The sequence below is a fragment of the Blennius ocellaris genome, assembly GCF_963422515.1.
Source record: "Blennius ocellaris genome assembly, chromosome: 14".
In the NCBI taxonomy this organism is placed as follows: Eukaryota; Metazoa; Chordata; class Actinopteri; order Blenniiformes; family Blenniidae; genus Blennius; species Blennius ocellaris.
In genome coordinates, this window is record NC_137663.1 from 19,761,427 (window position 1) to 19,883,322 (window position 121,896).

General features: G+C 41.2%; 11 protein-coding genes across 13 annotated transcripts in view; 6 read left to right on the top strand and 5 right to left on the bottom strand.

Annotated features, from left to right (window-relative positions):
- LOC308139418 (myelin protein zero-like protein 2) overlaps positions 1-4,160 on the bottom strand; it is a 6,941-nt gene extending 2,781 nt beyond the window's left edge. The window contains exons 1-3 of the mRNA XM_080508865.1: positions 3,944-4,160; positions 1,650-1,819; positions 1-178 (exon numbers count right to left, since the gene is read on the bottom strand). The exon at positions 1-178 is cut by the window's left edge and continues 33 nt beyond it. Coding sequence (XP_080364991.1) covers positions 1-178; positions 1,650-1,819; positions 3,944-4,004 — 409 coding nt within the window. The 5' untranslated portion in view covers positions 4,005-4,160. The remainder of the gene's footprint in view (positions 179-1,649; positions 1,820-3,943) is intronic.
- A 3,962-nt stretch (positions 4,161-8,122) lies between these two features.
- On the top strand, positions 8,123-14,360 carry pafah1b2 (platelet-activating factor acetylhydrolase 1b, catalytic subunit 2). The gene is made up of 7 exons (XM_080509475.1): positions 8,123-8,201; positions 8,380-8,497; positions 8,915-8,996; positions 9,715-9,804; positions 10,872-10,988; positions 11,488-11,610; positions 12,247-14,360. Exons 3-7 carry the CDS (start codon positions 8,916-8,918, stop codon positions 12,523-12,525), a joined length of 690 nt encoding a protein of 229 aa, XP_080365601.1. The 5' UTR covers positions 8,123-8,201; positions 8,380-8,497; position 8,915; the 3' UTR covers positions 12,526-14,360.
- Positions 14,361-21,803: 7,443 nt separating this feature from the next.
- Positions 21,804-26,835, bottom strand: LOC308139660 (transgelin-like). Its single transcript, XM_080509132.1, has 5 exons — positions 26,684-26,835; positions 23,389-23,575; positions 23,127-23,298; positions 22,902-23,004; positions 21,804-22,812 (listed from the first exon to the last, which is right to left on the bottom strand). Exons 2-5 carry the CDS (start codon positions 23,566-23,568, stop codon positions 22,659-22,661), a joined length of 609 nt encoding a protein of 202 aa, XP_080365258.1. The 5' UTR covers positions 23,569-23,575; positions 26,684-26,835; the 3' UTR covers positions 21,804-22,658.
- Positions 26,836-38,741: 11,906 nt separating this feature from the next.
- LOC308139656 (gap junction delta-2 protein-like) lies at positions 38,742-54,964 on the bottom strand (the record flags this gene model as incomplete). The annotated part of the gene is made up of 2 exons (XM_080509127.1): positions 38,742-39,606; positions 54,894-54,964. 2 exons carry the CDS (start codon positions 54,962-54,964, stop codon positions 38,742-38,744), a joined length of 936 nt encoding a protein of 311 aa, XP_080365253.1.
- A 5,976-nt stretch (positions 54,965-60,940) lies between these two features.
- On the top strand, positions 60,941-69,480 carry LOC308139659 (ras-related protein Rab-6A). 3 transcript variants are annotated; one of them, XR_013936925.1, is made up of 9 exons: positions 60,941-61,229; positions 63,921-63,979; positions 64,063-64,116; positions 64,799-64,904; positions 65,196-65,307; positions 65,569-65,662; positions 66,826-66,919; positions 67,602-67,668; positions 68,004-68,074. XR_013936925.1 is itself a non-coding variant. In XM_080509130.1 (8 exons), the coding sequence occupies exons 1-8, from the start codon at positions 61,160-61,162 to the stop codon at positions 68,066-68,068; spliced, it is 627 nt and encodes a 208-aa protein (XP_080365256.1). In that variant the 5' UTR covers positions 60,941-61,159; the 3' UTR covers positions 68,069-69,480. The 3 variants fall into 3 exon arrangements, 2 of the variants coding, with proteins under 2 accessions (XP_080365256.1, XP_080365257.1); XM_080509130.1 differs by lacking the exon at positions 66,826-66,919 and having other exon boundaries at positions 68,004-69,480; XM_080509131.1 differs by lacking the exon at positions 65,569-65,662 and having other exon boundaries at positions 68,004-69,480.
- Positions 69,481-70,251: 771 nt separating this feature from the next.
- dnajb13 (DnaJ heat shock protein family (Hsp40) member B13) lies at positions 70,252-73,047 on the top strand (the record flags this gene model as incomplete). The annotated part of the gene is made up of 8 exons (XM_080509128.1): positions 70,252-70,319; positions 70,397-70,500; positions 71,294-71,455; positions 71,541-71,689; positions 71,823-71,936; positions 72,361-72,474; positions 72,558-72,634; positions 72,891-73,047. 8 exons carry the CDS (start codon positions 70,252-70,254, stop codon positions 73,045-73,047), a joined length of 945 nt encoding a protein of 314 aa, XP_080365254.1.
- Positions 73,048-73,200: 153 nt separating this feature from the next.
- ucp2 (uncoupling protein 2) lies at positions 73,201-75,517 on the bottom strand (the record flags this gene model as incomplete). Its single annotated transcript, XM_080509126.1, has 7 exons — positions 75,227-75,517; positions 74,760-74,966; positions 74,166-74,382; positions 73,894-74,091; positions 73,714-73,815; positions 73,440-73,620; positions 73,201-73,315 (listed from the first exon to the last, which is right to left on the bottom strand). The coding sequence occupies exons 2-7, from the start codon at positions 74,883-74,885 to the stop codon at positions 73,201-73,203; spliced, it is 939 nt and encodes a 312-aa protein (XP_080365252.1). The 5' UTR covers positions 74,886-74,966; positions 75,227-75,517.
- A 968-nt stretch (positions 75,518-76,485) lies between these two features.
- LOC308139652 (dicarboxylate carrier UCP2-like) lies at positions 76,486-79,392 on the bottom strand. The gene is made up of 8 exons (XM_080509121.1): positions 79,299-79,392; positions 78,958-79,068; positions 78,591-78,729; positions 78,266-78,473; positions 77,984-78,181; positions 77,796-77,897; positions 77,535-77,715; positions 76,486-77,443 (listed from the first exon to the last, which is right to left on the bottom strand). Exons 3-8 carry the CDS (start codon positions 78,714-78,716, stop codon positions 77,329-77,331), a joined length of 930 nt encoding a protein of 309 aa, XP_080365247.1. The 5' UTR covers positions 78,717-78,729; positions 78,958-79,068; positions 79,299-79,392; the 3' UTR covers positions 76,486-77,328.
- Positions 79,393-82,809: 3,417 nt separating this feature from the next.
- On the top strand, positions 82,810-87,909 carry ppme1 (protein phosphatase methylesterase 1). The gene is made up of 14 exons (XM_080509119.1): positions 82,810-83,069; positions 83,875-83,968; positions 84,183-84,275; positions 84,400-84,457; positions 84,615-84,666; positions 84,979-85,133; positions 85,265-85,355; positions 85,553-85,618; positions 85,712-85,838; positions 85,928-86,057; positions 86,219-86,263; positions 86,944-87,008; positions 87,222-87,289; positions 87,390-87,909. The coding sequence occupies exons 1-14, from the start codon at positions 82,984-82,986 to the stop codon at positions 87,391-87,393; spliced, it is 1,134 nt and encodes a 377-aa protein (XP_080365245.1). The 5' UTR covers positions 82,810-82,983; the 3' UTR covers positions 87,394-87,909.
- Positions 87,910-90,166: 2,257 nt separating this feature from the next.
- Positions 90,167-91,084, top strand: LOC308139559 (odorant receptor 131-2-like; the record flags this gene model as incomplete). Its single annotated transcript, XM_080509019.1, has 1 exon — positions 90,167-91,084. One exon carries the CDS (start codon positions 90,167-90,169, stop codon positions 91,082-91,084), a length of 918 nt encoding a protein of 305 aa, XP_080365145.1.
- Positions 91,085-95,283: 4,199 nt separating this feature from the next.
- LOC308139560 (nectin-3-like protein) lies at positions 95,284-119,998 on the top strand (the record flags this gene model as incomplete). Its single annotated transcript, XM_080509020.1, has 9 exons — positions 95,284-95,362; positions 102,515-102,862; positions 104,272-104,571; positions 105,665-105,689; positions 105,996-106,147; positions 108,204-108,848; positions 116,333-116,477; positions 116,576-116,678; positions 119,834-119,998. 9 exons carry the CDS (start codon positions 95,284-95,286, stop codon positions 119,996-119,998), a joined length of 1,962 nt encoding a protein of 653 aa, XP_080365146.1.
- Between the last annotated feature and the right edge of the window lie 1,898 nt (positions 119,999-121,896).

Genomic DNA, 121,896 nt, shown 5'->3' on the forward strand with positions numbered 1-121,896 from the left:
TTTTGCCGTGTACGTCCGGACGGTTGCGCACCTGGCACACGAAGGTACCGTTGAAGGTTGGAGGCACTTCGTGCAGGGTGATGGACGCATCCCCTCTTGCAACGTCTCCCGACCACACTGCATGGCCTTTAAAACGTCCGTGCTGGGGAGGGTACGGTACCTCCTGGTAGTAAAACACCTAAATAGACACATATTGGCAATCGCATGGTTTCTCAACTTCAGCAATAGAGAAGATCCTACCTTCATTCACTCCTATATACTTGGCTATAATAAAACTTGCACCATAAAACCAAAAAAGACAATAAACACATATAATAAACTTTAAGCTTCAACATCAAGGATCTTAGTGTGTATGGAATAGAATGAAGGAGAAGGTTACAGCCATTCATAGAGACAAAAACTACCTTGGAGGAAGTACAGGAGCAGGACTTTCAACTCGCAGTTGGCTGTTTATATGTTGAGTGTTTTACAAAGTGCATTGACATCAACCAAATCATAAGAAAGATTACATTTAGAATGGGATTAACATAAGGGGTAAAGGGAAATTTAAAAAGGAAGTATTTTAAAAGACGCCACCGCCTCAGATGAAGTACCGTAATTTCCAGACTATAAGCTGCTTTTTTCACACGCTTTGAACCCTGCGGCTTATACAATGACGGGGCTAATTTATTGATTTTCTTCGAGTTAACGGGCTTCATACCACCAGATTCTACTTCTGCAGAGTCTCTCTCCCTCTCAGATGGACGATGCGCGCACACACACACACACAGCTCTGTGTGCAGGAATTTCCAGCACTATGAAAGACACATTTGTGGAAATTGATGAAAATATGAGCAATCCCCATGTTTCCGCAGTGAAGTTCCTGCCCAACGTGGACACTTGTGTCTTATAGTCAAGTGCAGCCTTTATATGTATTTTTTTTTTCTCTCTTTTTAAAATTTTGCAGTTGTGGCTTATATTCAGATGCGCTCAATAGTCTGGAAAATACGGTATATGAAAGTGAGTTTTCAGGAGCTTTTTGGAGCAAGGTAGAGATTCTGCCAGTCTTATCTTCACAGAGCGTTTGTTCCAAAGTCAAGCGGTTCTGATGCAAAAACATCACTGTTTGTTTGAGACAGCTAGAAAAGCCTGCAGGAGCTCCTCAGGAGCACTGGTTCATAACCTGCCAGGAGCTTGGCAGCTTTGTTCTGAAGCTGCTGGAGACAGGAAAGGGATTTTGCTTTTAAATTTAAACCAGGAAGGAAGAGATTGCAGCGGGAGAAGAGGAATGCAAGGGTGTGACTTTTTGTAGGTCAGGAATGGATAGTTTGAAGTTGGACTGGCGCTGAAGGACACATGACTGATGGAAGGAAAAGTGTGAGTCAAAGACGACTCCAAGGTTCCTGGGCGACTGTTTAATGTTTGTGGAAATGGAGGCCGGGGATTTGCCTGTGCAGGTGGTGAGACTTGTGGGACCAAACAGCATGACAAGTATGCAAACATCTTTTCCATTCAGTTTAGTCAATGGAATAAATGTATGAAAGGGTATCACAAATAAATTTAGACTGAAGCATGAAAATAAGCCAATTGCACTGCCGGTTCCAATACCTTGAGGTATTATTATGAAAAAGAAAAAAAAAAAACTTGCTACATTTTTTTTTTTTACTCACCGACTCATCGGCTCCGGAATTAATGGGTCTGAAGTTCCACGACACCGTGACGGACTGAGACGACATTTTGTGAGTGGAGCTGAAGGTGCACTTCAGTTTCACGTTCGTCCCATTGACCGCTTCCAGCTCGCTCGCCGTATAAATCTCTATCGCGCTGACATGTCGCGCCGCTGAGATGAAATGAAACGAGAAGTGAGAACGATAACTCCTCCAAAATGTAACCTCCCTGGCAAATATCCACTGCTTTGTTTACAGAATGACAAGTCTGTGCTTCAGGCTTCCTATTAAATAGCATTTCTTCATTCAATATTGATGGAACCAATCCAACAAAGCAGAACTATTAGTATGAAACGGCAATGAAAGGACAGAAAAAGTCTCGTCAGGTGACAGATTGAGTGTTTATTGGTTTTAGCTGCCCACTGACTGTTTCTTGTGACGATAACTGCCACAGTCCAAACTGCGCCCACTTCTTCAGACCTGATTTTCGACTCCTCTATTGCAACTCCGGTCAGCACAAGAAACTCCAAATAATTCAAATACTTCCCCAGCGGCTGCACCCTCTGTGGATTAATGATTGTTGAAGTCCAGGAGGTCAGCTGGATAGAGACTGCTCCTACACGTGCTTTAAAAACATAAACTAAAGATAATCACAGCTTTTAGAATTCTGTTTATATTTCCACACGTTGGTACTGACGCTACTTATTTGAAACTGTGGTTAACTATTTCAACATGTCAACTGCTGCTCATCCCTAATAGTTCAATTTAATCTGCATGACAGTGGAGGAACATGAAGGACTACAAAAATGTCAAACAAGCAGTTTTAAAGGTGGAAGTGAAATACAGGCATTACATTCTGTGGTCACTAAGATCTTATCATGTGAACTGAAACTCACACACCACCCTTTCTTTTCTCTTCCTCCAGTTGAAGCTGAAAGTAATTTTTTTTTTAAAAACAGCTTCCAAATTCTTTTCATGGTTTTGCAGGTGCGTACTGTCGATATACTACAAACACAGACACGTTTCGTTTCAGTTCCTCAATGGTTTTCTCCCCCACTGGAAAAAGCCTGGGAACATTACAAGCGATCGCTTGTATTACAAAGCATGCTCCACATTATCCTTTGACTGTGAAAACATGAACCTGCTTATCAGACAAACAGCCGTAAAAGTCACTCTCACTCACAAATCACTCTCATGGCCAATGCCCTGTTGCCTTCAGTCGCTTGCTCTTTAACACAACCCCAACCACATTTTTAAAAACTGAAAATAGTTGCATTTCAGGCATTTTTATAGTCTGCTTTTCTATTATTTGTCAACCATCTAAGAAACACTTTGAATGGATATTTTTTTAAAGTTCTGTGCATTAAAGTGGTCTCCAAATGTTTGACTGATTGAGAAATTTGCAATTATTATTCGTTGGACATCAGACTTCCTGATGACTTTCATGATTGTTCTATTATTGGTATGCATATGTGATGAAAAAAAATCTGTACTCTTTTTTTTTTCTCCATCTGATATGAGCAAAAGCAGACAATTCCTAGTTTTCTGACAAGCTCGGAAAACTCCTTTGAACTAGGTTATTTAAAACATATTTATCAACATTTGATATTGGTTTGCAACAAAACACATAAAGCAACGAACACAGGTTTGATCATGACAGTGTTATACAAACAGTTATACACAGGTGTTTCTATACGTGGACATAAATAAAACTATAATCAAACTACTTTTTTGGATGACTCGCAGTTTCATTTGTAATTTTTTTTTCATGGTATATAATTTATCACATATATATTACATCATGTCACTTGTCCACATTTATTTACCATAGTTTACCTTATATTGACTTTTTCTGTTTGAGAAATGTTTTGATATTATCTACAATTATATTGTTAGGAATATCTACTACTGCCAATGTGATTAATCTCGATTAATAGTCATTTAGTCATGTAATTCCAAGTGTAATAAAGTACGATTTAGACAATGTAAGAGTAGTTTCAAAGTTCAGCAACTTATAATCTCTAGTTATTTCTGCATTTTCGGACGAATACTTCAAACGTAACAAACACTTAAATTGACAACTATCCAAAAAAAAAAAATACAAAATACAACCCGAGGGGTTAAAATTAGTCCTGCAGCTCATTTACTCACTCCTGGGAGCATTGAAACTATCCGAAGACAGGCTTTGCAAGAGTTCTCGACGTCTTACGGCTGTTTAGTATTTCACACGCTCGGCCTGTTTTGTCAAGTGAAGACAAGGTGAGCTCGCGCTCCTCCAGGAAGTGGCTCGCGCTCACCTGGCACCAGCAGTCCCCCCAGGAGAAGCAGAGGCCATATCCGAGACATGGGAGCACACATTGATGAAGCCTGTACTCCGGCGGGTCAAATCCTCTGGAGAAGAGCCTTCATGTAGGTTTTCTTTTAAAAGCAGGACCACCGCGGACCGTCGAAGGAAAAGCTCCCGAGGAGGACAATTGGGGTTTCTTCCTCCGCACACACACGCACACACGCTCACACACACCTGGTGGGCGGGGCTCGATCGCGTAGTACTTGCATAACCTGTTCACCAACTGGAGAGAGGCGCTCGAGCCGTCTCACCTCAAGCCGCCTTCACGTGTCGATTTATGGTGTTTTCTAGATGACGGCTCACAGAGCACAGACAGAAAGAGTTATAGCCAGTTGTCTGCTGACTGGTACCATCTTGTGGCCATGAAAGCTGTCACATTAACAGGTGTCTGTCAGCAAAAAAAACCCTCAAAAAATATAGGAAAGGAAAGGGGAAAAAAACATCCATTATTACTTAAGGGGATAAAAATACACATTATGTATTCATGTTCTCATGATGGACTTTTGGAAATAAACCCATGCACCTGAGAACATGCAAACTCAAACCCCTCAGAAGTAGCTACTAAACACCCCTCGTCCTCCTGCTCTGGAGCTTCATCTATAAAACATTGCATAGGATCCCTACTAAAAATATGCTTGCAAGGTGCAAAGCTGGCCGACCAGTGTGCACATTTTCCTGGAAAGTTTTTTATAGATCGCCGTACACATCCTTCAGGACCCATTTTGTGCATAAGCAACCTTTATAAACAAGGGCCCTTGTAGTTGCAGATTACCTTCATCCAATAACCTTTATCTATGTGTCAGCATTCACCCATCCATCCATCCATACCTACTTTATAAGTAACACTTGTGGCTTTGCTGCATTTGATATCTGAGATATAAGAAAAAGACCTCAAGGCTGAGTGGATTCAAAAACAGAGATTTTCAAAATGTATATTTATTAAAATCCATTAGTTGTTCCAAACATTTTGGAAAAGTTGGCACGATTACTCTGCAAATTCATTTTCTTGTGGTTTCTTTCCCCCCTCAATCCCAGACTGACTCTTTACCATCTTCTGCAGAACTCCTTGTTCTCCTTATCGCTGAAGACGGCCAAGCGTTCTGATTATTTAAACATCTTGTTGTTCTCATCTTGTTATGTCTGCAGCTCAATCGAGCAGTAATACTTGAGCTTTAAATGGAAGTTTGTGGCTTTGAGAAATCCACTGAAAAAACACGAGTCAAAGCATAATCAAACCATGTCGAGCAAAGCTGTGAGCAAGTGGAATGGGTCAACATCTGCAAGGCAAAAGACAGAAGTAGTCATTTTCTGAGGTATCCTTATCTTATTCTAAAAGAAAAAAAAGTAGGTTAATTCTGTATAATTGGGAAGCATAAAACTCAAATAATTTTAATTGCACATCATTTATTCACTTAAAAAGGTCAAAAGGATACAAAAAAAAATGCTTACTGGAAGTCTCGTTGACGACTCTGAGGACAACCTCTCCATCCCTGCCTGTCCTGTCTGGCACATTGTGCACCTGGCAGACGTAGGTACCTCTGAACTTGGGCGTGACTCGCTTCAAGGTGATGGAGGCGTCTTTTTCCAGGACGTCCCCCGACCATTCCACACGTTTCCTAAAGCGTCCTTTGGGTACGGGGTAGGGTTTCTTATGGTAATACATCAACTGAAACGCACACATGAACACTTTCAAGTCCCATTCTGAACAAATGAAGATTATAAGAACACGCATCTTTGAATTGTTTAAAATGAGTTTGAATCGTTTCTTGAGCCTCATCTTAAAACCTCATGTACCGCATACCGACTTCTCCCGTCTCTTCGTGGGTCTGAAGAGCCAGTATACAGATACAGACTCCAGTGACACGGGGTACATGGAGCTGAATTTGCACTTCAGCTTCACATCCGTCCCATTGACTGCTTCCACCTCAGCTGCAGTGTAAATGAAAATCCCACTGACTTGTTGCAGCCCTGGAGACAAAACAAAGTGTCAGCACTCTCTGATGAACATGTAGGGGATTGATGCAGACCTACGTTTGTCAAAAACTATTGGAGGACATGTAATTTACTTTTCTTTTGTTTTCTTTTTTTTTTTACATCAATATGGCTTGCTTGTATTATTTTTTTCACTCTCTGTTGTTTATGTTACTTCTGTTATGTCTATGTTTATGTCTTTCTTGGTTTCAACTCCTGTGTTTGATTAGATTCATATCATGTCTAGGAATGTCAATATGGTTACTGTCTGTTCAGTTCACATGCTGGTATGTTTTTCATACTCTTTCTTTGTCGTTTGCCTAAATTTTCCAAGATGCTTGTTGTTTTTGCCCCCCATCAATTCCTATTAATTGTATTATTACAAAAACAGTGTGAACGTCCAACAGTATCTAACTACTAAAAAAATTCACTGAACTGGCATAGTTTTAAATTTCAAAAGCAGAGGATCTTTTCCATTTGCTTGAAAAATTAAGGCTCACCCCATTCAAATAAACAACTATCTGTGCTTGTGGGAAACTTTCAGCCACTCTGGTATAGTTTACAGCATTAAAAACATACTCATACGAGCTCTTGTAAAGAAATTGAAAATTATTTATTTAATTTTCAAGCATTATATTTAAATAAAATGTTTTTGTTGCATACCCATCCTGAAGTGCTGTGAGCAAAGAAAAAAACATTAGATAAAAAGTTCAGTAATTCTCTTTGAAGCAATCCAAAACTGTATTTTTCCTATATGTATATATGTACAGTATGTATATCCACATGTTCTGTGCCCAAATATACCATTGTGTTCATCATGGTCCTCCACTAAAAGAAGAAAAGTGATGCTATTTGAAACTTACCAAGCTCCAACAATCCTCCCAGAAGTGTGAAAAATATAATTCTCAGAAACATTGTGATTATCCTTTTGCACAAGTGTTATAAATGAATGTGAATCAATTTAACAAAGATACTCAGTAGCTTGCAGTTGCCCACCGCGGTGGCTGTAGAGTATGCTGGTGCTGAAAATGTTTTGCAGTTCTTGATGGGTGGAGCGATGCTTCAGCTTCAATGGCATTGCTTCATAGCTTGTTATCCAGGGCCTGCCTGTACCTGCAGAAAAATACTGTTGGACGCAAAGAGAATTCACTTGTGCCCTTGATATTTAGTCTGCCATGTCAGAAGATGAAAAAAACAAAAAACAACAACAACCAAAACCTCAAATAAAAACCATATTTAATCGGGACAAACAAAGACAAGAGAAAAACAAAGAATGCATTTCGCTACGATGTCAAGTAAACACTTTCACTTTGGAAGGAGGATTATTACTAAGATTTGACTTTTGAGGTACAAAAGAGGCTTAAGCCAATTGAGAGAGCAACAAGCAGCACACTGTTCGAAATAAAATGATTAATCAGTATGATAGAATTGTAGGGCAATTATAAGTGGTAAGTCATAACAACAGCTCAGAGTAGTTTGGATACTGACCATGGGCATCCAGGGGTCACTATTCAATCATAGGGCATGGAGACAGACTCATTCTCATTTCTACATTTAGAGCAATTCGGAGTCGCCTGTTAACCGCATACATATTTTTGGACTGTTTGAGGAACCTAGAGCATACACAGAGAGAACATGCAACCCACACAAAGAAAGGCCTCCAAGAGTGGCAGCCCGTACCGTTTTTTATTTCGAATTGTATGTAAATTAACCAATGCATTTATTTCAATTAAAATAAAATGTGTTTAATTTAAGAGCGCCAGCTATTTCATAATCTTTAAGCAACATTTTATCTGGGCTACATGGAGAAACATACCCTTTCCCCTTCCATGCGTGATTAGAATTGAAGAAGAGAGTACTACAATGTATTAGAATACACGGTTTGATCCTATTGACCATGATGCATTGCTACCAGCTCGTAGGTTGCAGAGATCAATGATGGGTCACAAGTGAGAGAGAAGGAATACACAGGTGAGATGAGGATTTAGTTGGCCGGATCGGCTCAAAGAATATCTGGAAAACATAAAGTATTATGTCAATGCTCGGGGGGCAGTTTCAGCTTGTTGAGATATCGCCACAACGATCGCACTACCCATGATTCATTGCGAAGCCAGCTGTGTTAAAGTGTACTGTTGCCCAGCAGTCACATCCTTCCAAACCCAGCAGCTCTCTGGTGGCCTCAACCTGCTATAAACTAAAAAAGCAAGTAGGATACATGCTGCAGACTTTCAGATAAGGTGAGATTAAAATTGCCATGGTTCGCTCGAATGGCTCCCTGACGAGCATCACTCTGGGCAGTGCCTGTCTCTGCCTTGCGGGGTTACGACTGGTGGTGTCCGCGAGCTGCGCCGCTCTCCGCCCGCACACGGTCTCTGCGCGTTGCCTTCTTGACACACCTTTTGTTGTCTCGTCTAGCTGGAGGCAGCTAACGGTTGCTCGCGAGCATCACCCGCGTCGACTACCCGCCACCCGGTGAAGTCAAACCGGCGTCAGAGAGCCAGCCGAGGGAGGGAAGACCCGACAAGCTTGCCAGGTGAGGTTTCTGTTGGCGAAGGAGACGCATTTCCCCCGCGACGCTTTATGATAACGGGCTCGTATCGAGAGTGTCAGAGATGATGTACAGTTATTAGCTAGCTAGCTAGCGGCTAACAAGCTAACGTCAGACAACCAGCGGCGTTAATGCGATCTGCTCTGATCTATAAACACCCGCCGGGCCAGCGAAAGTGGCCTACATCCGTATTAGGCCGCCGGTCCGTCTGCTCCTGAAACCATAAGCTGCTGCATCACAGCTATAGCTTCTGCTAGCTGGTGCTGATGCTTTCCTCCGGCTGCTGTTTCACCAACGTCAAACCTTCCGCGCTTGTTGTTGTGGTGCGGTGCTGTTTGTCACACCAAGAGCGCTATGTGTGTTTGTATTTATGTTTAGACATGCTTTGGTTTTCTCTCCCAGGATGAACGGGGACGATCTAAACCCTGCTGCAGTGGCGAAGCCAGTCGAGGATGTTCAGGGTGATGGACGGTGGATGTCACAAGTATGTTTGTTGTTTGTTTTTTGTTTTTTTGCTGCAGATCATTAAAACACGTCCCGTCTTTAGCCTTGAGATTCATTCACATTTTAGGATTACATGCATGTTTTAGTATTGTGTTGTGATTTTATAGGAATAAATAGACATCTTCCAACAATAGCATGTCTGATAAAATGAGTGGATCATTCATCTTCAATAAAAAGACAACCCTAAAACATGCGGGACAGGGTGTCCACAAAGAAGGATGCATAACACAAGTGTCAAAAGTTTTTCTTGTTTTGATACAGTAATTTATTGTAATGTCAAAGAAAACTTTGACTGAAATCTCAGTCCTTATACGATTTGAGGCATGGCATCTTAAAATAAATTGTAACGGTGTGCAAAATGTGTGATTTTTGTGGTGCCATGTTTCCTATGGCTTTGTGTAAGTTGCGCCTCTTGGTAGGTCTCTGGGAGGTTAATCCTCCGCAGCTAATAGAACTGAGACAGGCGGCTTTACACCGAGCTGTGTATAAGGAGGGGTCACCAGACGTGGCTTGACTGTGATGAGCTCACAAGATTTTGTCGAACAACTATTATCTCACTGCTTAGGAAGCCCACATCTCAAAGGCATTACCTCTGAAAGACAAAATTGTTTGCATCACTTGTAACTGCTCCTTAATTGATCTTCTATGTTAAATATATTAATGATGTCTCCCTTGTTTTTCTTTCTTTCTTTGTGCAGCACATAAGATTTGTACAAGAATGCAAAGATGCTGAACCAGACGTGCTTTTTGTAGGGGATTCTATGGTGCAGCTAATGCAGCAGTATGAGGTGAGATTAGATGGTTTGCTTGTTTATATAAAAAAAATACCCTTGGTCCGGTTAATATCCTCTTAAAACTGGTCTCATGTGCAAATTTTTCATTTATCACTCTTGGGGCTCGACTTTAAGGCTTGTCCGAACGTCTGGGGTGAAACATTTACCCACCTTGCCCGAACCGGTTAGTGGGGTTTTTTGCGATATTTTGACGTTTCTTTCCGATCCAACCTGCAGAGATTTCAGATGCATGAAGCCGCGTCTGCTTCATTGTCTGATGAAATGACTCCACAAGTGTTTCACGGTGGAGGAAGAATTGCTGTTTGTGCTGTGTTGCTGAATAAGTTCCCCAGGAATTAAGTGATTCTGAGGTTTTTAAAGTTTATTATGAGATGATGATGACATCACGCAGACCCCCACATTGTCCAAATATAACAAAAATACTTTGTTCTGCTTCCTTTTCTGACTTTATACTAACCTCAAGTTGCATTTTGAAAGAATACATGCATACATTCGTACATTTCATACTTTCCCGTGGAGACAAGTTTATTACAGCCTCATATATAAAAAAAAAGTATTTTCATCAATCTTTACTTTGGTCCAGTAAAAACTGCATGATTACTGGACCAGTGTCCAGTAAAAAAAACAATTGCCATTTCGCGATCCCTGAATGTATTGCAAATTCACCATCATTACAATATCAACATTGCAAACTGACTGAAGTAACAGTACCTTAAGACTTTTTTTCATGCATCATGCATTTATACTCTGCATTTCAACATATTGGGTCGATCTGGTTGAGCCATAGGACACTTGATTGTGATGACAGGGTTTCAGGATTTTTTTGTCATTGGAAGGGCCAATGTGCTGTTTAGCGTCTTCCACATTGATTTAGTTCTGTCTACTTGATCTACTACTTTGGCTATCACAATGACATAAAAAGTGCATGTGAGGTTTACTACTTGTGACTTTTGATGCGATTTGCTCACAATTGTATCAGCATCATGACAAAATCAGTTTATGTGTTCATCAAGTACGAGAGAAAGAGGAAGTAAAATTCAGATCGGTGTCTTTGTCGACAGATCTGGAGAGAGTTTTTCTCTCCTCTTCATGCTCTCAACTTTGGAATCGGCGGAGACACGACGTGTAATGTGCTGTGGAGGCTGCAGAACGGAGAGCTGGACAACATCCGTCCCAAGGTGACGTGCGGACATCTGCAACAAGAAGACAGTCGAGGACATAACCATCATATACAGTTAAAAAAAAAAAAAAAAAAAATAGAAACGCGTCCTGCACACGCTTTAATACAGTACGCCATGTGCACACACCGTGTCGCACCCTTTGACCCAGAGAGACTTCACACATGCACTGTTTGTCCTTGCAAACACACACGCGCGCACGCGTGCATGCGTGCGCAGTCTTTATCTGAATTTCTGCAGCAGATGGTATTTTGTGACCCTCGGTGACCGTATAATTTGTTTTCAGTGTTTCAGGGAAATGTTGTACTGTTAACAAGCTGTTTTATCGCTCTGAGCCTAATGGGTTTATTTATACCTTGAAACTGATCCACAAATTCGTATTTGCTCAAAACAGCTAATAAGGTGTTTGTCCTCCACCAGGTTTGGTTTGATTTCAGTCCTGCCGGCTGGACCGCGCTCAGTGGAGCTGATTTCACTGTGCTTGTGTACTCTTGTCCAGGTGGTGGTGCTGTGGGTAGGAACCAACAACTATGAACACACAGCGGAGCAGGTGGCAGGAGGCATCGTGGCAATTGGACAAGAGCTCATTTCACGTCTCCCCAAAGCAAAGGTCGTAGTACTGGTAAGTGTATTCATGCAGCTCCAGTGTTATTTTTCCTATTGATCCCATGATTTAATTTGTTTAATGTGAAATAATAATGCAACTTATGAAATTAAAACTAATTCCTGCACAACTCCACAGTTAATTGGAATACTGACAGATAAGCAGAGGTGGGGAGAGTACTGAAAACAATTACTCAAGTAACACTCTAATATTGTTTCTTTCACATGATTCACTTACTGTGCTTCAGTAAGAGCAATCTGATTAGAACCTACTCAATTAGTGACTTAGTATTTGTTCTTTTCTTTTCTTGACAATTTTGAATTGTAAACAACCCTGACAATATGTAAGAACAATAACATATTCTATTACATCAAGTGAGGGACCACAAGTGTTGTAACTCCAGTACTCTTGGAAATATGTAGAGTTTGACATTGTTGAGCTTAACTACCTTTGAGCTTTTCACAACAGTGCTGCTTTTAAGAGCCAATGTAGTATTTCTATCTTTACTTCAGCTGAGAGATAAATCATTTCTCATTGTGGAGATAATATTTTGTCACACGTGAATTTTACATCCGTTTAAATTGTGAATCTTTGTGGCACGTCAGGATGTTTTGATGTCAAACAAAGCAGCTGAGATCTTTCTGGGGATTTCAGGGTTTGTTGCCCCGAGGGGAGCGTCCCAACGCACTGCGGGAGAAGAACTCCGCCGTGAACGGTTTCCTGCGCTCGTGGCTGCCGCGATTGGGCCAGACACAGTTTCTGGACGTGAGCAGGGAGTTCGTCCACTCAGACGGGACCGTCAACCCAAGGGACATGTTTGACTTCCTCCACCTGACGTCGTCGGGTTACCGCACCATGGCCAAGCCCCTCAGTGACCTGCTGCTTCAGATACTGGAGGAGACGCCAGAGGAGAGACGGGCGTCGCTGGTCTGAGCGGCCGTGGCCACAAAGCACATTGATCCGGGGGCATGTCTCACCTGTGGAAGGGGGGGGACATGCCCCCAGGAGGAGGAAAGGCTCGCAGTCAGGGTGAGGTGGTACGCTCACATGAGTGGGTCCACACGATTACATTTCTGAGCGGAGAGATCAGGCGCTGAAGAGGGAGAGCGAGGGAGAGAGAGAGAGACCTCACAATGGACATGGACGATGAGACTGCAGATATAAAAAGGACCTGCTCAGACTATTCTGAAACACAGAAACATAAAGTTTATGTGGGATTACATACACACACACACACGCACACACTTCTTACCTTGTGATGGAAAAAAAAAAGTGTTTCCTTCAATCACCTGTGCCACAGACAAAAACATCATCCAGTTTGCTAATCCTCGTGTCGTCCACAGGAAGCTGTACGCTGCTTTCCCTCCTCACTGTATGCAGAACCACGGCGTGGTTCACAAATTCAATTTTCTGGTTTCATACAATACTTAAAAGACATTGCACAACTGCACACTGCTACTTCGGTCTGCTCATGAAAACCCTGTTGCCGCTGTTACACTGCTGAGAAATATATTGAGGGTGTATAAAAGAAACTTCCTAACGATTTTTGCTTCGAGCTCAACGTTGCAATGCAGAAGGATGTGTCAAAAATAATCGACAGAATGTTCTAATTCTAATTTTGTCTTTGTGCACTGTTTCACGAACTCAGCCCAGCAAAGAGCACTCGCTATAATTAATGTTCACTTTGTGTAGCTACCTGTTGAAAGGTTTAACCGGTATAGGTGAAGTCTCCCGACCCGGAGTGGCTGTTTGCTGCATGTGTGTTATTGAGTCGAGCCTCAGCTTCGCTGTACAAAGGCTTCAGTATGTAACGGCACTCTTGTCAGTCCATATCATGTATTTGTACATATTCATAAATGACGGCACGCTGCTGAATCTGCTGGTTCGATCGTATCCAGGCCTTCCAAACATACTCCTAATGTCCAGAAATTATGTTTGAGGAAGCTGGCACCAAATTATTCAGTGACGCTTGTTTTGTTTTAAAAAAAAGAAAATGTACAGAAATAGATCTGTTACAGATTTCTGGTGGAACATCGAGCTGAATAGCACTCATCACTCGTTTCCTCTCACTGCTATTTCTCTCTGATATGTTTGAATAATCACTGTCAGACTCTTAAACTTGGACAGCTCCAGGCTCTCGCTCCCTCCCTCTCTTTTTCTACGTGCATATACTGTAATTCCTGTCTTTATTCGGCTTCTCTGCTCCTGGATCTCTGACCTTGTTGTATTTGTAGTCGACGCTCATCCGGCCCCGCCACTCTGCGCTCTCTTGACTTCTCTCCATGGTATGGTTACTAAATATTTTTTTTTAGAGATAGCCACACTATTAAGCTATACTGAACACAGCTACACTGGATTTATTCACGCTAACTGTTAGAGAGCAATCACAGGTTATGTAAAGAAAACCATTTGTCTGGGCTTATACTAGCTGTCTGTTCATGGCTCCACTCCGGTCAAATCCTTGGCCAAGAGCCTCTTATAAAGTAATGAGTTATCAAGCGTTAATGCTGTCTTAAGCACTGCACATTTGCGTGATGTGTTATATATATATATATATATAAGTATATATATAAATAGTGTATGTGCGTGTGCCTTACGTGTTGAAGAGGATGGTTGTGTACAGTGTGTCTGGTACTGGATTGTGCAAGTTGGACATGTGAGTAACTAGAAATGATCCCAGTTGTACATAAGATCTGAAAAAATGTGAGAAAATGCTTTTTTGAAGGATGTTCAGATTGTGGGAGTCTGTGTTTGCTGTGATACAGTATTCGCACTGTTTTGGCTCATTGTCATGTTATTGAGGTAAAGCATTCCAATAAAAAAAAAAAAAATTAAATACAAAAAAAAAACTGCTCAAGCCCCATGTCTCTTTCATGTGAAGAGTAAATGGTTTGGCTTTAGGAGGGGAATCACAGTCTACTTTTCAAATGGGTCTGCCCATGTCATGCAGACTATATCTTCTTAAATATGATTCATATTTATATAAATTATATTTTGTTTGCTCTGTAATGTCTTGCCTATGCCCACAGTCAGCTGTTATCAACCCCAGTGCCCCATGCCACCAGAGCCCCATTATCTCCTGACTTATTGCAGGAGCTATTCTGCCTGGGGTCTGGGACAAATATTATTTACAATATTACATACAAAGTCATACACGCATACGCTCGCACAATCACACACAGACAAACTGTGAAGCTCACTGTGAAACCAAATAAAACATGTCAAAAGAACACATAACTATAGTAACTATGGGGGTCATCCAAAAATCTAAATTATTGTTATTACCATTATCCATTGTTATTGTTATTACAATCATTATTAGTTGTTGATCACAGATAGTTAATTAAAATGAATTATCGCGTAAACAAAAACACATTTTGCTTCTTTGGAAAACAGCTTTAGTTATTTTCTTACAAGAAAAATCCCGGTAATGCATTCCGGGCAAACATGACTCTATAATGAACAGTTCTCTGCATTTGATTCGTCTTTCAGCAGTGCACACCTTGTTTCACTGTAATGTTCCCATTCCTTAGGCCCCGCCTCTCCCTCGCGCCAATGATGATTGACAGGTCATGTGGACCAATCAGCGTCAGGAGGGAATCAGCAGGTGGGAACAGGTGACAAAACTGCGGTTGCAAATGAGAAACTCCAAATCACCCAAGCTTCACTGCAGGTGCGTTTATCCATATGCGTTACCTAAAGTCTGTCCTGCAACTGTTTACGGCTGTTTAATCTGTTATTTTCTATGGATTCCATAATTTTCAGCACAATTGGAGGCAGAATGTATCTCGAAATGGGAACATTTCCTACTAGATTACAGTAAAAGGAGAAATAACTATTTTTTACACGGATTCCCTAATAAGTTATTTACAAAAAGCATAATGACTATGACAAATTCAAGAGATGATTAGTGTAAAGTGGTGTAGTAATTTATTCGTATGTTGTCTAAGATCTTGTTAAGGAGGTCAAGGGTTAATGTAAATACATGAAGCGTATCACAGCGTCACATTGCGTAAATATTTCATATTCACCAACAGAGGGAAGCATTTTATCAGAGGATAGAAAAAGTGGCACTGCTTCTTCTTCTTCTCTTCTATTTTATTGCTCAATGATTTCACCTCCAACAAGTTTATTGTTTGTTATATTAATCCTACAGTACATACTGCAGACTCATGTTAAACTATTCAGCATGACATCTGTCAAAAATTGTCACTTATTAAACATTTGGTTGTTTCTCTTATTCATTTCAAGTGTGATCCTACACTTTCCCCTCCATCATCCATCTTCTAGCCGGCATTATTCTGCTCTCCCTTTCAGTGGCTGCAAATGATCTCAGCTGACTATTTAAAAAAAGCACATTAAACATGCAAAATCCACAAAGAAAAGCCCCCAGGCCCGAACTGAAACCAGATATATTGAGACGCCATTACGAGTGCAGCCCAACGCCTTTCTGCTGCAGATCTTATATATTTAGTCTGTGCAACACCATATCTGTTTCAATGTATCCTTGGGCACGGACACATAAGTTGATCACCCTGCACAGTGTGGCTGTCTGAGTTCTAAGTTTTACTTGTTTTTTTGTGGAGAACCTTTGAGAGTTAAACAAAGGGGAATGAAAATAAACACATCTCCTCACACCCAAAAATGTAAATATCCTCCCCGATGTTGTTCTAAGCGTTAAAACGGCCCTGTAGACTGTACATAAATATTTAACCGTTCCCTATGTCAGCATGCTTTAAAAAAAAAAAAAGGGAAATGATAACTTTCTAATTCCAACAAACAATAACAGGCCGAAACTCAGCGACACCCTGATAAAATCTCTCTCTGGCCTTGTGTGTTGTTCCTGCGCCCTGACCTGCTACCACAACCTCTCAAGGACTCGCAGTAGACAGAAACACTTATATTTCAAACTTTAATCTCATTAGATACCCAGTTTATATTGAACTTCAGCCGTGACACTATATGCAGTCCTTCAATCTGATGTGCTACCCTTTTACCACGTGCACCTTTAAAATCAAAAGCAGACAATTGAAACACGATTGTGGACCTAAAAATAAGAGCGTCAGTAAAATTAGAAGATAAGGGGCTTTGTTTCCGGACTAAATTACCCACATGGGTGCTGTTTCTTTCACGTTACGATGTGAGTCATCATGGTGTGACGGCTCTCACATGTCGTCGTTTCTCGAGAGTCACATGTTGACTGAGAAGGTGCATTTCTCTTTTGGATGTAAAAAACAGCCCCTTCATGCTGTAAACAAATGGGGTTGCATAATTACAGAAGTTAAATGGAGAAGTTCTTGATATGATGGATGAAGAAGTGTAGAAGAAGTAGTGACAATGTACATGTTGTTTTAATGTTATGCTGTAAGAAATCAGTATTTTCTGTAACACATTTTCACTGTACATTTAAGCTACTTCACATGGAGGTAATAACCTACTCCAGCCAGGTGAGGGCCCTCATGACCTCAATTTCCAGAACAATGAACAGTGATTTCAAAGAGCACGCAGACAAAAGGCGACACACATTTCAACACAGAGACTCTTTATTCTTCAGGGAGTCGATTTTACACCCTTCACTGCCATGGCGTGCTGATTAAACTGCACCTTTTCAAAATGTTGAAGGTCAGACTGTAGTTTACTGAAGAAAAAACAAAATCTGTTGAACTTTCTTAAAGATTAAAATACAAGTTTCACAGCACACACTGTGCATTTTGGTTCGTCCCTCTGCTTTTGACCCCCTTTTCTTTTTCCCCCCTGCAGCGTCTGAAATGTCAATACGCCATTCAGACTTCAATATTTGCCCTTAAAGCAGTAGGAGGGGAAACACCTGCTTCCCGAGTCACATTACTCACCATTTTCACCTGATACTCCTGTGACCTACCTTTTCTCAGTCTCTTATCATTCGGTGCCACCGGTACCTGACGTCTCACACACACACAGTCACAGCAATGAACCCCTCTCTGTGTGTTCTGATCAGCTACACTCCTGCCTACTCTCTCTCTCTCTCTCTCTCTCTCTCTCTTTCTCATACACATTTTCACCATCCAGGTTACTCTCAGCCGTGTGGCTACATTCATCACGTCAGATGGGACATTTGTGATGAACCAGTTGGACTTGCTGCTAGCGCTGCAAAAAAAAAGAAAAAAGTGGCCCTTCCGGCTCATCGTTCACCTTTAGAGGTGCATAAAAGAGCTATTTTACCTGCTTTAACACTGATGTAACGTCACCAACAGAAAACTTCCACAGGGTTTTGCTTCACTCTGTCGGCTGGTCATCGGAATTCATTTATTGTCATTGATTTGTGCACCGCATCGATAATTGTCTCAGACAGAGAAGCCAGTTCAGCAGGTCTTCTGTCAGGGTCAAGCCGTCCTCTTTACTTCCTCAGCCTTTTACCCAGTCCCATCATTCCATTCGACTGCAGCTTTTTGTGGCTTCACTTAATAACCTCAGACTGTCATCAGCCCAGTGCTACTGCTCATAAACTTGCCTGTAACCTTCTGTCTTTCATAAAAGAAAAAAAAAGCTGCATTTAAATATTGATTTTGGCCAAACTCTCAGCAGAATGAATAAGACTTATTGTCATTCCTGCACGCACGCCCAGTATGGCCTTTTCTGCCAGATGCAAATTGCTACAAGCTTGTTTTTTCCTTTATTCCACAAACTCTCTCAATAGTTGCTCTCTTTTGTTTCACAATCTTTGTACATCCATTGTCGAGTTTTGAAAAAGGGGGGTGGGTCACACGTATAACCTCTTTCAGCCTTTCCTGCCATTGTTAGCGAAACAAACACTCCTGCAGAGAACACTACACTACAATCTATTTCCTCTTTAATTTATGCTCACAGATCTCTTTTATGACTAAACTATTGACAATATGAAGACCATATGATTGTTTCCACAAAATAGTTTAAATTTAAAAAGCAAATCGTTTCTTGTAGCGTATATTTCTCCTTGAAAGAACATTGACGAATTATTTCTGTATATAGGTACTAATAGGTACCAAAGAAACAAACTACATTTGAAGAAGCAGCAGACAATTGTTTAAATTTCTTTTTTTTTTTCTTCTATTGTATTTTTTATCCTTCATCTGGTACACTGTAGTAACAAATAAAGATACAATCAAATGCAACAGCCGATAATGGTAACACATTAAGGAGCCTGTTGAAATTTGATCCTTTGATTTCTAATCTGTATAAAAATACTTGAATCTCCCCAGTTAGAATTTTGATGGTCGTCTTTAAATACCTTCTACTTAAACTTAGAAGGCCAAACACTACTATCCACACTCTTTCTCATTTTCTCAGTAATTAAATTAACCCTCGCTCCAAGTCTTGTTGTGAACCAAACTCGTAATCCCCCACCAAGCAAAACATTTTATTTATCAATCTTACACTGGTACAAAATGTACAAAAGTAAGTAAACAGCAGCTGATGCACATGGTGAGGTGGGAAAGTTTGTAAATCAGCACGAGATCAGAGCCAGAGCAGCCACATGGAGTCAGCACTGAAATATCTTGTTCATATTTTGTTGATACCTATTTTGGCCGGGCCAGATGTCCTGCTGTCAGGGTTTGAAGGACTCTGCAAAAACTTTTTCCACTGAGTCACTCGGTGTCGCACCTTACTGCCTCTCCTCGCCGAGGCATTAGTTCCACCCTGATAGTCAGACTGAAAGCCTTTTCATTTACTTGGTCCTTCCGGTTTGGAAAAGATGACATTACTTCAGTCTTAATGGTTTGTAAGTCAGTCTTTAGGCTCTCTGTCATTGTTTGTTTACGCTGCTTCATGATTTCTGCATGTAATGTGTTTCCTAGCTGAAACCGTGTCTGGCTCCATCCTACGGGTTTTGTGGCAACAGCGGTTTCCACGCTGAAGGTTTAATGTGCCTTGCTCGACAGCACAGCGGCGGCAGATGAAGGGGGAGAAAGTGTTACAATCGGCTTCCCCATGCACATTTTCCCAGGCAGCCTAAGGACTCAAACTGGCATTTATCCAGTCAAAAGGTCACTTCTTCAACCTCCAGGCTATCGTGGGCCTTGTTATGTCCCAGTATGGCAACAAAGCACATTCTTCTACGCTGAGGCCAGCGATGTGCTGGCGTTTCTACGGTTTCATTAAACCTCCATGAAAATAAGAGGAATTACCTCCTGCGTCAAAAAGACTTTTCTAAAACATACATGAAAGAACCTTGAAGACACTGAGACTATATGAGGTATGGATGAAAAAGAAAAAAAAGACAATCAACATTTGAAAATCAAACCACTTATCAAAGTCTCTGTGTTAAAATACCTCCACACGCTTCTAGCTGCAAGTAAAAAAAACAAAGCATCACCCAACATGTCTCGCTCCATTACAGTCGTGCTCGCTGCACAAAGATAAAACAAACAGGAACTGCTGAATTTATTTGCACAGATCGAGTTACAAATCATCCTCAGTATTAACTGCTATCGCCCGACCATGATTCAGCTCACATTAGCCGTAGCACTTAACTCAGTCGATTATTCTAAAGAACTATTTTATGCAGGGTATTTGAAACATCCAATTAGCCATAAATTGACTATTAAAAATGACCCAGTTCAATGATCCATTACTTTACAAGGAATGATTGATAAGTTTGCAAAGTCATGACATATATTATTTAAAGGTTGTTAGTGTAATAAGCTGATGAATAATTAATGAGGTGCTTCCTCAAACATTTATTAATAATGAAACAATTTTTATGTCATCCGAGATTAATGGCTGTTTAAACTATGCACTCTGAAACAGAAGTTATCCTTTGTTTAGGAAGCGACTCAAATATTGTTCCTCGTGTTTATGAGGCGTTAATTCTGGAAATATCCAGCCAAAATGTAGAAAAGCCGATGTTGAGTATGTGTGGTTAATTCAAAGCAGAAACACATAATATTACTTCTTCTTTCAGAATTCCTCAACAGTGTTTTCTTAACCATGAATGCTCTTTAATTAGCCTTTTAATGTTAACATGTCTGCTTCTCATGACTATCACTCTCAGATGAAATTGAGGCAATTAAATGAAAACCAGAAAACAAAAAGCTGATCGTTGGATCTTCCTGTCCATATACTAGTCAATATGTCATATCACAGACAAGATTAACCAGTGTGTCATAGTACCATCAACAAACACACATTGTTTTTAAGGGAGAACTGACAGATATAGAAAGTTAAGTCTTCTTGGGGAAAAAGGGACGAAAGCGTTCAGTTCTTGCATTTCTGGATAAATTAAAATATATCCTGGTATCCTGTGTATGACCATAGTCCAACTACTGTGTGAAAATATGCAAAAGTGATATTTTGAATTATAAATGTTAATAATAGTGTGATTTAAGTTTTGGATAAACCGAAACAATATCTCTTTCTGCATTTTTAGTTTTGCTTGAAGTGACATGGACGCAGTTTTCCTGAAACTGGGCAGGTTTGTTCAAAGCCTTTCGAGAGTGACTGTTACAGAGTAACGTTCTGGTGAACCTTGTTACTGATGACATTCTGAGCCATGTGGTATGAAGCACGCATTAGAAATGACTGTCTGGGCTTTAGCTGCTGCCGCTGTTGACCTGTGGAGACTGATGCACCCTGGACTCATCAGCATTGACTAAACTGCATCAGAGGAAAATTGGTAGCATTAGACATCTTAATGAATCCCTTAATATTAATGTCACCAAATACAGGAGAGTATTTTTCTGTTTCCTTACAAGAGAAAACAATAGCTTGTGTCAGATTGTATCTTGAAACTTGTCAATGTTTCACACTTCTGAATTTACATTTCCTGTTCTGATGAAGGAAAGTGAAAGGAGTTATTTTTGTAACTGTTCAAACTTTTAAGTCACTTTAATCTTCTGGGGTTTTTTTTTTAATTCCCGAGTTTCTTTTTAAAGTAGCAGTGTTGTGTGTGAATCCCACAATTTTTTTTTTCATTCTGTCTTTCCACTTCACCTGAGTTGGTTTTCATGATAGGAAGTGATAGATGTCTGCGTCCAACCAGCCAACATAGGTTCATCAACATATCTTCAATTAGTCCTTATTTTTCTTTTAAATCCTTTCATTTTGTTAACTTCTTTACAGGTTGCAAGACAAAGTGTTTCATCTAATTTCTTGTTTATCAAGAATGTCGAGTCACAGTGAGATCAGCAGTGGACACCAAGAATACGTCCTTCTATCTAAGGTAGTCTTTTCATCACACAAGAGGCCTTTTTTTATGTAAAGTCAAGCTTTATTTGCAATTCATCATGCTTCTCCATAATCTAATAACTGCAAAAAAAGATGGTCCAACATTTTGATTAGAAAGGACTCCTGATGATGGATGTAGCTGAGCATTAGAGACTGCACACTTGCATGGGATAAGTAATCTTTGCAGAGGAATTAAACAGCTCCACAACTATCTGTGATGACGGATTCAGTAATACTACAAAGAACCGGTTACTGCACTGTTAGATGGGAAACATTAGCAGTTGAACAAATAGCCAACAAGGACACTGTAGTATAAATACCATGATGGATCCGTCTTCTCAGACCTTGACGTGTCCTCGAATGTACCAAGTGGTCAACATTTGAATTGACTGCAGACCGACGCCTCAGTAATGCCACGTTGTTATAGAATAAAATGACTTGTTAAGTGATAGATTACTTCTTTTCATGCGAGCTTCAAATCTCCGCAAGATCATTTTAAGCAGATTTAACAATCCGATAATCTGCCCAGCATCCCCATTGTGTTGTAAGTTCAACGATGGTTTAAACATGCAAAATAACTGAAATGATCCTATCAGCAAAATAATTATTTTACACAAAGCAATTTGGGCAAATACATTTTTAAATGTTTTACTTCTAACGATAGCTTTTTTTTTTTCTCCCAAATTTGTGTGTGTGTGCTCAACATAACGTGTGTTGGGTTAGTGCACATTTTCTCTTTGGTCCCTATTTTGATCCAGTTTAGTCCTAAAAACACGTAGGTCACATTTTTCCTCATCGCCATGGTCAGAGTCAGATTTTCTCCCTCCTGGCTGCTCGGTGTTTACAGACGACAGAGGGAGGAGGGTTTCTGCACGCCGTGGGTTTCAGGGGTTGTTGTTGATGATCTGCCTGCCAAGTCCGTAGCTTGTCATGCCAGCCTGAGATGCTCCTTTATTTGTGCCCATTTGCAGACCGATGATGCTTCTGCCTTCGCTCAGTTGCTCGTCTGTGAATTCCCTCCTGTTCTCCTGTGCTTTTCTGCGAGCGGACAAACAAAACGTCTCTCAGTATCCACTCCCACTTCTCCACCCGTGTTCACCCTTTATCGTTACCCTGCTCAGACTCACTTGTGGAACCAGCTCGGGTCGCCTTTGTAAAGCCCATCATCCTTTGTGACGGCCAAATTCCCAAGAGCCATCAGGGTCCTTTGCACAGCAGCCAGGTCTTTGCCTGTAGACATGCAGAGGTTCACCATGAACAGATGACACAGAGATGCACAGGGAAGATCAACCTGCTCCATTCTAAAGCTATATTCCTGGACCAACACACAGGATGTCTGCAGTCTATCTTACCTTCAAACAGGTCCACTGTCTGGAACATGTCAGTCTTGGTGATTCCGTAGGTTTCGGCAGCTTTGAGAAAGATGGCGATTTGCTCCATCTGCTTGAACACCATGCTGGAGGTCTTGATTGACTTGATGGGCTTGCTGGCTCCATGCAGACTGTTGATGAGCTCACACAGCACCTAGACATTGAACAGCATGAAGCAGATCCACTTTAGCACACTGCGCATGTGTGGATTATGATGTGAAAATGTACTCCAACCAACACTCACACATCCGTCCTTCAGCCAGTTTTGGAAGCCCGTCCTGTCCGGTGCGGGCTGACCCACTCCGGGGCCACACTGTGCCATGATCCACTCCACAAGCTTCTGCTCCAGCTCCGTGTCGTATTTCTTATCGATTTTGCTCTGAACCTCACGGCTCAGACCGTATGTGGGACCTTTGTTTGACATGTTGATTCTGTCCAAAAGAAAAGTCAGTTTTAGCTTTGTCAGCTCGTCAAGCTTTACTCCCACAGAGTGTATTCTCCCCTTTTAGTTACAAACATTGACGAGAAACAACAGTGTTCATATACTAATCCCAACCCTGCTCACACCCACATTCTGGACCTGCTGTCAGAACAAGCAAGGGTTTTCAGTATTCAATAAATGGCAGACAATAAAATGAGAAACAAGATATCAGTCATATACTTTTAGAAGAAAAATAAATCAGGTTTTATGGCTCTTCGATTTTTTTTTTCCAGTTTAATGTAACCCAAAAATCTGATTAGAGAAATAGTTACTGTGCTCAACTCACAAGACTCAATAAAAAGGGGATGGAAAAACTGTCCAATCATACCACGTTTTAACTGACATTTCACTAATTTTCAAAACCTGAACATTTAATTATCAATCATTTATTGGATTCATTGTCATATAATGCTCAATATGAACGCAGAGCAATACTGATATTTCCCGTATCCAGACCGTACAAGTGCAGTTATTTACCAAAGACAGTTTATGAACTGCTAAACGCATTGAGGAATTAAAACCCTGCTGCTCTCTGCAAGCAATTACGGTCGCCCCGTTTCGCTTCTTAATGCAGCACGAGCTTCCTGTCGGCTTCGGCAGGACCGCCCCTCTCCCTGCATCCTGTTTGCTCATTCAACTGTCACTTCCTTCCACCCTTCCTGACAAAAGTATCTATGTGTACAAAGGAGTCGAAGCACAACAATGCAATGTTTTTTCACTATGGTGACAGCCTTTCAGAAACACTCCCTACATTAAGTCAATTAAATCATGAAACCATCAGTGTACACATTAACGGAATGCTTTTATAGATCCAAAGGGAAAAGTTACGCAAGACTGCCATTTCTGATATGACTCAGATAACGGGGAGATAACTGATGTTAGACTTTACTTTTTCACTTTAAAGCTAAATGATTGTTGATGACAAAACTCAAATTTGTTTTTCTTGCGCACATGTTGGAAATCTGTTTCATTTTTGATTCTGAAAAGGTTCGTCTCCGTACAAGAATGTGAAGAAGAACATTTTTGCATGAAAAATAAAGCTTGCACCGTGGATTTTGTTTGTCTCTTGTAAAACAGAGACAACAATATGTAACAAACTATCGGGAAGTAACAAAGTACTGCAGTGTAGCTATAACAGATCACATTGTCTCAGTCCATTCTAAAAGGTTAGTAGTGGTTCTCGAAGCATGTGGAGGATGAATGCCTTCCTTATCTTTCAACATGTTTATTATTTAGTGATTTGTGCGATGCGTCTATCCAAACGAGTCTGATGTTTCCCAATCAGAGCACCTCCATCTGCGGTGTCCCGGCATGCTCAGAGAACATCCAGCTGCTACAGACATCAGGACTTATCTTTCCGAGCGATGAGGAGCGGCCCTGTCACGCAGATAACTTTCTTTGTCTACCCAGCACTTTGAGTCATAAGCCACACATGTAAACCGCAAATTAAATGCAATGACATTACATCAGGCCGCTCTTATTCTGCACCCGTTCACATTTGTTTCTAAAGTTCTCAGACAAAAGTCTAACGGTGAACTCCAGCAAGTACAGGCTTTTCAAGTAGGGTGTGTGTGTGTGTGTGTGTGTGTGTGTGTGTGTGTGTGTGTGTGTGTGTGTGTGTGTGTGTGTGTGTGTGTGTGTGTGTGTGTGTGTGTGTGTGTGTGTGTGTGTGTGTGTGTGTGTGTGTGTAGGTGTGTGATTGGGCGTCTTGCGAGATTATGGAGCACTGTACACTTGACAAAAAAAACAAAAACAGTTGGGAGCGGCCTAGTGGTTAGAAAGAACAGCTTGTAATCATAGACATAACTACAAGTCTCCCATTCCCACCTCCACCCTGCTGTGTATTGATGAGGTCACTGAGGAGATCAGTAAATAGGGGAAATGAGGATCATAAGGTTATGTGGTATATTTAGTAATACAGTTACTTTTATTGCCCGGTTTTGAAGCTACATGTGATTCCCCTTTAAATATAGGCAGTGTCTCTAATGCATCTAAATGATCAAATTATCTTCAGTAATGTGACTGTCAGGCCATGTGTATCTCATCATTGCTGTGACTCATGAAATCTACCGGAAGTTTATTCACATTAGCATACCTCGTTAACATATTTGCGGTAGAAATGCCACAACAACACTCACCATTATTCTTCCATCTCAGACCTGAAACTGTATAAAATTGTTGGTTTTGTTTGTTCTCATTCATTCAAAATATTTGCACAGTGGCGGGTTTCTGAGATTCTCCCATATGCTACTAGATTGTTCGACGTTTGACCCCAACGAAACTGTGGTTTAATTTTACATTCATCATCCGTCGCCTTGCCCGCCCATTTTCTTGAACTTTTATATCACGATGACTTGCGGTCATCCGTTTCAAGATATTTTCCTTCCTTATTGCAACAGCGCTGTACAACACAGCATCACCAACTCATTTCTGAAAACCTGTGTTGTCTTTGCCCTCCACTGTCGTTACTAATTTAGTGCTCTGCATCGGTGTATCTTATCTCCACAGATAGTGAACAATACAAAGAGTGACAGTCACCTTAATAAACTTTGGAACGACCCTGAAATCAGACGACACATGTGACAATGAGACAATGAGATTCACCGCTGTTCCTTGAACCGAACGCCTATTGTTCATACCTTATATTGAACAAGGACTTGACATAGATTGTCACAAAACAACGATAAGAAGGCTCAACCTGTTGACAATCTGTGAATCTGTTGGGCCTCACATGTCGTGAGCACATGCTGATAGTGGTTAGAGGACTGTTGGGAAGGATTTTATAATGCAAGAGTTTACGAGCTCATTCTGGAGAAATTTAACTAGAAGTTTAATCATTAACTCAGAGTTTGGAATGAGTATGAACAAGAATGTGCAAGAGGGACAAAGGAACAGAGCAGAGGGTAGCTTGTAGTATATCTTATACATTTCCCTGTTTCCTGTGCAGATATGACCACAAGCTCCACAAAGGAATCTTGTCTGCCAGCAAGACTGAGATTGATGACAAAACAAAGAGCAACAGAGGAAAGAAACAAAGAGACCCGGAGCGTTTGCTTACTTTGTGTGGTAGATTTCAGGTAAAATCAGGTACGCGTTGGCTTGTGTTGCAGTGGTCCGCTCTTCTTCTTCCTCCACAACTCAGTGCAGAGTGCACAGGACAGGGCTGCCAGTATAAATACAGCTCCTCTAATACAGCACCCTCCTCTCGAATGTGTGACTTCACCACATTCAACAGAAAGAGGGAGCAAGAGAGAGAGAGATACGCCTTCAGGTCCTCTTATTTCACTCCATGTCCCGCCCATACGCCCGTTCTCTTTTTCCCCACTCAAATTGTAATTCCTTATTTAGGAGAAGGCCGGGAAGGAAAAACAGGACATGTGACTCGAGAGTTTGGTGTGGTCAGTGAAAAGAATTCTCCAAATTTCTCCCTCCACCGCTGCAGAACAAGACGGGATTAGGGGGGGAAAGAGGGGGAGGTATGGATGATAAAATCCTGGAGAATAGCTGGGTTTAATAGAGCACAGGAAGGCAGTTAGAGTAATTAGAGAGCAGTGAAGCACATGCAGGAGAATATTTTATGCCTTTATTCAAACTGGTGGTGTTTGAGTGGTGTTCAGATCGGCCTGAAACCGAAAGAGACAGCAGGCAGCTGTGGAATGTGAATCCCCTCCTCTCTGTTGAGTTCAGGACTCCACAAAGAGGAAATAGAGGCAAGAGGTTATGTATCACTACATTTTTCCTCCCCTGACAGCCCACAATGCAAGTCCTAATAACTGAAGCCAGCTCTTGTCCCTGTGCGTGGTTTCAATAGAGGTGCTGCAAGCAGTTCATACGACAAGAAGAGACATTCCCTCCGAGACATTCCAGCCTTGTCTGGCCCTTCGAGAGCAACAAGTCTGAGCCTGACGGGCCTTTAACCTGGAAGAATGACATCACATGTGATGACACTGACACACTGGCAGTGTGAGAGTGAACCCATCAGTTATGTACACGTATGTAGGTGTTGGGAAATGCTGGAACATGATTGTGTCGTCAGAGATGCCTGTCATTTCCTGTGATTGATTTTCAGTCACACCCAGAGAGTTCACTGATTCTTTGGAAACTAAGAGGTTTTATTGGGCACAGTGATGTTTCCTCTAGCCTGCAAGTAAAAGGGAAAAAAAAGTTAAACCTCCTGCCAACTGTACTTCCACTCTCATGACTTTCACTCTTTGTTTGAGTTTGGTTTAACTTTCATAACAAGTAAATGTCGGACCATGTTCAGATCACCAAGTGAAGCAAAACAGCCCCTTGTAATGAAGGTTTAATCTGCTGAGCTTTGCTTACAGGTAAACAAACGTGGGAACTGAGAGTGTTGTCCTTGTTTTTCATCTGATGAAGTTTTCACATAACTTTATTGTGCTTCCTCTTCGACATAGGGGAAGAAACTTTAATAGAGCCACTCAGACCATTATTTAGGATAATATTTAAAGCCAGAGGCAAAAACAAAAACTGTTCTCAAAAAAACAATTTTAACTTGTTTGTTTTACAGAGAGTTGGAGCCTCAAGCGTTGGCACTTCATGAATGTGTGGACTTTTGCCAGCTTTAAAGGTACTTGAAGGATTGAATGACATGTTATCCAACAGATCTGTAAATGGAGAAAATGCACAAATGTGAAAAATTCCACACGCCAGTGAGCTCTGGGCAAACACACTCAGTGACTCTTTCTCACCACCATGATAACAACTTGCATTGTGCTGTTTTGATGCACTGCATTTTCACACTATAGATTGAATCCAGCAGCAGTCCTAAAGCTGTCATGGTGATGTCAAGTCCATCCTGACATTCTTTACTCAGATTGCTTAATGCATACTAAATGTTGTGGCTGTGCATAAATCCCAGTTACACCTCCTGTTTGTCTCTGTACAGGCTGTTTCTGCACAACAGCAACATCTGGTGGCAAAGGATAAGTAGTATCTCCTTATTGTTTCTTCTCCGGCAAAGGCAGCAAAAGCTAAAATCAGCATTATATTCCAACCAGAAACATTCTGAGATTTTCTTCAAATAAGAGGAATTTGATAAATTGTGCTCTCCATGGTTAACCTTGTACTGAGGACAAGCATAATTGTATTTAATTGCAAGTAGATGAACACACTGCTGGGTGTTGAAAATCATGCTGAGAGCTGCTAATTGAAAAAAGCTGCCCGGTGGACCCAACACTGTGATGTCGTCCAGGTGTAAAATCTGCAAGCAGTTACACACACCCCCACCCCCCCGCCCCAAATTAGCGGAGCATCGGTGAAAAGGGGCACACCCAAGGTTTTGGCTCTCTCCAGCCTGAGATCAAAATTATTTAGGGAAACACCAACATTCAGTCAAAAACAAACAAAACAAAAACAGGACGTTCCGAAACATCTTTCTTGGCTGTTGATTTTAGAGAGTTGTAAACAATGTGGAGCAATCACTGGTCTGATATGAAAAGATGACAAATAAGTTTCAGTTTTGTTTGTTTTTTTGCACGTGCTTTGATTTTTGCCCAGGTTTTCCTGACATCCCCACCATTATAAGTTTACACGTTCAAACATACTAAAGAGATGACTGTTGTGAGCATAGATGATCACATTTTAGTTGAAGCCAGACCGTTGCTAACATGGCTGTAGGCTCAAAGGTTTCATGCTATATCTGAACCAATTGCATGTGTAAAACTATGTGACTAGTAATGTGCCTTGAAGAGTGTGTGTCCTCTGGTTGACTCTGTTTTATAACACCAGAAGGAGACTGAGACAAAAGATTGTCAGAAAACACATTTTCACGTCGAAAAACTTTACTTTACTTTATTTTACTTTATCATAAAAACAGAAAAAAATTACTTTTGGATGCGGTCCAAAGATGCTGCCTGTTCTTTTAACCTTTGGTGATGTTTTAGCACCACTCATTGTATTGGACCTTCATTATGTTTGCATATTTCTGTAATGGCTTCTGTGGCTAAATGCCAGCTTGAAACTAATGCTGACATGATTGTGTACACTTCATCTCCGTACAATCAAGTCTCTGCAAACTGAGGTCAAGGACAGATAGAAATATTTATTTTCCTTACAAAAGACAAACTTATCGTGACGATATTTAATGCACCAAATGGAGTAGTGTGTTTTTATCTTGAGGGACAAGAGATGAAAAAGTATCCATCAGGTTGAATGACCTTGCTCACCATGTGAAGCTCACATTTACATGCACTGTCATATTCACGACATTTTATCCACAGAGCCGCAGGAGGTGTGATGCCAAATTATGAGGCTGAATAACGTGGAGCAGATTAGGACTGCAGGTGGTCCGGCGGTGCCTGATCCTCGAAGACGAAACACCAGTTAGGCAGTGGGGAGCATTTGTTTAAATTACAGTCAATACAAATTCAGTCTGTGCTGCAGAGCCGGATGACCACACGAGAGGAGTGGTTTTAAATACTGTGCCATGTTTAACCAGTTTGACCCCCTACATATGGCAGACAGACTGTTAACATGCTTGATGACTTCATTATTCCCTAATGACACCAGGGATTTTACATGTTTATCATACACAAGAGGTGCAATGTATAATTTGGTCCTCTTGGAGGTGCTGTGTGGTCTTACCCACTGCACATATTCACTCTGCTGACACTCTCTCCGAACTCTGACCCCTAAATGTCCATATAAATCTTTTGCTCTCCACCTCCTCCCTGTAATAATGCTGTGAGACGGGAACCAGTTGTGCAGAAAATAATTGCCTCGCAATAGATACGGTCGAGGTGGGGATGTGGTGCGTTAGTTTCTCACGGCTGAAATCTCTTGTTTACATTAAAATCAGATGATTGTAGCCTCTCTTCGGGAACATTTACCTGCATTCCTGTAGGTCCTTCTAAATTCTCATGCCTCAACAAAAGGTCTTACCTGCACTGTGATTATCTGCATTCTGACTTTCTGAATGCGCTGCACAGCGCTGATGGATGCCAACTGCATGCTATCATGGCACAATTGCAAAATAAGATTAGACTTAGACTTAATTTATGTGACCTCTGTTTATTGATCCAGAAGGCAGAGGCAGAGGTGCTTAAGTGGGGGATGGGTGCTGAGGGAGAAATTGCCAGCAAAAGGTTCATGAGCAGTCCTGCGTGTACAAATGGTCTTCAGTGCCGTCATGAGGCAAACACAGACCACAGCAGTCTTGCTGACTGTTGTATCATCAGGCAAAAATGTGAGCGAAACAGTACTGTGAGTGCACCAAGATTTGCACCGCTGTGAAAAACAAATGGACTTTTCTATTTTCTTTTTGAAGTGTGTCATATATATAAAAATGGGTGGGCTTCCTCCGGGTTCTCCGGTTTCCTCTCACAGTCCAAAAACATGCACATGAGGTCAATTGGTGATGCTTAATTGCCCCTCGGTGTGAGCTGTCAGTGTGGTTGTGTGTCTATATGTGTTTGCCCTGTGACAGGCTGGCGACCTGCCCAGGGTGTTGTCGTCGTTGCCATCACCCAGAACAGATGAACTGTGGTAACAGTGTTTACAATTTGATATAGGAATTTATATTATAGGAATGTTCACTGGAAAACTATGTTTAATCGTTGTTGTGTATCGGTATTGGTATAAAGAACTAACTCTGGAGATCTAATATGACAAAAGCTATTTCATTTTATACCATTTCATCTAATTTGGTGTCGCATGGCAATTTTAGGCAATCAAAGTTGACGATATTTTAGAGTGATGAATTTATCCTCAAACACATGTTTTTGGAATGTGAAAGGAAAGTGTTATTCCTGGAGGAAGTCCACCAATGTACAGGGAGAACATGGAAATTTCACACACAAATCCTATTTTCACATTGATTAAAACAATATTGCATTATCGGAAGATTACATACACAGATTACATCATCCCCTTGATTCTTTTCATGTTCTTTTGACCAAAAACTTCACAGTCAACCAATATCAGAACAATATAATAATAGTTAAATCACAATATAGAGCTTTTCACGAACACTAATAATAGATGTCATGTTGACAACAGAGTTGACAAATACGGCTCAATGTTTGCGTATTGCCCGAATTTACGGCTGCAGTGGAAATCTTGGGTCCCATTGAAAGCATTCAGAGAGCCTAAGCAGGCTTTGTAAAGATAATGTGAGGGATGTGTAGACATTTTCATATGTTAATCTTCAGCTGGTCTGTTTTTACTTTGCGTCTCTTGAGAGAAAATGTCACTTGATTTGGTGGGAAGTGGTCGAGGAGCAGTACTTTTCAGTATTATTTTGTTATTTTGTATGCACACATTGAGAGCAGCCATTTGAGAAGGATTAACTCACCCTGGACCCACTGGACATATATAATCTGAAGGGATATAATCCTTCCAGAAGGGTCACTGGGGACATGAGTAAAGTCTTCACAGACTATTTTTGGAATCCTTTAAGTTTATCACCTGCCACACTGCGCAAAGTGGATTTCGACAACCATAAATTTGACAGTCCCTCTCCGATGAATTGAAGGTGACAACCACATGGCATCCACAAGAATAACTATGTTATTACAAATAAATGATGCTATCAAAGAGTCAAGCAGTTGTTTTGGTGGCATCTATGTGTATGAGAAAAGCTTGTTATGAATTGTGGAAATAAACAAAGAATGATGACTTATTTCTGCATTTTGCCTCTTTGGGACTCTACTGGCTGTTGTTTTGATGTTAGTAGCTGTAGATTATAGCAGCTCAGTGCGGTGAGGTGGCAGTAGTGAATACTCTGACACTGTCAGGGGATTACCGCAGGCTGTCGCTGCTCACTTACATAAACTGCTTTAATTATACACAAGACAACAAATTTTAAGCGGTGATCACAGACATACTTATATCTCACGGTACAGTCACCTTAAGGCTGGTGGTCTGTGTCTGTGCGTGTTTTAATGGCTGGGAATATTGCACATATTTGGGAATCTCATTGGCAGCGATCCAGTTTCCTATCAGAATTCTCAAGCTTTCTCACAGACCCACAGAGACAAACGGCTTCACTCAGGTAAATCGTGCTTACAGGCGAGAGCAGGGCATGCTGGGGAAATCATATCACTGGGATGGTGTGGGTGGATGGAAGCATGATTGTTGTGTCTTTTCTTGGAACTTGTTTAATGTTCTGTTAACAGGGCAACTCCCAGAATGAATCAATATGTCATTGAGCAATTAATTTTCAATGTCATAAGACTAGTAGCCCCCCCCAAAAACAAAAAACAAAACCACAACTATTACTTTTCTAAAACAAAAGTCTTGAAGTCCAATTCAGACATACTGCAGAAATGGCTGAGGAGTTATTTTTGAAACATACCCCAAATCTGTCCTTCACACAGTTTGTTAAGCCGGTAAGATGCCAGAACTGTCATGATTGGGCCTAGATGGGTGAAGGCAAATAGCTTTTCTGCTTCAAATATTATAATCAGACAAAGAATGATTCCTGTGTGCTTTATGGATATGATGTTTCGAGGATTATCAGCTGGGAGAGAGAGGCAAGTTGAGATGTCAAGCTAGTGATGACAGGTTTATGAAAAGAGGCAACTGAAGCTGGAGAACTCTGGGGAGAATAGATTATTGTCAGCAGTCTTTCTGAGAAAGAAAGACAGAAAATCCTTCATGATGGGAGAAAAGGGGAAAAGTCTGAGTCAAAGTCTGCAAGTGGAAAGGATAAGGAAAGAGCTTTCTCGCAGCAAAGAAGATATGACATTTCTCTCAGTATCTTTGACATATGTAAACAAGGATAAAAACAAATACTGAAGGGAAAATGAATAACTGGAATAAATGTTGATTTCTAGTAAGATTCAGATGGATGAGGCTGTGCTGGCCTATATGAGTGAGGACAGAGAAGGTCAGACGAAGGCAGGAGGGCAGAGAGAAACAGGGAGTTGAACGAAGCAGTGGAAAGAAAGAGGAAGGAGTCAGGTGGAGGAGGAGAGGACCAGATGGAGACAGAGAGAGCGAGAGAGAGAGAGGCAGACCAAAGAGCCTGTGCCAAGCGGGGATATCGCTGAAGGAGACCGAGTGGCTTGCAGGGATCAAAATAGAGACTGACACAAATTGATGGCCTGAGACATTAGAAGACAAGAAGTGGAGCAGACTCCAAAAGAGCCAACTCTAATTCCATCTTCATGAATGAGTGACAAGGCAGAGAGGGAGACATAGAAGGAACAGGGGACGAATAATGAAATGATGCCACCCCTAATGCTGTTTTATCACTTGGGTGATGATGATTCAGCTGGAGAGAGTAGGCCGCAGATCATGTAATTATGACTGTGTTCACAATGATAACAGACGGGCAGGGGAATCTATGTATTTTTCTAAATGACATGTCTGCTCAGAAGATTGAAAGTCACATAAAGCCTCAGACATTCTGTGCCATGGCCACCTTATATTGCTATACCTGTTGGGATTCACAAAGACTTAAACTGGGAGACCCACACATATCTACGTGTCTGCAAAAATAGAATAACACATGACACAAGCCTCCCATTTTTTCCTTGCTCTCCAGTCATTAATAAAAAAAAAAAAAAAAAAAAAGGCAAAGGGAGTAGATTGATAATTTACCAGGTGATAAATATACAGCATAGAAAATAAAGAGTAGACATACAAAAAGTACAATCAAAGTGATTTAATCAGAGGAGGAAAAAGTGAAGTCAGCCAGGCAGCACACTGAGGCATGTTTGTGGAAAGTGTAAGAAAAGGATCGAGTGATTCTGACTCACAATACTGCAGGGCAGCAGTTTGGAGAGTAAATGAGGGCCGTTAAGCCTCTTTATGATGAATCAGGATGAGCGAGTCGGTGCTTTACCTTGTAAAATGCTCTGCGATCACCACAGCAACGGGAAGGCAGCATAGAATGTCGTTTATTGTATGTCTTAGTGATTTGTGCATTTTTCTTTCATGCTGGGTTTGAATTTGGTTTTAGGGACATTACAATATTCTGATACTTCAGAATAAAAAGTGAATCACTGATAGTAACAAAGATTAGTTCATTCCGAATCCAATGCTCCTTCACCTTCAGATTTGATAACGAGTGTATCAAGTGTATAGTGTGGTTCATAGTTTTACAGCATACCTTCACGAAATGCATTCCTAAATTCTTTCGGAACATTTTTGCTTATGTTTGAGGACGTTTATCATATATTTGCTGATTTTGAGCTTTTTTTTCTACGTTGCTCGCCGTCTTCTTGCAGTGCACTTGCAGTGCTCATGATTGCGCAATGCTGTCAGTCATCTATTTGCACGCTTTAATGCATGAGTTAGCAGGTAGGATGAACTGAAGTTAATGCAAATGTGCATCATTCCTAAAGAGCTGCAGTGAGCACTGGCTCGTATGGAGGTTGACTGACAGCTTTTTTCATAGCAACACTCACTACAGCATTACAATACTTTGGAACTAGGAAATCATTTATTTTCTGAACAACAGTCCATGCTTTCTTTTGCACTTTCAGTCATTTGCAAAATATGTTATTTCTTCTTTCTACTTCATTATTTGAGGTTCTCATAGGTAAACACATCTTCAGTGAGCAATTACCTGCGCTCCTTACCTGATCTGGAGGTCATGCAGCTGCAGCTGGAGCGCTGAAGAAATAAGCATGGCACAGCATGTTTCCAACTTTTACCATGTTTAAGTGGGAACTTGAGTGTTTTTTTTTCTTCTGCAGGTTCTGCTTCTGAGGAGCCACAGTAGATATGGTGCAGTGCTGTTTCTGCCCTTTACTGCTGGAGTCTCTGTGGTGTTTAACATCATTACTGCCCTCCTGTCGCCACAGCAACCGACCTGGTTACATCCTCAGGAAAGCTTTTATTTAGGCATTTATCAGCTCTGCATCTGTGTGTGTGTGTGTGTGTGTGTGTGTGTGTGTGTGTGTGTGTGTGTGTGTGTGTGTGTGTGTGTGTGTGTGTGTGTGTGTGTGTGTGTGTGTGTGTGTGTGTGTGTGTGTGTGTGTGTGTGTGTGTGTGTGTGCGTGTGCGCACATGTTAATGTTTAGCTCTTGTGTATCAAAATGTATATCACACAACCGGGAGTCAATCATAGCAAACCACATGTCAGTAAGAACACAGCGTGGCCCTTAAGTGAATGAATAACCACCACATTCAATATTCTACATCCTATCAGACAATCAACTTTATTAACACTCCTCTCCATTACCCTTGTCCCTCTTCCTCTGGTCCTACCGGGCTTTCAGTATTTCCCAGGATGTGGCTACATGCCGCCTGCACTGACGGAAGGTTTAATAACACTAAAAGGCTCACCACCCCCACACCTCTCTCTTCTCTCCCTCAGTAACCTTCCTCATTACTGAAATTATCAGGTTCAATCTAATAACTTAGCTGAGTCACAAGGAGCACCAGAAACAATAGCATGAATATTTTCCCCGTGGAAACATTGAGGTACTCACAGTGGGAACTTCTTTCTTGTTTTGTGGCCCATGCATTCCTCTCAGGAGTCTTATAACATTGAAGTGAACAGATTAAAAATCTATAATTCATCCTCAGGAACCCACAGAGTGTGCAGATGCATCTCTCAGAGATGTATCATTTCTCTGAGATGAATAATAAATGTTCAAGCAGGTTTTGAATCTGTGCAACTGGAAGTTCTGCATTGTATTCAGCATGTGCTCGATGACGGATATACAGTTTGGATGTATCCTACAGCTTACATTTTACTATAACACCACCCGGATGTGTGGCGGATAGTAAATGTCTATGTATTGGGTGAGTGATGGTTCCATGGTTATGTAGCATTTTCAAAGCACTGCCTAACAGCATTATTAAAAGTACACTAACTGAAGATTAAATCTAATGTTTGGTTTTTTTTATTAAAAGGCAAATTAATTAAATTTAATACAAATTCCAATTTTCATCATATGATACACTGTAGTGAACAATTATAATTGTAGGTGATATGACAGTTGAAGAACTATATATAATTACCTATCCACTTGACTTATACCTCATTTACTATATAAAAAGACTCTTACTCGCCCAGGTGTGATAATGCTTTTTATTCCCTATGGTGCCTGGCAGCCATTAACAACTGATTATCTTCATATGAAATTCCCTAGGAAGTTCAGCGTCAACCAAAATGTGCTATGCTGCATGAGATAAAAGTATGTGCAGTGTGTAATCTTAGTTAAGTGCATTTCACTCCCCACTCTCTCGTGAGATGTGTGAGAGTGAGCAGCCCCTGCTTCACTTGAATTTGAAAATACATGAATTTGATGTGTGTTATCCGGTCTGCTGGAAAGGGAGATGAATTTTATCCCCTTTGCAATGAAAAATAACTGAGAAGAAGAGGGGGGTGTGTGGCGTTTATATCCCCCGCTGATAAATTACACCATGGTGCATTTGTCGCGATGGTATATTCCTATTCTGATGTGTGTGATGCAGTGTTGTGGAGTTTCTGTGTAATTTAACTTACCTCGTAACATCAGCGTAAAAAGTAAAATGGCAACAAACCGTTGTAATTATCACATCTTTGTTAAACACAACACAACCAAAATCACTGCATAATAATTTATTCACATATTTGTTTTCACATACTATATATTTATATAATTATTGCTGCAATTGTGGCGCCTTTCAGGTATTCACTTCCAGTATTCCCATAATGATATTCTATGTTCATATCTCTTTATATTTTTCATCTTCATGCATGCTGAGTATTACATTTCACAGGAGCAGGATGCAAATAAATAAAACGGTCTCTTCTTAAAGTTACATGTCATAGTCTATCCATTCTAGTTATGCTTCAGTAACATGCCTTTTTCAAAGTCCATAAAGGGGAAAACACTTCTCGGAACATATAGTCTCCATTAGGGTGTAGGCATAACAAAGAGCACATTATTAATACATATTTTTAAAGCTGGCAATCTATGATTAATCGTCATAACCACCCAAACCCTCTTGTTCTCCCACCCATGTAAAAGCCTACCTATACCGCATAAGGAAAAGGCTAAGTTGTAATTATTACATTTCATCTATGTACAGTAACTTTGAAATATGGCACCAAATCTGCTTGTGAAAAAAAGCTTGAGGTTACACGTAAAATATTAGTGACTACAATACTTTTCCAGTTCAACTGATAAAGTCAGTATTTTCATTCATAAGCTCTCAACTGTAATCACCTTTTTTTGTTGTTGTTTTTTTTTTTGCAAGCCAAAGTGGAAAGACTGGCACGCTTTTTCTTCACTGCTCTGAAAGTAAGCAGCTACAGTATAATCTGCAGGCATGAGGAGCATCGTCGTGCATTAGCACAGTGTTGGAAAATATGTCTCATCTTTAAAGCACCTTGCGTCTCAGTTTGAGAAAAGCTTCCTGGGCAATGTCAGTCATTATTTTTAATAAACATCTAATGCAATAAAGACTGTAAAGACTAGTGAGAATTGTTTGAAAAAAAAAAAAAAAAAGTCAGACAAGAAATAACTGCTTTTCATTTTCTATCATTGCAGTGCTGATCGTTTTTGTGTTTGTCTTTGTAGATGCTTAAAAAAAGGTGCTTGTTTGTCCACGAAGTGACTTTGCTAAAACACTGTGGACAGTGACAAAAAACATTTTTATCTTTCTCTCAGTAGCTCAGATTAGTTAAGCATTCAATTTTCTGACTCTAGTCAGACTGGCTTTTTTCCCCCCCACACACACACATGCGTATGCATGCACACGCATAAGCACTTGCATATGCACACAAAATTGGAAAACAAGGGATTATCTCTGACCTACAGCAAAGGCAAATAATTAAGACTGTCAGATAATTCAACCTCAGATATCTTTACAGTATTTTCATATTGTTTGTAATTGCACACTTTTATCTGTGGGGTTCTATAAAGGCACCTAGAGTTCACTAGGCAGAGCAGAACTCCCGTAATGTACGTTTCAGTCTCAGTTTACGGCAACAAGGTTGCATTCTTGGAAAGGTGAATCTCCTCTCTTCAAGTGTCAAAAACTCTACTTGGTGAATTAATGTTTTGTCGTGACTGCACAGAGTCCGCCTGTGCTCCTGAATAATAATGCAGTGGTGAGTTTGTGCCCTACTGATCGGGGGTCCTTGGCCGGGGAAAAACTCTCCTCCAAAATGTGAAAGGTCCTCGAGCCCCCAGGCAGAGAAGCCTCTGTCAGACATAGGCTGACTCACTGGACTGGGTCCTGCCCAGGTTGGGGGCCTGGGACAGGTGTGAAACATCCTTCTTGCGCACCTCACAGATGGACTTCCGTCTGGCCTGCACACCTCGGATGGCCGTCTTTATTTTCCTCCAGCCAAGGTGGTTGAGCTCAGCCAGGTTGAGCAGCACACAAATGCCACTCACTGCAAACATAAATACCAGAAACACAGTCTTTTCTGTGGGACGCGACACATAACACTCCACCTCCTTCACACATGGGTAGCGGTCACACTCAAACATCCCAGGCACATTGAAGCCATACAGGAAGTACTGGCCGGCCAAGAAGCCAATCTCCAGGGCGTTGCGGAACACGACCTGGATGACGTAAAAACGGGAGATGCCTTCTTGCCGCCGGACTTTCGAACTCTTATGTGTTGGAGGGAGTCCTCGGGGTCCATTGGGGATCTCCTTGACCTCCAGGCAGTCATGGTCTTCCTTACTGCTGTCGGGATGCACCAGGATGCCGTTGATGTTGCGAGAGTGAAGCTTGCGAGCGTGATGGTCGTGATGGCGGCCGTGGTGGCCGTGACCGTGGTGATCCATGTAGGGATGCAGGAGTGAGTAGCTTCGATCACGGGCCTTAGCAGACTGGTGCACAGAATACGTGATGAAGCACAGGCTCGGCGTGCACACCAAGATGATCTGAAACACCCAGTAACGGATGTGCGAGATCGGAAAGGCCTTGTCGTAACAGGCCTGGTTGCAGCCGGGCTGCATGGTGTTACAGATGAACATGATTTGTTCATCTTCATACACCTTCTCGCCCACTATGCCAACTATCAGGATACGAAAAATCACCACCACTGTCAGCAGGATCCTGCAGAGAGAAAGAAGGACAAAGAGAAGGGTTGGAAGGGAGGAGGGCGAAAAGGAGAAAGAAAAACATGAGTTAATGAGGCGCAAATGCACAGTGATTCAGGGAATGTGAAGATGCGGCCTTTTATTTTGTTTTGTATAATCTGACTCGGGATTTAATAGCGATATGTTTTATGTATGCCTTTTAGTAGTTTTTATGAAACAAAGCAAATATGACAAACAGTTATAAAAAAAACCAACAACAATATTTTCAAATGTATTCACCCAGGAGACTGCATCAGATGTGTGTGTTTACGGATGTTTGTACGTGCTATCACAAAGCTGCTGTGACAAACAATACTGTGGGAAGGTGTAGCTGTGCACTGGATAGCATGCACACATCAGGTCACTGATCATGAAAGACCAACAGGGAGGGAGGGTTGTCACAAGATGATGGTGGTTTTAAACTCGTCTTCACTGGCTGGCTTCTTTTTTTCCCCAATGTAAACCCCTTTTATTTGCAAATCAAACTTTTGCTGTACAAAAACCAGAAACTGTATTGGGGGGCCATAATTGCAGAGCAGTAATCGGTATATTTATTAGATGAGTTGACATACTAGAAAACTGAGGCGCCTGTTAGCCAAATATCTTTACAGTTTCTCAAGAAGAGGTGATTATCCAAAACTTTAGTCTTAAAGCTGGGAGAACCTCCCACTGAGCATCATTAGTGCGTCGCTGCAGTTCCAGAAAGCTGCATCCAAGGACCATTGGATCAAGAGAGCGGTGCAGCTGCTTTTCAAAGCGTCGATGAGACTGGCGTTCTGTACTGTTATCTCCTGGTGTCGATCCAGCATGGGCACTGCGGAGGAAGACTGGGGCTTTCGGGCTGCATTGTCAGCTCTTTCTAATGAATGAGGAAAGCCTGCATATCATGGGGCTCCCTGGTATTTATACCTCAATGCAGTGGATGTGCATGATCCCACTGTGGAGGAGCCAATTACCTGGGATACACTTGCTTCTATGCACGAGAGACCGAGGTGAGGGAGACAAAAGATGTAGGAAATAGATGGGAACTGTTCCCCGGAAGGTTACGACAAGTGAGGTGAAAGACAGCAGCATAGGACGAGAGGTTATTTGAGGTAAAATGGCCCTCTTTTATTTTTAACGAGCGCACAAAATTTCCCTTGTTTTTACCCTTAAATCAACTGGAGCTCGGTAGTTTATCTTTTAATGAGAACTCAAAATAACCACACCAACCTTGTATGGCCTGTTACCACAGCAACCTGCAAATTAGTGAAAGGTGAGGACCTGCAAACAAGTGCAGGGATGTGGAAGATACACGAAGACACCCAGGTATTGCGAGTAAGTTTGCCTTACATTTCGAGCATAGCCTGGTTAGTTCAACTTATTTCTCCGTGGGGAACTAAAAAGGCAACTTGTTTGAACAGAGTGGAAGGTGGGTGAAGGTAAAAGCTGGAGCAGAGGGACATGTGTTTGCGTGAAACCGACTTTAAATAGAGCAGCGCGCTGCTGCGGGACTGTTTCTGCCCCACCTGCGAATGCATGGCTGTGTGTGCTTTTTGTGTGAGAAAGACAGACATAAGGACTCGGAGACAAAAGGGGAGAGTCAGCCATGTGTGTGACTTGTGCAAAATGGCAAACATGTCCAGCCGCCTGTGCTTGGAGCAGCTGCGAGTGTATACGCCACATTGACTTCCAGCGTGTTAGAAATTACCCCAGAGTGAATCTCTGTACCTTTAGATGTCCAAATTATGTGTGTAATTTACATAAAGATATTTAACCAAGATGTGATGCACTGCAGTGAGCTCGATGTGCATCTGCCTCTATTGCTGATTTGACAGCAGTGGATTTGACCAAAGAGTCCATATTGATGGTTCTCTGCTCTACAATTGACGCATACTGCTCACTCAGATGGAAATCTGTGCTTGACACTGCTCATTTATATGCAAATATTTGTTTAAATAATATAGGAAGTGTATGACTGACTCATGTGTAGCGTGTCTATGAGAATCTGCAGCATACATCATGACTGCATTCACTCCTGTGCTCCTAATCAAGGACCACTCGTCATCCCAAACTAATCACTACATTGGAATGATATCAACTAAATTCTGAAGTCTCACTAAAGTCAACAGCTCTTCAAGGTGCCACAAGTACGTAGCTCACCCCCCCCACCCCCCCGCACTGTATTCACTAATTACATTTTTTCATGTTTCTTTCAGTAACTATATTGTCTCCATGCGACTGTGAACAAACTCTATTCCTTGATCAAATCAACAAACCGCACTGATCAATAAAGTCACTCTTTTATCTTGTTTTGTTGGTTTTTTTCTGGAGATTGAATATAGTTTATTGTGTTAATCTCTTTGTAAGTTGTCCTTCCAATGCACACACACACACACACCGCAACATTTATTTCTGCACAAACTGATATTTCAAGCCAATGAAATATTTAGCTGCAAAAATGATTTCAGATTGTAGAAATCTTTACTGATAAGCAGCTAAAATATCGGAGGATCAGTTGAAATAATATTGTTTATCCCTCATAGGCAATTTATTTGAGCCTCCACCTTCTACACACCCTCCTACACTGCACATCTTCATTATCTTCAGTTTTTAAAAGTTAAAGGTTAGAACCTTAATATTACAAAGTTAAAATTTATATTCAATATAAGGCATAGTGATGCAATAAATAGGCAATAATGCTCACAGAGAATTACTCGACCACACAAATATAATTACCCAAAACCGTGTTATCAATATCATGTTATCATAGTATTATTACTCTTTATTAATCAGGTTAAACATATCTTTTTATTTTAACTTCCAAATGAATAGACCTCAGACATTTTGAAAAAAAAATTTTTCTGTAGTAAGTGAGATTGGTTACAGCGCTTCAGGTTGAATCGCAAGTTTATCTCTGATTCAACAAAACAAATATGGATTTCATGTTTTTCTTTGTACATTTGAGCATCATCTCTTTCTGGATTTGTCTCGAGGTTTGAACAGATATTCAGGGTGTCAATCCTATTTCCACATGCCTTCACTGCGTCTCATGCAATTTGTATTTGTGTTTGAAATCGATACGTGAGGCATAATGTGACTGGCTGACTCCACAGCTTCAACACACATCGCATAGATTCATTTTTCAATTATCCAGTGACCAGAGGCAACCTGAAAATAAAGCCTGTGAGCTGATTTTATGACGGTCTGAGCCGCTCTGAACAGATTGAATACAACAAAAACAGCTGATGAGGGCACAAAGGCTTCTTGGTGCTGCAAAGGATACAGCTTTAGTGATTGCGGTTATCTCAGTGCAGCTTTGTTGACCTCAACAGTGAGGACTTCCAGACATACTTATGGACTTTCAACAGTCAGTATCTGCTTGTTCAGTTACTACTTTTTTGTCATTAAAAAAACATCCCAAGACATTGCCTGTATTGAAGACTGTGGTGTGTGTGTATTTGTGCACGCTTGTGTATGTGTGTACACGACTGCTGGGTAACAGGATAATCAGCACGGGGCAGATTGCTGCATTAGCAGAAAACAGCACACGGAGGTTATCTGCAAACATCAGTGTTTTAAGTCCTGCAGAGTAACTGGCCAATACTGTAAGTCAGAGCAGATTCAGCCCGGAGGACCAAACCTGCAGAATATTCAACAACAGTCATAAATGATAAATAAGATATCTTTAATTCTTTGTATATCAAACCCAAGGGGGGCAGAATGAATAAATAAGCTCTCTTGTGTGGTTGCTTCAAAATGAAATCATAATGAAGACTCAGGCTTCCTGATACATTCAAACAAGCCCCTTAGATTGCTGCTGAATTATTTCTCCTCAGTCCACCGTTCATCACCTCAGTTAGCCGTGTGGCTTCCAGGGGAGATGCTTCAAGCTGAAAATAATCATTATATTTTGGGAGACCTTGCAAATTCCTGAGATTTCTCAAGTGATTTTAAAAGATGTAGAAGAGAAGTACTCCATCTGTGTCCCTTCATTTGGTTCAAACATGAAGCTTCTTTGTCAGTTTTCATATTCCTGTGGTGGATTAAGGACATCTGGCTTTTACAGAACGAGCAAAGACCACTTGCACCTCAAGGACATGCTGACATTTGAGTCGAGGGAGGAACAATGAGGCGAGCGAGTAAAGATAAGGAGGTGGTGCTTCACTGCAGCGTAAACCCTTCAATATGATCTGTAGGGAGCAGATTGACCTGCAAGATTGTGTGTCACAGAGCTGCTCTTCAACTGGTGTGTCGGCTGGACATGCAAGCTCCGTCTCTCCCAAAGGCCTCCACACACACAAACACACATGCATACGTTCATTCATACAGCAGCTGCTGCCGCCAGCCTCCGGGGAGAGCAGTGGCTTGGAGCACAAGAGCAGATGCATCAGGAAACAAACACACACACGCACACACACGCACGCGCGTGCTCGCACACAGTTCATGAATATGAAAAATCTTGCGATACTTTATACGAGTCAAGTGTAGCCAACGCATGAGGCCGTCTTTCTGCGGATGTAGGTGTGTACACAGGTTTCTGAAGGACTGGATGAGTGCAGCATTATCTGTGGAGAGACTCTGGATAAAAATATTCTACCCGCCCATACGCTCGCAATAATAAGCTCCACTGATTACTGATGGCAGTACATAATGAATAAAGACCTTAGCAGGCTAAGAAATTAGGCGGCTTAATCATCAAGAGTGCAGACATTTCTTTTTCTCGCGCCCCTCGTCACTTCTCTCCTCTCAGACTGTTTCAATGGCTTAACTTCTTGCCCACATACGAAGCAGACTTGCATGACCGCCTGAGGCGCCACCAAGAGTTAGCGTGACAGATGCATTAACATGAGACCAAGTTATGTCGCTGTTGTGATGAAGTGGATCACGCACTCAGTAGTCGAAGTGACGCATAAATACTCACAATGCTGTGATTAAGTTATATTTTTGGGTGCTTAATAGGGTTTTTTTTTACTATGTAATTCACAGACAAATCACATTATTTGTAAGTCACTGCTGAGTGCATCCGCAATTTTAATTACTGCGAAAACCTTTTGACCTGCTTATTTTGTTGGCAATATCTTTATTTTCCAACATCTTTTGAGCTTTTAAGTGAATAAACTGCAGGCATCGTAACAACAGTTATAGTCCAGTATACATTTTCAATATGTATCTCACCACTGCACTCAGGCCAGTTTTCATGATGGATTTTAAAGAGCATGTGAAATGTAAATGATTTGAAAATAATGTGTGCGGTTTTTCTTCACTGTTGGTGCCACAGCGTAGTGTCACCGCATGTTAAAATCTAATTATGTCCCATGATCATTCAACATCTCTGAGCTAAATGGCCTCCAGCTGTTTTTTCAGGATAAGAGGAGGAAACAGAGGAAGTTAATTGGAGGTGCCTCTCCAGGTATTAGTGTCGATTACATCCTACGCTGACAGACATCAATAATATCTTTGCATAGGAATGTTCAATGAAAATGAATAGTGTTGCTTGGAAGACATTTGTTTTATAACAGTCTAACCATGCAGGGTGATGATGCACAGCATCACAGATGCAGATTTGTTTTCTGTCCCATTTGTCTTTACATCATCTAAAATTACCCTTTCATCTCAATTCAAGATGAAGAAGGTACTCATTATGCAGATGTGTTTCTATCGAAACTCATTTTAAAGCTAAAAAACTTGAAATGAATGACATCAGCAGTTCATGTTGAATACCGCGCTGGACATTTTGCTGATTGCATCAAAATATCTCATGAATCAAATTGAGGCTTTCCAGTGTTTCTATGAATATTCAATATATTGGCTACATAGAAATAGAATACAGAGATGGTTTTATTCAGTTGCATATTAAAAAAAACAAAAATGCAGATCTTTATTATCTGCAAACGTGTTTGAAATCTACGCAGCTTTTAATCAAGAGTCAGCTTCCACACAAATTTAATTATTACACCTTGTACTAAGAAGCAGATCATAAAGAGAGTTGGTATTATTCTCAACTTCCATCATTTCATTAGTTCTATTATTTTTTATGTATTTATGTTTTATGTAATTTTATTTGCTCAGCAGATGAAATGTTTGTGGCGGAGGACACGAGTGAGCCTCGCCTTGCATAAATAAGTCACCCTGCAAAGGGAGTTGAACAGATTTTAATTATTTTGCTCGGCGTTGTTTAGTTTACACTCCCACGTTGTTTAGAAAGTTCCCATCTCTGTAATACATTGCAAACCGCAGGGGCCTTTTGTTTAGGTGTAGCTGCAGAATAATTGATCTGCGGCTTGTGGCTGCATTCCATTCCGCTCTGCTGAGGACATGTACTGAATTTGCAGAAAATTATGTCCGGTCCTTGAGCATATATATCTAAATAAATCAATAGATGGATTATGTAAATGACTGTAGTAATTTTTCACATTTTAATATATTCAGAGGAACTGGAAGGACTGACATGGCTTCACCGCCTCAGTCACTGGGCATCATCACCTCACTTGGCCGGCTCTTCAACAACACAATCAAAGACCTGGGTTTTCAAGGATGTAGGAGTAAACCTCCTTATATGAAGGATACGATTCTCATGATTACACCAAAATATGTGTAGATGGTCATTTAATGTACAGTAGAGATAACAAGTCTCAGACAAATCAGCAGGTTTTGGTAAAATGTTTGTTAAAGTTGTAAAGCTTGATCAAAGGTGATGTCACTCCCATCCCAGCCTAGTTATTGCAGACTGAGTTAAAGTCTTTCTCCTCCTCCCCACAGTTATAGCAGTCACTTTTCCACCACGTGGCTCTCAGGAATCATACGCTCATTATAAACTATTAGGTCGCTCTTTTTGAGAAGCACATTTTGCATTGTATCAGAATGCCCAAAGATTTTTACATTTTGTTTTTAACAGCTTTTTGGATCAGGGCAATTAAAAAAAATTCAAACATAAACAGAAGAATGCTTGTTGGCTAGGTAGGTTGCCCCTGATATAAAAGTCTGCAGCATGTTACAGTCATTTTATCATTTTCAATTGCCTTTGTTACGCTTACATTATATTCAGTCCTTGTTTCATAAAACAATAACTAATTTTAGATTTCACTCATCCCTTTTTCACTTGATCAAGACCCAGTGCTCCTTACCCTCATTGAAGCCATCAGAGAATAAAAAGCCACTGTTTCTGCCATGAGTTTTATCTCTTTATAGTACATTATCAATCTGAGCTACGATCAAGGGACAGCACTAACAACAGATTCCCTGTGATACACACACTTGTTATACGACATGAGTGTGTAAGACGCATTAAATTACTTTTGTCCGTAAAGGCCACCAAATTCAGCAGCTCCATTGCTGCTACAGTCGAGCCTATAATTGAGGTTAGTAAACAAAACCTTTTCTGTATGCAAACATAATTGCAGTATTTCATCACCTCTTAGCTCTGTTTGACTTTTTCAAAGCTAATTGCCGATCGTGTTTGCCGGTGAGCTGCTGAGTGTGTCTCTGAGCAGGAAGCGTTTCATGCTTGCATCTGGGAATTATGATCAATGAGAGCAGAGAGGGTGAATTAAAACAGACACCTTTCAAGCTGTTTAACCCAAACTATGAGCTGAGAGTTGCTAAAACGGTCTAATATTCTGGTAAAACATTTTGAAGTACAACACACATGTGAGTTCATTCGAAGTCAGTTAGTCCTTTATTAATGGATCAACTGATCTTTACAAATTTTTTATTTAACATCCTTGTGACCCTAATAGCGTATTTAATTAGAAATATGTATATTTTTTTGTTCTTCTCCATTTAATGATTTTTTTGTAACCTTTATATATGTTGGTGTATGCTCATGTTACTGTTACTGTGTTTCATTTGTAACAGTCATATAATTCTATTATAAATTCAGTTCCTATAGTTCATAAATTGGCAACTTCTTTTGAAAATGTTGACTGAAAAATGTAATCTACTCTGGGATCATTGGCTCTATTTCATTATCAATCTATTGATTGATAAGGTGTGCTATTGCTGCATAAATGACAACATGAAAAAAATGTGTTGGTTAATCAATAAACTAAAAGGTGTACAGGTGAATATAGAGTGTACAGAGTGGCCAGATGAGGATTTCTTCCATCATGGTTTATTTTTGATGTAAAACCTGTTTCTGTCATATTTCTTATCCTAATTCACAGTCTGCTCAGGCAAACAAAATACCAACACTTTGTCGCAGCTCACAGCTTCCTGCATAAAATCAAAGATAATGCCCTGTAATTTAAAGCAGATTTTTACTTTTAATTGGAATACTGGATTGGAACACAGGTTGAAGTTAAATATATTACATGATATATGTCAATTGATTTGGTCGCAGCCCCGAGGTGTGAGGATCAGATGTGGATATGTGTTTGTAAATGCTGAGATGAGCAGCTGATTGGTGGAGTAGAGACCTGTTTCTGCAGAGGTTTATATAATGAGATAATGCACCACGATGCAGGGTTACTGCAAACACCAGCATTCTGCTTTTTTTGATTTGCTTTGCTTGATTGCATATTTTGTTCTTTGAAACTCTGAAGAGCGAGTAAACCATTTTCTTCTTTATGTATTGCAGTTAGTTGATTTAAAATAGGACTTTTGACTTTAGTGTTCTCATTCTCTCTTATTTTTTTTTTTTTTAACAAATCATCTAAATCAGTGATTTTCAAAGTGTCAGGCGATGAAAGAGCCTGAATCACGTTGCACCCTTCAACTCTCAAGCTCTCCCACACAAAATCACAGTTTTTCTTTCTGTTTACATTTTCAAATACACTCACCGTTCAGTAATTGTTTCTGTATGTTGATTTAATTTCACCCCACGTGTGAAGTCGTGGAAATTTAAGCTCATTGCAGGAAAATGCTACTTGCCCGCGCCGAGGCTCCTCCACACACCACTGATGTGTTGTTGGAATGATTAATGTCCTGTGGTGGGTGAACGCTGAGCTCAGCTTTACTGGCAAAGTCCTCCTGTCAAATACTATAATCAATAGCATTCAACATCAGGGACTGCTGCACAAATAAACTAATGACAAGTCTAGATGTGCAGAAAAACGGTTTAATTTGGGAGACAATCTCGCTCCTTGCTGCAGGATGATGGATTAGTAATCCTCTCAAAGGGTGAGATATCGACGCCATTGTTTGGCTTTGCAACACAATCTTCTGTGGCACTATAGATTTTATCTGGGATGATGACTATTAATGGAACATGGAGTACATTTGAATCTGCTATTAGTCAAAATGATGCCCTCAATTTCAGCGGAGCATTCTTACGTCTTGAATTATTTGAGAGGAACTAGGATGCCCTTCTCAAAGTAGGGTACTGTCTTCCTGTGGATATCCTGACCCATTTAGAGGAAAGTGGGGAGAGTGAGTCCATGAAAACGAGTGAACAACTTCGGGGCAGAGACGCAGACATGTCTCCACGAGACAGACAAGAATGAGCTTCATCAAACATCTCACTGCAGTCTGTTGAACTGAAGATTTTTTCCTTTTTGCCTTACAAATCACAGCAGGGAGCAACAGGGTATTCTATACATCCGTTCATAGAAAGCTGGTCAACTCTACATACATTTTTAATGAATGTCTTGACATCAGCTAAAACTTGGAACAACAGCCACATCACATTTATTAAGATTTTATACTCATGTCGTGAGTGGTAGATGATGAATAATGTACCTCTGGGAAAAACAAGTGATCGGTCAATGGACAAACATCAATAAAATAACAGCGATGTAAACTCTCTTGAAGGTGTTTCACATAAAATATGAAAGATAAAAATACACTGAGTGTATTCGCTGCTGCAACTACTGAGAGCTGCAGCCTCTTATTAAAGGTTCTGTTTATTCAGCCAAAGCTGTGTTGCCGTGTTTGCAGAGATGGTAAATTTTGCATGTAATTTAGCTCAGAATGGCTCCACCGTCATCTTGTACAGGAGCAATATTATTACTTTCAAATGAAAATGAAATTAAAAAACAACAACAACAAAAAAGAATAGGTGTCTGGTGTATTTTTAGCGCACCTCATCAATACGGAGGATGCATATCGAGCCGTATGCAGGCTGTTTCCTCAGCAGCAGGTCACTCAGCAGCTCCAGAGGAAGGAGCTCTGACACAGATTCTCAGTACTACACCTCTGCAGTGGGAAAACTTTTCCTCCTTCCTCTGCCCCCACCCTCCTCTTCCTCCTCCTCCTCCTCCACCTCCCCCCCTCCTTTGTACCCTCTCTGTTCTGCCTCCGCAGTTCACATCATCTCATCTCTTCCCATCCGACAACCTTTATTATTTTACTGTCCTGAGATCACTCTGGGCCTCCATTAAAGCTGCCTTTTTTTTTTTGCTCTACTTGTCTTTGGCACTGTCCTCGCTACAGCATTGCAGTCCAGAGTAAGATGCATCACTACGCTTCCTTTCTCTCTTCTTTCCTACCTGCAAGGTAGCACAAACCCAAAGGCACAAATCTTCTCATGGTAGAATGCACGTTTCTTTCTCACAAAAGCACACCTGTGGTCCTCGACAACATCTGAGCACCAGATGTGATCCAGAAAAACCACGTTTGAATCTCTCATGTGTGGACAGCTGTGAATACGTTTAATATTTTCATGAGCATAACATTTGAAGTGTTTTACTACCTAAACATTAGATTTTACACATGAGCGATAACGATAGATGACGCTGGCTGCAGAGAAGTGTCCTTGACTTGTTTGCAGTGTTACATGAACAAATCTGAGCTTTGGCAGATCAGCATATACCGGCGGTGCTGTGTCTCACTAGAATAAACAGCATCTTTGCATTAGGTGGTGCATTGTGAAGGTGTTCAAATGCTGCATCGATAACAAATATTAAAAAGGAGAAAAAAAACTAAAGTCAATCAAAAACACTTCTTTTTTTTTTATTGTGAAAACTATTTGTACATGATTAGTGCTAGTTTCTGTACGGCAGTTTCACATAAGCTGCAGACGTGTGGACATTTTTATTCGTGACAAAACTGTATTCATAAATTTGTAGTCAAAAGTACAAGTTGATTTCATGGGAGCAAAATTAAAATACACAACTACAAACATTGTCAAGGCTGCTGCTGCTGTTTTCTTTTTCTTTTTCTTTTTTTACAAATCTAGCAGGAAAACATTTCATTTTGATGACAACCATCGAACATATTAATATGCAAAGAACAAACGACCCTGTGTACACACAGTTTTAAATCTTCTGCTGAAATCCTGTGAAATACTCTTACATAAAAATAGTGGTGGATTTGTCATGATCCGTTAGAGGCTACATCTGCCCATCAAAAACTAAAATGTTTACTTAACAGACTCAGTGAGACAGGTTGAGATACTTTATAGGCCAGTTATCTAATGCTGAAAGCCCCCGGGTCATCAATATACTGTCAGTTCAACTTGCGTGAAAAAAAGGGGCTAATGCAGCCTTGACAATGATTTTCTTTCTTTTTTTTTACTGTGTGATCAAAATTGCAAGTCATTGGTTATCCATGCACACGGTGTACATTGCACAGTTAGAAGTCAGGCTTGTGAAATCACAATACACAAAAATTAATCTGTGAATGAGTCACATTATGCAAGGCACCTGTGGTTAGTCGGAGGCACAGAAGCAACTCTCAATTTGTCTGTCTTTCTCAAATACCATAATTAAGCTAACCTATGCCACTGTGTTGAACTGGTCCGTCTCTATTTTTACCAACTGCTCTGTATTCCTGGGTTTATTATCTATCCTATGCCAGGACATAGGTTAGCTTAAAGCCTACAATTAAGGAACAGCTTAATTGTAGCTGGATAAGACAGTCTAGACATCCGATAACACTGACAGTGTCTCGTGGCGAAACTAAGTCCTTATGACGGAACTCAAAAAGATGACTGACATGCAACCATGTTCCAAAGTTTTGATGCAGGGGAGACTTCAGCCATAGGGAGACATCACTGTTCTGTACTTTGGAACTGCATCCTTTAGACTGCAAGCGCACACATGCAAACTCTCGGAAAGTGAACGACACACAGGCTGAACATCCTACTTGTGATGCCATCTAGCAGGCGCTGCATGCTCTGGGCTTCACCTTGTGAAGTGCGGGACTTCACAATGCACAATAGTGCAACACTACATCACAGTTGGTTGTGTTCACAATGGCAGCGGACCACACCTGACCACACCCAACGGTATTGTTGGGTGTGGTCAGTGGGGCGACAGACTCGAACCTTTCAACCCATAGAGGTCAGTGCAACAATTTTGACTCCAGACATAATTTAGTTCGGAGTTGCTCATTAACAATCTACGAGGCACCTTTACAGCACAAAACTGTGCCAGTGGTGAACAATTCTCCAACTTGCTGGTACATCCAGAAACATCACTCTTATCATTTAAATGTTAAGTGTCACTGATTTCCTGACCATGCAGACACATGCTTAGGATTAGGAATCAAGTTGTTATCTTTAGTAGCTATTACTTTGAAATGTCTAATGACTGAAAATGCTTGTCTGAAGGTAAATAGCCGTGATCCAGACCACCACTAAATGATATAGTATCATTGTCCAATACTGCTTTATACTTCTGCATTACACTCCCTGAGAGCAAGCTACCCTAAAAGGGGTCGAATCAGACTGCAGAGGGTTAAAAAAAAAAAAAAAAAAGGATTCACCTACCACCAAAATACTCACAAATAATGTACAAAGTGATTCCAAACACAGTATTTCTTGGCTTACATTGCATGGACAAGCAGAGTGGAAGGAGGGAACCCCATTGGAAAGCGGCTAATGTTACAGCTAATACTCTAGGGTCAGCTACAGTGCCTTGTAGGACAAACACAGTCTGGGAAAAGCCAAACACAAAGGGATCATTTACAAAGCATTCCACTGATCTCAACACACTTTCACCTAGCTGGGGATTTTGTGGGAACTAATTTCTGTATCAAAGATTATTGCTTTTACTAATTCATGTTCTCATAAAACAATCTGGTGTCATGTCATTTTAAAGGTTTTGACACAGTGGTATTTGATCTACCAGACTTTAGACAAAAGCTGGTGCATATTGAGCTATTCTACATTGATCCAAAGGACCATTTTTACTTTTGGTTGGGTTTTTTTTTTTTTTAGCACATCATAGATATCCCAGGCACACGTTTTAATGTTCAGCCAGTGAATTGCATGATCAACAAATGGTTCAAATTAAGCAGATCAGAAGAAAGCGTCAAATCATCAGGGTATGCATTACGACTTCTGAAAGAGGTAACAGACAAATTGAGAGTTGCTTCTGTGCCTCTTGAGAATCTGTAGGTGTCTTGAATCACACAGCGATTAATTTTCAGCATAGCTTTGTGCCCTGTACCCACAGGGTGTCACTGATTCAGCTGCCAGGACTGGATTTTAAAGCTGCATTAAGTGATTTTTTTGACCACTAGGGGGCGGAAAGACTCCAAACCACGTTCACAACAGTTAGCATCTAGCTTATCAAGTCGTTATGGCTAACACGTTAGCAAACAGTTGCCTACTCACATATCCAGCAGAAACAGAGCAACACGGACATCCCTTTGGTCTCCTTTTTCTGGCCACCTGTTGAATGTAATTCCAATATTCACTGGCGTTTTAGCCCTCGTTTGGTCTTCCAGCTCGTGAAAAAATACCTGGCACTGTATAGCTTCCTAAACGCCCGACCATCTTCACTGGTCCCTTCAGCTTGTTGAAATTATGCGCCGGACAGGTAACGTACAGGTAGGCTGTTTTGGGCCTCTGTGGCTGGGAGTAGCCGCCCGCATTCATTTAAGGGTCAACAGTGTTCTGGTTTAGTCACTCAGAAAACCAAAACAACAAGCTAATCGTGGCCGAAAGCTGTGTAGAGCTTCAAGGTGGGATGTTGATTCTCAATGGTAGTAACAATACTACCAATCCCATAAAAGGAAGGGAGTCAGTCGTACAAAAATATTGCTTAATGCATCTTTAAATCAAGTCAACATACAGGTTTTCAATCCACCTGAGAACTAGACCAGGTGATTTCACTGTTAAATGTGCTTTCAACCACCGGGGGAAGAGCGGTCTGAAATGACATGGTGTAGTATTTGGTTGGAAGGAAAATCTCCATCACACATGGTTTCAGATCCTTGAACAACAGAGGTTTGGGTATAATGCGGCTCACATCATCTCTGTATCTCTGCAGCACTGCTGATTTGGTGAGTACTGCCTTGCAGCAGGCAGTAAATGTATGAGCCAATTTTCCCTCCTTCAACTTAGGCACAGGGCAGAAAATACACACACACTCACACATTCATAAAAAGCCACTGGAGCATACACAAGGTCATAGGTTGTGCCCTTGTTTCAAGCTACCTGTCATTTGGGTTAATGAGCATAGCAGTGCAATCACATTCACTGTCTTCTTGTTTCTTCTTTCTGAAAAGCAATTTTGATATTAGAGGGCCGCACGTCCACGTTTCAAGGGCCAAAGCATGTTGACTCCTCTTTTTTCAACACAAGCACCCTGGCGTGACATTCGGATTGTGTTCAATGACTGGAAAATCCCACTTTTGCATTGAATTAATCACACAGAGATGATGTGGAGCTCATATTTCACACAGATTTTACAGCATGTCTCCATGGCATGTCTCCACTGCTGATCAAACTAAAAGCTCATCTGTTCAACTCTCCACCTCATTCTCACGCAAAATAAGAGAATGTGTCTCAGAAGACTTTCACCCCTATTTGTCTGCAAGTGACAGTAAATTGAACTGACGTCTTCATATCACTCTTTCCCAGATCAGTCATTTACTCCCCTTTGATTCTACCTTCTACACCTGCTTGTTTGCCATCCTTTCATCTTCCGCACCTCTGCTCTCCACTCACTCCTACTCCCCTCTCCACCTTCTGTCCTATTGGTCTGTCGCCAGCAGCATCAAGTATAATCTATCAGTGGCATAGCTTTTAGGTGGTATCAACACAAGAACCTCTCTGAATTAACCTTACTACTTAGTGAAGTCTGCTAATGATTATGTGCAATTAGTTTATCCCTTAACTAATGTTGAGTGTGGCTGATAAGAGTGAGGAGAGCAGGGGAAAGGAAAAGGACAGAGGAGGCAGTGAAGAGGCTGTGGGGGATTGGAGAACAGAGGAGAGCACTGGGACAAGCCTTGAGGAGGAGGATGAGGAGGGTGTCTCTCTGAGGGGATACCATCAACTACTCCACACACAAAAACAACGTGGAATGTGCATAAAGACACACACAGAAATTGGGGTAAACAAAAACCATGAGTACAAAACTAGAAACCTTTGGGCACAAAACAAAAGTGTCCTACCTCCCAATCATGGTAGAGTGCTGCTGGACAGCCGCTTCCAGCAGCCTCTCTAAAATGGTCCATTCTCCCATGGTGATGGAAAGGTGGCAGAGCGGTCAGAAGAAACGGGTTTCGAGGAGCGGACTCCTCTTTCTGCAGCAGACTCCTTCTTCTTCCTCGTCCCTGGACCAGCAGGGACACCCCCGACCCACCGTCCGTCTCCCTTTTGACCTCTACACGTTGACCCGGTCTCTTCTTAAGTGTGTCCAAGTGTATGTGAGTGTGTTTTGTTGGGCCCGTCCTGCTGTGCTTCTTCCCCTCCTGCTGGAGGAGAGGTGCTGAGCTGATTGCTTCCCCCCTCCTCACTCCCCCTCAGTCCCCCCCCTCCTCTCCTGTGCAGTGATGCTTGTCCTCCCCTCCTGCCGCACAACTCCACTCTGCGCTACAGCATATGCTATAGCTCACTGTATGACAGCCATGATCACCCTTTCTTTTCCACTTGTCTCTTTCGTCCCCCCTTGCTTTCTTCTCCTCTTTCCCGTCTGTCCCCGTCTTCGTCCTCCACCCTATCCCCAGGGCACTCCTTGTACTTCAGCTGCACTCCCTGCCATCGGTGCCGCTCTGTGCTCGTCCTTGCATTGTGTAGGATCTTTGCCTTTGCTGCACCCTTGCTGCTCTAACCTAAACACACACACACCACATATAGCTTATCCTCCTTGGTTCACCTCAGCACTGTAAACACACACTTGCACTCGATGACAGCTCGGAATCCCACTCTCCCACTTCCTACTGAGGACTACAGATCCACACCAGCACACAAAGCTTCTGCCTGCTGAATGTCATTTCATGACTGGAGGAATGGTAGCTCCCTCAGCTCCGAGCGCTACAAGGACCCATAAAAGCCTGCATAGACACACACACACACACACACACACACACACACGTATACACTCACTCAGAGCCGCACACGCAAGCACGCTGCCACCCAGCCCCTCAGTAATAAATCAGCTGCCTTGCTGCATCTAGTGAGGCTGAACCAAGGCAGTGTGCTGCAGACCTGCTGTCCTGTGTTGTCCCCTTGGCTAATTTCAGCACAGTCCGATGCCCAGAGTCATGTCTGCCGCAGAAAGCTGGGATGAAAAGCTGTCCTGGGAAGCCTATTTCTGGGTTCCATCATCTTGCATCTCCCTCTCTCACCCTCCTCTCCTCCTCCTGCTCTCCTCCAACCTCCACCCTCTTCCTCCTTCCCCTCTTGTTTCTTTCTTGTTTGTGTTCAGATCTCAGTCCTGCCAAGCACCTCTGTCTCAGCGCTCAGTCCCCATCTCTGCTCTTTGCTCTCCTCTCTGTCTCTGTGTCTCTCGCTCGTTCATCGCTCTCTCTGTCACACTGTGGGAGCCTGCAACACCCCTCCTCCTCCTCCTCCTCCTCCTCTTCCTCCTCCTCTCATAGATCTGCTCTCTCTCATCTCTCTCCCGCCCTCCTTCCCTTCTTTGCTGCCTCCTCTGGTAAATGTGCTTGGATTGCTACCCTGATCGCTGCTTCACTTATGTTTGCAAGAATGCCTCCCACCGTACTGCTGTGTCTGTTCCTGCCTGATGTTGCAAAGAAAAAACGGATTCCAGATCTAACCGTGCTCCCTGCCTCTGTCTTCCCTGCAATCCTTTGTTCCAGTCTGGAAGCCCCGGCTGTGTTTCCCAATACACTTTCAAATGCTTTCTTGCTCTTTTTTTTTTCCTCACTCTGACACACATCATCCAGCTTGTGTTTCCAAGAAGGAGGATTACAGGAGAACTGTCGCGGGGCTCCACCCCATCCCCCATCTATCTCCTCCCTTTCTCCATCATACTGTATTGTGGATGACAACACACCTATTTTACCCTGACCCAACCCCTTATGGCCTTTCTGTATTTCCTCTCCTCATCTTTTCTTTCTGTTCCTCATTCTATCCACCCCCCCCCCACACTTTTCTGATATAGCCCCATGTTCTCTCTCTCTCTCTCTCTCTCTCTCTCTCTCCCCCCCCCTCTCAGGAGAGATGAGCACCGTATTGTACTTTGCAGTGACATTGAAAGCTGCATTCATTAGATTTATATTAAGGTGATGTGAAAATGTGATGATCTCCCCGCATTATACCAGCCCACAAAGGCAGATGTACAGTATGTCATGAATGGAACACACCACCACACCTATGTAGTAGACAAATACACTGCAACTCCCCCCCTCCCCAAACCATAAAATATAGATTCAAAACCAGTGAAAACGCAAAACTGCAGGTTTTTTTTTTTTTTTTTCCCTTAGATGTGAGTCATAGTGAGGTTTCCCCATCTAGAAGACTGAGTCAAGTTGTGAAGACGTAAATGATGCAGTGGCATGACATAAAACCAGCACACCAGAGTGAAGTCATAGCTTGAGGTGACAAGTTCAATTCATTTGTGTCTTGCTTCCTGTTAGTCACGGTCCTTTGATTTTGGGTGACATCTTTTTCTATTTGACGGCTCATTTGTTGCAGAATAGGGTGCATGCCCGTCGGTCTGCTTCTGAGAATTTCACATTCTCTACACAACACTACTCAACACAACAACCTCTACAGTACACGACACGTCAATGTATCCATTATGCAGGCATGCACAGATGTGAAATGTTTCTATATGTGCAGGTGGGAGGAAAAGAGGAGGAGATAGCAGGAGAGACAGAGAGCAGGGTTTTTTGTTTGTTCAGCATCTTCAGCGGGGGGGACTTGGGGTCTTTCCCTCACCAAGGACATATGGTGTATGAGCGCTGTAGAGTAGGGAGGGGGTATGCGGGGGTTGAGTGAGATGGCTTCACTTTAACAAGGCTTGGATCGCAAACGGAGCAGCTGAAGCACTGGCATCAGCCGGCCAGCTCTCCGAGAAACAGACTTCAGAGCATGAATGGCACATGAATGAGAAAAAGGGGGCGCAGGTGTGCTTTTTTTTTTTTTTTTCTTCAGTGACCTAGAACAGTGAGTTTAAACAAGCTTAAACACACATACTGTACTCGCACATGCATAACGCACTACCGTTTACTTACATCACTGATAATACAAATGAGAATCGTATTAGTGAAAGTATAGTGGCTCTTGTCCTTCCGCATCTGGTTTTTCCAAGGGAAAATGAAACAGATGTGTTTGTTCTGCAGTACAAAGAAAATAAATGGGTAAAACCTAGCATGCGCATGTTGTGTAAATTGAATTATGTTTAATACAATAATGATGCTTATTTCAGCAAAACTGATAGTGACCTTATTTTCACACTACACACATCTCTTGGGGATTGTCAATATTTAAGCCAATGTTAAATGAGTTATGTAAAAGTAAAACTATCCTGACAATATAGACACTTGATAAAATATGCAAATCTGGCATAATTATTAATAAATGAGCATACGATTAAGGAGATGTTTGGTATTGAAATGAATGAACGTAGAAAAAAAGAAGCTCCAAGGTTTATAACTGTAGCTCAGTAGGAGGTTTCTTGTGCATAAATATGGCCCAGTGTTCTCAACTTTTTTTCCCTGAAGCCACTGTTTGCCTCTAATAAAGGCTGCAGAAAAAGTCCTTGTTGATTTTGCAGCTTCAAACGCAGTATGTGCATTCCACAGACTAAGCAGGGCTTTACTTTTGAGTCGGCCACAGAATTACTTATATGTGTACTCTTTATTGCAATTTCCACATTCTCCATCTTTTTAATATATGTGCAATTTTTGAGGGCTAACTACTAAAGCACATATGGGATTATGAAATGGTAACATTCTTGTAAGCACAAAAGCACGAGACCATATCCCAGGTCTGCTCGGTGGCTTATCAAAACTTCACTCCTCACGTGGTCACCATTTCCTCATTTCCTTTCCTTTTCTGGGAGGAAATGAGGAAGCAAAGCCCATCATACCTTATTTTTACATCCCGTTACTGTCTTATGTGATTTTATTATAGAAAACTAACACAAACCAAACGCTTCTACAGTAATTACATTTCACAGATTTGCGGCTGCACAATGGAGTCACACTCAAGAAAACAATTCTCGGTTTGATTCCAGGCTGGTGGGCGTTTCTGTGTAAAGTTTGAATGTGCTTCTTTTTTAATACACTGGTTTGCTCCAATAGGTGAATATGGGCATGCCAGGCAAGTTTGTGTGTGTGTGTGTGTGTGTGCATGCGCGCATGCGTGCGTGCATGCGTACGTGCATGTGTGTTTTCCCTGTGATTGACTGGTGTGTTCAGGGTGTAACCTTCACACGCAGTGGGTTTGACTCTTGCGCACCGCAACAGAGATAGATTGATGATATCATACCTTTGTAAAACAATGTTCTCTGAAGTGTTTTAATCAATTGCTGTATTGTTCTGATCATTAAAATAACTGCAGTTCTTTGGTATGTCAACAACTACTTGCATGTTTTGAATCGCTAAAAATACTGTAGTTAGTTGTTTTTTTTAATGCAGGATATTATTTTAAAAAGTACTTGAAAATTGTAAAATATTAATTTTCATCAAATTTATCCAAATCATCTAGTTAATATTAAGTGCATAACATTAATTAAAGAACATCAGTCTCTGGGTGGGTAAGTAAATAAGTCACCTTGTGTGGTGCCTCAGGGCTGAGGCACTCAGGACAGCAGCTGTTGGAGGATCTGGAGGTCACGAGCCATCAACATGAGCAGCAGTGCATCTTGTAAACATCATGGCATAATAACCGTTTTTAGAGTGTGTCATATTAAAGCTAACAAGTTAGACTTCCACTTTCACACCTACATGCTGCTACCCACAACTGTGATTTATATTTGTTCACAAAAACAACTATTGCCAGTTGGCTCTGTGTTGACCCATTGTCTGCAAAAAGCAGTATATAAATAGTAAATATGAAGAGCTTGCATGTGTGAACATTGGGGTGATGTTTCCAACTGGTCCTAACTGAACAAATGAGTATGTCATTCTTCAAAAAAACAACAAAATTACCCAAAGGCCTGTGGCAAAAGCTGACCTCTTCACTTCAAAGGTGCCTGACTTTTTTCTTTTGAGGGGGTCATCTAAAAAATGGTCCAGGTGTTACCCAGAAACTAGGAGCCGGAGGTGGTCTCCGCCAGTCATAAATTATAAAACACTGAAATGAAGCAAACAACAAGTGATAGATCTGGGCAGGACATGTTTAACTCCCGCATATAAAAAAACAAAATAAAATTGAGGTTTTGATGAATGCAAATGCAATGAAGAAAAAAAAAAACCTACACTTACACCGTTTGGCAGAAACTTTCTGTATCTGTGAAGACTTATGACAGCTGGAATTTCATGAAAGAGGAGGATGTGTTCTAAACTGAGGTCCATCCTGAACAATGTCTCCCACCCACTCCTTGATGACCTGGTCAGCAACAGGAGCACCTTCAACAACAGACTGATACCACCAAAGTCAATACAGGAAATCCTTCCTTCCTATGGCCAGAAGACTCTACAAGTTCTCCTGGTAAATAGTGTTAGTGTGTGTTTTTAATCAATTCCATTCTTTCCATGCTTATATTAGTCACTTTGCAGGTCCACCATATATGACACAGTTAAGCCTTGCACATATTAATAATTACTATTACTTATTTAATTCAAATTCAGTCTTATTTGATATGTTAACTTTTTTGTGCATAGTTATTATGTCGACTGTTCTGTGTGGTGCAACGCTGGATAAGAATTTCCCTGTAAGATTTAGTATTTCTATTATTTTCTTAAAAATACAAAAATAATCATAATAATTTAAAAAAAAAACTGAGTGTGTAGCTGTAGAATCGTGGTTGTGATGTTAGTGCGCCCCCTTGAGGGTTTTTAAAACGTAAATCCTTTTAAACAATCTACTCCGTGTGTTTTCGTCTACAGGTTTGTGTTTAATGATAATATTTAAGTAAAAGTTTATCAGAATTCAAAACAATCTTGGTAAATGTGTCAGTGTGTGTTTCTGCCACTCAGCCGCTGACGTTCTTGGCCTATTTTCTTCTCCACCGGTAGGGGCGGCATTCCAAAAAAACCCCACCGTGCACAGCACTGTTTACTCCCATGAAGAAGCAGCCCGGGCGGCTCTTTGGTGGTGTCACAGAACTAATTGAGGGCGACGCTAACTTGTAACCAGCAGTTTGAGAGAGTTATCCCAAAGTATCTCGAAGCTTAGGGTAGCAGCTGTCGAGCACGACATATCACGGGGCGGCCTGTTAACGAGGGTCCTGCGAACCGGTGAAACGTTACGGATCCCGGCTGGTTAGCTGGCATTAGCTGGAGAGCTCCCGCAAAGTATCGTCATGTCTGCGGCCGGAGACTTCGGGAACCCTCTGAGGAAATTCAAACTGGTCTTTCTCGGGGAGCAGAGTGGTAAGTCTCGCACTAAAAATCCAAAAGATGCCGGGTCTGAATTGAAGCTAAGACGGGAGTTTGACGACTTGAGTTATTATCGTCAAGCACTTAGCTAGCCTATGCTAGCCGCATATCGTTCAACTTGAGAAGTAGCTGAGGAGTAGTTAGCATTGCGACACGTAACTTGTTCACCAGCTTCTAGTCCAGACTGGACACACGCCTATGGTTCCATTTTTCATGGGATATACACGTCGAACTTCTGTTCTATTGGTTACGTGTGTGACATACAAACAACAGAGCAAATATGAAGTTAACAGTGAACCGAGTGTTTACCATTGAAGAACCTTAATAATTTATGTCCTGTATGAATTCCTGTAGTAATATGAGGATACAGGCTGCAGCTGCCAAAAGACAATCCTTTCTGATTTTATATAAACGTCACGAATTTGATGCAGTGCGCAGAAGAGTGCCACCATCTCCGTTTGAATATTTCTATTCCGGCAGTTTGACGCTACCCCAAGTTACCCAGCAGCATTCCTACTATCTTCACGCTTCTTTTACGTTTCCAGCTTCATTTTTCTCTGATGAAAGGAGGTTCAGGCGGTTTGTCAAGTGTAGGCCTGTACCTGGCAATAATGTGTGTGGCTTCAAAGTGAAGGTGTGGAGTGAATAACAATATCACGCAGTTGTTCTCAGCTCTGGCACAAAGGTAGGCATGTGGGTTGGATCTGTAATATCATACATACTTCTGATTTGTTGCATTCCATTTTTCTACTCCTTGAATGCTGTTGATTGGAATAAAGAGACAGCGTTTCAGTATGATTTTGTTCATTGATGTATTTGCCAATCTCATACTTTATTTGCGCTATCATGGTGTGCAAATAACCCCTATTGTCCCAACTGATGAGTTTATGAAGATGACCTTCGGTCATCCATTTTAGATCTATATAAAACTAATATTAATCTTTTTATAGCATTTCCAGGTCTGATGGCTTGTGAAAGACTAAAACTAAAGTAACAAACAACTAAAAAATGATGAACCAAAGCTAATCTTATCTTTTAAATCGCACTCGTATACAGCACTTTGTTTCGACCATAGTTGTGTGAAAGCACTTTATAAATAAAGATGCATCCACACAAATATCTCTAAGGCATGCATTTGTCTTTTGTATACATTTATCACAATTGTCAAATCCCTGAACTTAACCTCATAGAACAAACGATTTTTGTTGTTGTTGTTGTATGGCACCATGAGATCAATCTTTGTAGTGAACAATACAATTTTTTTAGTGTGGAGCCATATCTTAAAGTATGAAATAAATGTCAAAAACGGTTTGTTGATTGTGTTTGTGGTCTCTGAGTAAAAGAACAGTGAAAGAAAAATTTATAAATACTAATGGATTTATTCCTATCGGTGCTGTATCCTATGATAGACGAGACAGACTTTGTGATTGTGAGATCAGCTGTGGCTCCCTTTAAACGCCAGTGTTGGCTTCGGCCGCGTCACCACTCCTGGATGCACGTTGCAACTGATCATGTAACTTGAGCTGAAAAAAACAGTCTGAGGCAGCGAGAACTTTGTGGGTGCTCAGCGCGAGTAGGAGAATCCTCCTGTGCACCCGTGACAAACACATATTTTACTATTGCATATCAGCATGACCGAAAGAATATTTATAACTATTTTAGAAATACGTTGTTCAATGATTCAAGTGTCTATATATATATTATTGATTTCCAAAATAAATGTGTGCTAAGAAATCCTCAAAGCAGGTCAGTTCCTGACCAAATAAATCAAATCAACAAACTCGAGAAAAAGAATGAGGAAGTTGGTTTCCGGCACTACTTGTGTCTCTACTTTCCTCAAGAGTCTCACTCCTGAGTGACATACATTGACCAGAACACCTTAAACTTCTCCCTCTCAACCTGTGGCTGTTGAACAGTTCAGATTTTACTTCATGTTGGTTTCTCAAACTCTTGAGACAGTCATGTATCCTCTTACGCTGTACGAACACATTATTTCCCCATAAACAAGTATTGGTCAGGCCGGCTTAGATATAAGCATGTTTGCCTCATCGATGATTCATCTGTATGTGTGACGGCTTGTAAGGTTCAAAGGTCATCCAACACGACACACATTTCATCACAGGAAGCATAGACTCATCTGTTCGAGATAAATCCGATAATAACAGATCAGCAAATGCTGATTATTCCCAGTGTTGCAATTACTGGTAACTTTGTTAGTTTCTTACCCACACTGGCCAAATAAACAGAAAGATATTAATTTGGATCATCCGTGAAGTTGTTTCTCAAGGAGGACTGTCAAACGGCTCCTGGCTACATGGATTTTATTGCAACATATAATTTGAGGAGCTGTGTTTTGGATAAGCCAGAACAATGAAGTCACTTTTTCTGGATTCCAGTTTGCAGATGGGAAAACAATAAATAATGCAGAGTAGAATTTGGAGGTTCATCAATAAATGAATGACTTCTTAGTTTCCGTCCTCCTCAAAGTCACATTATTCTGACAAAACATACAAAACTGTGCTGAAAGTGTGACGGTTGCACTCTGAACAAGATGAACAAATCTCCTTCCCCTTTAGAGACATGTCAACTCGATATGGGCAAAATATGTCCATGATTGTGCACTTGAATTGTTTCAAGCCTGAAATGAATTGATAAAATAAATAACTGCATTCATGTGTGTTTTAGTGGGAAAGACTTCGCTCATCACCAGGTTCATGTATGACAGCTTCGACAACACTTACCAAGTGAGTTTTCTTTCATTATTCTCATATTTTCACTCATGTTTTCTGAAGATGTGAACATTTGACTGATTGTTTTCCATTTGCAGGCCACAATAGGAATAGATTTCCTGTCAAAGACCATGTACCTTGAAGACAGAACAGTAAGTTTGTGTTTATCACCAACAGTAAATCAGCGTTGTTTGTTGCCCCTGTGTCGAGGACTCTTTCTGGCAGTAATGTTGTGGTACAAAAGAGGATGACTAACTTCTGACAGCACCGCACCTTTGTTCCTTTTCAACACTTGAGTTATTTTGTTTCTGAACACGCAGCTTTTATGCTGCCTCGAACTGTAATCGGGACACTTGTGTCCACGCGGACCGTCCTCCCTTTCTCTGTTTGTTTCCTCACAACACAAGTTTTCTTCCTCTCTTTCCTGCCCCTCCATCTACTCTCATCACTCTTTTGAAATGAAACACCTTACTTGATCAAGAGGATGGCTGATGACAAGTGAAGGGTGATTATTTCTTTCCCCCCCGCCCAGGCCCAGACAGCTTTCTCTCTCTGGAGATCATTCACTACCTGCATGCACGACTCTCTCTCCTCCTCTCTCTCTCTCGCTCTGTCTCTCTCTCAGTCTCTCTCTCATTAGTCTAACTTTATTTAGTTTACTTTTCAGTTCACTTTTTTGTCACTTTGACTTACGTCATTTGTCTTTTTTTTTTTGTTTGTTTTTCTCGTTTTATATTCATCCCTTCTGTTCATGTTATTTTATTTTTTTTATTTTTCTCCCATTTTTTTCCTTTTATTCTCTGTATCATCCCCGTCCCCCTTCCCGCCCTGCAGATCAGGTTGCAGCTGTGGGACACAGCGGGGCAGGAGCGATTTCGCAGCCTCATCCCAAGTTACATCAGAGACTCTGCCGCTGCTGTCGTAGTGTACGACATCACAAGTAGGTGGATAACGGCTCCGCTGGGATGTTTCCCTTCATCGTGTGATCTGTACCTCAGAATGTATAGCAACAAAAGAATGAAAAGTTAATAACATCGAAGTGATGAGTTTGGTTCGTAACTACTTGTTTTAAAAGCTGAGCAAATAAACATTTTTTATTGTTTTTATAAAAGGAAGTTGTGTTTCTATCCGACCGGCTGAAGATGTGCCAGAACATGTTTTCACAGCTGAAGCATCTCACCTCCTGAATACTGATGTTTTCCTCCTGCTTTGCTCTTTGTCTGTCTTTCAGATGTCAACTCTTTCCAGCAAACCACAAAATGGATCGACGACGTGAGAACGGAACGAGGAAGTGATGTCATCATCATGTTGGTGGGAAACAAGACAGACCTTGCTGACAAAAGGTAACCCCCCCCACCCACCCCGCCCCCTTCTGAAGGGGCCTCTGTATTAAGAGCATACCAATGAAGTCATTGATTGTTACTGCTGGTCAGTCGGTGTAAAGTTCATCCGCAGCACTGGATCAGTCGATACCCGACTGACTTGTTTTATCTGGAATTTATGCTATTTCATGCATTTTCTTCACCTCTTACATGGACTTTTTTTTTTTTTTTATTTCTCGCTGTGCATCTTCCCTTTTTTTAACTCCCCCTTATCTACCACAGGCAAGTATCTATTGAAGAGGGTGAGCGGAAAGCCAAAGAACTAAATGTAATGTTTATTGAGACTAGTGCGAAAGCGGGCTACAACGTGAAGCAGGTAAGAGTGTGTGTGAGTCGTGCTCCGTCGTCCTGCCGCACATGCTGCTAGCTGAGCTCGCCAAAGGCCCCCCCCCCCTCTGAAATCAGAGGCCGAGGTTTCATATTTGTTATGATCGCTGCTTTTCAATGTGTGGGAGCGGCATAAAAGTTTTGGGATCAAGGTCAATTAAGGGGAGACACCATGATAGAACGACAGATATTAGAGGTGAATAAATTTTTCAAGCAAGTCTTGTTGCGACATTGTGATAATGAAGTTAACAACAGACAATTCAAATGAAAGCCCTTTACTTTTTGTCGATGCATCCAGACAGCCAGTAACGATAATGAATCATGGTGTCTGGGAGTTGGTAGGGAGATTGAAGAGCTCAGTGTCCCACACTGTGAAAACCCCCCGAATTAAGATCAAATACAACCTTTTACTTCTTTACATATTGGCTACTTGTATTTCTTTGTCCAAATTTCAAAGAAATCTATTTGGAAATACGGTTTCACTTTCTTGCTTTACATAAACACTGTGAATTAATTTGCATTAATGGCATTATTCAGAATATTGTATCGGTTTTGTTAAGGGCTGCAGGTCAATGCAACATTTCTGTTAAAGGTTGGAGAAATTGATATTTTCATTGGGCACCTCAGCTTTAGTAATGCCTTGAAACATGACGTTATTTTAAAAATCCATTGAACTAAATGCACATTCAAATAGACAGCGGACATCAAATGCAGCTGTAACAACATTTCCTTCATCTAATACTCGGTAAATTTGAGAAGAATAATTAGCTTACTGGGCTGGAAGAGGCTGCCTCATGCAGCTGCTCTGCCTTATTTTGTTCTCACGGAAAAATCTTCAGAGTTGTTTTTGCAAGCAAGAAAGTGATGATGTATGTTTCCCAAAATCATGGCACTTTCAGTTTGCTGATTGACTCGAATTAAGACCAGCTTGTCAGTCTCAAAGTCAGGTGGTGGCTTTTGGTGGTGAGCACTGGTGGCAGTAGTAGCTGCAGGAAGGGAGGGGCACGACTTGTGAAAACACTTCAACATAATCAGTCTCCTTTGTTTGTTTTTTTCCTTGTCTTCTTGTCGATGTCTGTGGCGGCGTGTGTGTGTGTGTGTGTCTATCTGTGTGTGTTTGTGTTGTTGGCGGTGACTTTTGGCTCATCACAGGCAGATAACCACAGAGGAGGGAGAACAAAGAGCGAAAGAGATGAATGTTCTGTTTATTGAAACAAGTGCAAAGACAGGCTACAATGTCAAACAGGTAGAGCGTGTGCACCTCCGTGTGTGTGTGTGTGTGTTCATAGTGCTCATGCTATCTTCTGATTGGCTTCTATGCCACACACGCATGCGTGCATAATGGTGTGCTTTGAACATCAGCTTCCACTGTTCATGAATGAATTTGTTTTACAAGCTCTCTCCCACCTCTTAACACATTGTTATTGGGCTGTCTGTTGGTTAAAAAGCACTAGTGAGGGGGTCAGAGTTTGCAAACAACCTACATCCCACTAATTACTTCAAAAATAGCCTTGTTACAGCCGTAATTTGCACGTTATCAAGTCCCTAGCTCAATCAGATGCTGTTTGATGGGAAGTGAACATATTCGGCATCATCCTTTTTTTTAAAATCCCACGAAGATCCATCAATCACTTAAAAGTTCTCTTGAGATCTATCATTGTACGATATCAGTGAATCACAACTACATCCTCTTCTCAAGCCACTTCCTCGGCACAGAAATACGACCTTGCTGCAGCTCCAACACAAGCTGCTCTATTCAGTATACTGGAAAAGGCCTGTTTCTCTGCGTGAGCTTCAAGTGGACCTTGTGCTAAATCATACAATAGGAGGATAGAAGGCACGCTGGCTTGGTTTCACTCTGTGTTTTCATCACGCTCCGAGTCTTAGTCCGCTTCTGACAGAATACATCTGCCTCTGTTGCCCTGCAGCTTTTCCGCCGCGTGGCGGCCGCCCTCCCCGGCATGGACACCACACAGGACAAGAGCAGAGAGGACAGTATCCTTTGTGTGCCTGTCAGACGTGTCAGAAATCAACCAGGAGCTCCTGCTTTTCTTACATCGCGTCCCGGCCATGTGGAAAATCCCTCTGCCACAGTGGGATATCTCACTATTGTTGTTTCTTCAGATTTATTTCACCTGTTATTGCTGCATTGTAGCTCCAGTCAACGGATACTCTTCCCTGTAGAATCTTAAATGGCACTTTCCAGTTTGGTATGAACCTTAAAACAATAGATAATGGAAAGTTTTGTGGCAATTTTGTATGTATGTTTCAAGGTAACCTGACCAGCGCTTTGTCTTTCTGTGAGGCTCCTTAACTCTTCCAACCTTCAGTGATCGACATCAAGCTGGAGAAGCCACCAGAGCAGCCCGTCAGCGAAGGAGCCTGTTCCTGCTAATGTCCCGGCCTTGTCACTTGGCTTCTTCTGAAATCCGTTTGGTTTTCCTGTATATTTCCCCCTCACTACCCCCGCTTCTGCCCCCGGGCCTGCCAGAGAACACTACATCTATTTTATTCTTGTCATTGTGGAAAAACTGCTCTGATAGTCATAAATCACTTTAATTGAATATTTGCACCGTAACACACATACACGGCGAGTATTTACAGCGCAGCCTTCTGTTGGGCTCTCTAGTCGTTTGTTTCAGGCATCAAGGTACAAGAGCGATGAGTCACTTTGGGGGGAGTTGGTATCTGACGATACCAGATTTATCAACCAAACTGAAAGATGTTTGAAAGTGACAATATCTTTGGAAAGCTCTTGTATTGCTTTAAGCTTAATAAGCACAATGTTGCTATTGTATGCATTTATCAGTCAATTTAATTTGTGCTGCAGCTCCAAGTGATTAGTCGGGATTGATTACATGAGGCATGTTAAAAGTGGTCCGTTTTAAAATTATTTTTTTAAATATCCGGGAAAAGTTGCATCGTTGTGTCTAAATGAATAAGCAACGCTCTTGTTGACACGTTTACACCCTGAAGTGTTCATCTTGAACTAATTTTAAAGGTTGAGGTGCCTGAACCAGCAGACACTATTGTCCCACTGTGCACCGTTAGGGCGCCAAGTCAGGTTATTACAACCACACGATACCAAACCAGCACAAACGCACGACACGACTGCACTGTCGACATCACCGTCCTTCCATCTCCTCCATGTCTGTTTGAAGGTGGTTTTATTTTTTCACCTTGGCTTCCATTTTCTATTCTGTTTTCATTTGGTAGATCTTTAATTATTTTTTTCCTTAAAGACTGCAGATTACATAGATTACAGCTATTTGACGGTAGTATTTGAGGAGGATTTTTTACATAAAACCCACCAGAAACATTAGATATGGAGATGCAAACCTTTTCGAGGGTAAATTGTATGTAGAGGGCTTCCTTGGTTTTGGGTTTATCTTGTTAAGTTTGCGATCATCTTTATAAACACTTTAAAGACATTTTATTTTGCTTGTTTTTATTTTTGGCATTGATCTTTTGTTAGTGATCATTCTACATGTGTATTTAATCCACAATGACTTGTAATATTTATTTCTATTGGATCCATGTTTCTTTTATATGGCTGTTAATATCACACTTGGTATGGAGTTTTGAATCGCTAATGAAAATATGCATCCATCTGGACCACCTTTAACAGAATCAGTAGAGAGTGTCTGCTGTTTCCACTCAGTGGGAGTTTGATCATATTGATAATATTGTGCAATTTCTGTGTGAACATATTGAGGAGAGTCTGATTTGTATAGCATAGTAGTCCTTAACGTTTCTGTTTGGAATGGTTTTAAAAATGGAAGAATAAAAGTACATTTGTCACCGCTGCTTGAAATGACCAAGATGTTTTTGAAAACTGAGAAGTTAAACTAAATGGGAAGTACAATATGCTGACATAAATGCCCATGTGTCATATTTCACATGCCGAAGAAGGAAATGTAGGGAGAGAAACGACTCCACAATGTAACCCAGTGCAAACAACCCAACAGCCAATGTACAATATTACTCAAGGACCTCCATCTTTAATTCCCCAGTAAGATTCATTTAATTCTGCCTCAAGCTGCACTAATCATGTACAGGAGTTGTTGGAAAATGTTCTCAAATATTACTTATGATGCATTACTTATTGAACTCAAATCATAAAGTACTTAAACAACTGCATACATTCAGTCCAGTAAAGTTCGATTTGAAAAATCTACAAAGCATGTATCTCAAGCAATAGCACAGCCTGTATGAAAATCACACAATGGTATTTAGTTGTCGAAATGTAGACATAACTCATGATGCAATTGGAATAGTAAAACGATGTAAAAAAAAATTTTTTTTAATTAAAAATCTTAATTTGAATTCCAATACACTGAAAAATACGACTTAATTGCTTGCTGTACTCGTAAACCGTCACTACAGGTCACGTGTTAAATTTACTAGTCAAAGATTAAAATTCTCAAACTGCATTGAACACCGCGTTCATAAAAATCCAGCGAGAAATGTGGCTAAATCTCGCGAGACTTTCCCCAACCGGCTGTCACCATGGACACCACCTCAAACAACCGTTGCTCCCAGCGTGTTGCTGACATGTCTGCTTTTATCGTTCAAAAAATGGGCATCGATTACTACAAGACGCTGGAAATTAACAGACACGCGACGGATGCCGATGTGAAAAAGGCGTAAGTCGGTCAATGCTGGAGCAGATGTTTGTGTAATATCGTGTACTTTGTCACCGTTTGCTCGTTTCTCTCGGAAGATATCGACGTCTCGCCTTGAAGTTTCACCCGAGCAGCAACAACGAGCCCGGAAGCTCAGAGAAGTTCAGTCAACTTGGGGAAGCATATGAGGTTCTTAGTGATCGTAAGTTAAAACCTCAAACTTACAAAGTAATGACTATAACTTAATTAAATTGCGTTTAAAGACGTTTCACCCAGGCTCAATCAATTAGGTTCAAAATAGAAAATCATGTCAATTGAAGGGAACCTTTTTTGTAAATATGTAAAATCCGAAACTACTTTGATGGGAAATATTAATGAAAATATGGTTTAAATTACATTTAGTTTTATTGGATTGTGTCGTTATTTGGGAAAATGTCTTGCCACCGTTCTTTTTTGTGTATGTCGTTAATGAGGGTCTGGATACATGGTTCGGTATCTCAAATGCATAATGGGGATAAAATCGATTGTATGAGTTTGTAGAAGCTTAATTATTTGAAAAATGGAAATAAAAATATACAGGACTGGCGGTTAAAGGGACTTTAAATGGACTCAATTGTAATTTGAACAGTGGTCTCAGATAATTCACTGTACTAATGCAAACTGGGTATTTTTGCTCCTTTTAATTGAGAACGAATGACTATATTGGAGATGTAATCTATACATTTCTAAAGTCAATATTATTTAGACAAGAATTATATTTTTCTCTAATGTCATTGTTTTTTAAACATGCTATGAATCTTTTGGGTATTTTGTCTTAAGACAAATTAGAAAATACATTGAAAATTACAGAACCTATACTTGTATTGACATAACTCCTCCGAGGCTTGAAAGTAGCAAATATATTCTTTATTCAAATGGAAGTCCTTCACATGAGTATTTTGTCAGTATTTCCTGGTGGCATGTCTCTCGATTATAATATTCTTTATTCATGACAGCTCGGAAAAAAGCGACCTATGACAGGTTTGGTGAGGAGGGTCTGAAGGGCGGCATCCCACTTGAGTATGCCAGCGGTGGGGCTTGGTCCTCAAAATATGTTTACCATGCTAATCCAGAGAAAACATTCAGGCAGTTTTTCGGAGGCAACAACCCATTTGCAGGTAAGAAACCACAATCATTGACTACAGGCTGACGGTGACTCTTCAGATCAAACCGGCTGCATGAGTCGATTGTTTTCTTTCCCAGACTTCTACACTAATGATGTGCCGATGCAGCTTGGCGGGCTGCAGCCAGGAATGGTGAAAACACAGGATGCACCCATAGAGAGAGACCTTCACCTGTCACTGGATGATCTATTCCATGGCTGCACCAAGAAAATCAAGATATCGCGCAGGGTATGAGCTCCCAGGCGGGGATGTTCACGTTTGACTGGTTGCTCATGGGCTGGCATTCAATATGTTATAACATCCAATATGATGTAAATATACTCTTTGTTCAGATGTGTTCACTGCTGCATCTATTTGTCAGGTTATGAATGAAGATGGACACACATCCAGTATCAAAGACAAGATCTTGTCCATAGAGGTAAAGCCTGGATGGAGGGAAGGCACTCGAGTGATTTTCTCCAAGGAGGGAGATCAGGTAAGGGGACTATTAATTCAACGCATGAATAATTCAATCTATCTGTCTAATCATTTGCTTTTTATTTTCATTTGGTGCAAGAATGTGTGTTATGGCCACTTTAGTCATGTAGAGCTGTCCGTGGTGCTGAATTTATTCATTGTGGTCTCTGATTTCTGAAAATTCATAAAAGACACTGTCGGCTCTCACTGTTTATTTATGAATTGAGTGACAAAAAATTAGTTAATGAACTATCTTGATTTGGTCTTTTTTGGAATCACAAGTAAAGACAAATATTATTTCAGTTTGTACTCATGTAACTGGGAACTTGTGATCACTGGCCACGTACTTATTTTAATAAATGTAACTTACCTAAGAGGAAATGTGGGAACAAAGCTTTTGTTTTTTGTTTTTTTTTTTTAATTCTACTGGATTTTGCCTGCAGGGACCAAACACCATCCCTGCAGATATTGTGTTTATAGTCCGAGAGAAAGATCATCGCCTGTTCAAACGAAAACACAATGACCTGATCTGCACATTGAACATTTCTCTGGAGATGGTGAGTCACGGGTGTATTCATACACTGGGTCACATTTATATTATTGTGTTTAGTTTATTAAAGACTGATTTCCTCTCTAACAGGCTTTGACTGGCTTCTCTGTGGATGTGCAGACACTAGATGGCAGGCTTCTCTGTGTGCCCATCAATGAAATTGTGCAGTAAGTGTTCTTATGCAAAAACTAATGCTATACTCAAAAAGCAGACATGGATGTGTAATTTTATAAATCTTTTAATTTATCACTAATCTCAAATTAACAAAGATTTGAAGAAGATATTATGATAATCAGAAATTCAAACACTTTTTTTAATCAATTATTGGGAACTTGGGGAGTGTTCGTTTTTTTTCTTTTTTTTTTTTTCCTTCATTTTATTAATCTGTTTTCTCTTTCTTATCTGTTTGTCCCAACATATCAGCCCAGCATACGAGAAAGTGCTGACTGGAGAGGGAATGCCATTCTTTCAAGATTCTTCCCAGAGAGGAAACCTCATCATTTCTTTCAACATCCAGTTTCCAGAGAAGCTCTCTGCTGAGAGGAAACAACTGATCAAGAAAGCTTTGTCATTAAAGTAACGATACATGTGCTGCTCCTCTAAAACTGATCTCTCATGCCTACATTTCATCCTCGAGAGGGAGGAGAGACACTCGTACATTATTTTTGGACTTAAATGTACAGTGGAAGGCGAGAGAAATGACATTCCGAAGCCTTGTGACAGACAGTAGCAGTTACATCACGGTTGTGTATCTGTGATTCGCCGCCATCATGGCTCGTTTGAGCTGCTCGTATGTCACAAACATCACGACGTTCCAGGAGCCCAGGCGTAAAAAAGAGGGCATGAATCTAAAGGGAGAGAAAACAGAGGAACAACAAGCGTCAATCATAGCAATAGTATATTTTAGAGATGTTTATAGAATATTAGTCCGACATATTTTTTTTCTTCATTGACCATGCAGTCATGGTTTACCCCTTGTAAAAGGCACGTGGTCCCTCTTTGGTCATCATGGCAGCAGTGCAGTTCAGGACACTGCCGTACTGGCCACTAGCAGAGTTCATGTATCTTGTCTTGACGACATCCACAGGAGAGGCGATGATGGTAGTGCATAACCCTGCACCAAAGGCCGACACAAAGTGGCATGGCAGGTTATCTATGGAGGAGAGGGTGAAAGTTCAATAAGTTCGCCACGATCACAACCGCCGTGTTTCACAATCTCAAATCGAATGAAGCTGAAGCCACTTACCTGTTAGTGGAGTGGAAACCAGGAGCATATCCTTGATAAAGTCATACGTCACCAGCTCGGTGCAGTTTACTATTGCATTACGTGTGATGTTTGGAGCTGTACCTGCATGACATGCTTATATCAGATTTCCCGTACAAAATGAGAGAATCGCTCAGATGACAAATGTTGAGCCCAAGATACCTTTCCAGAGACCACGGACACCTTCTTCCCTAGCAATGGTCTTGTAAGCGTCAATGGTGCTACAGTAGCGTCTGGAGAGGCCAGGGGACCTCGTCTGTGCCTGGAAGCGGACTTTCACCACGTCCGTGGGCTGAGCAACAGCAACGGCCATGGCTCCTGTGGTTCCTCCAGCAAGCAGCCGACTGCCGATGCCGGCGTCTGAAGAAGTGAAGGGGAGTGGTGGAGGGTTTTCTCAACTGGATTAGAATACATTGGTATTCATAGATACTCACGGTCAGAGCCTTTAGTGTAGAACTGTTTTACAGAGTCGTAGAGACCAATGCGAACAGAAGCGAAGCTCATCTGCCTCTGGAGTCCCGCCACCAGTCCACTGTAAAGACTGCGGGCTCCTTCGGTGCGTACCATGGTCGTGATGGTGCCAAACACGCCGCGGTACTTGACTGCAGGGCTTTTTCCTGTAGCTGCCGAGCCTCTGGCCTCTCCCTGGATCTGTGGAGAATGAAAACTCAGTGAAGGGTAATCATAGAAATAAACTTTTGCTGTAGGCCAGTGCTTTTCAAAGCATTCCTGATACTTGTTTTATTCACCTTTTTGAAAATAAGTCATGTTAAACGATTCAGAGGAGGATAAATCTTATACAATTTATGGATCCTAATAGCTTTTAGCAAAAATATCCTATTAAAAGTCTGGAATTGAAACAGAAATGAGGACTTGGTTTCAGAGACAGGAAGCTGGCAATGAATTTAAAGCTCTGTGAGGGATACTCTTCCCACACTTTAAAACTCCCAAAAGCAGAGAGAATAAAACTTTCGGTGCATCCTCTATACCTCAATCGGAATTGTCACTCTTTTTTTATTTATCTTTACCTGAAGCCGCACTTTGGCTGTGTCCAGGGGGAATGTGAGCAGATCAGCGATGCAGGCTGCCATTCCTGCACCCACAAACTTTACAGCTGCAGATGGAGGCACGTCCGCTGGTCCAAATCCAACCATTTTCCAAAAATCCTTTTAAGATCAATGCAAGAAGTGAAGAGGCTTGTTGTATTTGGACAGGGCAAAAAATTATCTTGGACTCTGAAATAGAAAAAATAAAAATAAAATGTTAACCACTCTATCTAAAATACTCTTGTGTTTAGCTCACTATATTAATGTAGCCTCCAGCTGGTGGTTGTCACAGGCTTATATAACTCCTTTTTAAGCGAAAACATGCCATTGAGGCAGAAGTTTAGTTATTCTAGATGTCCAGTACATTCTGTTCTCTTTATTTTGACCATTAGAACATGTGTAGCATCTAATTACACCTACTAACAATTACAAACCAGTAAAAAGCTTACCTTTGCTGACGCAGTCAGTGATCAGGATTCTCTAAAGGCGTCTCTTTGGCTGAATTTAGTCCCAGCTATAAATAGCTTTTCTTGCTTTTCCATAGAAGATTTTTTTAAAGTGCTGAGCCTTAAGATCATACTCCAAATTCTGCAAATCAGAATTTGATTGATTATTATTGTTATTATATACAATTAAAAAAAAAGTTAATAATTGAAAAAGGTGTACTTTTACCAAAGTTTGATCTGTTATTCATAAAGTTCTGGGTAAAATTTCTCTCCAAGCAACAAAATCCCAAATGAATCGTTCGCTCTCAGGAGATGAATGAAGAGGATGTAGTGCTGTGAAGAGCAGAGGGGCCTTTTTAAATACGACCATAATGCTGTTACATCACAGCACATGTGTTCTTGGAGGGGCCGCACCCCAACCTTATCTCTGCCGCTGCTGGTTGGACAGAACGGGTTGACTATACGTTTGCCTTTGCCACAAACAACTTCTTTGTCTTGTATTTGTCTGTTGTGTCATGGCAAATCTATTTAAAGTTCAGTTTCATTCTCTTGACTTCATAATGCACTTCCTTCTTTATATTGTGTCTTCAGATGTAAAAATACAAAACATTCAATTCTTTGTTTTTTTTGTTTTTTTAATTTTTATATTTTGGAGGCTGTATTTATAGAATTGCATTTCCTCAACAGCTCAAAGTTGCTTGTGTACGGTTCTGTTGGATGTTGTTGAGCTTTCAGAATGATTGCTGAGTCATGATGAAAACACAAGAACATGTCGTACACAGCACGCCAAATTAGAGCCATATGTTGCGACCGGTAATCACCTCACCGCAGCATTTTGTAAAGACTCACTCCATGTTTTTCTTGAGCTCCAATGAGATGTTGAGCTCCAATGAAATAATCATTACATTGAAAACAGAACTTTGGTCAAATATGAGGAAAAAAATGTTGTATTCTATAAGATAATGTTGAAAGGATATGACAAAGTGCATGAGTACATGTTGTCCTACATGGTTAATTGTATGTGGTGCTGTGCCTGTGTATCTTTATGAGCCCTGTTGTTGAACTACAGGAACTGGAACAGGTATTAATTCAAATACTGTTAGACTTTCAAAACATGACTGTGTTCCTCCCTTTGTATTTTTCCTCACCCTAATAATCAAATACAAGATGTGAAGTTAAACTTAAAGCTAGAATATGTAACACAACTCCACCTGAATAAGATGCATCTGTTTATTTGAATTATACAATATCAAGTGTGCTATCAGAACTTAGCCAAGCTAAGCAACCAACATTAAAAACAATGGAAATGACAGCTGAAAATAATACATTTATTTATTAAATAAAACAAAATAATGATTCATTGGCCAGCAATAAATCACACAGTCACCATAAATGTTACATCTCCCACTACTATATAAAACCCTAACAGTGTAAACAATGGACAGAATGGAAGGGTTGGACAAACACTCACATTCACATCTAAGGACATCATCCATCCATCCATCCATCCATCCATCCATCCATCCAGGAACCAGGAAACCCATCCAACCAGGAAAAGTCATGCATGCTGATAATACAAAAGATCCAGTAAAGTACATGATAGACTTTTGCTTATGTAGAAAGTTACACTTACTAAAATCCATAATTTATGGTTGCCCAAACACATGATGTAAATATTGTGTTGATATCTAGATTTGCTCTTTTCACTGCATTGTTGTAAAGTTTGTTTTCCTCTATGCTTGCTGATCAAGATTAGAGTCTGTATGTGAATAAGTGGTAAACTTTAACTCTTCTAACTAAACATTCAATGTCTGTCTTTTCCATCTGAAGGAGCTCATTGCATTTCTTGATGCTCCATCCGGATATTGTGACGAGACCTGGAGACTGATGTCGCTACAAGTCTATATAACAAATATTTAAGCTTTCAGAGCTCACAGAGTCCTCCTCTCTGCCATATTAGCTCTGTGACCAGAGACGCCATGTTGATTTCAGGCTTGCTGTAGCATCTCCATTTGCACATGTCCTTAGGACACATGGATTCCCAGTCGTCACCACTGTGCTGTTGGTTTAGGCTGTTGAATCTGCGTGATCCTGACGTCTTGCTGTCAAAATGGTGACTCCCAATACTGCTGAGCTCTTGTCATCCCTCTTTTAATTTGTTCATAGCTTACAAACATGACAATGTTCCAGGATCCCAGTCGTAGAAAAGAAGGCATGAACCTAAAAAGAGTATCAGAGAGAAAGAAAGTTGAACAACTGTTCGAAGGTGTGCATTTTATCATTGTGTGGCTGTGACACAGTGTATATTTACCCTTTATAGAAAGCTGTGGGTCCTTCATTTCTCAGCATAGTGAAAGTACAGTTGAGAGCACTGTTGTACTGACCAGTTCCTGAATTCATGAACCGTGTTTTCACTACATCCACAGGAGAAGCCACAACTGTCGTGCAAAATCCAGCGCCGAAAGCAGCTGTGAAGTGGCATGGCAGGTTATCTGCGAGAGGGGGGGAAACGGGAGTCAAGTCACATCCTGCAAAAATAAATTACATTTCATCATTTTGATCTTTATCTCACCTGTCATTAAGTCGTACTTCAGGATGAGTTCTTTAATGATGTCATAGGTCACCAGCTCTGCACAGTTCACTATTGCGTTACGAGTGATATTTGGCAAGCAGCCTGGAACGAAGCAATAGATTTAAAAATGAGAAAAGAGCAATTGGATTGCCTCAGAATTTGCCACAAACAAAAGGCAGTACGTGTACCTTTCCAGAGGCCTCGTACGCCCTCGTCTCGAGCAATCGTCTTGTAGGCATCCAAAGTGCTGTTGTATCTGCGTCCACCGTCAGCGAGCCGGACCTGGGCCTGGAAACGCACCTTCACCACGTCAGTCGGTTGTGCTAGAGCGACGGCCATTGCTCCCGTTGTGCAGCCCGCCATGAGTCGGGTGACAATTCCAGCACCTGCGCAGCACGTAGGTTAGTCCCGGTGGAGTCGTACAACAGGAAATGACCTTGTTCATTCATTGTGAGGGACGTGAAACTCACTGTCGGTGCCCCGGGTGTAGAACTGCTTCATGGAGTCGTAGAGGCCGATACGGACTGAAGCGAAGCTCATCTGCCTCTGAAGTCCAGCCACCAGCCCATTGTAGAGACTCCGGGGTCCCTCTGTACGCACCATGGTGGTGATGGTACCAAACACTCCCCGGTACTTGACTGCATTTCCTCCTTCAGCTTTCTGTGACTCTCCTTGAATCTGGCAAAGAGCACGTAAAGAATTTTAACAGCTGAATAATATTCGTTTGATCAAATCTGGATTTAAAGTGCAGACAAAAATATATATCGATAAAGTTTGGAACACTCTGCATCTTACTTGCAGTCTGACTTTTGCTGTGTCCAGTGGAAAGGTGATGAGATCAGCAATACAGCCCGCGGTGCCGGCTCCGAAGAATTTAACAGCGGCAGAGGGCACGACGTCTTTGGATTTCATGCCAACCATTTCTATGATTGGACTGATTGCATAAAGGAAAAGATGTGCTCTTAGTGCAATTTGCTTAGAATAGAACTCTACACAGCAAACATGTTAGAAGAGATTTCTCAGCCTAAGACAGACAGACATGGAACACACTTCATGCTTTTTTTCTCACACTTACTAATTTTTGACCCAAGTCAAGCCTCAGTGTAAAGGTCACACAATGCACACAGGAGATATTTCAAGTGTGTTAAAGTGCTGCGCATACCTGTCAGTGCAGTGACGAAGGTTTCCTCAAAAAGTAAAACCGTTCTCCAGAGGAAGCGCTGTCGTGGGAATGTTTGAGCCATAAACCGACCAGCAAGTATGCAAATGATCTCTGGGAAAACAAGCATGTTTTATTTACTTGTGATGAGATGACAGTGTGGATTTCTAATCAGAAGCAAGTAGCACATTGTTCTGATGTGTACAGCAGAAAATCTATTAATTGTAAAAAATTATAAATAATAACATGTATTTTTGGTGTGTAAATTAGGATATGAAAAATGCCAATAGAAAAAAAGTTACTAATTTCAGAAAGGTTTCCATCAGGTTGTTTTATAAATTTACCTTCTTTTTTTTTCCAAGAATGTTATAATCCAGTGAAAGGTTTAATAAAGTCCATTGAGTGATTAGTTCCTTTAGTGTCCTTGTCTCATGCTGTTCACTTACTGTCTGACTTGGGAAGAAGCCCCTGAATATATACTCTCTCCTGCACATGACTGCAGGGCAGACAGACAACTCTGGCACACCTGTTATGTGAATGTTTACCAGCTATGATGTACAGTCGGATACATGAGCACTTGTTGATCTACTCCCTCCAGTGTTATTATGATAGCGTGTGTGTTGGCTCAACAAAAACACAGACCATTCTTAATAATTCTACAAACCAAGCAGTGTTTTTTTTTCCTTGAATGTATTCAAACATCATCATTAGCTTTTTCTTTTTTGTTAACCATAACCTGTTGTTTATGTAAGAGACTTCTCCGTCAACGTGCTCAAATTCCATCTCAGCTCTCTGCAGTGACATTGCGTATTCTCATTGGCTGATAAATGCAGCCAATCACGTGAAGAGGTCTGTCTGGATTCTCTGCATGTTCATGTGGGGCATTCAACTTCCTGAAAGGAGTTCCTCTGTTGGGTAATACATTAGCGTACCATCCCCATCTTACCCCCCCCCCCCCCACATCTACATCCAAAGGCTTTAGGAATTCCCTCGCCCCGCCTCCCTGCCAGTCGTAAAAGTAACAACATGTTCCCCGCGTTGGAACCGCCATGCTTCTCAGCCAATCCATACGTTGAGCATGGTGGGAGGGGTCACACAGACTGTGAACACGATCACTCAAGCTGGAGGCCGAATGGAAAAAGTTTGAGAGGGGAGACGCTGTGTGCACAAAGTGTTGGACTCCTGCGCAAGCATGCCTCTCGTAGCATGTGATTTTCCGCCGCTGTTCTAGGTCAGGGCCCCAAGAAGGCTCGTGTTGAGTCACGCAGTTGACTGTGCAAAAACACCTTCATATTTCACTGTCATCACTGTCACTGTCAGAGTGCAGCTAAAAACTACTTTTTAGTGTATGCACTTGAATTATTTTATTTTCCATAAGTTGATGTTTTTATGTGAATGCATTTTTACAAAACAATTGCTTTTCTAAAGTTTTTCAACCTGATTTGAACAGCACGTTTTCTTTTTCTTTACAACGTTTGTTTCTCAATAAATCACACAAGTAAAATATAAATGATGATTTATTCACATCTAAAACAATGTTGTAGAAAAAACGTGTCTACCATTCAAGGTGCTGTGCAGAAGCAAGCGGGAGCCGCTCTTACCACCTGCTTTCCTTTAAAAAGACTGTTCCCTGAGAACAGTGCGTCAATAACCTTTAAGCACTCAGTCAGACGTGTAAACAAGTCAGTGGACCAGCGTCAACCAGCTGGCACTGACCTCCCCCAGACTGCCTCCTGAAAATGACACTGAGCTGGCAAAGTGTGTGACCTCACACTGCAGCGCCCTGCTGAATACCACGAACCTTTAAACAGTGCTGTGAAGCAGATCATCTCCATTACACTATTCATTTAAAAAAAAAAAAAAGAAGGAAAACTTGCACTATAAATAGAGTCAGCCTCTGCGTCACCAAAAGGTTATTGGAGCACAGTGCAAGGGCCGACATGTTGGGGTTTTTATGGGCATGGGACAGGAAGGCCATACTGCACTGTGTCATTAAAAAAAAAAAAAAATTTTTAAAGTTGAACTGAAAATTAAGTCTTCTCAGGATGTTGTACAAAAGTTTGTGAATTAATTCTGGCTGATAAAAACTCCCCAGGCACCCCCACTGCTTAGTGATGATGGCATGGTTGTTTTTCCATTTTAGTCATTCGCTTTCATCTGTCCTGCCCTTTTGCCTATATTTCATAACTCTCTGAAATGTCTCCACTGAACAGCAATGGATCAGCTAGATCAAATGATATTCAGGACTGCAGTTTCCAGAAAACAACAACAACAACAAAACAAAGATCAACTCTTATCCCTTGAATTTTGCTCTTCATATTGTCAATAATTGCCCAAACACATTGAAATGGTGATATTCCACTCTGTGAAGAGTTTGCATGAACGTGTCTTTTCTGGAAATTCCTGTTATTAGATGATTTGGTGTTTCCTAAATGACAGCTGGGGGATGGACTGCCGACCGGTCCAGGGTGAAACACTATTAGCCACTGAGATTGTCTCCATCTCTTGTGACCCAGAAGTGCAGGTATAACAATTGTCAATTGTTATCACTTTTTAACTTTAAAATTATATGGCAACTTAATGTCATCTTTGTTTAGGCTCTCTTTGCCTGATGAATGGCAAAAGACTTCCTGCTTTCACTTATCTCGGCCATATATAATCTATATATACTATATTGATTCTACATTTGAAGTTTGCACTTAACCATTACCATGACGAGTTAACTTCTGGGCTGCACAGTAATGCAGTAGTTAGTGTATTCATGTCACAGTGGACAACAAAACAACAACATGTTTGTGCTGTTAGACTTTGGAGTGTGTTTCTGTGATGAAACTTGTCCGAGGTGCAGCCTGATCCCCACTGTGGTCGACTGAGATTGACCCAGGTCCCTGTGACCCAGAAGATCCAACATAGAGAGCGGATGGATGGAGTCAAATTCCTGTAAGGTATGTGACTGTTGACAGTTGCTCGAGACACCCTCAGCTGCATGTGTAATAAACAAGCTGCTGCCATCTTGTGTTTTACAAATGTATAGTAAACAACACATACTGGTCTGAAGCAAGCTGAAACATGTAAACCAAAGCAGAAATCAAACATCTAAGCACCTCATCTTGAGTTAGGAACCGTTTCTTTTTCTCACTTGTTTGTGATAGCATTGAGTTCTTTACTTCTAAGTCAAATCCCATTTCTAATGTGTCATGTCTCCCAGAGGATGTATTTTATGCCAATTGCTGATGAAAAATGTTTTCGCTGCTAACTGCAAGGTGACTGGGGATAGCAAAGCTTCTGGCTGGAACAATGTCTAATTAATATCTCTTCTGTTAGTTAAACAGATAAGACAGACATTCAGTCATATTCACCCACAGTGAAGGTCCTTGAAACTTGCACATATTTAAACACTTTGTTCAGTTTGAATATGGTAATACATGTGTTTCTAGCCCCCTGAAATATTTCCACATGATGGAGATTGCTCTTTTCTGCTATCTTGCTCAAGATGTAGCCTTATACATCAATCCATTCCAGTGGGAGAAATTTTGGGTTCAGCGTCTTGCTCAGGAACACTTCAATATACGGACAGATGGGGAATCAAACATGAAACATTATTGATATGGTCACAATGATTAAACAAATTGAGATGAACAGAAATAAACAATATTTCCCAGTGTCTGTCCTACCATGTTCAACTATTGTCAATAATTGTATGAGCATCTTCTAACGTGAACATTTATTCACATTCAGGGTGAGCCTTGCGTTTGCTCTCGTAAATACTAGTTGTCGGTAGGTGGCAGTAATGCTTCCACGTGCCTTCACCAGCAAACGAGCTCAAACAACCGTCGAGGAAGAAATGGAGCGCCTCTAATCGCAGCCGCAAACACAGCAGCAGAAGAAGAAGAAGACTGCTAGCCATTAGCTTGTTAGCCAAACGCAATTTCCCCAAATGTCTGTCTAACGTCCGCTCGGGAGTGGAAGAGAATCACATGCAGCGGAGTAGAGAGACCGGGGCGTTAAACCGAGCCGAGTTCTGACGACATGGAGAAGCAGCTGCATTTGAACCTGTTAGCCTCCAGACCCCCCATGGCAGGTGGATTTCAATCCAGCTCCAAAATGAAAATGGGGTAAGTTAGCATCACACTGGCAATGTAACGTCAACAAGGGGGGCGTTTTAAACATAGGGATTTAGTTCAACGAAAGTTGATTTAATGCTCCTGAAAGTGAACTCGTGACTTCACAGTAGAAGTGGACGCGATAGCCAGGCTACGTTAGCTGCACATAGTTTGGGCCATCAGTCAGTGCTGTGCTTCACAACACTGTTTCACCTGGTCACACCTGTTTAAAATCATCTCAATCCGCAGTATTTTAAGGTATTGCATCCCTGCATAACTGTTATGGTTGCAGGGTTTGTCTAATCTCCAGTGTCCTTCTGCACAATATTTATATTGGAGACTTTGGCTTATCTGAAATCTGTTTGTGTTTTCACCATGTTAAAGTCGTTTTAATCGTACAAAAACCCCCAATATTGCTCACAAGTTTGTATAATTGTGAAGGGAAATCAACACAGCAGGTAAAGATCACGTCAGAGTTTAGTTTCGGAAACAAATAGAAATAAATGCCTAAAGGAACAACACAGATATTTATTTAAAAAAAAATCCTACTTCTGTCTTGGGATTACAGCTCTTATCTTTTAGTTTTCAGTTAAAAAAATAAACGTGGACTTTGCTGGAATTCCCATCCCATTTTGCAAGTTCATTCATTTAAAAATGTCTCCTAAACTACAGCAGGTGACCACAAACTTTGCGTTTTCTAATAGACACACAGGGAAGAGAGTTGTATTGTGATTTACAGGATACCTTTTCCTCAGGCCTTCCAAAAGAATCACACCGGACCCGGAAAGTTTACATTTTGCCTTTTGTTTTTACACAGACCTGGACGAAAGAGAGATTTCACCCCACTGCCCTGGAGTCACTATTTCGAAACGATGGAAGATGTCGAAGTGGAAAATGAAAATGGCAAAGATATATCCTTGATTGTTGTCTGTCTTTACGTGTTTCAACATATACAACCAGAAATAATAATTACAGTCCTTTATACTTTACATACATAGCTTTATCAACGATTGACCAATAATTTCAACTTTTAAATTAAACATTAATGAACCAGTTTAAACAGTGTATACTATTTTTGCTTGGCTGCACCTCTTTTAGTTGTGGTTTTCCTTGACTACCTTGAACATTTTCAGAATTTATTGCAGTGGCTCCCATGGTCCAGTGCTGCTCCTGCTCCATGGAGGAGGTCATTCTGCACTTTCCTGGGCAGTGTTTACTGTAAGTATTATAATTAGTGCATTTATTATAACTAATTTTGTCACGTGTGGAGTGTGGAGTACTGATATTTCATTGCAAAGGGTTTCCTGCAGACCAATTAACATGTCTGCATGTGTTTTTGGAGGGGGTTATTTACAACAGGATCAACTGCAGGGTCGTGGCCATGGATCTTCGAGCTCATGGTAAATATAGGCAGCTGCATGTTTTGAGTTTTGAGTAAATCGCTACAAAAGTAATAACGGGATATCTCCTTGGAAGTATTTGGCAGTTCCTTCTTCACACAATCATATATTTTAAGCAGAATTACAGCAAATTGGTGTCTCCTCTTTTCACCTACAGGCGACACCAAAGTGAAAAATCCTGAAGATCTCTCTGCAGACACGATGGCCAAGTAAGTTGTATGTAAATCTTAGAAATACAAAAGTATTGTAAAAACAACTGCTCATAGTTTTGTGTCATATAATGATGATAGTGATGATCATACTGTCCTTTAAAGATGGCAGATATTAGAAGTAGTGACACTTACTTAAATACAGCATATCCGAGCACCTTTATTTTCATAAAAGAATAAAGGTGTTTAAAGTCTCTAGTTGGTATTAACATGTGGTTTCATTTTTTACTCGATTATCAACCTGAACGTAATGATACTTCCATACGATAAAATTGTGTCAAACTTGTGTTTATTTTTACTCTCTTTTATAAGGGATATTGGAAAAGTGGTGGAGGCTCTCTATGGCGAGAACCCCCCTCCCATCATGATTATTGGACACAGCATGGGTGGAGCCATTGCTGTTCACACGGCCACAGCTAATCATGTACCGTCCCTGCTCGGTCTCTGTGTCATCGATGTGGTTGAGGGTAAGTTCTGAAGTAAAGTGCATGACATTTGTTTTCATATTTTTATTTGTCTCACTTTTTAAGCTTGGAATATTTAAGGTTGTGGTTAAATTCCATAACTGTGGTTCACAATTATTGATAATATCGTTCAGGTACAGCAATGGATGCGTTAAACAGTATGCAGAATTTCCTCAGAAGTCGGCCAAAGACATTTAAATCTCTGGAGAATGCCATTGAGTGGAGGTGAGCATCACATGGGAATTTCATCGTGTGTTTGCTCAAATAGGATCGAGCTTTGTTGAATTAACCTGCTGCTTCAGTCCTTTTCACTTGGGTGTCTCCATTCTGAGATCTGGGATTTTTATCCTCACGCATTTTATTACCGTCAATATCTTTTTGTACACAATCTCCTCAGACTTGTTTCTCGTCTTTATTTTCAGTGTAAAAAGTGGGCAGATCCGAAACATCGAGTCTGCACGAGTGTCAATGGGAGGCCAGGTGAAAAAGTATGTCTGCACGGTTTCCTGTTCTTAAGTAAAGTCCTCTGTGTGTTCGACTCTTTCAATGAGTTTTTCCTTGTTCCGTCCCGACGTTCACAGATGTGAGGAGTCTACCAGCGGCTCAGGTGTCTCCAATAGCATTGGAGAAGGTATTATTGAAGAAGAGGAGGATGAAGAGGCAGAGGAAGAGTCCAACAAGAAAAGGATGAAGGAAGACGAACAAGAGGTTCCGTGTACTAATCGACCCTGCTTTGATGTCTTTGAGCTGGCAAGAGATTGCGCGGTTGCTCTAATCTTCTCATTTCTTCCATACAGATTAAAAAAGAGAGCATCTTCACCTGGCGAGTGGAGCTGTCGAAGACGGAAAAATACTGGGAGGGCTGGTTCAGAGGCCTGTCGGCCCTCTTCCTCACCAGCCCGGTGCCAAAACTGCTCCTGCTCGCAGGTTCGACCTCAAACGTTCTCGCAATGAGTTTGCATTGCTTTTAGGTAGTTGCAGTAATCGCAAGTTCGTGGCAGTCTTGCTCGTATTGATCAACGCAAATGATGGAACATTTTCTCAGTTATTGACCGCACAATTTCACCAGTGACTTGTTCCATCTGCAGGAGTGGACAGGCTTGACAAAGACCTCACTATTGGACAGATGCAAGGTCAGTCAAGCCAAATTTTCACGCCATGTTTCTAAATGTTTAACACAAACAACATATCACATGTTGGAGGTGAAAACTTCTCACATTAAATGAAATAATCTTATAAATCAAATTGTCTAACTGTTTCTGAAAGACGTTGGGAAAGGATCGCAGTTGCCATTGTGAGACAGGTTGTCAGCTGGTGAGAAATCTGCATTTAATGCAGGACTGTTGCTGCTCAACAGTCCTGGTAAAGGCTGTTTACTGCAGGCCGGCTCGTTCAGCTCACTATGCTGTGGTGACTGAGGCAATTTGTAGTCTAAAATTGTCTTCTTAAATTATGCAGACATCATAGTCTTTGGAGAAGATGATTTTCTGATGATCTATATGAATACTGACGTACGAAGAGTATAACGCCGATCAATTTCTTTTCTGCGGTATTCTTCCTCAAAGTCAATATGTTTTTCAAAAACAGGACAACATGAGCAAGAATAAAGATTTGAAGGAGTTTAAGGGGGATTTCTCAGGCTACCTGGAAAAGGAATTGTAACATGGAAGATTTTGAATATAGGATGTCTTGTTTTCATTCGTGCCTAACTGACACTGTGTTTGCGTCTTGTTTCATCTTCTTTTTTTACTCAGTTTCCCATCCTTTTTTTTGGAATTGTAATTCAAGGAAAATGTTGTGTTTTTGTGCACAGGGAAGTTTCAGATGCAGGTGCTCCCTCAGTGCGGCCACGCTGTTCATGAGGATGCTCCCGATAAAGTAAGCACTTCTCATCCGAATGCACACAAGACCTGATTTATTGTTCTTCAATGTCACGATGCGACTCTTCCTGTTCTCCTAAACCTTGTGAGAGGAGGTGGACGTCACAAACGCCAGCAAAAGAATTCAACCCTACGTGTGGTTTTATGTTTGTTTGCACGAGAGTGTGCGACCAATGCTTGTGTTTTTAATCTGATCGTATGTGATCTGCAGGTAGCAGACGCTCTAGCAACATTTATGGTCCGGCACAAATTCACTGAGTTTAAAGAGGGATACCTGTGGTGAGTGGACTTTTATTAATCTCTATTACAAACAACAGTACTTGTATGCAAAGGGATGGACTGATAATGCCACTTCTCTTTTTTTTTAATCTTCCCACAGCTAATTCTCTCAGAATCAAGCTGTAGAAGAAATCTTTCAAGATTCATCAACGTTATTGTCAAATTTAACAACTTATTATTATTATTATTGTTTCCTTCTCATGTTGCTTTTGTTATGTAGATATTTGCCTTTTAGTTTTGCCTTATTTTTGTTGGGATTCATCTTTACTTTTTGTTTCTTTACGGTTCTTTTTTTTTAAAATCTGAAGAACAATTCTTTTCTTATTTTGATATTTTTTGGAGTGATTGCATCAATGTTATTGAGTGTTTTTAATGTTTGAATTCCAATGATGATTAAAGATGAATGCCGCCAATAATGATCTCCAAGCATTTAAAGCTGCTTCGTCTCCTTCAAAGATTACAAAAGTACTTTAAAAATGACAACTTGTTGCCTCATTAAAAGATGGGTTATGGTGTGGGCAATGAATGTGTTCATTGATGTTTGTTTTGTTTTATTATGTAAACATTTCCATTCTAAAGTAATTTAATGACAATAAATTCAAACCTTTTTGGAAAGGTGTGTCACAGAAAAAGGCTCCAGCATTTATTTTTATCTTGTAGCTATAATTCAGCATGATATGTTTGTTTATTTTTTCTTTTAAACCAACTACAATCTGAAATTATCACACCTTTTTTGTTAAAAGATGTGAAAAGATGTGATGATCAGCTACAAGTGAGCAGTTACTAAAACGTCATCTCGCTTGCATGTATCTGATTTACTCAAAGGAATTGAAAAAAACAAATGGTGAGTTTTAATTGTCCCTCCATGGATTAACACCTTTGAGATGTGTCACGTAAACAGGTCAATTATTAATGAAGTGTAATTGATGTCCTGAAGGACCAAAACCTCTGAGATCATTCTGTTTTTCTGTAAACATGTCGTGTAATGAGGAGCTTTAATAGCATTTTTACTGGTGCAAATAAATGGTTTTCCTTCTTTTACGCATTTTACACAGAGACAAGTACCAAATTCAGATGCATTAAATTTAACGCGACTACTATAGATTACTATATAATCTATAGTAGATTGTATAGACCACTATAGATTCACATCTAACTCTTTTAGTTCCCATCAAAGTTATTAAACTTGAGTATAATAACACAATAAAATGTTTTCTTTCTTTGAACTGTTTGTCAGTCAATGGCTGCAATTCACAGAACTTCAGCCTAAATAACTGTCATCCACAGATGTGCAGTGTTTGTGGGTACAGGCGCAGCGACCACCTCTTTCCTGTTACTGTTCGGCTTGTTGACGAACACTGAACAATGTAACGGGACTAAGTCAATCAAGCGTTTTGTATGGCGGCTCCTGCCAACAGTTCAAAGCACCGTGGGACTGCTGAAGCAGTGAAAACCATGAAAAAAAAAAGACGACATACTTTGTCAGTTCCTTTATGGATCTATATATTTCTCTATTTATTCCATCTAATTCAAAGTTAACCTTGATAACACATACTAGGAGTGGTGGGCTCCCTCAGTGGTGTGACCGGGGAGCAACTTGGGGTCAAGGGTCATGCTCATATTAGTTGTTCTTTAGAATTCCCACTTTCTGTAACTTTACCCTCCTTAGCGTTGCCAGGGGCAACAGCCGATCCCAGCTAACTATGGATGGATGACCCTGAACAGGTCACATTGACACGAAGTCACATTCACACCTACAGACAATTTAGAATTACCAATTAACCTTAAATATATGTTTTTGGGGTGTGTGAGCAAACCGGAGTAAAACTAGTGCTAACCACTTCATCTTTGTCTCTTCCAATGGAGGTAAACAACATTATCGAAAGCATATTATTTTTTATGTGTCTGTCTTTTGTTTTAAGGATATATTTTTAAAATGTAATATTTTCTCTTAAGACATCACACAAAAAACTCTATTATCTGTTGTTAGATTCAGGTTGTGTCTTAACCCAGCCCGAACAACCTACACCTTAATGATCTTTTGATATTTGACCTAAAATAAGTATTACACACCTCAAAGCCAATAAACAACATCAAATAAACAGAAGGTGCTGCACGGTGCTGATCTGTGGTGAGTTTGCGTTTTCCCAGCATGAACACATTTTCAAGTTAATCAGTCAAACAACGTGTGTTTGAGGATCATTGTGTACTTTAAATTGCCTGTAGGTGAGAATGTGAGTGTCTGTGTTTGCCCTGTGATGGAGTGGTGACCTGTCCAGCTTCGACTCCGGCCTTCTCTCATAATCAGCGGGGATGGGCTCGAGGCCCCGGTGACCCCGAAGTTGGAGGAAGCTTTAATGATGAATAATAAAAGTTCTCAAGGTGATATTAAACATCTCTAACTTTTGCAGTCTGGGTCAACAATTGTGCCTCTTTTGGCACAATTGTTGTGCCGTGAATGGAAACGCAAATTAAGTGATGCAACTGAGTTTTGACTGGTCGGGGCACTAACGTGGAAGATGATGTCAAGACTGAGATCCCTGATAAAAAGGCGTGATGTGCCGAAGCTTAGTTCTCTCCGCAGAGCGCTCTGTTGAAACGTCACTTGGCAAAAGAAGCCAAGTTGAGCCAGTGACTTGTAAGTAGTAGATGTGTTCTCTTTGATTAGATGATTGTTCAAGTTACCTTTTGGAGCTTTGTTTGAGCATCTTGGTCCCCCCCCCCCCCCCCCCCCCCCCAGATATTTGACTAAAACCTGTACAAACCTCACAGCAGGACTGTATCATTATTTAGTTGTGGGATCGGTTTAATGTATCTGTGTGCGTTATGTCTCTTCCAGAGTTGTCAGTCATGAATGTGACAACAGAAATACAGGGAATGTCTAATGACACTGTCAAAGCTGTGCTGTCGTTGCTGCCCTGCTTCTTCTTTCTCTATGTAAACGCCGTCATGATGTTCGCCCTGCTGAGGAAGCCTGTCCTGCTGGAGTCATCCCGATATACTCTGTTTGGCCACTTGCTCTTGACTGACTCCCTACAGCTGGCGGTGACCATGATGCTGTACATCTTCACTTTGACCACGGTCAGAATGATCAGCTATGTGTGCATCACAGTCTTACTGACGGCGACCGTCTCTCTTCAGATGTCGCCCCTCATCCTCGCTCTGATGTCTTTGGAGAGGTATGTCGCCATTTGTTTTCCGCTGAGACATCCCAGCGTTGCCACGCCCAGGTCGACGGGCATCGCCATCGCCGTCATGTGGGTGCTGGCCTCTTTGGACTCGGTCACACGGCTTTTCCTGTTCATCAGTTTGGAGAACAGAGATTCCGTTTTCAACACGGTCTGCAGCAAGCGCAGTGTTTTCCGTCTACAAGTGCACCTGACTTTAGAGAGGGTTTTCACCATTGTGTTTTTCGTGTTTGTGAGCATCATTATTATCCATACCTACATTGCAATTTTAGTGACTGTGAAGTCGGCCTCTTCCACTGTCTGCAACACGAAAGCGCATAAGACGGTGCTGCTGCATCTGTTTCAGTTGTGTCTGTGCCTGACCTCGACTCTGTTTGGCATGATCAGCACCAGCAGCCAGGCCAAGGCCCGCCAGGCTTCACATATTCAATATATCCTCTTTATAGGTCTACTCGTTTTTCCAAAGTTTTTGAGTCCTCTCGTATACGGCCTCAGAGATCCAACCTTCAGCCGCGTGTTCAGGTACTATTTCACCTTTGGCTTTAAAACCAACGTTCATCCCTTTTCTAAACCTGATATCTCAAACATAGTGATTATTGTGGAATGACTCTGTGGGCCTTTATTGACTTTAACAATCATGTGTATGAAATGTCTCCGTGTGAATTATGGTAGTGTATAATAACCACTGACAGGTTGAATCCTACAAGATTCTGATTTGATGATAAAAATGAAATCTGAATGCTGGTTTCATTTTGCAATGCGAGATGATTGCAGACAGTGTGTAATTTTCAAAAGGCTGCAACTTATTCTTGTTAAAGTGTGATCTGATTGGGAAAATCGGCTTTTAAAAGGTTCTTCTAACAATGGTTGTCTGAACTCAGGTTTTATTATTATCTTGTTTCTGTCTGTAACCCCAAAAAATTGTATATTTGATGTTGCAGCAGAGCATTTGGTTCTTCTTCTTATTATTATTATTGTTATTATTATTATTATTAATAATAATAATAATAAAAACAGATCTCACGATAAACTCACAAATGATCATGAATTGTTGTCTTAAATATTTGTAATTTTTTTTTTTTAATCAAGTATATGATTAACCTTCAGTGCAATACTAACTTATTCATGTTTATAAATGTAAAGATATTTTTCAGAAAAGTATGAAGTATGGAATGGCAAAGACATTTTTATTGCCTAGTTCACTGCCTAGTTTGTTTTTGACACGTATGTGATTAAATATTAGGAAACAATGTGTTAAGGAGAATAAGGCTTGTAGTTAATTGATGACTAAACAATAAAAAGTCATTGTGTTTTTCTTTATTAAGTTTCCGAAAAAATAGTTTTTCATCGAAGTGTAGGGGAGAATGGGGTCGGTTTTCACGTTCATTATATTTTACCCACTAGAGGACGCTGTTGGAAACCATACGGAGGGGAAATGTTCCCTCAGAAGTGAGACAAATGCATCGTTTTTCATTTGATCGGTTCTTTACTTGCACTGTCATAACGATAACCTCAAATGATCTCAAAGCAAAGTGTTTATAGAAGGTTCTTTTTCTTCTTTTTTAAGTTTTCTATGTTTTATTTCTATTCTGTTTTGAAATAACACCAGGACAATCAACCCCATGATGAAGCACAAGGTGGATTTGGTATTTATTATTTTCAAAATATATGAGGAAAATTATACTTTTTCTTTTGGGCTTCTAACATAATTGGAATTGGCTTATATATTAGTGAAATAAATTGAAAGTTGATGCCAAACCTCACCGACCCCGATATATGGAGTTGTCAAAATGGACTTGCACGTTTCAAACACTGAGCTGAAATAAAGATGGACTAGATGGTCCCTGAATGGTGCAGAATGGTAAAATGAGCAAATTGTATTGTGATTGTTTGTTTACCATTGCGTTTTGAAATACAAATGCTGGTGCAGGTGTACTTTAACAATGAATTACTGAATATTCTGATCATTTTAAATAAATATTCTCTCTACAACAAAAAAGAAAAGCGGTAAAACAAACTGTAAATTTTGACGTTGGCTCAGAAATGTTCTCATGAGATTGAAAAAGTCACAACTTGTGATTGTGTTTGTCCATTTTTTTTTTTGTAAATGATCTGTGTGTGTGACACGCTTCATGATAAATATGCTAAAAGTCATTGGGTGATTTGAATTAATTTACTCTTGATTTACAAATGTGTCCCTGTGGCCAGCAGATGTCACCTTTGGTTTGGAAATGACTTTACAGAGTGAGACTCAAACTGAAGCCCGTTAATTTAAAGTGTGTGTTCGTATTTCAAGCTCATAAATGTAGATATTGGGAACAGTCTGCATGTTTACGATATTTAAATTGGTTTAAGATAATGTCCTAAACAGCAACAGATGCTATCATCAACAGATTCCCCAACAGCACCTTTTTTTTTTTCCCACCAAGCAGATGACCACTTGTGCAGATGGCAGAAATAAAACATTCTGTAGGGAGAGGGAACAATTTATGTGGGTAAACAAGAAGGGAGGTGGTGACTCAAAGAATAAAAGGAGCATGTGAGCGGGAGGTGGACTAATTTAACCGATCTTTACTCCAGCACAATCTTGAAGCCCCCTCAGTACCTCTCTGGCCTTCATGAAAGACACTTAAAGGGCTGAAAAACATTCCAGAGCGTGAGAGTACCTGGTGACGGAGAGAGGCTTTCGCTGAGAGGGACGGGCTGTTATCATTATCACAGAACACATCACAGAATCACTTCACATCCTCCACCAGGAAATTGATTCAGTTGCTTTGCTTTATTAAATGCAGATATGTTCTTCGGGGCTCGTTTTCACTTCACAAAGGGAACAGGTCAACCTTTTGAGACCGCTCTGGTATTTCTGCAACTCCAGAAAAGAGATGAAACAGACTTAAAACTTCTTTATGTTTGTTAAGCACGATGGGATGGAAAGAAAATGGTTAGTTTCCAGTTGTTTACAAAGGATTGATTCACATACATACTTTTCTTTACATAGATATTTGTGAGTTTTACATCTTCTGAACGTATTTGTAAGAAAATATCAAGAAAGAAAGCAACATATCAAAGCACTGGCATTGGGATGTCAGACCTACAGCAGAATAATTGACGGGAAAGTCTGTTTCTCCATTATGAAGTCATGTGCAATGTTTCATCTGGGAAATTCATGATGTAAAAATGAATTAAAAAAAAAACTCTATTGGAACTGCACCATTTTTCAGCATTTTCATTTCTTCAAACAAAGCTTTCATGTGTATGTCCGGCTTTCAGTGCAGACGTTTCAAAGTAGATTCAAAGAGATACTGTTGTGCTCACACGTACATGAATGTGCACCAACAATTGCACTGTAATATAACAGATGAATGGGAGAGAGTAATTGTATCCCCTGTGACTCAAATTAAAGCACTGACCTGGTTAGCTATCTGTCAGCAGGAAGGATGGAGGGGGGTGAGTTTTGTGCTTCTCCTCCAAATTTCACTTCATCCCACCCACATTAGTTTAGCAAAGATTGTCACTATTATCTTTGATTGAAATGACAGCGGCTGTATCTGATATGTATGTTGGTTTTTCAAATAGCTCGTGTTGAGCCATTGTTTTGAATTCAAGACCATTATTTTTTATTATGTACGGTATTTATTTTCAAAGATCATTCATGGGAACATTTATGTTACCCTGATCAATTTCTAATGGTCAGCCATGGAGAACCTTCAGACCCATTTCTGCACTGTGTGGTTCCCCAGCTGGGAACAGGCAGGACCTGTCGCCGGTGATGAGGATGGCACAGCACATCATAAACAGGTCACATAGAGACATTTAAAGCTCATCCACTCTTGACATCACCTATTTTCTCTGCTGGCCTCTGGTAAAATACATGACTCCTTAAAACCTCAATAAAAAGACTAAACACACACAGACATGCACTCACAGCAACAGGCTATACAATGAATATGCAATGCTTTTAAAGAGGATCGTGGAAATAACTGAACAGGATGAAGACAAAACTAATGCTACTATTCATTCTGGAGTTTACTCTACTATGACATGCCACCTACAGGCCACATACCACAATCTAATGGGACTTCATTCATCTATTCATTGCACCCATCCATGCAAACATCTATTATCCACTGTACCTGACTTTCCCAGACTGGGCTTAGAGAAGCTATTTTAATAGCTGAAGCAATTTTATATGAATTATTGCAATACAATTATGTCAGCTTGCATGAAAATGTCAGGTTTTTTTTTTTTATTTGAGCATTCGAAAAACATTTGAGTTTGTCAATACACGAGAGAAGATAATACAGGTTACATGTTCACATGAGGCCTTCGTTTATTCTGCATGATTACCAGGTCTAACTTTTTTTTTATGTTGAGCAGCGTTTAGTAATTTAAAATCCTTGATTCGATGAAAAAAAACAGACAGAATAGATTGAATTCACACTGTTTTTGACAAGAGGCAGGTTCATTTATCGGGAATGCCAGGATTTGGGGGGGGGGGGAAACAAAAAAACAAAACAAAGTGATTTGAGGAATCAATACTTGTCGGGTTATCAACAGAGATGACGTAATGTGTATAGGAATAGGCTCTTCCTCCAGGGGGAGGTTCCATTAGAGCCACGATTAATGGCCGTTCAGTGGTACTGCCAGGTGAGCTCCGGTCCCCCCCGCTCGGCGTGGTGCAGATGGTACAGTCCACATGCAGTCGCGAGTTGTTGCTGAGGAGCTTCCACCGCTCGCCACATACCGTTAAATTGGCATGCGTCCTACGCGCTGGTCCTGGAGCAGGAGGCTGCACCGCTTTTCGAAATGTTACCGCTTTCCCACCGGACTTACCTCGGGCTGCGGGGCTCGGTCGCGTTATTCTGCGTTTTGAGCATCATCCCAGGTGAGTCTTCAATCTTTGCACGGCAGTTGCGACCGCTCTTCGTGCCGCACACAGAAGTTTTTTGAGAGCGAGCCGACTGTCCTCGGGCATCCTGCAGGAATCTGCGCGAGCCGCTCGGACGAACCAGCCGCCTCCGTGCGCTTTGCGCGTGTGAGAGGGGTGACGTGAAGTTGCGAGTTTATTGGATGACCTTTTCAAATGCCAAAAAATAACTTGCCTGCAAGTTGACTTGAGTAAGTCTCAGTCCGCGACCCGAGGCTGCCATAGAAACGCTCTTTACAAAGCCCGGGCTCATATAGACCGCTATATTACCTGTATTGAGGTCGATGCAGATTCATTTACAGCCCTGTGTTATCTCCAGAAAAAAAGAAAAAAAAACAATCCCGATGCAGCTCCATAGAAGACCATGTTAATGTGGTTCCCAGGTCAGGATGAGGGTCATCCACCATCCACCACGCGCCTGCAGTGCAGCCGGAGCTCATTATGATTTAATCAGCCAACTCCACCCTGAAACAACCCAACTTTGTGCCCAGCAATGTATCTCAAGTTATCTGCTCTCAATAAGCACACATACAGGAATTCGTTCTTTCATTCTTGTGATATAATGTTCGCAGGGAACGACGTTTTAAAGTAAATAAAAACCTTATTTTCAACCTGATCAAACATTAAGGAAAGAAATATTGAATGTAGTTTGCCTATATGACTACCTGCTTGTGCCACTTTAAGTCGTGGAGTAAAACATTTTATTGTCTTCAAACCTAATGGACAGGCATGCGGTCACAGCCAAGCTTAACCCTTCGAGTGCTGGAGTGAATGAGGTTAGTGGCTGCACAGTTGTAGCATTTGTGTGTGTTTTCTACAGGTATTCCAGTTTCCACACTGGCCACTTTACAGTATGTGAGTGTGTGTGACTGTCTGTTTCTCTCTGATGGACTGACTATAACCCATTCAGGTTAGTTCTGTACTGTGGATGTCTGTCCAGTTTCTCCTTTTCATGCCTGAACTGTGCAGCATTCTGTGTAACACAATCATCAAGCCAGAAGTGTCACATTAGTAGCTTTAGTTATTGCCTAATGATCTCCACACCAGCACCGGTCATTATTGTGAGGGTCCACTCTTGTAATTAACCGCACAGATTGGTGGAGAAGATCCCCAGGCTTGTCTTTCCCTCTTCTGATTAACCCTTAGTTAGTGCTGGAATTTCTTTTTAAAAGGTTAAATGACACTTCTGCTTCACACAGTGACATGAGCCTCGTTATGTTTTTCACTTTTGGCACTGGACACATAAAAATAATGTAAGCTACAATATATAAATGTTCAAACATTAGCCCAACACATCCAGAAAATTGAATTTATCAGAATGAAAATACTATTGGAAAATTATATATAGGGTTTAAACTTTATTTCAGGCTTCAGAGAGGTGACCCAAAATTGTTGTTTGCCATCATCACCAAGTTCCTTCTTTAACAGTGGGGGCTAAATTAAAGGGGAGAGGCAGGTGCCCGTTAATGTTCCAAATTAATTCTGCTTTACATCCCAATGAGGGGTTTGACCTTGTGCAGTTATTAAATGCAAAATAGTTTCACACATACTTAAGGATAATGTGTAGGCATTTTAAAGAGGGAACATGTTCATTGCAACTGTAGTGTTTCTCACCATATATCTCATATTGTTAAAGCTGCAATAACTATACTTGTGTGAGCTATGACTGATGTAAAGCACAGTCCTTTCTTTTGCCATCAGTCGTCTTTCTGTGGTGTGGAAAATGCCATTGATTAGAGAAATGGTAGGAATATTAAGACAATTTCAAAACAAAGTAGCCACTACAACGGGTTTGCAAAGATTTGTGGCGAAAGAGTTTTGTATGCATTTGGTGTTAGTCACACAATGTAGTCATTTAGATGAACCATATGATTGGTATTAAATTGTGAACATTCTCATTTAGTTTGTACGAATCAACAGAGATGAAACATTGAAAGACTGTCTTGGTTATCACAATGAATTAAAATTATTTTATTTGCATGCATTCAATCATGAAGCCCCGGTGAACATTGGGTAGCATCATACTGGTTGGCAACAGAGAGGTGAGTGAGGAGAAAAGGACAAAGAAATATACGGTGGACAACAAGTCTGTACTGAGAAACGAGCAAAAAGACCTCGCTCAACTTTCCACAGAAAACATTTTTAAAGATTGTGTCCAATATCACAATGTGTGGGAGCAAATTACAACCCATCTGTTATAGATAAGACTCCAAAACTACACACTCGAAACCAGTGAGAGAGATGATGAGCTAAATTGTGACCCTTATTTCAGACACTCTGACCACCAATAACAAAAATGGTCACAGAAATCTTTTTTTTTTTTTTAAAGTAGACTTTATACCCTCTAATGAGCTTGTTGGAGCCCCTTCATAAACTTCCTGTTCGTTCACTGACTGAAAGCTTTTGTTATCAAACAGCAGCCTGTGTTGAGGAAGCAAACTTGGGGGACGATTTTATGGTGTAACTATTCCAGATGGTCAATAAAATGTGGTTATTTCCAATGCTCTTTAAAGTTTTATTCAACTTTTTATTTATTGTGACAATGTGACATGTCTTATAGACAGATTTTACATATTTCAGAATTGCAAGTACTATTGTGATTGATATGCAACGTTAGCGAACTGCTCACACACTCTCTCATCCAGTAGATATTAAGGGGTTAAATACTGAACTGAATAGAAACAATCTATTAATCCCTGGGCTGATTCTAAAATTGCTAACATATCCATAGTGACATGTTTTGAAAACATGCCTCCTGTTAAAGTTTGGAGTTATAATCCCTACAGAGAAACATTTATTAGACTTTCTCAAAGAAAACTGCTGTGTATTCAGAACAATGTGACTGATCTAGGATTTATACCATAGTGGCTTGAGCTCTTTTTTTTTTTTCTTCCCAAAACTAACAGTGGGACTCCATGCAGTTGCCCTTAAAATGTAAATTTTCTCACCCACCTCTGTGCTCACGTAAGAGGCAAATTAATCAGTTCGGCAAACAACAGCTCCACAGTGCGTCTGGAGCTCAAACTTCATGTGAACATTCCTCAATGACGAGTTCGTGCAGCCACTATGTCATTTATTAAAAACCGAGAGACGACCAGATCGGCTCTCAAAGTGTTTCCCAGGCTTTTTCTGGCCTGCAGGTCTGCGCCGCTGGCTCTGCCACTTTCACCATAAAGTCATCACCACTGTTCTTCTGATAACCACTTTTAACAAGACACACTGCCCTCTAGCAAGATACACATATTAATACACTTACTGCCACATAAGTGGTGCATGTGAAGGTAATATTGACTAAAGTGAGAAGGAGCAGCAGAGTGTCCCCAGGGAGCAACGTGTCCTTGATGCCAGGATATCTCATCTGTTTTCTACTCTGTCAGTGAGACACATTGTGTTGAATTTGCAAAGCAAACTGAGAGCGTCTACAGAAGCTGCTCTTTTTCGAGGATATAAGGATCGCAAAGAACTTAAAAGGGTGTTTTTATTTCTTTGTTTCTGAGAGTATGAGCAGAAGAATGAAGCAATTGCTACTGCTATGTCAAGATAGGCTGTACATAAGATCAGAAAGACTTTTTGCCCTTATTCTTGTCACTTTTTTTTTTTTTATATATTCCAAGTTGGAGAAAAACGAGGGCACGCTTATGTAAGGTTGTCGTCATGTCGCCAATAAAAATTTAATAAAGTCTCTATACCTCTTTCATTACATATTCAGTACAAGGAAAATGCTGCTTTTTCCTCTTACTATGCAGCTACTCCTACCCCGACCACTCTAGTCCCATCATTCAGAAAGTCAAAGACTCGACTCTGTACTCCAGGAAAAGGTTGGTATACAGTAGTTGTTGTTTCAGATACGTAATTTCGTACAAAAAAAAAGCTGTAAATGGTTGAATAGTTTCTTTTATGTTTACACTCAGATAATATAAATCATCTGCTGCGTCTGTTTCCATTTATGTGGAAATCCAAAGCAGTTGTATTTTGTTCAGTTTTTTTATTTTTTTTGTTGTTGTTCCATTTAATCAAAAGTATTTGCTCCGCGTTGCCCTCTATAACCTTGCCCTGGGGCATTAATGGTGACACACAGCGCATTTGCAATCAGGCACTTTTTTTATTTGAGCGTGTTCTTTTCTTTCTTTTCTTTTTTCTCTGCATCCTTGTTTCACCTGACTCAATCTTCTGCTTTGAGCGTCCGGGGAGACTTACTAATCAACTTGAGCAACTCTACCAAAGCTTGGGGGTTCCCTTTCTGCTCACAACACATGACTCCTCCTGTGAACCGTGTTTCACGCTAAACACGGGATGAATCCGAGTCCAAATGTCTGTTTGCGTTAATCCCTCCTGCTCAGATTGTTTTTTCAGAGCTAAATCTGAAACAGTTGTTGGTTGCTGTGATTATTTCTGCCGTCTGGCTGGCCTTCAAGAGATCCTGTGCTGATGTGTTTCCAATTGAGGAAATCCTCAGACGCTGTGTGAAAATCTGCCTCAAAGTTTATCTGAAGTTCATACTCGATTAGACCGAAGCTCTAAGTATTGACCTTTTTGCTGCGTTGTGGGTTTTAACAGTTTTGGTTAATCTACATTCACAGAACTATACCGAGTTGCCCTCCCATGCATGAGCTTCAAACTTCAGTGAAATAATAAACAGCTATTCAGACAAAAGACTGGTCGGACAGATGTGGTACAACCACAGATGCATCTCTGCTGCCCCACACTTCTTTTCAATGTCCTTGATGCTAATAATAGTTATAGCTAGATCACTACTGTAATGCTAATAAATGACCTGGGTGTTTTTTGGTTTCTCTGTAATTATTTTGGGCAATTTGCTTATGACTGAATCACGGCCATGCTTCTATTCAGTAAACTGCCCCTTGTGTGTTAATTTGTCTTAGGCTGGTATTTTAATTTATAGTTTTTATATTAGAGTTGTTGCCAAACTTCAAAAGTACACTATTAAATTGATATACCTGTCTTGTCGATGCCATACAAAGTCGCGTTGATATTCAGTAAAACTCATGAGAACGCTATGAAAGTCCATTCAAATTTTCTTCCGGTGACGGTTATGAGAAAAATAAAATCATTTGTTCTTCATACTTTTGCGGACTGGGAAATTTCCTTCTGCAGTGCCAGTATTTGAGGACATGGCATTTTTAGCGGGAGATTGGTCTGAGACGGAGCTGTTTTTGGCCAAACAACAATAGAATATTTGGAGTCAGTTGCCAAGCAGCGCAGCAGGTTTTGATTTATGGTGATGTCTTCCTGCTGGTGGCTTGTTGCAATTAGTGATCTAGTCGAAGGCTTTTGCAGCCTGAGCGGTGTTGAATTTTGTTTTCAAATCAGTGGTGATATTCCTGGGTTCTCTGCGTGCCGGGATCCTGGAGAAACATTCCCCTCCGCCGCGCTTCAGACGTGACTTTGCTCTCGCCGCTTCTCACTCTCAGCCTTCTTTTCTTCTCTCAGCGATGATGTCATCTTCATGTTAGCATATCTCTTCCCTTCGTTTCTTTTTCTCCTCCTCTGCCGGTCGCCGTCTGTTCTGTTCGCATCTCTTTGACCTTCCTCAGCATGACATTGAGCTTTTGCTTTCAAGACATGCCACATGCCTGACAAATGCAGGTGACAGAGTGCATGGGTTAGATATATTTGGACAAAAGACATACCGACGGGCTGCTTTTAATTCCTGAATTCAGGTCAGGAGAAGGAAGGCTATAGAGATGAAGCAAATTCATCAATGGGAACACTGAGTCATACCACTAGCTTTATACTATTTGTTGAAGAGCCCAGTGCCTGCTGTGCTGGTATCAAGTTTTGATTACAGTTTAATACCCACAGATGTCAGATGGTCCTTGGACGGATATGAAATAGATTTTAAGCGCTGACGTCATCGGTAACTCCAGAAATACCCTTCTTTCACTGATGCTGGCTGAGTATTCTCCATTTCTCACCCGGTATCGGGTAGATGACTTTGATAGTCCTGTCAGGCTTTGTCAGACATGTAATGTGCAGCGCAGCCTCCATCCCACCGAGTCGACTAAAGAAATGTATTCTCTTTCAAGCTCAACGGATCATCTCGTGTCATCATTAAGGGCTGCAGCAGCGTCTGCTTCCTGGATCGTTCTGCTTGAGAATTACGTTTCTAATGAGAAATATCACGAGATCACAAATTCCTCTGACTTTAGTTGCTTAAACAAAACTTACTATGCAAGAGAATGTTTTTGTTCTTTTACAAAATAAACATGAAAAGCTTAATGGTGGACCTGCAACAAAAGCCAAAACAAATAATTACTCACAGTTCTTATATTGAATCGATAGTTTGAATGAAAACACAAATGTCAGATTTTTAAATTGCAGTCCACATATCTAGATATATGGTATTCTCGTTCTATTTTTGATTATTGATTAAAGTGTAGTTGCTGTTTCACACCACCTGAATTATAATTTGCAGTATTTTCCTACAATGAAAACACTTGTTAATTGTAGTCTTAACTTGAACCATAGTGTCTGCCTGTTTCGCTCAAACGAATTATCTTTTTTTTTTTCTACTGATTGGATTCCTCTATCTTAATTGTTTCAGCTCAAATGTCCCCTCGCATTAAAATTCATGCACTTGTCTCCGTGCAAAGCTTCTGTAATAACGCCCTTTTCATTTGTGAAGAATGGTTCCTTCGTTTCTCAGCATTAAGTAAATGATCCTCCAAATAAGTGGATTTCAAAGCGTGCGTGGATGAAGGACCCCCGTTGCAGAACTTGAACCACATTGCGCCGCGCGACAGCTCGTCGCCCCCAACTCTCACGCTTCACTTGCTTGGTCTCACGCTGAGTAGTAATTTCTGGTTGAACGCCAGGCTTGTCGATGTTTTTCACATTATCGGATGTTGTTGTCAACGACTGTGGATCCAAATGCGATGTCAAGCTTCGATTTTGATTTTAAGCATCTGGTAAATCTTTATAATCGACAACTTTGTCCTCATTTGAATAATTTTTGCACCGACAGTAAATTCTGCCCACCCCACACTGTTTTATGCCATTTAGGTGTCAAAATTATTAGTGCAGGTTATGGCCGTTTGGCGGGTGGACCTGGTGACAATGCTGTGCTGTGTGTGTGTGTGTGTTTGGCAGGTGTGTGGGGCAGTCAAGTGGTGGTGCCCCAGAGGGTGAGTGCCGTCCTGGGGAAGAATGTGACATTAGAGTGCAGGGTGGAGGTTGGCACAAACCTCACTCTCACTCAGAGCTCCTGGGAGCGCCGGCTGCCCACGGGCTCCGTCACAGTGGCCGTCTACAACCCAGAGCTGGGCACGTCCATCCCTCCAGAATACATCCAGCGCCTGCATTTCCACGCCCCCTCCTCTCACGACGCCACCATCGTCCTGGAAAACGTGGGCTTTGCTGACGTCGGCCTCTATACCTGTAAGGTCGCGACGTTTCCTCTGGGAAACACTCAAGCCTCGACCACGGTCAATGTGCTCGGTGAGTCCTCCTCCGTTCACTTCAGTTCTGCACTTGTAACTTCATGTAGGAATTAAATGGTCAAACAAATAAAACTTCAGTATTCATGATGTACATGAAATGTGAGTATGGAATTTATGGTTTTATTCGACTATAAAAATCTTAGTATGATATCAAGTGATATATATGTGTGCGTGTGTGTGTGTGTATATATATATATATATATATATATTTATACATGGTTGATGAAACAATACATGTGCATACATTTATTTATTTTTTTATTGGGTATTTTCAACAGCCCATGTTCAGTCACATAGATATGATGCAAATATTTACATAGTCAAGGATAATCTCAAACAGTAGAACTGAAAAAACGCTCTCAAATACAACCTCCCCCCCAGAAACGAACAAAAAACTAACAAACAGAATTGAAACCACCTCATAACATCACCAACAAAAACACATCAGTCATTACAAAAAAAAGAAAACTGAAAAGTTGAGACCTGCCCTAACCTCCACCTTGGTCACACATCCTACATGTTCAGATGTCTCGGCCACTCTGAGGGAACTTAATCCTTTGGACATGTTGAAGGAAAGGACTCCAGATATTGCTAAATTTATTTGATAAGCCAATCGTTGAAAGCCGGATCGTTTCCAGTTTAATGAAATGTAATATGTCTCTTATCCAGCGAGTATGAGAGGGAGGTCGACTCGACTCCAAGATGATCAGTATGAGCCGTCTAGCCAAGAGAATTGTAAAATGCTATAACATCTCTTTGGGGCTTGTGGAGTGACGCTAATGAAGAGATGCCAAGCGGAGCACAAAGGGCATAAATTTGACCAAAAATACAATTGTGGTCAAGGAAACTGAGGTAGTTTTCAACTTCTCTAGTGTTGCAGTTGTATGAATAGGTACGATAACACTTTAGCACTGTACACTTTCTACAGTGCATCAGTTGGATGAAGTAGAAAATGTACAAATCAAGTGGAGGGTGAAAGAATGATTCACGAAGCGCAAATCCAGTCGGTGTTTTTCACAAGTCTTCCCATAAAGCCGCTTGTTTAATTTGCGAGAAATGGAGGGTTTGCATTGCTGTCCTTTCAACTAGTGTCGAAGGGATTAGTCTTTTAGTTTTCTTTTGGATCACAGGTTGTCACTGCTGGCTCACAAACGCAGCTTGTATATACTCGCTCAGTCTGTTTTCACAGCGCACATCACAAGGCTGGCTAGAGCAGCTAATGACTGGTTGGACTGAGTTGTAGTGGAATGAAAGAAGTGAAGAGATTGCAGCTAACGATGCATGAAAAACAAATACAGTGTCAACAATTCTCACACTGCAGTTAACTCGGTAGAATAACATGAGAACCAACTCGGTTTCTCACGTGGCACGCCATCATTTTCCCTTCCCGTCTCTCTTAAATCACAGTGGAGCCGAAGGTGTACGTGTCTGCTGGTTCCACGGCCTTGATCGACAGCGGCAATGAAACTGTGGTGGCCACCTGCATCGCCGAGCGAGCCCGGCCTCCCGCGGAGGTGTCCTGGGAGTCCAACCTCTTTGGCCAGTCAGAAGTGCAGCTCTTCGACGAAGCCAACGGCACCACCAGCACGCAGGTCCGCTACATCTGGCAGCCCACTCGCCACGTCCAGGGCCACGCGCTGACCTGCGTGGTCCGCCACCCGGCCCTGCAGAACGACTTCAGGATCCCATACAGGCTCAACGTACAATGTGGGTCCCTCACTTACAATTCACATGGAAACTTTGTTTTCTCTTTTTCATATCGGTGAAACATGACAAATATTAAAAAAAAACAACCAACAACAACAAAGGAGCTGGATAGAATTGAATACATGTTAGGTCAGAATAAACCTGGTGACCTAGATTGAGAAGAGAAGTTTGGAATTTTTTTTTTTTTTTTTTCCTCCATGTCCAAGATCAGGCCATTTCTGCACTTTCTTCCTCACTCGACAGTTCCTAAAATATTTAAACGCTAAATTCAGTAGAAAGTGCAAGTTGATAGTTTCGAGAAGTATTTTAGTTGCTGCAGCAGTTTGACATTTATTTGCAATTTATAGATTCTACAGATTTACATGCTGCATTTTTTTTTAAACAACTTATTTAAAACTGGTCTTTATTACACTAAGAATAAATTCAGTGCAATTTTTAGTGACTTATAATACCTCATTTCTCATCCCTATGATTTGTTCTAAACATGAAGTAAAGCAATGCAGAGGAAAGGCCTTACAGCTTTATTTGTCATTTCATCTCCCTTTACTCCGAAACTGTCAAAAGTAAAAGTGTTTTCTCTACACCGAGCACCACGAACATGTCGCTATGTACCAGCTGCAAACAGACTCATGAAAGAGAGAAATTAAACACTTTGGAAGTGGGGGTTTTTTTTTGGTTTATTTGTTTGACAGAAGTGTTTGTTTTTGGCTGACTTGCTTTTTTGTGAGAGATGTGCAGTAACAAAAGATGCTCTAGTTTTCCAATAAATGGTCCATCAGGGGAATAAATGTACAGAAGTTTTTTTTAATAGGACAAAGCGCGAGGCTGTGCAGTTTATATAGTTTGAAATGGAACTAATGCAGACCAATGGAAGAATGACACTTTTACAGGTGACCCCCATCAGCTGGTGATTTGTTTTTGAAATGTGAAAAGGCTTGTATAGTGTGAGAGTTTAATTATACAGATTAACCAAATTCTTAGTGCTGTTAGAACAGTACAATTTATAAATGTGTTACATTTGCTGTCAGAGTTGTTTAGTTTCTGGTTAGTTTGTTGTCATATTTGAACTTTTTTTGTTTTTTTCTTTCCGTAGTTGCTCCTGACATCACAGTCGTGGGGTACGACGGTGACTGGTATGTGGGCCGGGAAAATGTACAAATGACATGCAAAGCGAACGCAAACCCACCGGCTCACCACTTCAGATGGATCAGGTCTGTGACTGAAACGGCAATGGAAAATTGTATCTGTGATTTCAGTAAAATGCACAATTGGGGATCCCCGGGAAAAAAATGGCAACAGAGCATTCACTTTTTCTCACATTTCGTCGTCGTTTATCGCACATTCCCAGTGAAAAGTTACACAAGTTTGACTAAAACAACAGGATATTTATGTCTAAATGTCTGTGTCGTTTGTGTTTTCCCCAGACTGGACGGTGAAATGCCGGAGGGGGTGGAAATAATAAACAGCACTCTGCTCTTCCTGCGTCCCCTCCAGCGGAATGACTCGGGAGTTTACAAGTGTGAGGTTGCCAATGACATCAACCTCCGTTACCGAGATGTGCGCATTCTCATACAAGGTGAGCGAAGCATGCACACGCGAAAACACCGCTGACTCCTATTGCCTTCCCTTAGGAAGCGTTGTGCGTGCATGCGCGTCATAGAGGGTACCGCTGCCCGTGACCATGTCCTTCAAGCTGAAATGTGACACTGGATCAGGCTCACCATTTCTGCACATACTGACAGTCTATCAAACAATCACCCCACGGTGCAGAGTGTTAGATTTAGTCCTAATTGCATGCTGATTAGCCCAGATCAACACTTGCTCGCCGCATGTTTTAGAAGGGGAGTTCCTGTGCCAAACAGCTGCAAATAGTTAGAGCCTCTTCAGACCGAAGTGCACCGCCTCTGCTCTGTCCTGCTGGCTTGGCCTCCAAGTACGCCGTGTCCCTCTGTGTATGACGAGCATGCTCCTCTGGTTTTCACAAAATCCGTCTTGTCTGTGGAAGCTCTCTCCCTGAATGAAGTCCTGATTATGATGTGAATTTCTTTTTCATCTCGCTCTCCTCGTCTTTCTATGTTCCTTTTATTTCTGCATGTGTCATGCAGTAAGGAGCAAAAGCCTGCAGCCTGACTGTGAGATGATGTCCCAGATTCATAAAACATTAACTAGTTCTTTTCAACTGCTATTTATTATTTATCATCCATATTTCATTTTCCTTTGAGAGGACCTGTATGGGTGTGCACTAGCCTACGCATGTCTGTGTACTCTTTTTGTTGTGCTTTGTGTGTGTGTGTGTGTGTGTTCATTCATGTCGGTTGACTGCGTGTGTGTGGTGTTGTACACTTTAAATACTTGGGAACCGCAAACCTCTGGAGTTCCAGTTTCTGATCTCTCAGATGTGAATCTTTGCATCACGTCTGGCTTAGCAGCAGGCTAAAAGTGGCACAGCTCATTTTTGCAGCAGCAGTAAAGTTCTGAGATTATTTCCATTACTACAGCAGATGATTCTGTTTTGTGGCCATAACGGTAATTTTAGTTCATTTCAGGATATGATGAATGCACTTCCACAATAAGGTCATAAATGGATATTCTTACACAGGCAAAGCGTATCAATGTGATTATACCCTTTTAAATCTGAAGCGCTTGTAGTGTTTCTGTTTATGATTTATAGTTGGATTTCCACTTCTATAGGATTTTCTATAATATCTTAAAAATGTTTGTCATAAGTATTTGAATTATTTTCATACAAAACTAAAAAATCAGAAAGCAATAGCAAGATGAAGAGGACTGTGTCCAGGCCTCTTTAAAAATATCATCATATTTTTCTAAAATTAGAATTCACATACTTTGCACAAAAATATAGACCAGAGGACAAGGACTTTTTTCAGTAGTTTTTTGAGTAGCTTTTTTTTACTCTACCCAGTTCTGAATCTTGCTTGCAGACAGTTTGATTGACTTGTAAAATGAAGCAACTGAATAGACACTTTTATATGAAAATTTAAGGAGTTGGATTCAGATAGTTTGAACAAAATTTTTTTTTAATAAATAACGCACTCAAGCCCATTAATTGACGATCTGAGCAGTTCACCACTTATCAATCAACTAGAGGATTTCTGTTTGTTCGAGTTGGTAATTTAATGACAACAGACTGATTTTTTTTTAATCAAAGTTAAAGAAAGCATAAAATACTTAGTTTCTCAGAAAGACAGAAGGTGAAATTGTCTTATGGAGTTACATGGACCTGTTCCTGTCATTACAAGCAAGTATATGACAAGTTTGCGACTACTATGTTTACAAGTCGCAATCATTTGAACCACCCAGGATCGGTGCCTCCTTTTAAATATATAGAGCTCGTTCTCTTCAGTACTTGTCAAACTGTATTTGCCACTTATCCAGTGTATATCTTGTTTATGTTCCCTGTATCAACGTGTACATTTTGTTTTACGTACTAGTCCTTGTATAGCAGAAGTTCTTCAGAAACCTTGGACTGCAAATACCGTAGTTGATGTTTTTGTCTGCCTGTCCCTTCTTAGTGAAATGCTGATGTAGTTGGCATTGACATCTCTGCTTCTGTGTCTGTCCATCTCTCCCTTCACCCTCTGTTCCCCTCCTGCCCTCCTTCCCTCCATTAGATCCTCCCACCATGCCTTCCACCATTACCGCTCCTGTCCTTACTGGCTCTTCCTCCTCCACCTTTGTTGATGAGAAGGGCCTTGTCCTTCTGAGCTCCCCCACACTCGAGGCCCTACCTGAAAGTAATCTCGGTTCCATTGTGGGTGGGGCCGTGGGAGGGGCCTTGTTCCTGCTGCTACTGTTGTCTCTGGTTGGCGTGTTGTACCTGCGGAAGCAGCAGACGTTTCACGGGAACTACTACACCAAGCAGTACCTGGGCCCCAATGATCTGCAGAAGGCCCCCACGCAGCACGAGCTCCACCCCACCAAAGCCGGCTCCAGCTCCCACCACCGGGACCACGACCGAGAGGAGTGGGGCGACCGTCAGCTCAAACAGGAGCGAGACCGCCGTAACCATAGTGACTATACTGGAGAGGAGTATCCCGTTAATGGGTACACAAGAGCAATGAGGGAGAGCGGCCGCCATCAGCAGAATCCCCATCACGAACACGCTCAGTATTCTAGTCCGCAGCAGCCCAGAAGTGCCCGGTATCCTCACTCGCCTAAACCTCGGGGAAACGGCACTCCCTACGCGGCAGACGAGCGTTACGATAGCGGGCCCGAGGGTGATTACGTGTCCCACACTGATGGCTCAGTCATCTCACGTAGGGAGTGGTATGTTTGACAAGCTTCCCGGGGTCTGCAGGAGCAGGACAACAGAAGGAATTGGAAGGTTGTGTTCATTAAATTAGGAAGAAACACTTATGTTGTCTGTAAACGCACACACACACACACACACACACACACACACACACACACACACACGCTACTTCTTATCTATGCTGTAGATCTCTTGTATTGTTCAAGCGTCCTGGTAGACACTTGAGTTATGAACTTTCTGACATGGACAGACTTTGAACTGTACATTCGGATAGTTGCCATCTGTGCGTCCGCAGTGGTGGACCCGTCACAAGCGTCTGTCAAGACTAATGAAGGATGTGATGTATGTATTGTCTCTGCCTTACGACATGAACTGCCACCAATAGTTTAGCGTTACTTGTGGTTCTTTTTTGAGTGGAGGCCCTGAGGTCTTTGACATCACACATTATGATTACTAGAGTTTTTTGGGGGGGGGTTGTTTTTGACCAAGATCAGCATTGTTTGGGTCTAATTTGGACTCATGCATGTCGAGTCCAATGGCTTATACCACTTAGTTTAATGGCATCTTCAGCATTAGCTGACATTCAAGACTTGGATGGAGCGCTGAAGATAAAACCATGAAATTCAGATAGTCTGCCTCCTTTAACTCAGTAAGACACAGCCGAGCCATAATATACTTAATTTATTTAAAAGGGGATTTGTCTTGCTGACAAATTAGGATTCCTTTGTGACTAATGACCTCCACACACTCTTGATCCTAAAATGTATTGCACTGCCATTTCCAGGACTTTGTAAGTGATGGTCGACTCTCAAGCTGATTTTGTTTTGGGGTTTTTTCTTGTATTGAAATGACTACTATTATTTAAATGAGGGGAAGAATTGTGAGTTTGGGGACTTTGACAACTAAATATCTTGGCGATAACCTTAGGGGCTTCTCTCTTGCATGTTGTTGTTTGTCTCTTATTCCAGAGAGGGAGAGAGAGCAGCAGGAGGAGTTTGTCACACGGGTTAATGCCTCGACGGAGAAAAATGCTACAAAAATGTCCACGCTAAAACGAGAAGGTTTAAGATTTTTCAGTTCGACTCCATCATTTGTGTGACTTTACAGGTTTACTATCCCCATCAGTTGGTCACATTTCAACATGTCATCCTTTTGTGTCTGATGATGGGTATTTTTGAAAATTTGCACTCTGGCACTCCACCAGATCTCCTCTAAATTCTAGAGTGCTATGAGCAGGGCCATTGTTTGTAGCAAGCCGGTGTGTGGTGGCCATCACGCACTGGCCTCTTGGTTACAAAATCTTTAGTTGCACAAAGAAATCTTTCAGGAGCCAGTGCAGTCTACTGATGGTCTGATTTCATGAGCCTGACACAGTCTAAGGCATTAGCAGGCTTAATGTCATTGATCCATCAACATCGTGTTGCTGCGTCCTCTAATGTTCACCCCTTCTTAATTGGTAATAACAGTGGAGTATGTATTGGGTAGACTAAACAGTTTTTGTGGTATTTTCTCATTCTCACCTGTGATGTTTCAGCACTTTGGCTCGATTTTTCATCGGCAGTACAGGGACAGACAGTATTTGATCAAACCTTTTTTTTTTTTTCACTCTTATAGTGAGCTTTAAAATCTCACTGCTTTCTTTTTTTTCCTGAAAGAAATTTGATGCTGGACTTGTCATTGAATTTGTTTTCATTCTTAGGTTATCCCATGTTATTTTCAACACCGCATACCATACCAAGTACTGTGAACTGTGGAAAACCTGACATAGGTGTTTGTGTTGGTGGGCTTTGAAGCCACAGTGTTCCAGACTGTACGGAGGATAACCAACAACTTCTTTCATGTACATTAGTTGTGAATACATGCCCAGTTTAGTAGTATGATCACCTATATATTTGCTGCCAGATGCCAAATATTTGTTTAACTTGTATGTATTAAAAAAAAAAAAGAAAAGAAAAAAAAGATGGTGTTTCACATCTGTATTCCTGACTAGGTAACAACCAATCATTTAGCTTATATAAATGACTAACGTATCACTGTTGTATACAGGGTCTTGTAGCCTGAAATAGAAGTGAAAAGGTGCTTTAATATTATATTAACAGTTGAATGGGGAATTCATTTCTATTTTCCTGGATCCTCCACCAATTACATGTCGGGGTGTGACTTGTGTGCATCGAATAGCCTGCGCTGTACATCGTGAAATCTGAGAATGAGCCACAGCAGCTTGAAGCCTGAACTGAAGTTTATGTTGTCACACTTGCCGTACAGTAGCAGCAATTTATCTCCACAGACCGAAGATGCTCATTTCAACGATTTCAAGTGACGGCAAGAATTTACATCTTCACATAAAATGCAAATGGAATAAATGTACTCAAAGTTGTTGCATCGGAGAACTTGTTCCATCAGTCACAGTTGAGGTAATTGTTTAGTTTGTGGTGCAAAAAGCATTTAAATATTACACCTCCTCTCCCACCTGAAACCCACACGACCCACCGGGATGTTCTCTCTTGCCGTTGCTTAGTAGAAAGCTCTTCTATAAAGCAAGTTAGGCATAGTTATTGCTTTTCAATTTCTGCATCAATATTCCATTCAAATGAAACGTGCATGTAGCTGTTTGTTTAGCGGCAGAGCCTGATTTTGACTTATTGATTGAAAGTATTGATTTCGGGTTCAGAGTGCCGTTGACGTCTCTTGTTCTGCCTCTCTGGTCTCCTCCACATAAACGCAGTACAGAACAGGAAGCACGGCAGCCTAGACCTTCCCTGTGGTTGCCTCTATGCACTAAGACGGAAATTGCTCTAATCAATACATTATTTTTTGCTTGGCTCATCAGTTTGCAGCCCCGCACCTGGATTAATGAAATTCTTTGTACTGTGATATTGTGTGTAGAGAAGAGTCATTAATATCCTCACCCTTTAAAAACAAAACAAAAAAAACAAAACAAAAAGATAGTTCTTCAATTTGGGTTGAGATGTGCGTACAACTAGTGCCTTAGATACCTAGAAGAAATGTATGCATTTCCTTATTGTTTACTAATAGATGGCATGTAAGAACCTGGTTTGTTGCTCTGTGACGGTCTTTCTTTTTTTATTTCCACTGTGTCAGGAGGAATTCTTGGTGCCATATCCACTTCTCTTCCCCACATGCCATGATGGTTAATGACCCAGTAATTTGCAAACCCAGTGGCATTAAACACACAAGGCAAAGCTTGAACGAATTTCTGGATGTAATAAGTGCTACATCTTCTCTACTTCACGGGTATGTCAGGGGTTTTTTGTTTGTTTTCTTTTGTTTGATTTTTTTTGTAGAATCAATGTTGTATAAAAGACAGAGGAATTACCTTCAGTCTCACATTGTCAATGAAAAGCACCTTGTGGTCATGTTTGTCTTTGTATATACAGAACAAAATGTAAGTTTCTGCAGGAAATGGGGAAATATATATGATGATGACCGCAGTGGAGTATTGTCAATCTTTTTGAGATACTTTAGCTCAATAAAGCACCTTAGCACCTGTGAGTTATTTTCTCTTGAGGATTTTTTTTTTTTTTTTCCCAGCTTGCCGTTACTGACTGCTCAGTCTCTGCCTCTTTGTTCATCCATAAATGACATCATCTTTAGCTCCCCAACGTGTAATGCTGCATAACTCCCTCCACACACACCCACAAACCAGTATGCGTATGTGGGACGCCAGGCATGATGTAATCCAAAATCATTTTTCCTCACTTTCTATTTTTTTTTTCGACCATTCCTCCTCCAATATCAAAGTGTTATCTCCCTCATTACTGTATAGCTTTTGCTGCTTGTTTATTTTACTGTAACACTGAACTGTTTGTCTCCGCTGGTATTTCCGTGGGCAGGGGGGGGGGAGACCCGGTACCTCCTGAGCCCTCTGTGCACTCCTCACTGCTCTGCTTTGTTTGAGGACAGAATGGCCCTCGCTCTCCCCCTACAGCCCCTCGTCTTTGTGAATCCGCCACCTTCCCCACCCCCGTGTCTTTCTCCCACTGTCTACCAGCTGGTAAAATTAAACGCTGAGTGTTTCTGACTGGCCCAAAGTCCCCACTCTCCAGCCCATTGACTGTCCCCATGGCAACAAGCTCATCTGGAGCTGCTGATGGAGGCTGTCTTCCTATACAGGCTCTACCTGGCCACAGAACGGAGGCAGAGGGACGGGGTGGATGAGGGGCCTGCGTGGATCCGGGAGGTTAACAGAGCTGCTGTGAGAGACGCAGCAGAAAGCGAGAATTAGCCGGTGGAACCATAAACGGCCCGTTAGTAGCCCGGCGCACCAACGGAGAGCTCCTCCGGCTATGAGGTCACATCATACCAATGTGACCTTGACATTGCAAGCCTTGCTCTCCAGGTCCCCTCTATAGATCTCCGTTCTGCCGACCTCCATCCTCTACAGATCTTATTGTGATCAGAAGTAGTTGCCATTCTGACCTTGAATGTAGCGAAACACGCAGCGAATTTTGCCGTCAGTCGGCAAAGCCTGCATTTTTGGTTTGATACACTTGCAGCGGCGATTAGATTTCTGCCATGTCTTTGCTCGCGACACCAACAGTTTCCAAGGATACTTTTCACAACACACAAAGAACTGAGCCAGCGCACGGGGAGAAGCGGCAAGATTCTTATATTATCTCCGCAGCAGAAGTGGGGATCAAATTGTCACAACCGCAAATGGGAAAAGAGTTTACAAAGCTTCCTTCCCCCTGCCGCTATTACACCAGTTTCTACTCCCTGTGGGGTCGGGTTGTCTAGGCAATAGCATGACCCCTGAGCTTTAAGGATGAAGCGCGAGGGGGTGGAGGGTTGTCTTGCCATCACTTGCTCCTCCTCTCGCGCTCGGGCCATGAAGTGTGCTCTGTTTAATTCGTAATAAGTGTCTGCGAGGTTGACCTCACTGAGCATCGGCATGCACTTACCCTGTCGTCAGAGCGCTGAGGTCTGCGTGATAAAGTACCAAAGTAGAAAAGACCTGAAAGGGACAGAAAAAGCCTGATGTGAAGACTTTTGATCCACCACTAACGCCAGTAATCCTACGCGCTCCCTCCAGAATAGATGGCATTTAAGACAATGAGAGGTCCATGTGGGAGGGAAATGTCAAAACACAAAATGCACACTTGTGCTGAGGAATCTTTTTAGTTAAATTCACTCTCAAAACATTCACCACACTCCTTTAACTCGTATCTGTTAAATCCCAACTCGTGAAGTTTCTCCATCACTGGTTTGAAGCCGTTTTTGAATCTCTCGTGTCATTGGACATTAAAGCAGCTTGCTTGATGAACTGCATTTCTAAAGGTATTTTGATTAACAAGAGGCCCTTGTCATAACTCGGCAGCCATCAAATATAATCGAACGGTTGTTAGCTGTGAGTGGAGTGCGTGAATAGAGAAGAGAGAGAGATGGGGGGAGGGGGAAAGAAAAAGAGGATAAAGTGGTTGCTTTCAGGGTCGGGCTTGGAAATCCCAGCTTGTTCAATCTGCATCATAATTGAACTGTTATTTACAATTCTCATCTAGGCCCTTTATTGATTTTCTTTTTCTTTTTTTTACTCCCCCACCTCAGCAGCTAAATCAAATGAAATTGACCAGTGCACACTTTGCCTCCGCTGTCACCTTTTGTCCTCCAGTTCCTTCAGCGCTCTACATTTCATAGTTTTTCACATTTCTGCTGATTGGCCAAAGCTCGCTGCTCTGTGAGTTTAATACATCTTAATCACGATTAATCCTAATCCCTTCAGTGGACAGCATGAAGCCTATGCAAGCATATGGCCCAACAAAGCTAATTTAGCACACTCTGCAATAACATGCTCAAAGACAAAAGGAACAATGATGTCGAGTCTTGAACGCAGAGATATTCGAGTGTGAAGTGAATAATGAAGATCTTCTGAGTTATGTTAAACTACAACATCCCTGTCATAGCAACTATATTTACTCACCATGTCTTTTTTTATTTGAAGCCACTACTTGCCTTTGGCTATCAATAATTTATAAATCTTACAATGGCAGCAGCATTACAGCATTTACTCTTTTTGTAATTGTTTGACTCCTGATTTTTTTCCGTCACTTTATATGCACAGGCGGTTCAAAGTGTTCGATCAAGACCCCCGTCCCAGAGCTCCAACCATACAGCCTTCCCAAATTCATTATGTATTATAATATAATTCATTATGCAATATAATGCATTATGTCATATTCAGGAGCAATTTCTGTTTGGCAGACAAAATATTGGGCAAACAATGCTGGTTAAACACGTGGTGAGGCGAGACTATTAGAATTGCAACATTTGCACTAAGGACAGTATAAGACCATCTCCAAATTCTGTTGTTTAATGACGATGTCACAGATGATGCTGAAAGAAAAGAGGAACATCTACCTGTGAGCATATCAGTCATTTAATAAACTGTGTATGAAAGACATTTTATCTAATATAACTTTTGTCCTTTGTCCAAATCTCTGCAGTGTGATTTTTAAATGCGTTGAATTCTTACCTTCATTTCTATTTCATGCAATTGTTGATATACAAATAATTCCATATGGAAATATGAGAACAGCTGTTTTAAGTGTCAAAGTTTTTAGTGGTGCATTTGAAATTTGTTTTGGGGTCAAAAACACCATTTTCACAAACTTGCCAGTCATAGCTGGAAAGATTATTTGGTGCACAACTTTGATTTAGTTGTTTAACAACCAATTCCGACCGTTTAAACACTGCAGTGCTTTCATGTCCCCCCCCCCCCCCCCCCCCCCCCCCCCCCCACCTTTTTTGTAGTAACCGATATGATACATTTTAACTTTGGAGCACATTTCAAAACTCTCAAACATTCTTCTCACTGCTTTTTTTCCTTCATTCAAGTAATCTGAAAGATCGTCCTTGAGCACACAGTGTTCGTGATGACTTGTAGAGCAGAACTTGTACTCTTCAGAACAAAATGTGCTCTGAGTAACAAAAAAAAAAGAAGAAAAAAACCCCCCCACACATTGCAAAGAATTTCAAAAATAGTCACAGACTCTGAAATATATGATTTCAGTGTGAGAAATGACAGCAGTGGACGTCATGTTGCTGAGACGCTGGTTCAAATCACCAACCTTTACTTACGGTATGTCCATCAGCTTTTACACAGTTAAGTCTCATTTATAGTGTTAAGACAAGTATGAAATGCACATTTACGTGTACAGTTGCACGTAATGGAGATGTATTGGGGAAAAGGCTTGAATAAATTAACACAATTTCTCACGTGCTGTTTCTGGTAGCGGTGCAGCTGTTATCACTGTCGAGGTGTTTCCTCATGTCAGAGACTGACCTGCTGTTGTTGCTCGTGTCTCTTTGAATGAGCTCATTTGTCTTGACACGCAAACCTGAACCAAACGTGAGCGTTTGATCCGTCTGATTCTGAGTTCTGTCATCTGTCTCTTGTGAACCCCCACCCCCACCCTCCTCGCTGATGTCAGTTTGTCTACTGGATGCTCTCTCTCTCTCGCTTCCTTCCAGACCAGTCTCGAGCGGAGAGGTCCAACTCCATCACCGTGGCGGGGGCCGTGATGGGCGCAGTGCTCGCCCTCTTCCTCATCACTGTCTTCACCATCGTCATCCTCACCGCTCGCAAAACCCCGCCGACAGCCTTCACTGACAAAGTGTAAGTCGGGCAAATAATTCATGCCGCGGAACATACTTGGCTGGTAAATTAATGACATGATGGCTGGTGAGGTGACCGAGGCTCACCGGTGGGTTCAGGGAGCTGCTCCTTCCTCCTGTGGAGAGAGCGGTGGCGGTGGCGGTGGCAGTGGCGGTGGCGGTGGCGACGCTCGCCCCGGAGCCGGGAGGCCTGCAGGACAAGGTTGAGGGGAGGCAGATAATTGCTGTCTTGGCAGCGAGCCCTTGTCCCTATTTTGTTCAGTCTCTTCACACAGTGCACCCGTGCTCACGTTAATGTTGGATCAACGAAAAATAACTCGAGGTTAAATTATTTAGAAAAGAGCTGCGTCGCACTCCACAAGAGTCCCACAACTGACGCCGAATGCAGTTTGTCGTTGTGTTTCATCTTAAAGTTCACAAAGGTGCACTTTCGGTGTCAATAGGAAATGATGAGCCCGCTGCCTCTTACATAACAATCATCTGTGAGGTGAGCATGAACCATATTTGCAAGGTTGCAGAGTGAGCGCCTCATCCATCCCTGTCAGCGAGCTCGGCCCACTCACCTCAAGCATGTCTCAAGAAAGGCATCCTGCACAGAGAAGGGTGTAGCACATGGAAAAGTCAGCATATAACCAGAAAACCTTCCTGATGAACTCACTTTATATCAACTGTAAATTTGACAGAGATGTTTGGGAAAAAAAAAAGAAGACTCACTGTTCTGAGTATTTCTTCACTTCCCAAAAAAGTAGCTAATGTATAATGTTCTGAACGGAATTCTATTCATATGGAATGAAAATATGTTGGAAGATCAAAAATGACTTTGTATTCCCTAAATTCATAGTCTAAAAAAAAATCAAAATTTAAATTAAAAAAACTTTCTCATTCCTGTTGTTACCATGTTACTCGTGTCCTATAAACATGTCTTTGGAAGGAAAAGGGAGCGGTGAGGTAATTAGTAATTACCCTCCCTCACAATAGGGGGTAGTGCTGAGCACACAGCTTTGTTCATTTGCTTAATAGTTTCAATGTGGTTTAGTTCAGGTGCCACAAAGCAGGAGCCCTTTACTGAATGATATGCATTATGAAAATAATCCAATTTACTTAAAAATAAATAAATGAATAAATAAATAAATATTGTGAAGACTTGTGGAAGTTTATTGTGAACTTCTGCAGCCATCACTGTGCCTGCGTTTGAGGCAAAGTTTTGAAAACCACTCTAACCACTCATAAAACAAAAATAAATGTTTACACCAAAAATAAGTCTCCATGGCAAATATTTGCCGTGCCTGCCTCAGAGTTGTGTTTCAAACATCCCGCTGTCTGAGCCAGTGTAGCGTTGAATTTACAACTGAACGTCCGCTCCGGCTGAGTGCGGCCCTGCATCACCACGCTGACACTACAGGACACTCGATCTAACCGTGCGCCTGTCCGGTCAATGCCACGACAAACTTAGCATCTTAAGTGTGACCGTGGCTGGAAGTCCCAGTGGACTGCGGGGACGGTGTGTGAGGGGGTGTGTGAATGCAGGCCTCACCTACATATACACACCGTCATCACGCTCCAGTGTCAGACAGCAGGTCACCGAGAGCCCTGACGATAATCTCTCACTGCTTCCTATCCCAAATATGAAAGAGGAGAACAGCATCAAGTGACACACAGTGTTGGAAAATCAATGCCCTTCATGACATCTTTTTTATGAATGGCCAAGGTCGCAAGCAGGATTCGGTTTAGTAGTGGACAGGGACTTCAATAAATGGGGGAATGACTCAGCGTTTTACGGGGTTTAGAGGGGCAGCTGTCGGAAATCTTCAGATTTACTATCACGAATGAAAGTCCATCACTTTTATTCCTATGTTGCTGGATATCTGAAACGCTATCGATTTAGGCTTTATGCCATTAGTATCACTCAGCCCTCTGCTTAAAATGGACACTTGAGGATTGTATTTCCATGAAAGTTGCAAAAGATGAACTTGCAAAATGACTGTTTTACAAATCGGCCTCAGATCCTCAGATATTCCGTGGAGTTGTTCAGGTTACCAAAACATTTGATCCTGTGTCGTCCGTCTTTTGACGCTCGCTCACTTGATCAACTCCAGCTTGTCTTCACATCTCTGGTGAATGTATTATATTAAGCCTCAAATAGAAGACCACCTGAATACTATTTCAATGCCCAATTTAACCCTTTTAAAACAAAAGGAAAGCGCTGACACACACTGCATTACAACAATGCACCACAGTAGCGCTCTGCTGCTCTCTGCCAAAGACAGTTTAAACACTTTCAGGATATAGTTTCAAAGTTTTAAGCAGGATGTGATTTGTGAAGAAACCCAACGTTTCAGCGTGAGCTGAATGTAATGTAAATATAATTAAGACGAGTTGCAGTTGGTTTTAGTGACCGAGATGACAGAAATCCACTTTCAACAGTCTCAAATTATCAATCCAACAATTCCTTGTAAATTCCAGTCACATCAGCTCAATCTTATCAACCAAAATTAGCTTTTTTTTTTTGGTGACACTAGGTACGTGCTGTGCGTGATCGTAGGAGTAAGTCGCATTCAGTCTGTCTGAATATTTTCACTCGTCATTCCACTTTTCACCTGCTGCTTCCTCTGAGCAGAGACGAGACAGTATCGTGACGATTATAAATGTTTCAAACCTCCCGATCTCCCGTCTGTTGTCTTGAAGCCACTGACTCAGACTCTTGACTTTGCACCCACCATACACTGTCACGCTGACTCTTCAGTTAGGTGTCTGGCTGCTCTTGAAAACCTCTCTTCATTGCATTTCCCTCTTTCTCTCAAGCATTGACCTTCCTCCGACACACAAGCCGCCCCCTCCCTACTCCGAGAGAGCTCCTGCAGTTCCTCTGGGAGTCCACGCATCACAAGTGGCCTGGCTGTGTCAGGTGAACCCCCTTCTCTTTATTCTCATGCTTTTTTCTTTTCTTTTCTTTTTTTCTTTTTGTCTCCTAACAGCTGGTTTCAAATCATTATGTATGCGAGCCATCCTGCCTTTACACCATGCTACATGGCCACTTTGTTCGCTAATGATGAGTCACAGCAGGCGGTTATACCAACCTGCTGACTACCTTCATCAGATTTTATGGAGCAGAAGGCCTAATGGTGGTGCTCGCTTAACATGTAAGATAGTTTAATTTTTAATTATTGTTCTCAGCTTAAGCTTTCATAAGCATGTCATTGTTTTAGCCTCACACACGAGGAGACTTAAGGGGAGAAAAAAAAAAAAAAGCTTCTGGATTACTTCTCATACTTGAATGATATTAATAATAGAATAACACAAGAGCCTAAATCTGTCATGGTGATGATGGCGGCTTTCTTTCTTGATCATCATCTGCAGACTCGCAGAGCGGAGCGCAGGTACGAGGTCGCCGACAGGCCGGATCCTCCCGCCGAGAGGTCGGGACCTCGCAGCCCCCCCCAGCAGGCCTCCCGCCTGGAGTGGGTGTGTCACCAGAGCGGGACAGACAGGGTGTACATCAACCACCGCGAACACTACGTGTGACACATGCCCTAAACACACTCCACCAATCACGCTGGCAGGCAGTCCGCCCCGGCGGCGCCGTGCACACAGGACCTCCGCTGCTTCACTGAGCCATCAATCCAGTGGAGGAAACAGGTGGCAGCTTTGGAAGAAGGGACTATTTATTTGTGAGCAGTTTTTACACACCTTCACCACCACAAACAACATTTTGAGAACCATTTTCTGAGCTTCTGACACCACATTCACGTCTCTACAAAGAATATATATACTGTAGTTGGCAGCTAGTAGCCTGGAAACCACAGTAAAGGAATACATTCCCCAAAATGTCCAACTATTCTTTTTTTTTTTTTATTAGTTTTGACATCACAACGATTGTTCCCTAGTGGCTGTGAGTGGAAAGACACTGCAGACACTGTGAAGACGAAATTCTTTCTTTCGTAAATTTTGGAAAGTAAAGATGAAACCTTGAGACTTTTCTCAAGGTGTGAAAGGTAAAAATCTATATATATTTTAAACTTTATACTGCATTCATCATGGGATAGTTACCAGTTGAGAAGGGCCTTTTTCCCAGTTACGTAACAAATGTGGCTGCTGTACTGTTACTTTCAGAAGAGACTAAATACTGTAGCTTGTTTTAACATCAACATCCACCAGGAGGACATACAATTTATTTCTGGGCTGCATTTGTGGCCAACTTTGCTTTCTGCCTTTGTTTACAACCATAACGATTGATACTTTGCAATAGAGCTTAATAGTTCTAAGCAACAAGAAGTAGAGTGTTCTTATTTATGTTGACAAGTATAGCAAAGATGAGATGACGTATAAATATGCAGACTCTGCATATTTCACAACTTCCACTAACAACCACTAAAGCGGTGTCGGACCAGCTTCTGGGTTTCTATCGAACCTCTCACATTCCCAGTGAAAAGCTTCGTTGCAGGTCTGTTTCTCACGACTGGGCAGTGGGAGCTTGTCCAGCTCCCAGATGCTCATGAACGCTCCATCGTTCTTAAGATATTTACTTTGATTTGGATCTTAACGCCAAAACTAATCAAAATAAGTTAGAAAATGTATGTTTGGTAGATGACTTCTTTCTTAGTAAGTGATGGCTGTAACGTCTGTTTGTGAACATGTATTTGTGCGATTAGCAGCAGGTTGCTGGACACATTTTTAACAGGGATTAAACCAACGTTGTACCAGTTTAGAATTCATTAGCTGTTAAATCAAACACACAGTCTGCAAGAAATTATCTAATTTCTGTGCTGGGTTTATATATTTGTTATTTCAAAGAGCACTTTTTTCTTACAAATGCGCCTGTTTTTTTTTTTTTTCTTGACGTGAGGCTCAGTGACTCACTAAAATCCATACACTCTCATATCAGTGTAAAGATCAGTGAATCTGTTCTCAGTCAGACTTCCTGGGTCCAGTGAGATTACTGCAAATGCACCAGCAGCAGACAGACATAGATGTATTTATTAAGGTAGTTCTGTCCTAGTTCTGCAGCAAAACCTGTACATTTGTTACTATGTAGAGTCGTAACCTTGTACTAAACCATGAGGCGTCTTTAACATGCTTTTTATGAATACTGTACAAAAATGGTCACGTTTTCTCGCTCGGCTTACTTCAGATAGATTACACCAGGGGTTCTCGCGTGGCAGGCAACAGAGAGCTTCAAGGAGGCTGCAGAACTGTGGGGGGTCAAGGGAATGCCTTTCTCCATCAGGATTATTTCCTTTTAATTTCTGAGAATAAATCATGGTGAGAAAAGGGAATAAGTAAAAGGGAAATGACTTAATAAAACATAAACTTTAATTTAATTATCATGCTGATGGATCTTAGCTGAAGTTAACACAGTATGTCTTTCTAAAAACTATAAACAGACCCTGCGTTCAACCATAAATGACTTGTCAGTGTTAGGG

What these genes read in the sequence shown, in the direction of transcription:
- pafah1b2 (XM_080509475.1), top strand. Translation starts at nt 8,916, where the DNA reads ATGAACGGGGACGATCTAAACCCTGCTGCAGTGGCGAAGCCAGTCGAG. An exon ending in ATGGACGGTGGATGTCACAA is followed by an intron (nt 8,997 to 9,714) that starts GTATGTTTGTTG and finishes TTCTTTGTGCAG; the next exon opens with CACATAAGATTTGTACAAGA. An exon ending in AGCTAATGCAGCAGTATGAG is followed by an intron (nt 9,805 to 10,871) that starts GTGAGATTAGAT and finishes CTTTGTCGACAG; the next exon opens with ATCTGGAGAGAGTTTTTCTC.
- LOC308139660 (XM_080509132.1), bottom strand. Translation starts at nt 23,568, where the DNA reads ATGTCAAACAAAGGTCCCACATACGGTCTGAGCCGTGAGGTTCAGAGC. An exon ending in ACTGGCTGAAGGACGGATGT is followed by an intron (nt 23,299 to 23,388) that starts GTGAGTGTTGGT and finishes TTCAATGTCTAG; the next exon opens with GTGCTGTGTGAGCTCATCAA. An exon ending in GACAGTGGACCTGTTTGAAG is followed by an intron (nt 23,005 to 23,126) that starts GTAAGATAGACT and finishes GCATGTCTACAG; the next exon opens with GCAAAGACCTGGCTGCTGTG.
- LOC308139659 (XM_080509130.1), top strand. Translation starts at nt 61,160, where the DNA reads ATGTCTGCGGCCGGAGACTTCGGGAACCCTCTGAGGAAATTCAAACTG. An exon ending in CGGGCTACAACGTGAAGCAG is followed by an intron (nt 65,663 to 67,601) that starts GTAAGAGTGTGT and finishes GTTGCCCTGCAG; the next exon opens with CTTTTCCGCCGCGTGGCGGC. An exon ending in GGACAAGAGCAGAGAGGACA is followed by an intron (nt 67,669 to 68,003) that starts GTATCCTTTGTG and finishes TCCAACCTTCAG; the next exon opens with TGATCGACATCAAGCTGGAG.
- LOC308139652 (XM_080509121.1), bottom strand. Translation starts at nt 78,716, where the DNA reads ATGGTTGGCATGAAATCCAAAGACGTCGTGCCCTCTGCCGCTGTTAAA. An exon ending in CTACACCCGGGGCACCGACA is followed by an intron (nt 78,182 to 78,265) that starts GTGAGTTTCACG and finishes CGTGCTGCGCAG; the next exon opens with GTGCTGGAATTGTCACCCGA. An exon ending in GAAGTACGACTTAATGACAG is followed by an intron (nt 77,716 to 77,795) that starts GTGAGATAAAGA and finishes CCCCTCTCGCAG; the next exon opens with ATAACCTGCCATGCCACTTC.
- ppme1 (XM_080509119.1), top strand. Translation starts at nt 82,984, where the DNA reads ATGGAGAAGCAGCTGCATTTGAACCTGTTAGCCTCCAGACCCCCCATG. An exon ending in TGTCATCGATGTGGTTGAGG is followed by an intron (nt 85,134 to 85,264) that starts GTAAGTTCTGAA and finishes AATATCGTTCAG; the next exon opens with GTACAGCAATGGATGCGTTA. An exon ending in AAAACTGCTCCTGCTCGCAG is followed by an intron (nt 86,058 to 86,218) that starts GTTCGACCTCAA and finishes TTCCATCTGCAG; the next exon opens with GAGTGGACAGGCTTGACAAA.